The sequence below is a fragment of the Seriola dumerili genome, unplaced genomic scaffold (assembly GCF_002260705.1).
Source record: "Seriola dumerili isolate Sdu_G_001 unplaced genomic scaffold, Sdu_1.0 BDQW01000260.1, whole genome shotgun sequence".
Classification (NCBI taxonomy): Eukaryota; Metazoa; Chordata; class Actinopteri; order Carangiformes; family Carangidae; genus Seriola; species Seriola dumerili.
The window spans coordinates 1,588,268-1,714,065 of NW_019174515.1; the positions used below are offsets into that span (position 1 = coordinate 1,588,268).

General features: G+C 39.9%; 10 protein-coding genes and 1 long non-coding RNA gene across 19 annotated transcripts; 7 read left to right on the top strand and 4 right to left on the bottom strand.

Annotated features, from left to right (window-relative positions):
- The first annotated feature begins 7,801 nt into the window (after nt 1-7,801).
- On the top strand, nt 7,802-16,195 carry LOC111230233 (platelet endothelial cell adhesion molecule-like). 6 transcript variants are annotated; one of them, XM_022756894.1, is made up of 15 exons: nt 7,802-7,920; nt 8,024-8,053; nt 9,554-9,847; nt 10,627-10,923; nt 11,013-11,267; nt 11,407-11,688; nt 12,150-12,449; nt 12,540-12,821; nt 13,352-13,484; nt 13,617-13,684; nt 13,843-13,896; nt 14,409-14,489; nt 14,611-14,667; nt 15,265-15,287; nt 15,824-16,195. In XM_022756894.1, the coding sequence occupies exons 1-15, from the start codon at nt 7,860-7,862 to the stop codon at nt 15,968-15,970; spliced, it is 2,364 nt and encodes a 787-aa protein (XP_022612615.1). In that variant the 5' UTR covers nt 7,802-7,859; the 3' UTR covers nt 15,971-16,195. The 6 variants fall into 6 exon arrangements, with proteins under 6 accessions (XP_022612615.1, XP_022612616.1, XP_022612618.1 ...); XM_022756895.1 differs by having other exon boundaries at nt 15,827-16,195; XM_022756897.1 differs by having other exon boundaries at nt 14,409-14,458; nt 15,824-15,893.
- A 13,490-nt stretch (nt 16,196-29,685) lies between these two features.
- On the top strand, nt 29,686-32,553 carry LOC111230280 (protein phosphatase 1 regulatory subunit 27-like). The gene is made up of 3 exons (XM_022756964.1): nt 29,686-30,492; nt 30,691-30,841; nt 31,430-32,553. The coding sequence occupies exons 1-3, from the start codon at nt 30,057-30,059 to the stop codon at nt 31,548-31,550; spliced, it is 708 nt and encodes a 235-aa protein (XP_022612685.1). The 5' UTR covers nt 29,686-30,056; the 3' UTR covers nt 31,551-32,553.
- A 445-nt stretch (nt 32,554-32,998) lies between these two features.
- Nucleotides 32,999-37,428, top strand: mcrip1 (MAPK regulated corepressor interacting protein 1). 3 transcript variants are annotated; one of them, XM_022756951.1, is made up of 5 exons: nt 32,999-33,089; nt 34,523-34,616; nt 34,845-34,963; nt 36,439-36,543; nt 36,656-37,428. In XM_022756951.1, the coding sequence occupies exons 2-5, from the start codon at nt 34,609-34,611 to the stop codon at nt 36,718-36,720; spliced, it is 297 nt and encodes a 98-aa protein (XP_022612672.1). In that variant the 5' UTR covers nt 32,999-33,089; nt 34,523-34,608; the 3' UTR covers nt 36,721-37,428. The 3 variants fall into 3 exon arrangements, with proteins under 3 accessions (XP_022612672.1, XP_022612673.1, XP_022612674.1); XM_022756952.1 differs by having other exon boundaries at nt 34,860-34,963; XM_022756953.1 differs by lacking the exon at nt 34,523-34,616.
- A 772-nt stretch (nt 37,429-38,200) lies between these two features.
- Nucleotides 38,201-41,446, top strand: alyref (Aly/REF export factor). The gene is made up of 6 exons (XM_022756996.1): nt 38,201-38,581; nt 39,991-40,149; nt 40,269-40,416; nt 40,577-40,640; nt 40,721-40,913; nt 41,006-41,446. Exons 1-6 carry the CDS (start codon nt 38,342-38,344, stop codon nt 41,018-41,020), a joined length of 819 nt encoding a protein of 272 aa, XP_022612717.1. The 5' UTR covers nt 38,201-38,341; the 3' UTR covers nt 41,021-41,446.
- A 1,459-nt stretch (nt 41,447-42,905) lies between these two features.
- On the top strand, nt 42,906-55,378 carry arhgdia (Rho GDP dissociation inhibitor alpha). The gene is made up of 6 exons (XM_022756864.1): nt 42,906-43,001; nt 50,933-51,133; nt 51,943-52,026; nt 52,475-52,551; nt 52,683-52,746; nt 53,575-55,378. The coding sequence occupies exons 2-6, from the start codon at nt 50,944-50,946 to the stop codon at nt 53,775-53,777; spliced, it is 618 nt and encodes a 205-aa protein (XP_022612585.1). The 5' UTR covers nt 42,906-43,001; nt 50,933-50,943; the 3' UTR covers nt 53,778-55,378.
- A 78-nt stretch (nt 55,379-55,456) lies between these two features.
- LOC111230215 (cerebellar degeneration-related protein 2-like) lies at nt 55,457-76,091 on the bottom strand. Its single transcript, XM_022756863.1, has 5 exons — nt 75,621-76,091; nt 73,156-73,268; nt 72,035-72,183; nt 71,316-71,480; nt 55,457-57,358 (listed from the first exon to the last, which is right to left on the bottom strand). The coding sequence occupies exons 1-5, from the start codon at nt 75,697-75,699 to the stop codon at nt 56,422-56,424; spliced, it is 1,443 nt and encodes a 480-aa protein (XP_022612584.1). The 5' UTR covers nt 75,700-76,091; the 3' UTR covers nt 55,457-56,421.
- Nucleotides 76,092-77,020: 929 nt separating this feature from the next.
- Nucleotides 77,021-89,392, bottom strand: recql5 (RecQ like helicase 5). Its single transcript, XM_022756981.1, has 19 exons — nt 89,288-89,392; nt 88,962-89,083; nt 87,890-88,411; nt 86,798-86,894; nt 86,600-86,711; nt 86,354-86,516; nt 86,186-86,268; nt 82,600-82,821; nt 82,366-82,462; nt 81,035-81,071; nt 80,890-80,948; nt 80,274-80,344; nt 80,072-80,165; nt 79,815-80,003; nt 79,057-79,694; nt 78,926-78,971; nt 78,624-78,845; nt 78,438-78,510; nt 77,021-78,335 (listed from the first exon to the last, which is right to left on the bottom strand). The coding sequence occupies exons 1-19, from the start codon at nt 89,382-89,384 to the stop codon at nt 78,211-78,213; spliced, it is 3,069 nt and encodes a 1,022-aa protein (XP_022612702.1). The 5' UTR covers nt 89,385-89,392; the 3' UTR covers nt 77,021-78,210.
- LOC111230295 lies at nt 83,861-85,430 on the top strand. Its single transcript, XR_002665433.1, has 4 exons — nt 83,861-84,044; nt 84,132-84,183; nt 85,008-85,126; nt 85,213-85,430. It is a non-coding gene; the product is annotated as an uncharacterized LOC111230295 (long non-coding RNA).
- A 1,254-nt stretch (nt 89,393-90,646) lies between the features above and the next one.
- Nucleotides 90,647-96,460, bottom strand: LOC111230242 (butyrophilin subfamily 3 member A3-like). Of its 2 annotated transcripts, none has more exons than XM_022756910.1 (10): nt 96,356-96,460; nt 94,797-94,866; nt 94,223-94,321; nt 93,786-93,887; nt 93,555-93,689; nt 93,313-93,450; nt 93,171-93,222; nt 93,055-93,081; nt 91,770-91,796; nt 90,647-91,683 (listed from the first exon to the last, which is right to left on the bottom strand). In XM_022756910.1, the coding sequence occupies exons 2-10, from the start codon at nt 94,854-94,856 to the stop codon at nt 91,124-91,126; spliced, it is 1,200 nt and encodes a 399-aa protein (XP_022612631.1). In that variant the 5' UTR covers nt 94,857-94,866; nt 96,356-96,460; the 3' UTR covers nt 90,647-91,123. The 2 variants fall into 2 exon arrangements, with proteins under 2 accessions (XP_022612631.1, XP_022612630.1); XM_022756909.1 differs by having other exon boundaries at nt 94,797-94,879.
- Nucleotides 96,461-97,917: 1,457 nt separating this feature from the next.
- On the bottom strand, nt 97,918-104,932 carry LOC111230286. The gene is made up of 5 exons (XM_022756972.1): nt 104,669-104,932; nt 104,051-104,160; nt 101,661-101,753; nt 101,190-101,360; nt 97,918-99,074 (listed from the first exon to the last, which is right to left on the bottom strand). Exons 1-5 carry the CDS (start codon nt 104,817-104,819, stop codon nt 98,895-98,897), a joined length of 705 nt encoding a protein of 234 aa, XP_022612693.1. The 5' UTR covers nt 104,820-104,932; the 3' UTR covers nt 97,918-98,894.
- A 2,105-nt stretch (nt 104,933-107,037) lies between these two features.
- Nucleotides 107,038-121,319, top strand: xylt2 (xylosyltransferase 2). The gene is made up of 11 exons (XM_022756960.1): nt 107,038-107,177; nt 112,005-112,548; nt 114,316-114,491; nt 116,189-116,391; nt 117,101-117,181; nt 117,626-117,842; nt 118,233-118,409; nt 118,544-118,800; nt 118,909-119,104; nt 119,462-119,795; nt 120,077-121,319. The coding sequence occupies exons 1-11, from the start codon at nt 107,046-107,048 to the stop codon at nt 120,397-120,399; spliced, it is 2,640 nt and encodes an 879-aa protein (XP_022612681.1). The 5' UTR covers nt 107,038-107,045; the 3' UTR covers nt 120,400-121,319.
- Nucleotides 121,320-125,798: the final 4,479 nt, after the last annotated feature.

The window sequence follows — 125,798 nt, forward strand, 5'->3', positions numbered from 1 at the left end:
TTATCTGCTCTGTAATATTTTCTCAGGTGAAAAGGGTCAAGGAAAGCAATGGCCCTGTTAAGCCCTTTTATTTATTTATTTATTCATTTATTTTTTCCCCTGCTCTTCGTCTTCCTCCAGCATCCATATTTCTCCATCTGTCCAATCCATCTGCATCCTCTGTTGTGTCTCATTTCCATGTCGGGTCTAAGAGACGTTCTCCTCCACTTAGCGTTGTAATCGGTCTCCTCAGGCTGAACAGACAGTCATGTGCTGGAGTTCATGTGTTTTCTCTTCACTTCTCACCTATGCTATTTATTCCTTCCTCCTGCGGAGCCTTGTCAGTGTAATGGCTTCAAACTGTGCACTCACATTTGTTATATTTTGAAATTGAGCCTTTTTTTTTTCTCTCTGTGTATATCAAAGGTTTTTTTTTTTTTTTTTTTTGTGGATTAAGAAATACATTTCTATGAATGTGTGTGTGGTGGGGTATTCCAATAAACCTTTGTAACTCATCTTGAGACTGAATTTTGAGTAGAGCACATCCACTCTACGCTTTTATATAAAGGTGATGAAATAAGAAGTAAAAATGATGAAATGAAGCAAATAATCTTAACATAGGTATCCAGAGAAATAGATGGCTGTTAAATTAAATCAAATTTTATTCATGCAGGGTCAGGCTCTTGCAAGACTGTACTACAAATGGCTTCACCACCAAATGAAAAAAAATCAGCATAACCGTGTGGTTTGGTTAAATCTTGACAACTAAACCAAACAAAAATCAACCTGCTAAACAACAAAGTTTCCCAAGTGTTATTAATTAGATGTCACATCAGCCCTGATTTTTATTCCATCTATCCAATTTGTGAAATGACCTCCTCACAAAAAGTGCGGACTGGCGCTGGCAACACTGAGTCTTCACTCTCACAATGCCTTCATTGTGCAGCATGTTACTGCAAGTATCAGCAGTAATTTGAGACACATTAGCTTACCACTGCCAATGAACATAGTAGAACAAAGAGTAGTATTTAATCCGGGTCAGGTGATGTTTGGCCGATACCCGTACATCTTCTTAATAAGATCAGTATCATTGCCAATACTAATCAAGCAGATCGGATTGGTGAATCCCTAATTCTGACCAGTGGAGGATCCAGGATGCAGGTGTGCTAATGTGCACAAATCAATACATGCATTTGACACGCACATGTATTTAGCCACATCTAGGTAAAAAGGATGGTTTTTGTTTTGCAGCTACTATCCACTGTAACACTGGAGCAAACTACAATCATTTTACAACTACTTTGCAAACATACCTTTAAAAGGAGTGTTTATACAGTAATCCATGTGATATTAAAAGATAGATTTTGGGCAGCTTTAAGTCCTTACACCATATAAGATGTCACTGGTTTCCACAGATTCAAAATGCAGTCACTTCTGGGTACATGTGACAGGGGCTTCCTGGCAGTAAATAAGAAAATAGGAGTTTTTTGTTTCTACAGTTTGACTTACTTGATGAGAAACACAGAAACTGCTATATTTATGTTCCACTGAAATAAATACAGACACCTTAAAACCAGGATGCCATTTCTCAGCATTTTGTTTTCCAAGAGGTGGCAAAGGGCAACTCTGAGCCTTGAACATCCATTTTAACTTAATTTTGCACCAGGTTTTTTTTCCAGCTAATTAGCGTTCCTCCCAAATGAGACTCGTTGTTCTGCTATAAAGGCCAGTGCCAGCAAAGGCTAGGAGTTACATAACGCTCCATGCTAACTCACTGTAATAAACGACTTACTCTTCACTTCCCTTCTACTTTTAAGGCACTTTTCTCCAACTACTTCTCTCCTGTGTGCTGGTATTTTCCTTTTTAAAATGAGCTGTTATTGACATTTACTGAGGAAATAAGCAAAAATGTCAAACCTTGTACCTCCAGTTGTATTCCTGTCTGTATTTGCAGAGTAGCTGCAAGTTTCAGTGGCAAAAAAAAAGCTTAAAAGTTCCACTCTTTTTACAAACATATCCAAACTAGGTTTTTACAGTTTCTATAACTCTACATGAGTCCTGAGTAGTGTGATTACACAGAGGAGCTGGTCTTTTGTCTTTATTCCATGAATGAGCATAATGCTCATATTGATTGTGAGTGGGCTCTCCCAGATGCCCCTCCACTGTGAGAAGGGACCATGGGGTTTGAACTGGGGTGAAATGCATGCTTTAATCAGAGCTACCCTGATTAACTGAGGCAGCCCTGCTCCCTCACGGGTTGATAACTTCACTGGCTGACACTGCGGTGACTGGTGGGAGTAGCACATAACATCAGGTCAAACCCAACAACTAAATGTGTGCTAGGAACAACCACAATCGAACCAGAGAGGAGGATTTTGAGACACTGCAAGCAGAAACACTTTCTTGTGTCAGCCTCTGATGTTGGAGCACAGACAACACGCTTGCACGACGGATCATGAGGCTCTCTTCCGCCTTTTCTCACCGCTGTGCAGAATCGTATTGGCTGTGTCAGCACTGCACTCTGAGGATGAACCATCACCCATCTCGTGATATATGAGAACCCAAAGAAAGACTCACCTCTCTGGAGAGCCTCTGTTCTAAGAACGCTATTTAGAGCTTTCTCTCAGCCAACCCACACACTGCTGTTAGGTGACGCTTCTCGTTGGCACTTTTCCTGTCTGATTCTACATGGCTTTCCAAACAAGGCTACTCTCCCAGTTTTGGTTCTTATTGTGCTTCTAGTAGAGAAAGGCCAGTTGTAATGAGTGGGTATTGGTTTGTTTGTATGAAACCCACAGCCCTACTTTGATCAGCAACTCGCAAGTTGGACTGTGATCCAATCTCAGCCAGGTATACTTGCAATCCATACAGCGTGATCACAATTGTGAGGAAAAAAAGCAAGCTGAAAGGTCACCTAACTCTGCCCTACAGCTAAAGCTGCTCGTAGTAGCAGTAGCTAACAAGTCTCCCCTCACAAAAAGTGACCGCCATCTGCAGCATAGCTTTCTACTCCCCTGGTACATGCCATGTTTGTTGACTAACGATTACAATCTTGAGTGAGAACTTGAGTGAGAACTTGAGTTTTGGCTGACACTCTTTTAATAACAACTTTNGAAGGTAGGAATTTGTATCCGATACAGATCACATGGTGATATCAGGTGTAAAAACAACAGTTTGGGGGGGTTGAAACATTTATATATCCTTCTTACGTAAATATTACAATGTATTTCTCAAATTCATGTCCGTTATTTGTCTGTTATTTCACTTTAATAGTCTTTTGTGTGGCTGTAGTGGTTTAGCCAGTCTTTTACCTTTTTGATATTAGCTTCTGTAATAGACACCGCGTTTGTTTTCACTTAGGAATTTAGGAGCTTGTCTGCTAAAGGCTGAGTTAATTGTATCGGCAGTGGTGGAAGTACACTTACTCTAAGTCATGTACTTAAGTACAATTTTGAGGTGCTACATTTTATGTTACTTTATACTTCACCTGTTTGTAACAATGATGAGACTGTTTAATTCCTCAAATTTATACAGGAAACAAACATAAGCCCCATATATTCACTGAACTTGAGTTTTGGCTGACACTCTTTTAATAACAACTTTTTCTTCTTCTGCAGTGGTTTAATGGCAACTGGAGAATTTGTGCCACCAAACATGCATCCCGATACCTTTCAGATCTCAGCCTCAAAGGCCATGTCCTTTTTGTAGCCCTAATGAGAGAAAAAACAAGTGGTTTCAGAAGAACTGATTGAGTTACAGGGCAATTAGTGTTTATCTTCTCTGATGCCTGCATAATAGATTTTGAGAGTCACACAGATGTGATCCTCTCCCTCTCTCTGTGCTTCTCTGTATCTCACCAGGATCTACTACAGAAGAACACCCCTGGAGTGTCCTGCTCAAGGACACTCCAGCAGGTGGATCTAACCAGAGCCTGACAAAAAAAAAAAGGACGAAAAAGAATTAGGCTCATGTTCAAACTGGCATATGAACAGAGGAGACCTTGGATCCAGGTTTTTGTGGAGAGTGAGGACACAGCAGGTGTCTGAGAGCAACAGCCCCCTGAGGAGTTTCAGATGGAGCTGTCCATGTACAGCGTGCCATGGATACATGTGCTGTATCGAGGAGCGACGAGTGGAGGTTTGAAGGCCGGCTATGCCGTGATGCACACATCCCTGAGAGCTCACCGTTAATGTTCTGCAGTACGGAACAATGAGCATGACTTCTCTCTGTGTCCCCTCTGCTTCACTGTCCAACTGTAAACCTGCTGCTGCTCCCAGACCTGGAGCATTGTCTGATCCTCCCCCAGTAACCCTGAGAGAGTCGATGCAGAGAGCCTGTCACAGCCAAGCCTCTCGGATCATTTATTATTGATTCTGCAGACATGAGGTGGGTGGAGCAAGGAGGACAGAAAGAGACAGAGAAAGTGAAGGAAAGTCACTTGTGAGACCTGTTTAGAAAAAATAAGTAGATGTAAGATGTGACGTAGAAGAGAACAGTTAGAAGAAGAAAAAACAAAGTCAAAGATGGCAGGGAAAAGAATCAAGAGACTGAGATAAACACTTAGATAAGTTATTGAGATAAATTAGTGAAACAGAAGGGTCACGGCACTTGAACAGACAGTTGGTGAAACAGAGATGGAGTTGTGGTTGGGTGAGTGAGGTTGTGTGGGGCAGATAGCCTCAAAGCTTCGCTTTGTAGCGACACGTTCCCTGCCTCCTGCAGACTGTTGTGCCAGAGGCAGAAACATTTCCATGTCGTCCTTCATCAACCGTGTTCCCAGTCCTGGGTCACCCGGCCTGAAGTAAGGTGCAGAAGCTCCCTGGGGATGCAATTGGCTGCTGTCTGTCAAATCACACTATGCCAGGGAGCATAAGATGGAGAGTGGCTTTGTAAAGTCAACATTTGGCTTTGGGTGGCAGATCTGATAGATTTACAGACAGCAAACAATCTGCAGATGATTTTTTTTATACACTATACTGTCATAGTCCAACATTAAATTCTTCTCTTACATTTGTAGTATGAAACCATTTGTTCCCTTATATGTCCCCTAAAAGCATGATATCATGAATGAACATGCTAGATTTTCTACTAAACTCTAGCTGATTGCTCGTAATTAGGCCCTCAAGATGTTTGCCTCCAAGCAGAAACAAATTTCCCATCTCTCATCTTTCAATGGAGTGTTTTATTATCCAGAAACATTTCCCATAGGCCTAAATAAAGTAGGAGTCTAAATTAGTTTCTTACTCAGGTCTTCATTTTCTCCTCCTCTTCAGACTAGCATGTTACGATAGAATGTGCTTGTGTAATTGAGGGTAACATCAGCACAGTTCATTATGTTCAGTTTTAAATTCCTATAAAAAAAAAAAAATTCCCACACAAGAAACCCTGTGTGATTCATGACCCTTCTCTGGCAGACGCCATACTGTTTGTGTTTGAAATGAGCTGAAAACAGTTATATCGTGCAGTACATCTATGTAGCACCTCATAAAGCCTCATACATGAAATGCATCATTGCAGTGGTTGAATATTAACTCACTGGGATCCATATTACAGTGTGCAGCAGAACCAGCAGACCCAGAAGCTGTTCGGCAGTCTGAGAGAAGTGGTGGCAGAATAGAGCCCAGGGCGAAGACATCAATCACACCGCCGCCCTTGATCCACCGAGACCCAACAGTGTCAGTGGTACGACCATGGCCACCATCAATCACTCCCTTCAGTGCAATACACTTACACTTACAGTCATGAAAATACAGTAAACGCATGCAGACACTATTGCACTCCGTTCTAATCCAGCAGAATGAGTCTCGTCAAAATGTCAAGTGATCAAGTCATTACCTCCTTCCAGCCCAACCTGCCTTGAGACATTGTTCTGCCAGTGAGAAGGTGGTGAGTGAGCATTTCTGTATGATAACCTATTTGTAGAAGCTTTGAAAAAACTACCACTGCCAGATGTGATGCTGTTGGAAGACCACTGGCTTTTAATTTGAAGGGGCCAGCAGTAGCTCTTCAGTGTAAGATGCTTCAAATTTAAGAGCAGCACCCTCTGTGGCAGATTTCAAATGCCTGGAAAGCGGAGCGTGCTCCTTCTTTTCAAATGCTCCCTTCATTATACTTAACCTGCTAGCATTGTCAGGTAGTGCTGTTATTCATCAACAGCAGGGTTAACAAGTCTGTACCTCTTCTTTTGTGCCGCTAACCAACACAAGCATTAGGTGACACTGTGTATACTAGCAATCAGACATTTAACATAATTTGATATCACAATGAATTCACTTACCAGATGGGAAATTGCTTGAGCAGACTACTCTTTCCTGATGCTGACTGCTACCATTCATGATTTGGAGTGGTAAAGCAGAAGTCAGACAGAACAGTTTGAGCTGGAATGAAATGGTCTCCTGCCAAGGTCACCTCTGCAGCACCCCTATAACAGCTCTCTAGAAGACACGCTACACCTCTGTGCCGCTTGAAAACATGTTTTTTTGTCAAATGTGGAACAAATGAAAGTGAAAGGGAGCGCTATGCAGATAAAACTGGATACTGAGTATATGGGTTTTCAAGCACCTTTTTTTATGTTAATCTTCAGCGCCTCTTAGTGGTTGTAGTTAAGGATTGCGAGGTGCTGCACACTGCATACCTTAATCTGGAACCACAAATGCTTCTCAATATTAAAACTATTTGCACAGTTTTGCATCTGTGACAACAAAAGTTAAAACTATCATTTGCAGACTGTGATATTAATATTCTGTGCACTACCAGTGATTCTGTGGGAAATATACAGTGATGAGTGGAGTGACTGCTCCCCAGAGGAATCCTGTTGCCCAAGGCTTCTGAAGCTTTATTTGACTGGGAAACATCCCTGATAACCACAATATTTGTTGTGTGATTAGCAGCTGATCAACAACATTGTCTCCCCACTCAAGTCTAATTTGTCATTGGCAGGATAGTAGATGAACTGAAGGATTGATACCATAATGATTTAATCTGACATTCCCTTATGTTGTGCATTTCCCCCCAAATCTCCCAAACACTTGATGATTTTTTATTTTTTTGCACGTGTCCATCATATATAAAACATCAGTACACACTCTGCAGTTAAAGCTTGGCAGTTGCTAAGATCTTAGTTTGTATCCTATAAATGATTCAGTGGCGCCATCATAATTTCATTTCACAGCTTTAACAAGCGGGCACCAAGCACTGGAGAGAGGATTAAACTTGGGGTATAAGGTGGTGAATGTTTTGATTATGTTTAATATATTTAATTAGAGATTGGATCATGACTCAGTAGGAATCCCTGCAGTTCAGTAAAGAAACAGCAGATGACATTAACAATTTAAGAGGTGAGTTTGTGGGCCAAGCAAAGTGGAGCACAGCCTTCAGGTTGTTGCATAATTCCTGATGTGTTTGTTGTTTTTGTTCGTCTATCAGAGGAAAGCAACAGTCTAATCTCTAATATTACCATATGTAGTCATGGACCATGCAGTTAGCATAGCGCTAGATGAGTGTGATTCGTAATTAGGTGTTAAATCATGTAAGAAACTGGATCCATGATGAGAGAGAGCTGAGGAGGTTGTGAGGCCAATCAGTTTCTTCAAGGCTCCTGTGCAACATTGTTGAAACTTTTCTTCTCTCGCACACTAATAAAAACACTGCAAATGCTCGATTCCTGAGGAAGTCACAGCCATTTCCTGATCAGTCAAGCAACACAAGGAGTATGTATGATAAGGCGACGAACCCCCGATCGCCACCCCCACAGCCACACTTCCACACTCTCCACCTCTCCCTTCCTACAGCCCTCCCCTCTTCTTCTGAGTGCCCCCCTGTCTCGTCGGCCCGCTGCAGCTGTATTTTAATCATACAGCGGTGAACCACCATCACTCAGGATGGACTCCAGACCTCCCAACCTGCTGTTGCTGCTGCTTCTCACCAGCCTCCTGCACTTCGGTAAGAACCCACTGTTGTGCTGCTTCAAAGATAAAGGCTGTCCCTTCAGTTAAACCTAATCTCTTGAGTCTCACTTCTATTTTTTTTTCTTCTTTTACTCCAGACACAGCACAGTGTGCCACAGGAGAGTCATGTAAGTATAACTATATTATACTGTACTGTATATCCGACTCTTGTTTAATAACTGGTTCAGGGCTTTCTCCAGTGTTGAGACAGTTTGAGGTTATCCAGTCCTTGGTGTACTAGACAAGAAAGCTATTTATACCTCACACGGTTATTTTTTGCTGGAAATGGGCATTGTATTATGCACTCCTGGCCTCCTTGATATTCGCAAGTCTTTAATGAGATTCATCGAAACTATTTTTAGTTGTCACTGGTGAGGTTAGGTATTTCTTTCACGTCAGCATGAATTTGGATGAACCTCTCAATTGTTTTAATAGCTTGCAAACATCACGAATTTGAACTAAAATGCAAATGACTTCAATGACACCAAGATTTATCTGGAGTTCTAGATGGTTACAGGGGTAGTCAGGAATAAATTAACATTTTGGGTAATGCGCTTTTTGCCAATTGTCAGATGAGAAAATTGACACCGCTTTCATGTCTGTCCACTCAATATAAGGCAATAGCCAACAACTGGTTAGCTAATCTTAGCATAAAAACTGAAAAGAGGGGAAAACTGCTGGCTTGTATCAAGGTCCAAAGGTAAGAAAAGCACCTACCAGCACCTCTGAAGCTCACTAATTAACCTGAAGTCTTGTTGTGACCTTGAGGTTGCAAATAACCAGCAGAGACATCAGGAATTTCCTGCTCCCAGCCAAGAAATAGCCCTTACACATACCCACCCAATAAATGGCTAATTATCATTTTTACTCTTCAGATTTCTACAGATTAAATAAAAGAGATCTGACATGTTAATTCATGAACTTTACAGGTGCTAGTAGGGGCATTTTGTGAGGCTAGTTGTTTCCCCCTGTCTCCAGTCTTTGTGCTAAACTAACCGGCCTCATATTTTGCATGACGACAAGAGAATGTTTCAATTTAATGTGCTTATCTAACTATCAGCAAGACAGTGAATAAGTGTTTTTCAACTATCTCTCGAAAATTGCAACACCTACATGTGTTCTTTGTCAAAATAATCAAGGTCAAGAATGCACTTTCTCACTGTATATATATTCACTATTTCTACAGCGGCTGAATGAGCCCAGTATTCACTGCCTCAGCCACCTACATCACCGAGCCTGGTGCACAAACCCGCAGCAGTACTTTGAGGATGTGGACTATGTGATTGTTTTGTAGCTGTTGAGGCAGGTCACACAATGTTGTTGCTGAGAGAGAGCAGAGGCAGGGATAAATCAACAGAGCTCTCTCAGGGGAAGGAGAGGGTCAGACAATGTTTGTTGAAGCCTTTTCCTTCCTTCAGCTGCTCCTGGTCACTGTGCAGTAGCCTGCAGGCCAGGGAGCGCCTTCACCTTTATTGTGGAGAGAATAATAGACCCTGACTCTTGTATTGTATTATAACTTCACTCCTTTTGTGTTGGTTATGAATAAGTAAGAGATGAAGTCCAAATGAAATAATTTCTTTCTAATTTGCATGCATGTTTGTGTGTCTGTGCAACTTTGGGACCTACAGCATACATTATAGATGCCGTTGGCCTTACAATCCTACCTAACAAGACCGTTGAGAGTGGGACACCGGTTACCATACGCTGCCAGGTCAAAGTGAGTCATACCAACATCCCAAACCTGACACACGCTTTCCAGCTTAAACGGAACGACGTTGTCATCCACTCCTCTACCACCATAGAAGACTCAGTTGTATATGAACTCAACCCAGCCAGGGCAGCCGACTCTGGAAGTTACGACTGTCGGGTCACAGTCAAAGACAAGAGCAGAGCCAGCTCCATCCAGAAACTTGACGTCATAGGTAAAGGTTCAATTTCTCAAACCAGGGTTTATTATTGCTTTTGTCTGGTATGGGTAATATGAAAAAGGTAATAATATACCAAAAAGTCTTCCATATATCAAGTGGAGAGAAAAAGTCAACTTAAACTAGTAAGACAAAATCACTGATATTTTTCTCCAGTTGATGAATAATTCATACCACTGCCTACCATTTCCACAGCATGACAGAATATTTTCCTGCTTTCCACTGTATAAATGACCATTTTCAGACACCTGGAACTTTCTTGAGTTAAATATCAATCACAGAGAACATTTTGGCTCTGTTATTGTTTTGCAAAAGTTATGTTATAATCACTTGGTTTTGTTGTGATTTGTAAAATGCTGCCTTGGCGTTGTGTTCGAGGAAGCTCCCAACATTAAGTATTTAATATATAGCCGCTAAAAAGGACAAAAAATAAGAAGTTATTGAGGCTATAGAAAACATGTTGTAAGTTTCCTCTGCCATTAAGAATAGTATTTTTGACTTAAAGCAAACTTATTTATTTAAAATTATTGTCAGGAATGTAAATATACACCTTTGTAGTTAATCGTTTGTAGTTGATATTCTGCAACACACAAAAACTGGATTATTTATCGTCATGTTTTAGTTTCTTTTTGGCAAGATAGGGTTTTCACACGCCCAACAGTCATACATTCCCCATACCCTGGCAGCACATGCATGTGTACTGTTATATCTGAACAGCCAGTATGTAGAGTAATAGCTTTGCTTTCCACTGTTCTATTGGGTTTTCCTTTCCCCAGGCCTGCAGACCCCCATCCTGTATCTGAATAAGACTACATTCTATGAGGGTGATGACTTCATAGCCACCTGCGGTGCTCCGGAGGAGAAGGGATCCCTCATGTTCCGTTTTTTCCAAAGATTTGGAAACAAAAAACCTGAGAATATGAAGCAGTTAGCACCGACTGGGAACTCATCAGAAACCACGCTGGTCCTGAGACACGCTGGAAACTACTCCCTGTACTGCGACTATGTGATCCATTTGGTTTCTGGGACCAGCCACTCCGACCACAGCAACGAGATTCAAGTGGAAGTTGAAGGTGATTAGAAGAGTTGTTATGTTGCCAAGAAAAGATCAGATTTCCTGCAGGAGGATGTGTGATTAACTATTTCGATATGCGTCTTGCAGGAGTCCAAATTTCCCCATCCATGAATGTGCTGCCCTCTGCTAATGTCACTGAGGGTGACGTAATGGAGGTGGTCTGCAAAGTGAACACTTCACAGGAGAAGGTTGAAGTATTCCTGACGAAGAACAGCAAGGTCCTCAAGAAAGCCCGAGTCAGCCTTAATCATCGATTTATAGCAGAGGACTCTGGGAAGCTTGTGTGTAAGGCGGAGAGGGGCAATGTGCAGAAAGAAACCTATAAGGAAATCACAGTCCAAGGCAAGTACTGTGTACCCTCCTCATTAAGAAACCTCTCATTGACATTTAAAGCGCTTTTCTATGTTCATAATAAATAAATAAAAAACATATTGCTGCACAAAGATTGTGCAATGCTTGATTTCTGTTGTCTGCCCAACAGAGCTGTTTTCAAAGCCACGCTTGACTTTGGAGCCTGTTGACCTATTTGTGGGAGACCACTTCAAACTGACCTGCTCTGTCTCTGTCTACTTTCCTGAGAGGATCAGGAATGACACAATGCAGTTCTCCATCTACAAAGACAACAACAGGCTCACCACTTCGCAGACATTCATTAATATATCACACCCTGATAGAAATGGCAACTACACCTGTCGAGCCCAGACTACTTCTCTTACACACAATATCGTAAAAGAAAGCCAAACGCTTGTTGTTAAAGCCAAAAGTAAGTCATGAACTTGAAATTGCAATCATTACAGCTGGATGTTTTTGGGGAGACCACCACTTTGTTCCAGACACTCATTGATGCCTAATGACCTTTATGCTCTAGAGTCACAACAAGATTGACATTTTGAATTTTTATCACTATTGACAACTATTGGATCGATTGCCTTGAAATTTGGTTCTGACATCCACGTTCCTCTAAGGATGACTTGAAATCACTTTGATAATCCTGACTTTTCATTTATCCATCACCAGGTCAGAATTTCAGTTAGTGAGATATGTTGGTTATGACGAAGTACAAATGACATTCCCATCAGCGTGAGCTGCACGTTATTTTTAGTGCTAATTAGCAAATGTTAGCATAGACTAAACCAAGATGGTGAAATTGGTAAAAATTATACCTGCTGAGCTGACCTTTGTTTCTGTTGCACTGACTAACTGGCTGATTATCTTTATTTCCAGTTCCTGTTTCAAAACCCGTGCTGAGCGTGGTGGGGGGTACGCTGGTGTTGGGAAAGAGCTTCCAGCTACTCTGTCACAGTGACAATGGCACTTTGCCCATCACATACACCCTATTCTATTCTGACAAGTCTAAGGTGTTTATGGTGGTGAGCAACCCTGGAGAACAAGCCATCTTTAACTCCTCAGCCATTTTGGAGAGGTCAGAGTTAAACAAGTTTATTTGCCACGCGAAAAACGGTCAAAACAGGCCTCCTGCAGTAGGATCAGTGCAGCAGCTGCTCCATTCAATCAACATCATAGGTGTGTTTGATGCAGGAACAGTGACAAACATTTAAACTAATGTCAAATGATTGTGGACTGTGAGTCTAACATACATTTTATTCTCTGCAGAGCCTGTGTCAAGACCAGAGTTGACCATTGTCCCCAGCATGGGGGAAGTGTCTGAGGGTCAGGATGCAACTCTCACCTGCTCTGTTAATAAAGGCACTCCTCCCATCATCTTCACCTGGTACCACACTGAGATGAAGGGTGCTCTCGATTTGCAGACCTCCAAGACGCTTGAAGGATCCTACTTCATACAAAATGTCAGGGGAGAGCACAAAGGAGGATACTACTGTGTGAGCACCAACCTAGCCAACGAAACCAAACAGAGTTACACTGTCATGATTAGAGGTGTGTTTTTTCTCTTCAGTTAATAGCAGTGATAACAGCCATGAATGTGTTCTTATATGTCTATATCTGTATATAACATTGTACTATTAGAAAAAGAGGAATAACAAACTGTTTTTCACTTTGTTTTACACCATCAGGGCAAACTGATTGTTTTTTGACTCAGTATTCATTAGAATACAACTAGAATATTAGTAATTGAGCCATAGCAAGTTGGAAGTATAGTCCCTGAGGCAATTTATACATAAAAGGTATTAAATTAAATAATAAATACTTTAAGGAAATTTAAAGTACATGTTGGAATTTGCATTCATTCACATTTCTGGCATTCAAATAACACTCTTTGCTGTGAGGTCAGATCTGGAATAAACCTTTAACAGACTGAAATAACCTTATCTGAATTCTGACATGATTATGAAATGAGATGTTCATACTCGTGAGAGGTAAACTACATAAAGCAGAGAAGTTTTGAGGTTTTGTGATTAAATTTTGAATGCTGAGTTTTATCATTTTGATTCATATGTATTCTACAGTGAAGATGGCCGGCTGGAAAAAAGGTCTTATTGCAGTCCTCTGCATCCTGCTCATACTGGCCTTGTTCCTTGTTATCGCCATTAAAACACGTTTCCTTCAATTTAAAAGGAAAACTGCAAAGAAGCTGTCAGTGTGAGTAACATTGCTCTTATTCTTATCAAAAATCAATATTTTAAAGTTGAAGTAATAAGAGTTAGAAGAAGTATGGTGACGCCCATAGGAGCTTCCTGTTTTAAAAACCTAATTGTGTCCACCTCGTCTTAGGAAGTCAGCCAGCACCAAAGTGGAGCGGCTGAGCCTCACCCAGGCAGAGGTCAATGAGGCTGCAAACGGTAAAGCCTCTTATACTGATACAAATACATGGCTGCAAATTGGGCTTAAGGGCAAACTAGTTTCAAACATGTTCTCTTTGTTTACTGTTCGTTCTGAAGCAGTGATGTACGTTTATACTGATTCAACAGCTAGTGCTGTTTTTGTCCTCTCTGTGTAGTCACACCAGGCATGATCGGAAAAAGTGTTTGGAGTGAACATGTGTCAGGCTCCGGTGAGTAGACTGAGTAGACACATAGTTTTTAATTTTATGCACATTTTAATGAAAGGATAAGACTGGTATTAATGTGTATTTTTCTTACCGTCAAAACCAACAATGTGTCAGTCTGTCAGTCTGTCTCTCTCAATATTTTCTGACGTCCCTACCCTGTCTGTGATCCTCAGCCCATCTCATTTCCTCAACAACTGAGCACTGTAGTTTTTACTCAACTAAAGTAGATAATGTATTAGTTAGGGACTATTTTCAGCTGCGGATTAATACAGATTTGGTGGACTGGTGGATATTTACAGCAGCAGGGTGGTGTATGTGGAACTCAGAATTAACTACATTTAATAACAATAAGAAGAATATAGAATATCACCAGCCTTCATCTTATCTATATCTATATCTTTTACATATTGCTTCATTTGCTTCATTCACTGCTATATTGTTTGCTGTACATTAAATAATATGAAATGCAATGAAGTTTAAATTTATTAATGCTGGTCACTGTTTTGTTGCTACAGAGTCCGATGACCAGAACAGTGTGACTGCTACAGAACCTCAGTACAAAGAGGTGAAGACCAGACAGGCAGATCCGAACGGAGGTGAAACTGCCTCTGAGTTTTGATATTTTTTCAAGTGTATAGTCATATAACAGTCGTTAAATTGAATTAATTTGACCTGAAAACCACTGCCTAAAACAATTGCTTGTTTGTTCCATGTTAGCTCCAGTGGAGACGGGCACAGACACTGTGTACAGCGAAGTGAGGAACTCCAAGCAAGGTATGACTAACATCCTGCTCTTCATTCAAATCCCACTTACAGGGTGAGAGAAATCAGGCCACTGGCTGACATTTGAAAAAAAGCGCCAGGAAACAGGATCAACTCATACTGTAAACATCTGTATTGTTAGTGAAAGAATGTCCCATTAAAACAGAAGGCCCAGTCGCCAGGTGTCCACTTCCTGCTTTCATCAAAAAGAACTTCCTGTTCCAACAATCAGAGCCAAACAGCGGGTACATCCGTTAAGACGAAGTGAGAAACATACTCCATTGTTTGATACTCCTGGGGGAAACTCTCACCCATTGTTCAGTCATTGGTTCCTAATAACTCCTAGCAGTTTGCACGTCATTATGTGTCACATAGTGATGCAGCAGAAGTGAAGAAGAACATGTGTCTGGTTTGTTTTTTTGCTCTATGTGCTCCTTGCACACAGGAAAAAACCTACTAGCAGAGACGTAATAGTGTGAATGTACGAAACATGATAAGCTGCCGGGAGTGGGGAGCTGTTCATTGGAGTGCTGATGAGTGTGCAAGCCTTCTTTTAATCCTCAGACTCCTTGTGTTTCCTGAGAATGTCCTCTGGCTTTGTTTTTGCAGGTGTTCCAGAGCAGGCTGATGGTGTAAGTAGCAGCCCACACATCACACACACTTCATGCATACAGTTGCAGGCACATATTACAAATAGGCGCACACACACACACACACACACACACACACACACATGAATCTGTTGTGTCTTCGCTCAGGGAGACCTCTCATGGACAGACACGGTAGAATGAATGGAAACCCTGTGGAGTCAGTTTTTATTATTTGCAGACAGGTAACTGAAAGTATTATATTCAAAGTAATGTAATTTCATGAATTCATTATAGTTTAATAATTATAATCTAATTATAGTCTAATAATTACCTGGGAAATACTCTGTAAAGAATCATGTCATTTTGCACTAATTATGTTCATGTATGTTATAGTGGATACATTCACACGCTCAGAATGAGTTGACATCATATTATCAATCATCTGTCACACTGAACGATACAGGCAACAGTGTCATGGAGTGATCTTGTAACCAGTATCTGTTTCAGTGATCCAGCCCAAATTAGAGCCCTTTTTTTCTTCACATGCGCCTCATGTTTCATTTTTTGTCCCCTCTCAGCAGGGGTCAGTAGAATACGCGCAGCTGAATCATGATACGGATCACCATGGCGACCATGGTGAGCACACCGACCACTCTGTCCAAGATGACCACATAGATGTGATTGACAACAGTGTTGACACCAACACTGCTGACCATGGGGAATGAAAACATGACCCAAAGCCAGACTGATAACTGACCAACAAGAATATTTATTCCCTTATTTATCCAGCTCCGTAATGCAGCTGGAGTCTTTTGTGCTGAAAGTCCTTAAACAGCCCTGAGCAATTACAGTATGTACTTTTGGTATTTTTGTAACACTCTGCAAAGAACACTCCACACTGTAAATTCACTTGCTTTGCCTTTGAAGAGCAAATAAAATGTTTTTGTTAAGTGTTTCTCTTTCCTTCGTTGGTAGTTTTCCTGCCAAGACACCGAAAAAAGAGGATGTGTGTGGTGACCCCAGAGGAAAAGACATTCAAATCTTTATCCTTCCACTCGTTGCAGAATCTAAATAGGAAGAGAAGTATTTGAAGTCAAGCATAGTAGTGATAATTACTTCATTAGTGATTAGGCTGGGAGTACATTCATCAGAGCCCTCTGCTCTGTGAGAACCAGTGCCTCTGTTTAAACCACTAGAGGACAGACTTCCGGCAGCGCTGCATGGAAACTTAGTGCCATCTGGCTGTGATCGCCTTTAATGTGAGAAGGGCTCTCACTGTGTTGTCACCGCATCAGAAGATATCAGTGTCATTTTCCATTATCTAAGGTTTGATTGCATGATATAACATGAACTTATTCAAGGTCTCCATAAACATAGGACTGATATGTTTAGCAGGTCTCTTAAGGCTATGGGCTATACACAAAGACACATAGCTGAACCCATGACATCAGAGGAGGACACAGTGTATTAATTAATCAACTGGTTTGAACCAAGACACAAGCTCACAGCATGATGAAACATCATAGCTCACATGTCTGAGTTATATGTTAAAGTGCATTAAATAGGACTGCAACATTTCATTTCATTGGACTAAACAGTTTTTCTGTGTTAGTTGATCATTTAGGCTATAAAATCTCAGAAAATAGTAAAAATAAAAAAATATATATATATAATATATGATAATGTTTATGCTTATGAACTTCTACTACTACTACTTCTACTCCTGTTCAGACTCTACTGAAAGGCTGATAAAAACCTCCCTGAAACGATGGCTGTGCAACTACATTAAAACATCAGAAATGTAAATCCTCATTATTTTTATTGATTTCCATGATTTCACTTCAGCTTACGGATTTTGTTTATATGTTTGTAAGGCTTCTTAAAATTCTCTGACTTCTTTCAGATTCCTGCATAAAGTCAAAGTGATTTTCTCAGTTCCTGAAAGCTTGACACTTTGAAGGAACAAGGTTTTCACCTGCCAGCAGGTGAACTGGGGACAAGCTGAGCAAATTATAAAGGGGCTGCACTACACCTTAATACAAGAGCATACATCGGGTTCATTCAGTTCATGGCAACTGCTGTCGACAGTGTGGATTATGAGGATCTGCTTTTTGACAGGAAGCGCTTAGGAACACAGAACAGCAGATCAAATCCTTGTGGGAATCTGTAACACCTGACACCAGAGCTAACACCAACAGCATGCCACCAACAACCATGCTTTCATCTCCATTCTTAGCACAGACAAACGTATAGACTGGCCCACATCTTCATTGTCTTTCTGCCTGCCATTTGTCCTTGTGTGCTTGTCTATGCGTGTGTGTCCTATGCCACTTCACAGAACAGTCTCATCTCTCCTCTTCCGCCACCTCTGAGCTTTTGTTCAATGCTGCAATTGTGCTAAGTCTTCATGAATGTGTGCACAGTATGTGACACCAGGGTGTGGTACAATATTTCCAGGGTTTGCACCATTCCCTCAGGCCCCCGAGCTCTCAAATGCAGAATGATACGTGTGCGTCTTGGCCTCTGTGAGGTCCTCAGAGGCAACTATGAATGGATATGGCTTCAGCTTTAAGGTGCCAAAATGAAAACTCACTCCTGCTCTGAGGATAGAACTGCATCTCAGCCGACACATGTATTATTAATCATATTACTTAACCAGGAGGTCAGCCTTGATGTAGGGAACAGCATATTTTGAGCAGCAGTGATCAGGCACGCAGGAGCTGATACTGTGTTACATGAATATCAGAGGTGTAAGTTTTACAGTATCGTTAGAAAGAGGCTATTTGGAAATAATTAAACATTGGGCAGAGAAAAGCATAGCCTGAAGTTGCATTGGTTTTATTTTTGGATGCATGCAACCAAAAGACAAAACCACTAAGTCATACAACAGAGTGTTTGCTGCAAAAGTGTGTGAAACTGGCAGAGAAGGTGTGAGTGCTTTGAGTAAATTCCTGTGGGTCATTTTAGACACTGCACACTTTGCCCAAGCATGGTGTCGTTCTGCCTTCAGATCATCACTGTCTGTCCGCCCTGTCACAGGGAAGATGGTGGATTTACTACTGTTCCCAAAGTTATGATGTGTGAGGTCATGTACCCTGCCAGACCTTTGGGATTCATATTACAAGGAGGCATGCATCACCACCCCCAGAGAGTAATGCTGTCACATGATCAATACTTATGGTGCCTGTAGTGTGGTAACTAAGGAAAGGGGCTTGGCTACATGCATATGGTAAGAGTGCTAGATCAGTCCTGCAGACCCAGTACAGTCCTCCATCCACTTTTTATTACTGCACGTACACTGTTCGTGTCTCCGCCACGTAACCTGATCCAACCCCATCTGTATCTGGAGCACAACTCCTGAACTGCCATTGGCTGCTTCGCTAAAATTAGCATATTGACCCCTGTGAAATGCATTCTGGGAATATCCTGTCTTTGACTTGGCCTTATGGGGCCAGTGCTGTTTGTGGTCTTCAGATGTAGCAATGAGGTCATCATGTAGACTCCATCTTTCTTCTTGCTGCAAAGGAACATTTATGTTATAGAGATGTTCTCAGTCAGGATGTTGTTATCCAAAATGTATGTGGTTATACTTTTGCACTTGTAATTATATTATTTTAAACAAGGTTTAAGGAGTTATTGGTAAGTTTTGTTATTGCTACATAGCCAACTTAACATTAACAGCCGTTTACTCACCAGTCTAGAAGAAAGGTTATGGGTTCAGCATCGAACTTCATACCTTTACCCGCCAAGAGCTGCCTCCAATGGTGGAAGCAATCCTCTTGTTTTGCTTCTACTTCTATCACTTCTTTTCTTCTAGTAAAGTTAGTATGCTAACCAGCTAGCCCAGCCCAGTCAGACCATTTTGTCACTTTCTGATACCGAGTCACTGTAGCCTCCAGTTTGCCCTGGAAAAGTAGCACTGCTCAGAGGGCGTATTATAACCTCTTATCTTTTAAACGCAACAATGGCTGAAGCTCTTGCACAGACTTTCTTCTTAATAAGCATGTAGACATCTGAAGAGAAAGCCAGGATCATTCTTCTGCGTCAGCAAATGTCAAAATTTGCAAGGACTGGAACTGATGTCAACTACAAACTAGAAGACACACACCTGCCCTCTTCTCTCAGAGTTCGACAAGTTTGATTGATTTATACTGAGGTATATTCAGTCAGGTTTCGGTGGAAAGAAATGTATGTATTTAATGTAAAAGACATCTTATGTGTATAACCCCTTATTGTTCTATATTTTTTCTCTAAATGGAAACTGAGTAAACCCTAAATACAGTTTTAAATTGCTGTTATTTATCATTGTAATGAGCTTGTCAGCTTTAGGGAGCAATAACTGCAAACAATAAAAATAGCCTCGTTCTTCTGTGAACTGAACTGATAAGGTTTTCAATATTATAGGAAGATTATGTTACTATGTGATCAGGAAAGAATTGCTAGGAGTAACTGCCATTAACTGTTAGAGTACTTCCATCTTTCCAGGTGCAGTTGCAGCATGAAAAGCCCCTGGTCCATGTGCTGCATGCCAAGATGGTGCCTCTGGTCAGGCAACTCCTCTCCAGGGTCATGAAGACTGAAACCACCCTTGTTGATGCTTGATGTTCAGAGCAGAGAAAGAGAGATTCTCCACAAATTAGTTCAAGTTCAACACCTTGGCTGAGGCCTTGTCAGATGCAATGAAATCTGAGGAGCTGGATGAAGGAGTACAAGTCTACCAGACTGACTCAGATGTAGGAGCATAGGCCAAGTGCTTTGAGGAGAATACTGCACGGAGTAACGATGACTGATGGAGTAGGGAGGGATGACATTCTCCTTCTTTGGTAAAGGCTCTTCTGTTATTGTTCACTCGCCCTCTTGTTGAATGATCGTTTAATATCATGGACGACATAACTGCGACGGATAGGGTCAGACTGTACATTGAGACACGTGAAGGCTTAACTATTATCAAATTCCACAGGAATGCAACGAGGAAAATGTGGAATGGAAATTATCCCTGGATTGAGGAGCTTGGACCTTGAGAAATACCAAAATCATCTGAAGAAGAAGGAGAACAATGACAAGCAAAAGGAAAGGCAACTGAGGGAAGCGGTGAAGGTCCTCTCAGCAGTAAGGGTAAGAAAAGTACAGAAGTACTTCTGCTCATGCCAAAGCTGCCTCCTCCTCCTCCTCCTCCTCCTCCTCCTCACCCTCCACTTTTGGAGCCAGATTCACTGCACCTGTAGCTAGCCCCCCCCCCAAAAAAAAAAAAAATCAAATGGGTATCAGCTGTAGCTAAGCTTCAGGTGTTTCACTGCCAAAAAGCAGTCTAGAGACTTTTGCACAAGATTTGCACTTATTGTTCTTTGATGCTGATGCTGTTAGTTTTATTTTTGTGTGTTTTTCTGTTAAGGGATAAGGGGTTTAAAACAAAAATATTGCTTTTTTTTGGTGTTATAATAAGATAAAGGAAAACTCAAAAGTTATGTTGATGGCTGATAATTTGTATGACCAATAACTGAGTCAAACCTTGCAATATATCAGTTTTATTTCATAGATCGAAAACGAAACGAAAAAGTATAATAGTTGTTCAGCTTCTTCTTCCCTCAAATATTTAAATAGTGAAGGTTAAAGCCTTTTTACAACTTGATGGCTGCATTGGAGAACAGCAGCAATTACTGCATGTAGGATTGTTTTCATATAGAATATCACCACAGTTTGACACAAAATGTCTTTGCATATGTTTTATGTGTAACCAAATTTACACCATTTTGCAGTTTGGCCAAACAGATTCAAATCAAGGACATAAACATACTATGTATTTTGTACATTAGATATTTTGTCTATCCAGATAACTCAAGTCAAGTTGTGCAGAAATAATTCTCGAATTTCCTAATAAGTGTAAACAGAGAAAAAAAGAACAAATTAGACAAATTAGTTGAGAAGTGTTCAGTTCATTTTTACTGATATTCAATAACAATACAATGGTTATCTAACTGTTATCCCTTGTTGTTTTGATGATAAAACCACAACCAGATATATGTTGTATAAAATCCCATAGATACAATCATCAGAAATCCTCATGATGTAATGAGACTAGTAAGTAACATGACAGTCACAAATATGTTATTACCTCATCTCTTCCATAGATACGTAGTTACAAAAATTTTAAACTTATTTTTATAATGATCTCCTACTTCTCTCCAGCAGAAACATAATACAGCCAGTAGTATTACAGTACCGCTTATCCTTGAGGGTTACAGGGGGGTGCTGGAGCCAATCTCAACTGACACTGGGCAAGAGGCAGGGTACACCCTGGACAGTTCGCCAGTCTATCACATGTAGAACAAATAACATTCACACTCACATTCACTGGCAGGTTGGAGCCCAGAGCGATCTTGCTGTGAGGCGACAGTGTTGACCACTGCACCACTCTGCTGCCACATTGTTTCTAATATATTTTTAGAATATTTGTTTGAAAATGTAAATCGGTCTGCACAATATGCAAATCATAACCTTAATTCAATGTCAAGCCTTTTAATTTGGTATCCATAGAGTTATTTAACAGGAGGGTGATATTTCATGGCCTATTTTGTGTCCTACATACCACTCATTGGTACAGGGCTCATTAAGAAGTCATGCAGGGGCATTGCATATGAGCACCTGCAGTAGAGCACAGCCCAGGTCTGAAATCTAATGCACAGTACATTAATGTTGCTGAAGAAGGACTTTAGTGTTTGTATAATGCTGCATTTGACACATCAGTTTCCTGATGGGAAAATGTTGAAGTAAAGGTCAAGAGGTAACTGTCATTTTTGAAGCTGGCATCACTAACATACATACAATGCACTTTTTATTCTTGTCATTGACATGCAACTACACGTCATATAGAGGCTGCAGGCTAAAGGCTGCCCAGGCATGCCATTGTGTGAAAGTGTGATACTTCATTGTCCTTCATATGCCAAGTAAAGGGTAGAATTAGTACGTCCACCTGTTTGATGTCCTCCATCTTTAATTGCTTAAGCTCTCACAGATCCAGGAAATTAATTCATCATAACCTTGTGCAACCTGGTCAGAGCGCACAGCAGTGGAGGAGGTTCACTGGATACACATCCTCCTCTTCATTGACCACTGACCATTTCCAGACTGAAACACATGCCCCCATTGTGCAATCAAGCATTAACAAATTAAGCACAACTTTTAACCTCTGACATCCTTTTCCATGGGCGCAGGCTTCAGCTAAGGTAACCCTATACCTACACAAACAGTCAGCCAGCCTCGGTGCTACTCCCACTCCCCTCTGTGCTAAGTCTGAGCCCGCTTGCTCTCACTGTGTCCCGGACAGCTGCGGCTCCTGTTTACTGCCATTACCTCTTTGCAGCGCAGCATTCTTTATACTTGGTTAATGTCAGCAACAGCGTCCCTCGATGGGACAGAAGCTCTTTTACCTTGTCTTCAGCTGGGCCGCTGGATGGCATACTAATAACTATTCTAAACAGTCTATAAAAGCTTTTAACCTTCCCATGGGACAATTTATTCTCAGCTGTACTGGAAGCCTTTTAATTTTGGGTTACATGGGTCACTGGAAAATATTAAAGTGTTTATGAGGAGTCAGGAGGTGCCTGGGTTCAAATGCTCTGCCCTTTCTTATGCCAACATTTTTGTTATATTTCTCTTGAGACAAAAAACACATTTACACTCCCAGTGGGCAGCCTGCAGAGTTCATTCACCTCCACCAGTCTGCACCTGTTACTGTTTAGGCCTACATAATAGCAATGACATTAAGTAATTAATGATTTTAAACTATTTAGATACCTGTACCTCACCAGAAACCCAGAAGAATTGAACAGATCATGTACATTAGTCCATAAAATAGAATACACACAATCATGTCTTGCTAGTGTCTAAAGTAATGGCAGCTCTCTATGACCGTGAATGACCTCTGCAGGAACAGAAACAAGTATGTAACACCGATACTGGTATGGGGTAATTAATTATATTACAGTCTGTATAACCTCCAATGAGACACAGCCACTCATCTTCACAAACAGAATTACAATAATGTTAAAGGGGTACACGAGTAGATATTGCACATCGCTAAAGATGGGGGACTCACAAAAAAAAAGATTTTTTAAAGAATAATCAAAATCAAAGCAAAAGAACTCAACATATCCTGACTTTCAGTCCCTACGGATCAAGATTCAAAAATGTTGACCCTAATGACATCATCAGAGCTATTACCTCCTCCAAGGAGGTCATGTCTTCACCTATGTCTGTTTGTTGGTTTATTTGTTCATCAGCAGGATTACGCAAAAAGTACTTAACCGATTTGCCTCCAACTTGGTGGAGGGGTGGTCCATGGGCCAGGGAAGAACCCATTCTGTTTAGGTGCAGATCCAGTTATCACCTTCCTTAACATTGTGATATTTACCATTTTCCAACACTTTTTCACTCAAAAAATCTGATGTATTTATAGTGTTGACATCTATGAGTTTTTGTACAATTTGGTGCAGATCCAGATAATAATTGAGAACTGATGGAAGAAAAATGCTGTGTCCACATTGTTGAACCTATATTAACTGACAGTGCATATGGCACCAGAAGCATTTAGGAATGCTTACATCAGTATTTCAACTAATACAATTACACCATAACAATAGCAATTCATACAGCTGTAAAGCTTTACGAATTGTATAATGCTGACGTCATCATTTTACACAACAGGTAATAAAACTGTACAGCTGTCTTGTGTAAGGATTAGAGACAATACATAAATAAAGCTATTCTTGAGAACAAAAGATGTGTAGGATTGTTTGGCCTGAGCCAAGGTATGCACTCTATTGAGTTCTTTAAAACTTTAGAAAGCTCCTACAGATCACAGAATATATTATACAACTGTTTTCACAGGCTGAGCAGAATAAACTGAATGTGTAAAGGGCCCCTTGAAACAATTTCAATTTGGTTTAATTGATTCAAAAAATGTATGTCTCTCGCGTTTCGTTGTTAGAATGCAGCCCAAGGCCAGTTGTTTCAAAGTCGTAGAAAGTGAGGTTATATCTTTTTGTCCATTCATGTCTGCTTGTTTTATATTTCAAGACCTTCGGAGTAGATTTGAACAACACGTTGTGTAAACTTTTGGCAAGGAGGAACACCATCAAGCTCTTACTGGCCAGTCAAATAACATGGGAGCACTGATGAGCTGATTTCTAATTGAGACATAAGTGCCAGCTAGTTTTTTCCAACCTCAGTACAGCAGCGAAGAGGAATCTCTAACGCCCAGTGAGAGAATCTTGTGGTGCTGCTATTATGAGGTAAAGTGAGATGATCTTTAGGGAAAATTATGAAAATGGGTGAAGAGACTCATGTCGCATTTCATTACAGTGATGGTCTCCGCTAAGTTCAGTTTGTTGAGCTGATATATTTTGACTATTTCATACTGACTTTCAGTGTGCTCTTCATTAAGCACACACTTATTGTCTTCAGCAGTCATAATCTCATTTGGTTAATAAAGACAACGAAATTTATGAGCCTAGTTTGTATAAAAAAATACATATTACTGTAAAAAGCTCAAAAGTATAACCAAGGTGATCTGGCCAATTATTATAATTGGTACTATATGTATGAAATTCATGTCAAACAAAAGAAATTAAAAAGAAAATCTAGAGAAGGCTAGAAAAGGTTCAAACATATATCATTTGAATAGTGTGATGTTAAAGAATACATGTATTCATTCAGTCTGTGGTAATGAATATGGACCAATTCCCATGGAAACTATGCGCTCATGACTGGGAGGGTTCAGCAACTTAAGAGTCCAGAGGTATGGGAACTACGAGGGTCATGCCATGTATGTAGGGCCAGATGGCAGTTGAGCTCATTTTCAACAGCAAATGGCTCAATTTACTTTTGGTTGGCTTATCTAATGCACTCACTTGGCTCCGTGTAGGGACTCATCCGTGTATGAATTCACCTCATGCCACTTGATCTTGTAGTCTACATACGTATAAGGAGTATTTCAGGACAGAATTTGCATTTGAATGAAACGATTTAGGGTTGCTGGTTGTTTCACCCTAGAGTACGTTAATTAGTTTTTTTCACCACAGAGGAAAGAAATGTATTACTGATGACATTTCTGTTCAGTGGAGGCCATATTTGTAGCCATGCTTGCGCTCAAATTTACACATATCCTTAATATTTGTCAGTTTAATTTTATCTGTGATGCATCAGCTGTCTAAAAGTAATTCAACCAAACTGGGTACCTTTGCTCTATAGAAGTTACTTGGATGTAACTCCAGGAGTACATGCGAGAGGTTGGAGGACTTGTTGGCTGCGCTTGTGTAGCTGTCTAAGTGACTTTTAATTAAAACAGAAAGTGAAGGCTGCGCCCTGCTGCCTCTAATACCTCTGATGCTAAATTCTAACTCTGCCTTGAGGGCTGGGAAGCTGATTTAGCAGCAGATACAATACAAGATCTTTTAATAAAGATAATTACCACATATTTAAATTTTGTGAGGTCTAAAATATCTATTCTGGGTTGTTTATGTTGAAACTGAGTGTCACGGCAAATGTGCCACCTGTGAACTCTGAATCACCAACAAGTAGTTGACTTGTGTTGGTGCGTCTCACTAAGATGAACCGTCTCCACTGCAGCAGGGATTCTGGTGTCCCTCTTTCTCACTGAAAGACAGAGGATTACTCACTCCTGGTTTAGATTCCAACTCTTTTTTTTGTTTTTTTTCTACCCACTGCGCGTGCCGTAACCAGATACTTTTCAGCCCGAGTGAGTATCTCCCACTGGGCCTGTGGGGATCCAGACACAGACTAATCCCAACAGTGCTGACTGTCCAGTGATGTAGGTGTGTTCATATGCTGCCTGCTAAGAAACATACTCCTGTTGTCACCCATGGGACCACGTGTGCCCAGGACAGCAGGGTAGTTTCTGAGAAAGGGCTTGCTAGGCCACACAAGAGGGTGCAGACAAGAACGGGTGGTGTTTTTGTAAAAATATACCTGGCACCAACCTAGCAGAAGGTCTGCATTTTCTCAACCCCCTATGCCCTTGCTCTGTTTAAAATACCTGCTTAGAGTCAAAACAAAGCTGTGAAACTATGTGTGTGCATAGACATGGATTATTCAAACAGAATTTTCAGAGATACATATGACTTGTGTTACACTGACCTTTTTAGTCAACAATGTTTATGAGGATGACAGCCTGCATTCATAACATGCTATACACAGACTGGATGCTTCACAGCTCTTATTTTTAGAGGATGGAGTCACCAAGCAGCCTCCTACCTGCATCACACGAGTCAGTTGAGTGTAAAGGGATGCATAGCTGGATTTTTTGTAGCATGTATAGGCCACTGATAAGCCAGACAGGTCACTATTAAAATTGTCATTCTTTTGGCTTCAGTTTTGTGTCTTCTGAACTGTTTGTCACAGAATACCTGGGCGTACAGGGCTTGGACACTGTTGATAATAAGCCAGTAAAGTTGTCTATACCAATTTAAGCCAGGTGTAAAAAGGCACAAATTTTAACTCAAACAAAAGTCTTAACATCAGCATTACTCAGGTATAATGCTGCAACAGTTCAAAGTTGTCTTTAACCCAGAAGATTCAATGAAGCAAGAACATCTGTGAATGAAAGCATCAAGACACAAGAGCATGGTACTACAAAATGTATTTTCGGTCCAATACAAGATAAAATCTGGGCCAGAATCACTGATTTCAGTAGCGATACTATTTATTTTGAAAAGCATGTATATACATGTAATGCAGAGAGCCACTTCTCACAATTGAAGAGGTGAATGCATAATTTAACAGGCTGTTTCTGGGTGTAGATGCACCATTTTATTGACAGAATCCTGTTAGTGGCAGCAACTTGCGCACCAAATTTTAATGATTACAGGTCATTTTAGTCCCAGATTTATACTGATAAAATAAAATGTAAAATATGTTTAAGACTGGAGAAAAATTCATATGATGAACAAGTTTTACAAGTGAATGCAAAACATTTTGCGCAAACGTGAGCGCCTAGAAGAGAAATATAGTTATAGAACAAGTGCGCACACACAGACACACAGCTGTACATATTGTTTGTTCCTTACAAAGTAAAAACCAAACCTACACTCTCATTACACCTGAGTGAACAGGCATTTACTTTTACTCTGTTAATTACTCAACCACATGGAAGTTAAAACACAGCTCTGTTTTCAATAATTGTTAAGAAATGTGTTAATTGTATGAATTTGGAATTAATACAATATTTACTATTCAAATATCTGATATATCCACTTTGCTTCAGCTAGACATGCACCATACTCCTGGCTACAGCCCTGAACCAAAGTAGCACTGGATTACTAAATTGGATGGCAGTACTGCTTCCCTGGGCCTTACTCTAATCACAAAAACTTTCAGAGACTGTTGTTGCTGATAATGTCTTTAGTAAAGTTCCATACACCTGAATGTTTTCAGCTCTGACTTCTTGGTAATTTGACAGATCAAAACATGCACCCTAAAGGGCGGATAGGTGAGGGAGGGCGGCCTGAGACTATGTATAGCAGGAAGCGTGTGAGACCCCTCTCTGGCATGTATCCAAGAGTGGGCCTAACACCAGGCTGTAACAAACAAACATTTTCCACAAGCTGAGGTTCTCGTTTCTTCTGGTGAGGAAGTGGCTGTGGAGAGGAGCGAGGGAATCTGGAGGGAGTATCACCATTGCTCAGGGACGCCCCTGCACCCCCACAATACCATATAAGAGGCTGTGAAACATGATAGCTGCTTTTAAAAGTCTCTTCCTCAAGCTGTGAACATTCAAATACTGTCCCTTCAATTTGCCCAGACATGAGCTCTAAGCCTATTTCCTCTGTCCCCCCTGTCTAGAGACCAGTAGTGCAGAGAGGTGATGAATAATTATTTACAATGGCATTCAGAGCTCTTAACACAACAGAAATTAAGTATCCTGTAAAACAGCTGGAAACAAAGTGTGTTCTTGTATAAATCATTTGTTTTTTCAGTTCTGAAACTAAGCTAGCTGCAGGTTTTCTGCATTTTCAGTCTTGGAAGCATAACTTTTGAGTGACAGCCTTGCTATAAAGGTGAAGATGGGTGAGCACAAGCCTTCAAAGTGATGTAGACTGAATGTCTGAAATTGTCCCTGAATGACAAAGTAGGCAGAATATGCAGCAACGCATTGGAATAGTTGCAAATTACAACAGAGGAGATCAAGGTTCGGAGCATGGTCATACTTTAAGTAGCTGGAGTAGTGGTGAGAAACAAAAAACCTGAGCTATGCTATTTCTTCTGCTACATCGGCAGCATCTGTGAGTTGCCCAAGTCCTCTTCCAAATGTTTCATGAACCAGTTATAACCAGCTCTGCCCATCTTAGAAGTGTGTCTGGGGACAGCTGGTGCCAGCACCACGATGTTACAGCACCATTCACACGTACTGCATGTCACACAGTGGTCAAAATCCATGTTACTCTACATCTTGAATATTAGATTTATAAATCAAATTCATCTAAGCATATAGTCATCGATATCAATGTCGCATTTTTCTCAGACAATTTAGGGCCGTATCATTTATCTGCCTGTATTGCAGTGCATGGCAAAAGTTCAATGTTGTAAATAGCTGCGTTTCTGGCAACCATGTGACTTTTCACTGGCATTTGAGGGGAGAGGTTACATTTGCTCGCTTTGCCCCCTCAGCTGGTCATAACTGCACTCCACCGGATAACCTCAGTGGGAGAATTTTATTAGTGTATCCGGTTATGATACAAAGGGCAGGCTTGAAGTGTCACATGACAAACCTGCAGGTCAATGGGGAACACAAGAGTGAACATGAACGACAGCAGCGAAAACACTCACCGCACACGCACTTGACTGACTTTGGGAAATTATGACACATTACTTAAAATCTCCTCCGTATCATAAAATTAGAAACATTCTTTGCGTGTTCTCAAAATTGAAACAGTATAGCTAAGATTATATTGCACCATCAAGATATGACGTAAGGAGACAAGTCAACAACACACATGCCAAAATGAAATCATGTGCTGTTGCTCTTGGACGTTGTTTATTTTTCCCGCAGTACATTCATAACACCAGAACAACATGACTCTCAGTCGACTGACATCAATAACAAATCGCAATGGCTCAAAATAGGGAATTGACTCCAAACCTACTACAAACATAAATTTGAGGCAAAGTCTCCTTCTTCTGGCAATGTTTGGCTCTTATATTAATCATAGTTGTTTAGATGTTTGTGTGGGAAGATGTCTCAAGCAAGAGTCAAAGAGAACATTTTGGTTGTCAACATTTTTTATGATCTAGGGGTGGGTGCAGTGTCAGTGAACATGTGACTGTACAGTGGGAGGAGTTGGACAAAGGCCACTCATTTCTAAGCTGAAGTCACTGGATATTAGGCCCCAAAATAGCCCGACAGAAGGTATATAGGGGTCCTCTCCAACCAGCCCTATCAGACGTCGGTTGTGTGCAACAGCAAACATACTGTGCGACAAACCTTTTTCAAATTCAGATGGGAGAAATTCACAGCAGGCGGGAAAAAGAGGACAACACAAGCTAAAAGAAGGAGATTGGGACATAGTGAAGTGAAGCAAAGGATTTGAAAAGTGCTTGCATTATGCAAAGTGAGTAACAGCAGGGGCTACTCCAGCTGGAAACTAAAAGGATAAGAGACAAGCGAGGAGAGGACAAAAAGGACACACAGCAAAGGATACTGCTCTTTTACTGGATTGGTGCATTCTCTTGGACTTCTCATTTCCCTCCTCCTGGGCTGACAGCAGAGGGGGAGGCAGAGCCGCAACCACTGCAGTGATGAAGTACAACTACCATGTACCAGTGTCAACGTACACACGCAGTTCACAATACACACCAACATACCACACACCTACCTACTACACCCCTTCACATTACACACCAACGCACTACACATCCACATATACCTCTGCAAAAAAGTACACCCCGACACAGTACAGCACAACACATTACACTCCGTCACATTATACGTCCTCTTACAAAGCTGCATCAACATACATCCCTTCATATAGCAAAGGGTCACGGTACAGTTCAACACATCGCACACAAGCACAGGAGAATCCTGCACCTGTAATACCAGTCGCACCCGCAAAGAGAACTGTGCACTTCCCCAATGACATCATCTTCCAGGATATTGTTAGACGAGGAGATTTGGAGCAAATTGGTCGGTTCATGAGAGCCAGGAAGGTTCGTGTGGATACAATCTTCCACTCAGGTTAGTTAACTTCCCACAGCTTCTATTTTACTCACGGTGCAGCAATATTCCCTGCTGGCATTCAAAACACTAAACTGATTAGATCTGACATCAGAGATAGTGCCAACCATGACGTCATTTGATGTTAAACAGTGACCTGACTGCATGGCTGTGCACAGCAGTGCTGCTGCAGAGAACTAATTTTAGTCTTGTGTGCAGGTATGGCAGCACTACATGAAGCCGTGCTAACGGGAAACCTTGAGGTGGTGAAACTGCTGGTGAAATATGGCGCTGATGTTCATCAGAGAGACGAGGATGGCTGGACGCCACTTCACATGGCCTGCAGTGATGGCTACCCAGAAATTGCCAGGTAACATATGACATTTTCACCCTTTAGTGACACAGACTAAATCATCATTTGCATCATTTGCTTCATCATTTGCTTCATCATTTGCTGCTGGTTTCTGAAAAGCAAAAGAAAGTTGTTTCCTACAAAACATAGATATTTAATTCTAACATACTGCGGAACAATTAGAGGCATTTGAAACCAGGTTAATGTGACACTCAAAATGATATCACATATGGATGCTGGAAACATGCAAAGAACGAGAGCCTCACTAGACAGAATTTATCTTTGTATGTCAGTGGTAGTTTGGCTTTGAACATTGGCAAGAGGTCTAAAAATGGATAAGTATCTTGAAAAAAAACATGCATGAAACAGTGACATAATTTAATTCAAATGATGGTCATGAAATGTTCCATAATGCACAGAGCTGTACTAATACCTCTGAATTTTGACAGTTCCCCTTATTCTAAAGTAGAGACAGTGACACAATGAGCCACAGCTATTGGAGAAAACCAATTACACAAATGATAAATGAAAAGTAAGGTTTTCATGTATGTTTGTTGTGGAAATTCCTCATTTGTTTAACATTAATTTACTTCGTTCTCCACTCAGTTATCTGCTGTCGATGGGAGCCAGCACAGAGGCAGAGAATGAAAGCGGAGAGAAGCCTGCAGACCTCATTGACCCTGACTGCAAAGAACTCGCCCAGTTGTTTGAGACTGGCTGTGTGTGATTGGTCACCAAATGCACCCAATAGACAACATCAACAGAAGAAGAAAGAAAGATTATCAACCACATATAGTATTCAATACCATACAAACAGGGTGAAGGAACGTGGCCATAGCTCAGGCCATGTAACTGATCTTGTAAAGCAAAAACATGTCTGCTTATTGGTTTCAAAATTTCAAGATTTTATTTTCTTATTTGCCACGAAGCAATTAGCCGTATTTCATGTTCTGGTGGTTTCTGGCAATATTTCATTTTATTTTAGTTAATTTTGCGCATTTGTGTATTTTTCATACTGCCTGTGTCTATGCTTCAAATGTTAGTCTACAAATATCTCTGTCTTCACGCACAGCTCATGTACCAGAATGCCAACAATGTGTCACTGAATCGAAATGTGATCTTTACTTGTTATCTTTAGTCCTTTCTGAAGAAAATTAGATTCATTTATATCCTCACAAATATCTCAATTTAAGCATTGTATCAGTTGTGTTAGTGTTATGCAGTTAAGTAGCTGGTTGCACTCCACAGCCTGTATGTTTCCAGACTGTAGTCATACCTTATATTGAATTTGCAACACTGAATTTGGGCCTAGATGTTTGTGTCTTATACAAAGAGTTATGTATCCTCACTGCTGGGCAGAAAGAGGATCATCCAAATTAATAATTGATACTTCACTGATAGGTCAGGAATTAAAATTACATTAAGTTCATGCTGTACAAGCATTTCTAATGTTGCAGTGTTTCTTCCCTGATGCATTACTGTTGTTTTCTGTGGTAGAAATACGAATATCAGTGATGAAAGTCTTATAATTCAATTATTTTTGTACGTTTTCATAAATAAAGACACCTTTTATAAATATGACTGACTTGCAGTTGTGTAGTCTGTTTAGGAAAATAGAGAGTGCATTACAAGTACTAGAGGCATCACACTAGTATTTTCACCACCATCACCTCAGGCTGCAGCTTTTCAACCAGCCTCCTTTTTGTGGTGTGCCCTCAGCTTTAGTCAGGTTTTTCTGCTGCTGCTTTAAAATTGTGATATAAGTACATCAGAACAGAAGTGATATACATCCTGATATCCTGACATGAATGCAAAAATGGAAATACAAAAAATAATGAATAAATTAATGTAATGTTGTGTTTTCTTTATTAATGAATGTGATAAAGTAGGTGGGAAAAAAAGACTATGTAACTTTAGTGTATAGATACTCTGTCACATTTTTTGTGTTAATATATTATTATTATTATTATTATTATTATCATCATTATTATTATTGTTGTTATTATTGTATAATATCATTATTAGTATATATATATATATAGTATAATATAATATAATATAATATAATGTAATATCATATCATATCATATCATATCATATCATATCATATCATATCATATCATATCATATCATATCATTTGCGAGCCTTTTCACTTCCGTGTCCTTTCCCGGAAATGATTGGTTGGCATTGGCAACGTTTTAGCCAGGTCTGACGGCGTACACAGTCTCTGTATAAAGAAATCGAAAGGAAAGATTATAAAAAAAGGTTTGTTGAATATTTTAACACTGTGTTCTTTACTGGGTAGCTCGAAATTACCCTTACTGGGTTAAGCGTCTTTCTAAGAAATATTTTGTACCGGTAACGCTGGAGAATTATTAGCTGTTTTAAGCTAACGTTACGACAAGACAATGTAAATCACCAGCTAGCTGGCTAAAGTTAGCTAAAACTATTGTGTCAGCAAATCTATAGTTAGCTGTAAGTCAGGACATAGCTGTAGGTTAACACAGGTCCCAACAACCAGAAATGATTTTAGAAGCAATACACACTGTTGTTCATGAGAGTTCGACCAGTGGTTAACATACTAGGTTTGGCTCTGTAGCCTGCTGCTAACAGTACTGAAGCTACTGAAGGCAAAACGTAAACAAAAGCCTCTTGGTTTCCTAAGGTCAATATTTGTTCATTTTCTACAGACGCTTAGCGTACTTTGGCTATAAAGAAATTAGTTAACGCTTGCAACCATAAGTTAACAACACTCGTATTGTTACTAATGTCGACTTATCAGAACCCATCAGATTATATGGTTTAGTTGTATTGTAAGTAGCTAACAAATTTAACTGTGTTGGTTAACCAGCAGTGTTAAAAATGCACTGTTTCTAATAATTAGCTTTCACATAAGTGTAAGTCTGTGTTATGACATTTAGATAACAGTGGAATACCACAGTGCAGAAGTGCTCCAATACAAGTACAATTCCTGGATTTAAGTTAAAGTAAAATTGAGGTAAAGTATGTAAGTATAATCAAGAAAGTATACTTAAAAGTTCACCCAACTCAGAAAAATGGGTGATGTGACTGTTATACTATTACATGTCTGCAATTAATGTTTCATTATTGTATAATGTGCTGATTTTTTTGTCACTTAATTGATTGCTTAGTCTATGAAACATGATAAATACCCATCTCAATTTTGCAGAGCCAAAAGTGACATCTTCAAATGTTTAGCTTTGTTTGACCAAAAAAAAAAAGAGTCCAAAAAGCCCAATATATTTAGTTTATAGTGATATATATGACAATGAAAAGCAGCTCATTTGAGAGCATCGAATCAGAAAGTATTTGGCATTGTTTCACTATTTTTGCTTCAAAAATTAATCAATTATCAAAATAGTTGCTAATTATTTTGCTTTGTATATACTGTTGGGTAGTTTCATTTGTAACAAACCATCATATTTTATAAGCACTTTTTTATATTTTAAGCAAAAATCCTAATTGTGTAAAATAACTAGTAACTAAAACTGTCAGATAAATGTAGTGGAGTATGAAGTTGCATGAAAAGGAAATACTCAAGTAAAGTACAAGTATCTCAAAACTGTACTTAGATTCAGTATGTGAGTAAACGTGCATAGTTACATTCCACCAATGTTATTAACTGTTTTCTTACATTATGTGGCGATGCTAAAGTTGTCACTCTTGTTTATTGTTAGAATCCAGCTGAGGACTTCCGAACCTTTGTATCTTTCAAATCCACTCACCATAGAGGAGCGAGGAGCGAGTACAGACTGCAAACAGAATGACCAGGTCTGAAAAAGTTACTGCACTCAAGTGCTAATAAACAAGTACAAATGGAGTAGTGTTAACAGTGATCATTATAGTTCCATCAAATGGAATTTTAGGTATGTATTGTGTTGGCCTTTAGACACCGAAAAGTACTATGTAAAGACTAGTTTACATTAAACAGTGATTAAAATATAAATGAAATGAATGTTTGCTTATGCTGTTATCTTTGCTGTTTTCATGTTTATGAAGCTCATCTGCTCCCAGGATGGTGAATAGTTACAAGCGGACTTCAAGCCCCCGATCCCCTACTAACACTGGGGAGCTCTTCACCCCTGCACACGAGGAAAATGTGCGCTTTATACATGATAGTAAGTATAGTCTCTTAACATTGATATGTTGAATTTTCTTTCAGAATAATTTATGCCTTTTATTTTATTTATGGTCAGAATAATACACCTCTTAGAACAGAATATTGACTTAAACAAACATGAAAGTAAACTTTGACCTGTTTAGATCTTTTATTTTTGAATCTCTAACATGCCTTGTTAGAAATGCACATGCTTGCTCACTTGAGTTAAGTTGGGTGATATTGATAGGTCTATTGAAAGTGACTTGCTTTCTCCTGTTCCATAACTGCAAGAGTAATTTATTCAGATAAAACTTTTTCTTCAGTTGAAGCCCAGCAGTAAGTCAATCACTGTGCTTAATGGAGGCCCATTTAAAAAATTTGATTATATTGTGGTTCTGTATTTTGTATTTTGTGCAAGCCAGGACTCTTCATTTTGATCACTTAATGTGCAACATGTAAACACAACCCCTATCATTTTGTTTATCTCACATATAAACACTTAACATGGGAAATGCTTGTGTAACTACATATCATATAACTTAAATCTAGAAGTACACTTTTTGCATGTTTTTCAAAATACATATCATGTATTTAAGTAAAATGATTGATGTCATTAACTGAAGAGACTCCTTTTTAAATAACATGAATGTGTCCGTCTATTACTTTCCTTCATATAGTAGGTTATTCTAAACATAACATTGTAACACCATAGCTAAAATGAGTTGAAACAACTATAGATCAAGAAAACAGGTTATGTGCCCACTTGAATGTGAGGGCATTATTTGTAAACAGCAACGGCATTATAGCATTTTCGCCTGGGGACTATTTAGAGTGCAAGAGGCCACTCTAAGCAGTCGCTCATTCTCAACACTACTGGATGATAAGTCTCAACCAAGGCACACACCTTGTTTATTGTTTGGATTTGTGAAAGGTGCCCTGTGGAGTTTTCTTGTACATAAACAAAACGTGTTTACATTGAGTCTTACTCACCATAACTTATTGTTTGTATCCATGGGGTCTAACAAATGTTCTGAATGCAATTCCTTCTTCAAGAGACAAAAAAAAAATGCTAGGCATTGCTTCATATCTAGTTGTGTTACCTCCACCTACAAATCAGTGGAAGATTGCGGCACCAATAGCAGGACTATCAAATTAGCATAGACCATGCTTCAGATTGGTTTTCGTTGATCATGTAAGTGGTGCTCCAGTATCTGAATCAGACAACTTAATTTGCAGGCCTTGTACCAGTAGTGGCACTGAAGCACGTACTTTGTTTGAAAGTACTTCAGAATAGGTTTTCAAGTTACTAAATGCCAGAACACTGTCTCAGAGTCTCTGTGAGACTGGACACTTAAACTAAATGTCTCATCTTTATTAAGTTGAATGTGTTATTTACCTTCAGTCTGTCTTGTCATGTCATTAATATCAAGTCTCCAGGGTAGGATAAGATTTCCTAAATGTAACAAAAGCATTGTCATCTTTACCCTTCCTCAGCTTGGCAGTGTGTGCTCAGAGACATCAGATCAACACAAAATAGTGAACGTAATGACCGTGGACCACAGGAGTATGTGGAGAAGAACCCAAATCCTAACCTACATTGTAAGTTATGGTGTAACTTAGTAGTGAAGTGGGTTTTGTATTTATGTCACACTGAAGGATTAAATCATCAAGCACAGGCAAGTTAACAACTTGTTTCTGTCTGTTCTTTCAGCTTTTACACCGGTGGACCTGAGTGACCTCAAGAAACGCAACACACAGGATTCCAAAAAGTCCTAGTCTTTCTCATGATGGTCCGGTCGCTTTTTTCCACCCATTATCCTCAAGAACTTTTCCTCCATCAGTCCTCCGTCAGCCAGAAAGTCAGCCCTGTTGGCCAGTCTAGCACAGAATGCCAATCTTGTTTCTAAACTCCGGACCCTAACGACCCCCGTCTCTTTCTTTATCCTCTACAACTGACTAAGAAGAAAAGAACCAGGATTTCAGGGAGTACAAACTCTCCCCTCTCTTGGTTCATGTTTTTTCAAGTCACAAAATCTTCATATATACATTGTTTATGTGGATGGGACTGATGCAAACTTTCATCAAAATTTGCTGACATCTGATGCTGAGGTACAAACTGTTGACACTCTCCACAGGACACAAAAGACTGCAGTCTTAAATACAAACCCTGTTTTCTTTACTACTGCTACATATATGACTTTGGAGGAAAATGCGAAAGGGCTGACTTCTATTTTTTTTAGTTTGTTTTGGAAGATAGTTTGATCAATAAATTGTAGAAGTAATGAAATTGTCACATTGGATACACAGTTCCTGGGCAAGTTTTGGAAGCCAAATGCAATGTAGAAGGCCAACATTTTTATTATAAATTTTCTTGCCCTCAAATGGACTTTACTAAGTAGAGACCTCCCCAAGTATGCCGCCCTTGGTTAACCCCACCTTCCCAAAACCTTAAAACAAAATGTTGAATAAAGGACTTTTACAGTACTCCTGCTTGTATTGATCCTATATAAATATAGACCAGATTGAATATCACTGTTGGTGCGTCACGTCAGACATCACAACTACACAAATGTTATGTGTTTCGTGCATGATGAAATAAAAGAAAAATGTCCTCAGTACTGAAAGGAATCAGCATGGAGAAAGAAAACTTAATGACACTCACCCTGAATCATGCAAAAACCTGGTTATTTTGATTTTAGAGCTGCAACTAATGATTATTTTCATTATTATTTTACATTTTCAAAATTAACTGATTAATCATTTGGGGCATAACTTATCAGAAAAAAGTAGAGCTGAAGTTGACACATCTAAATTGGCTGTTGTGTTTGATCATAGATATTTAGTTTGATGTAATGAAAAGCTAAAATAAAAATTGGCAAATGTTCATATTTAAGTGGTTGGAACTAGTAAAACATCATATTTGCTTAAAAAATGCTTATATGATTAAGTGATTGATGAAATAGCTGCAGATTCCTTTTCTTTTTCGGCTCCAAATGAATTGAATCCGGGAAATAAAACTTAAACTATGAATATTAGTCACTGAGTAACATGATCCTGTCATGCACGTTGATAATATGAGAATGTCACATTACATTTTGCATTAGCGGTAAATCACAGTAGCATCAGAGACAGTAGACAGTATAGTATAGAGGATCTTTGGTAGCGTTTCGCATTAAGATAGCGTTTGTTCCTTGTGCTCTCGTATTACGTGATGACGTCAAGTTTACGCGCAGTACGTACCGAACAGTTCGTCTATATACAACGGTCACTTGCTCATTGTATTTTTTCGGCGGTGCAGAGAGCGTGGAGCTGTGAAAAGGCAGGGAGAGGGACCAATCGAGACTAGGGTGTATTTTTTTATATTTTGTTGACAGTTTAGCATTACTGGGGCAGCATAATGACCGATAAAATGGATATGTCTCTAGACGACATTATCAAGCAGAACAGGCAGCAGAGAGGTGGAGGCCGCGGTGGAAGAGGTCGAGGCCGCGGAGGCTCAGGCGGTGGCAGAGGAGGAGGCGCTGGGCGTCTTGGAGTCGGCGGCGGAGGATTTGGAGTCCGAGGCGGCGGATCCGGCCCCATGAGGAACCGACAGAACCTGAACCGCGCTAGAGGCAGACCAACGCCTTACAGCAGGGTATGAGAAAGTTAGAGGAATGGGCAGAAAAAGGAAAACCTTCGGCAAACCTGAAAATGCCTGGGTAACATCCTTCTATTCTCCAGTAGGCTTGCCAGCTAACCTTCTAGCCAGCTTGCTAGTCAAGCAAATAAAGTAATCGCTAACCGCCGAGTTTCCCTCGGAGGAGAGCTCTATAATTTGCGGTTAAGCATTTATGGAAGTTATATACATAGTTTGTCCCTTCTCCCACAACCCATATGTGTTGCATCATTTTCCAAGAAGAGGCCTTTTGGAGAGAGCGAATGTGTTAGCCATATTGGCTAACTAACAAAAGTTGGATCGTGAAGGCCTTGGCGGCGCCATTTTGAAGCCAGCACCTTAAATTAGAGCTAGTCTTCCTCGGGCAGTAACAATCTTTTCCACCCCAAGTGTCAAAATGATGGTGAAAGGAAACCACTTCGAGAAAATTCGCCCGCAAATGATTTTTTCACCACTTTTGGGAGCATAGTTTTTGTCCGTGTCCCGGTGCAGCGTCCTGGCGGCCTTTTGTTCGGGAGTGGCTGGCGGGTTTCACAACAAGGCCTATTTGGTGGCTTTTCAACCAGTGTGGCTGTTACTTGTGGATGGATCAGTGGACTTCAACCCCCCTGATAGTGTTCATATAAGGCAAATCTTCACTCCTTAAGTGTGAATGAGTATCTAGACAAACCCAACAAAGTCCCAATCAAAATGGCGTGGTCTCAAAATGGACGCTCAGATAATCCACTCTCGCATAAAGGGGATAGCTGCCCATTTTCTAGTTGTTTTTCTGGTCAATCCCCACTCCCTATGGACAATTCCCCTTCGTGAAAGCCAATTTCGTGGCTTGGTAAAGAACTCTTGGGCGGGCCAGGAAACATGGTGCAACGCTGGAGGCAACGCTGCTTCAGATGGCGACCCCCTGTGTACCCGAGGATCATATCTGGAGAGCCTTTGGTGGAGGCGCAGATGGCAAGAGAACAATGGGCAATATTGGTACAAGTTGTTCAGGGTGTCATATAGATATTGTGGGTGGGTTTGGGGTAACACATTTTGGTCAGTTTTGACTTAGTAGTCACTGATAAATACAATCTCGGCAGATGCCACTAGACCTCATATTCATCTAAATTATATATAGTGTGTGTGCAATAGCGATGATATACATTACATCCCCTTGCTTTTATGGCTAAGTTTGTCCTGTGTATGTCCTTCTGTCTGAACTGATTCACTTGCTTGTAGTGATGGGGTGGGCAGGGAACATTGGGGACCCTCTTGGGGGAGCTGAGCACCCTGGCCCTGTTGGAAGTGGAGCCCCTGCTTGCCCCAACACCCAGCCGTGTGGACTCTGTGATTGACAGAGGCAAGGGGATCCTGAAGTCAGCAGGTGCGTTCTCTTTCATCTGTTGCAGCCTAAACAGCTTCCAGATAAGTGGCAGCATGACATGTTCGACAATGGCTTCAGCGGCTTCAATGGCGCTGCTGGTGGTGGCGGAGGAGCTGGTGTGGAAACTGGAGGGAAGCTCCTCGTCTCCAATCTCGACTTTGGAGTCTCAGATGCAGACATTCAGGTATTTGGGTTTTCACCTTCAACCATTTGTTTGTAGTAGGAGGAGCGTGTCTGCTGTATGTTGGTGTGCTGAACAGCGAACAACAGAGATAGCTGCTCAGGGTTTGCTTTCCTTTTCAGGAACTTTTTGCTGAATTTGGGACTCTGAAAAAGGCTGCAGTTCATTATGACCGATCAGGAAGAAGCCTGGGAACCGCAGATGTCCACTTTGAAAGGAGGGCAGATGCCCTCAAGGCCATGAAACAGTACAATGGCATCCCACTTGATGGTATGCCTCAGACACAAATGAAATGCAACAACTACTGTTAACTTTGTGTTATGTGATTGGCTTTTTTTTTTTCTTCTTCTTTTTTGGTAAATTACTCAACTGATCGTTGACCACTACTGCCTGGCCCAAAATGTGACGTTAATGGCATCTTTGTCTCTAGGGCGGCCTATGAACATACAGCTCGTCACATCACAGATTGACACACAGAGGCGACCTATGCAGGGGTAAGTGTAGCGGTCTTTTTGTTTAAGAAAGTTGACTTCAATCTTTGGACACTATATGTGATGGGGGAAAAAAATTTCAGTCTGAACAGAGGTGGTGGAGGCATGAACAGAAATCGTGGCGGCGGCTTTGGGGGCATGCAGAGAGGCCGCGGAGGACGTGGTGCAGGCGGTGCCAGAGGAAAGGGTCGAGGCGGAGGCGGCCGTGGTGGTAGCAGCAAGCAGCAGCTGTCAGCAGAGGAACTTGACGCCCAGTTAGATGCCTATAATGCCAGGGTATGTTCAGCTGTCAGTATGATGGTACCTGTCACTAATTAACCAATCTTGTTTTGGCAACTGTCTAATTCACTCTTGTTTTGTTTTCTCAGATGGACACCAGCTAAGAAATGAAGCTCCACCGGGTTTCTTCCCCTTCCTGTCTGCACAGAAGGGTGGTTGTTAAAAATGTGCAGAGTATTTTACACTTGGTTGTCCTCTGTGATTGAATTTATTGTTCCAACTTCTTCTTTTAAATGCTCCAAAGTGTTTTTTACCAGTGTTTTTTTTTTTTTTTTTTTTCCTTTTTTTCTGATGAAAATGGTTTTGACTGTAGGTTAATGTGAATTGGGGTCTCCCAGTTCTTTCCTCTACCCTGTAGTTACTGAGGCTTGTAATAAAACCTGCAGTGCATATTAACCAAATGCTGTTTGTCTGTTCTCGTAGTCCTTTTTTTAAATTGTTTTTTTAATTTAGTCCAACAAAATGCCATAATTATTTTGTGTTACACTTAAATGATTCCATTTTCTACATACTTTTAATGTCTGGGAATAAACAATAGATTGCAATCCATTTAAGAACATTTTGTAATTTTTTTTTTTTTTTTTTTTTTTTTTTTTAAACCAATGACAAAAAAATCGATTTTCTTTTTATACTTATTTTAATGTAGCGTCAGTTTTTCCCCAGAAGCAACAACTGAAACCAGTGAAACCACTGAAAGATCCAACTACAAAATAAGTGCTATAAACATACTTTTCTATTTATTGTAAGTGACCAATCATGTAGGATCAGGAATTTCCCACAGCAACTTTGGCTGTCATGTTCTTAATTATACAAACAATGCATCTACCCCATGACTGTTTTAATGGCACCACCATAATACAGCCACTAGATGGCATTGTATTGTCAGTCAATGCATGTAACAACCATATATGATGTAAAAGTAATGTCAATTTGAGTTTTTGAAAAGTATTTGCTATCTGTACCTTCTCGCCTATAGCGTGAATGTACCACCCCGGTGGATAAAAACTTATGTGTTTGTTCATAAACTGCCGCACTGGAGATGTCAAGTCTGAAAAAGCTAAAGCTGAGGGGGAAGAGGAATGAACAAACTTTAGAATGTCTGGACCGCCACAGGCAACGATTTGTGAGCGTGCAATGCAGGTCTGCATGCCCACGCACGTCAAAAGCCATTTCTCCCGGAAGCGTGTTTACTGACACCGGTTTAAATTGTTAACAAATACCATTTCCGGTTAGTTTTTCATGATTGAAGCGAATCGATTTTATTCTCTTTCCCTTTGATCGTGGAAGACGAGTTACTTGAGTCTTCACAACATTCTCATAGTGGCGTTATCTATGGGCGGGTGGACAAAATAAGTGAAGCAATGGATGGACAACATAATGTCATCCAATAAAATCCTGTAATATAGATGATTGTTCTTGGAGGAAAAATATTCAGATGCTTTATTTAAGTTTAAGTAGTGGTACCACAATATAAAAACAATCTGTTACAAGTAAAAGTCCTGCTTTCGAAAAAGAAAGGAAAATAAATATAATCGACAAAATGGGCTTGAAAAATAAAAGTACTCATTATGTAGATTAAAGTGTTATATTTATTTATATATTTACATTAGTAGATTATTGATGGATTAACATGCAAGCAACATTTGAATTTTTAAGTTGGAAGGAGTGCTTACATCTTTTACATAATTACAAATATCAATAGCACGGTGCGGATATAATCTGTAACAAGTCATGAATTCAAAATTTTACGTACTTAAAAGTGCGACATCAAAATATATAATTAGTACCATAAGTATTTATTATGAAGAATGGCCGCCTTCAGAATAATGTATGCTGATTATATTACTCAGACATTCATGTGTAGCTAGTAAAGATGAGAGTCATTTCAGTTACTTTACATATTGCTGGTTAGCTTGTGAATTTTCCTAAAATCATTGTAATAACCTGCTTTTATTTTGAAGGTGGTGGACCGGATGTGGTGTTCTCTGTTAGCGGTCGTTGCCCGAGATTTTCCTCCACCGCTTCACTTCACTCGCTCTCACCACCATTCACAGGAGACTGTCCCAGCCTACCAGCAGTGTAACGGTAAGAGTTGATGAAACATAGATTAAACTCTTCTAATAACTCGTTTTAACTGACTAGGAAACACCCCTGAGCTGCTGTGGTGAAGTTAGCACCTTTAAGTATTTCTTAAAAACATGTTGGCTAACTTAAACCCATGAACGTCATTTATGGAAAGGATATCTCTATCAAAGAGCAACTTCCTGCAGTCGGGGTTGTGGCTTTTTTTAAATATAGATTTATCAGGTTGCTGTCGCAGTTTTACGGTCTCAAATTCCTTCAATTTATTGTTGAGTCATAAACTTACCCGGCGGCAGTGAGAAGTTAAGAATTAATCATTAGTTGTTCATTTCCGGGTGTTGAGCCTGATCTGCGCTGACATTGTTGGCCGTTAGGTAACGATAATGTCAGCCATTGCATTCACTTGTTCACAATAATACACATTATGAGTGAATGCACTGACTACAGGGTCACAAGTTTAATCGTATGGGTGACATAGTCCAATGTAAATGTGTGTGTGTGAGACCCTACATGTTATGTGGTATAAGAGGATAATTTTCTGACACTTCCTGGAACTCATCTCTTTTACAATTTGAATTGGCCCGGAGGGCTCACACCTAAAATCAGCCTCCATGTTGGCTTTATGAAGGTTTTCACGGTCAAGTGCACATGGTTAAAATCTGTTGAGATCAAAAGTGCTCAAGTGGCATCAACTTTTGTGTGATAGTTAAGCCGTGTGCTTGGCTGAATGGCTGATAAGTGATTTCTCAAAGAGCTCAACCACACTGTGAATCCTCCCTTTTCTTCCTGTGTCTGATAAATGGAGATATCTCTTTATTTCCACCTTATAAGAGGTGGGGAACTTTTCAGATAACATATTTCTATTGCAGCCTTTTCATTTTCTTCATCTCAACTTGAGAATCTGTGGCCTTGCAGCACGGGCCGGATGTCTCATTTTGCAGTTTCTGCTTGTCTGCTTGGCTGTAAGCAGGTTGAGTTAACTATTAAAGGATCAGCATGTAAAAATTTCAGTGTAGGTATTTTCCTGACATCAGTATAATAAGTTCTGCACATTTTCAAGCAGCTCACAGATAAGATAAAAAGCAACTTGTCTGAACCATAAAATGTTGCACAAATTAGCTTGTACTCAAGGTGTGTGCATCCTGGCTATGGTGTAGAAGCTATAAGTTAATTCTAAATTGTTTATATAAATCTTAACAAATGCTACAATTAGTTTGCTTTTGTCTATTTCTTATCATAAAAAACACATTTTGTGAGAGTCAACCCTCTCTGTGCATGATACTTCTGAGTTGCATTTTTACGCCTTTAAGCCTCTCTGTTATAGTTCAGTCTCACAGGGGAATATATGCAGAGATGCTAGCCAGCCCCTCCACTCACAGACCAGTCAGAGCTAGTAATGATTAGTCCGTCTTTCTCACATTGTCTGGTCCACCTCAGCCACAACATGGCTTTTCTCTGCCTCAATGGCGGCCTTTGCGAAGCACTTCCTCACAGAAATGATAGTCCTCAGTGCTTTGAAATGTCTGTAAAGACCATCAATATTGTATTTCACATTTTTTACTCCAGAATTTTGCTTTTAAACTGTAATTTGGTTGAATGTTAATGTAACATGTTCATTCCATCTGTTGTATAATATCAGACTGTTGCTATTCTTTAAGTAAACCATCAAACCACCAACACCTGCAATCTTGCATTGTGTAGAATCTGTTACCTCCACCAAGTCTGTTGCCCAGAGAGGCAGATTGAATCTGGGCATGTCACTGAAAGAGCTGAGTAGAGCAAGGGAATAAGCCCTGACCTTTCAGCTGGCACCTTGGCTATCCCATTCACTTGTCGCTTCCTGCTGCTGTACGCAGGGATTTCTCACCAGCTATTTTTAAAGCTTCCTATTTGTTCTGGTCCTTCCTGGGATAGAGGCGTGTTTTGTTTCTCTCTCTCTCAGAGCCACCTCTTTTTGTCACTTATTTTCTATGTGGATCTGATTAGTCTTCTGTAGTGAAAAAACATTTTTTAATAGATATCCTGCGAAAGTTATCTTGGTTGTTAAAACGCTCCAATAGCTTTTCACCTCATCAGTTATCACAAGCTCATAACAGCTTTTCGAGCATGTTCCTTCTCTAAATTTAATCTTATTGCATTTAGATTTTTTTCTCTGACTCTCTTCTTATTTCTGTTGAGGTTGGGTTCCTCTGCATTGCATCAGCTCAAACAAGAGCTCTCTCTGCAATTCTTGGTGCAACACTTCCCCAAAGCTTTGGTATGTGTTGCACTATATCCTCAGCTTGGCGGGACCGAGCATGATTTTATCTACTGGCATAACATATAGCCAGTTCTAGTGTCCTTTTATATCATTACAATATCTTTAAAAAGGGATTAGGTTGGGTTAGCGTTACAGGTAGAACATTAAGAAGATGAGCTGTGCCACAGCTTTGCAGAATGTGGTTTAGTGCTCTAAAGGATATGAATCATCAAGCTCTTGCCCAAAAAAGGAAGTTTGCAGTAATTTCTTGAGAGACAGAAAGACCTCATGGCAACTTGACATGCAACATACGCTTGCTTGAAGTAAAACGCATGTGCAACTATTTAGTCACTATATCATCAAGTCTAAGGGGTTAGCAGTATTCAGATACACAGTCATACATTTTATGATTTTATTTCTTTGAAAAAAAAATCACAGTTCTTGCCTATCAAAGCTCCAGCATTTGCAGCTGATATACTTATTGCACCACTCAGGTGACTGAGCAAAACTTAAATCAACACTAAGAGGAGAGTAGAGAAAGTTAAAGTGCTGCTAGTTCTGTTCTGCATATAAGAGTTTGATGACACTGGAATATCAGCTGATATGCATCAAATTCTCTTCAATTTTATGGATGAAAAATGGTTAACTAAAGGTCAGAAATATGGTCAGTGCAAAATGCTTGAATAGATATACAGTGGTGTACAAAGATATTCGTTGATGTATTTTCTACATTGGCAAATTGGTGAAGGATGTAATGCAATTTCAACAGCCCCAGGTGCATTCGAACTATTGCAGAACTTTATTTATTCAGAAAAGTAAGTGATGATGTGAATTAATGATTATTTGCAGAGAAATTATGAATGTTGCACCTACAATTGATAAGCTCTTATTAAAGCAGCATGAGAAGGATACAGAGAAGTGTGGAGAAGCGTGTGGCTAAAAGGGACACCTCGAAAGGTCTCTGGCGGGTGTTGCATGAGGGAGACTACAAACAGAGACTGGAGATCAAAGCAGCCAGAGATCTATGAGTGACATCTTCAATAGGGAGGTGAAGCAAAGAGCTAAATGTCACTTCACAAAGGTTGCCAATTCTCACTTTCAGTGAAACAACATTTATGTCCTGTTGTTGTCTCTGGGGTAAATGTGTGCTTTGTTCCCTGTAACAGCAATCCAGGGTATGAATCATCAGCTGTAATACTTTTACTTCTCGATTCATCAGTAAAGGTGGCTCTACTGTGCAAAACTGCAGCAGCTATGGTCGGACTACAAAGCTCCTGGTAGATTTAATGGGAAGGAAGCTGTATATATTTTGTTTAGAACGGCTCAGCTATTTGGTGCTCTTGCAGCATGTTGCTGTGGCTGTTCTTCAAGCATTCCTCTCTGTGAACCTCCTGACCTGTAGCATTTACTGTATGATCAATGGCACCAGACAGAGCCCATTAGATTATATCAACCGGCAGTGAAGATGTAGGTCCACAGTTTCGTGATCTTCAGCTTTACTTAATCTCTGGTTTGGTAATATTGTCAAAATATTTTTTTTATTTCACTTGTATATTTAATGTGAAGTGGTGACCTTGGAAATGATTGTTAATGCTTTAAGAAGATATTTACAAGCCAGAACATTTTTAGAACAAATCAAAGAAGTAGTTATTCATTGTTTTATTGTAGTTTTTTTCCAGGTTAAACTTCACAAGAGAAATTATTTGTTGACCATAACTAATTTCTTTGACTAATCAATTTGTTGCTTTAATAAAAAAAATGTTTCTATAGTAGTTATGTGGTTTTGGTCCATGGCAATAATGCAGCTTGCAAAGTCAGTGTTGCATCATTGCATTAGTTAAGTATAATGCATTTAAAAAGTATCACAGTATCAATATCTTGTTTAGTTTCGCAGTATCAGTGTTGAATTGATGTATCACCCAGTTCCACACAGCAGATGGATGGCCTCTTTCCTTAAAGGACAGTCACAGCCCCTATACACACACACACACACACACACACACACACACACACACACACACACACACACTTCATTCCACTTCATAAAGCTTGTATCATCCCACAGGGATTCCCTGGTCCGCTTGCTGACCAATTATCTTCAGTAACATCTCAGTGACACTAATGACTCCTGTCAAGAGAATCCTCTTGATGTGTCACCAGTGACACCTCCAAACACTTCCCTCTTGAATCCCTGAACGCCTCATTAGCTGTAATCCCACTTTCTATAATCTCACCGCTCAGTTTGTTGCTAAGGAACAAGCCTAATCTCAAGTTTTAGCTGCTGCCAAGCCTGGTGTGTTTGTAAAACTGCACTGCTTAGTCCAGTCAAGCAAACAGATTATGAGTGCTGCCTGTAGGACTGTGCAGGTCAGGAGACTGAGGTGGTGAGGTTTAACAGCACATCCAGTGTTTGTTTGTATGATCCCATGACCTCTGTGTTGTCTTTTAGCGGACACTGGGACTGAACAATGACGGGGCCTTTTCCTGTCAGTTTAGTATGTAGCCAGTTATCCACAGCCCGCATTGTTTGAGCAGAGTTAGCCAGTAGGAATGTGTATCATTATGAGGGTGGTGATGTCAATATTGTTGAAACTAATCCATTTTATGGAGCGCGTGGACCTTTTTAATTTGCTGAATCAACTATTTCATACGTGGTTAAGATGGCATTTCTGTGTGATGTGGCTATGCACAGACATTGACATGCTTCTAAACAATTTAATCTTAACTTGCTAGTGTTTATGTTGGGAAAATTGATGTTGCAGTGAAAGACTACAGAGAAGATACACAGGCTTTTGCACAGTAAGAAATGAATACAGTAACTGTAAAAAAGGACCATCATACAACATGATTAAATACAGTCTGTGTAACTCTTCAATTCTGTAATAGGTAAAAGTTCTGAAATATTAAATGTCTTAACACAAGCAGCCATACAAGAGCTTTGCCTAAATTAAATCTAAAATTGTCAAAATATACATTTTTCCAAAATTAAACAGTTGACTAGGATCAGGTTCTGATGAAGGCAAGATAGCCAAAAATGGTTGAGTAAATAAAGCATGGTTTGTTGGGGAAGATTGAGACTGAGCCCAAGATGATGTCATACAGTGTTTATTTCTCAAGCAACTGTCCGGAACACAAAAATGTTCACTTTACTATTGTAGAAGACTTAGAAAATGAGCAAATATTCACATTTGAGAAGCTGGAACTAGAGGACATTTTGTCTTAAACTGACAAATGATTGATTGTCAGAGCAGTTGACGGATACATTTCTGTTGATCAACTAATCAGTCAGTTGACTAATTGGGTCTCTGAAATCAAAAACTATATGATAAATATACAGTTTAATAATAATAATAATTATTATTAGTTATAGTCCTTTATATACTTTAAATGTAGTGCAAGCCTGCTACATGCACGCTTGTGTCTTCAGAGACTCTATTTGTACCTAAGCCACAGCAGAGAAACACATCAGTCTTAATGACCCAGCAACTTCCTCCTCTGACAGTTTGGTACAGTGCAGTCACAGTGCAACTTGCAGTGGCTGAGTGCTCGTACAACAAGCGGCGAGAGGAAGTGAGAAAAACAACCTGTTGCTTGCTACTTCAAGAATGATATGACTGTGTTATCTGGTGGCGTTTTCCTGTCTTGTCTCTCTCTCTCTGCAACAAGGAGCCTCACTCATTATCTCCAACCAGAAACATTCACACACTGATGACCAGCCGAAGCAAAACTAGTGGCAGAAAAGGAATTAACACAGAGGCCCCATTTATTTAAAAAAAAAAAAAAAAAGTTTCCACATTTTCAGTTCCTGTTTGGCTAATACCCAACTGTATATGGTGAACACAATAGAGCAGAGAGGACGGGTTGAAAGAGTGACAAACCAGTTTCTTTGGTGATTCTGTTTGCAGTAGTGTGATTTATTGTGGTTCCTCAGACTGTAAATAGTGTGTGTGGTGTTAGTTTTACTCAGAGTATCCACCTGTGTTGAACAGATGAAGCCTTCTTTATATAGTGTCATGCATTATGATTGTTTGTCATCTGGTGTTTGCATTTGTCTGATCTGTAAGCTTGATTTTATGACGACCTTTAACTCGCACGTTAACGCTGATTTGCAACAGTGAACGAAGCTATTAATAGAGAAAGATTGTTTATGGCAACTGTAGAACATGTTTAGTTTGATAAGAGTTTAATGGAGAAGCCGTTTCTGTTGTAATCTTCCTCTTTCTTTAGGGTAGTTCATTTTTCTGAACACAGATTTGATTAAATCGTCAACATTGAAGCATTGATCTTTATTCCTCGATGGGTTGGTTTTAATACTATATAAATCAGATTGCATGAATAAGAATACACACTAAAATGGATTTCATATTGCTAACTCCTCTTCTACAGTTTGATGGTGTAGGTTCATGCTTGGTTGAATTCACTCAAATACAGGAAGTAGAGTTCTTTCAACATGCATATGTCGAAAGCATTTAGGACTAGAGGTTTGAGGTCCTTAGCTGCCTGTTAACTTAGAGGAGTGTTTTGTCACTGTCACAAAATTCAAACACATTTTTGTCTGCGTTAGAAAAGTGCATCAAAACTATTAACGCTGTATCAACAAGGACATACCTTGTATTTTGTTTAACTCAGTTGCTATGAAATCAACTCCAACGGTATTAGACCTATTTGTGTGTTGTCACTTCTCCAAGAACTGCAGGGAGAGCACAACCAGAACAGACCACACAGAATAAGTGTTATGAGCATATCATCATCCAGCTTTTGCAGGTGTTGATCAGCTTTGCATAGGCTTCGCCCAGCATATGTGCACCAGATGTTATCAGATAACTAATTTTTTACAGCATTTTCTAAGCAACAGTTACATTGTGTAGCTTACCCAAGTACCTCTTTGTTCTCACAGAATAAAGATGATCTCTTAATGTGCTGCTTCCTGCTCAGAATCAGCATCTTTACTCCTAATGAGTAGTGACTGGTATGACAGTGCAGCTGGGTGTAAATAGCCAAATTAGCACTGCTCTTCCTCAGCTGTCTCAGTGCTGAAGCCTGACAGCAGTTTGTCCTAGCTTTTAGACTACCAGCCTCTGTTGTATGTCACTGCTTTGGCCTCAGAGAAACTGGCTTCTCAGCCAAGTAGACTGTGAGCACCAGCATGTCACGTCTCCTGGCTCTCGTCTCTGCTAGTGTGTATGTTTGTGCACTCACGTGTACAGATATGTGTAAGCATACGCTAAGGGAACAAAAACACAATAAAACTGCCTTGTCTCTTGCCAAAAATAATGACGTTACCCATTATAAGCCACACTGAGCCTGTTGTGAAGTTTATTTCATTAAGATTTCAAGATGCAGTCAAATGTTTCAAATTTTTGCAAAGCATGTGCCATTATACCGTAGAGACTGAAAATACCAGAATAAAAAGACTGCAAAATAAATTGAAAATAATTTTTCCAGTGTGTCCACATGAACCGCCGCGTTACATTGCCATAGCCCCAAATCAAAGTTCATTGAGGTTTGCCTCAGCATAAGTAATCTGTAATACTTATCTAGCAGCCGCATGTCTAATAACCAAGCTCTGCCTTGCCCCACATGTAGCTCAGATTTCATTAAAGCAAAAGTAAAGAGCATGGATCCTTGCCATCAGTCTTTATTATTTTATTCTCTTGTCCTCTAACTGATCCTCTATGTTGTCACTTTCCTGCAGTGGTTAGCACCATGGCAGAGCAGGAACCTACACCAGAGCAGCTGGCAGCGCTGGCAGCAGCCAACGAAGAGACCGACAGCGCAGTCAACTACAAACCTCCCGCCCAGAAGAGCTTACAGGAGATCCAGGAGCTGGACAAAGATGATGAGAGCCTGCGCAAGTACAAGGAGGCACTCCTGGGTAGCACTGCTGTGGTTGCAGGTTAGTGATTGCAATCAAATAACTCTCACAGTGTTCTAGAACAAATGCAAAACCATTAACTAACCACACTCGATGTGAATGTAGATGCGCACACATTTTGATTTCAGTCACTAGTACAGCCACCTGCTGCAAAAACCACTGCAGTAAATCTCCGCTTTACTTTTTGTAGTCTTTAAAGATGCGTGTGTGTCCATAACATTCTTTTCAAATGCTGGTAAAGTTGCTGCTCTGCGTGTTTTCTCTACCACTAGTGCAAAGTAGTGTACTGTTATTTGTTGTGACAACAATTCAGATGCACACATGAATAGTAAAAACTGTTGAAGTTAAGTGAGAATGTTAACGCTTCTTTACTTGCATTATACTGTCATACTGTCATTTTATTTTGACATTTGTGTCAAAGTGTGTATGACCCTTGTAAAATAGGAAAAATTTAAATAATATTCAGCACAGTAACATATTTTAAAAAATACAGTTCATGTAGTGTTTTGGTACCTATTTACCAGCAACATGTGGAGGTCCAGGTCTTTTCAAAAGTTTTTAATGACTGAACCAAACAGATATAGTGAAAGTATAACTGATCATTTTCAGATCCTTAAAGGTTTTGAAAGTTCTTGTAAATGATGACAAACATATCCTGTCATTGTTTTTCACTAATAAAATACACTATAAATTTGATTATTTGACTATTATCACTTACTGAAATATTTTGGATTATAGATTATCTATCTTTAACATTTCTTTATTATAAATTGGTTAGAAACTGATGATCTTATGGTTATAATTTTTAATTCTGTGTCTCTCTGTCTCAGATCCCACCGCCCCCAATGTCCAGGTGACACGAATGACTCTGGTATGCGAGGCGGCACCACAGCCTCTGGTCCTTGATTTACAAGGTGAGTAGAGCAGACAGGGCATTTTGGTATGTGTGAGGCTGGAATCTGGACAAAACTCAACAGCAGATTTTAGAGTGAAAACAGATCATTTGTAGTTGATGTCTGAAAAATTTTTCACTTGAATGCACATGACCCTCATTTAGACAGATGTCTTTCCATACAACAAACACACTGGAAGAACTGGCTCATAGTAACATTAATTATGAACACTAATCACTCCCCTTCTTGTGTGCAAATATAGACCTAATGACCTGCTGGATCATTAGTCTGCTAATTAGTAATGACATCATTCCTGTTTAAGTGGGTTAATTAGCCATTTCCTGATGACACCCCTGCCCTCCCTTGGTGGTCACACTGAACTGCACCTGGGCTCACTTGAAGCCTTGTGCCACCTGGTGGTCAGTATCACTGACTTTTTTTTCTCTGCTGTGTTGCTTTTCCCTGCCAGGAGACCTGGAAGGCTTCAGGAAGAACCCATTTGTGCTGAAGGAGGGAGTTGAATACAGAATAAAGATCAACTTTAAGGTGAGAGAGTCTGGTCTTTGTCTCTGTTTGTTTTCACAGACTGTTGGAGGCATGGATGTTACTGCAGCTGCAGTGAGCTATATTTGTCCTGGGAAACTGCTCAGCAAGATGATACATGTTGCTTTTTGCAGGTCAACAAGGAGATTGTGTCCGGCCTGAAGTACATTCAACAATCATTCAGGAAAGGAGTTAAAGGTAAAGCTGCCAAAATTATTTCGTTTAATCTCTGCAATTCCGTTGGTAGATTTTACATGTAACAGTAGCTTCTTCTGGCTTAAAGGAAAAGTTTGAGAAACACACTTATTTGCTTTCTTTCCAAGACTGAGAATAAGATGATTGATTCCATTCTCATGTCTGTACACTATATATGAAGCCACAGTCAGAGCCATTCAGCTTATCTTAGCATATAGACTGGAAGCAGGGGGAAACAGGTGGGCCGGCTAATGAAATCCACCTACCAGCACCACTAAAGCTCAGTGATTAACATGTTATATCTCAACATGGTATGGTTGTACAAGGGGTTATTTGCCAGACACGTTTTTGTTTTTTGGCTAAGACCAGTAACTTCCTTAAGTTACTGCTGATTTCCAGGCAACCAGCCAAAGAAATAGTCCCGTAAATAAAACCTGTGTAAAATATTGAATTGTTTTCATACTGTGTTTGTACAGATAAGAAATGATATCAATTAATATGATGGATTTTGTTACCTTTGGGCAGAGCCAGGCTAGCTGTTCCCCTTGTTTCATGTCTTTAAGTTAACCTACACCATTAAGTTAAGCCGACTGCTGCTCCAGCCACATATTTACTGTACAAACAGTGGGATCTAAAAGCTGTTTGCTATACTTATCAGTGATGATTAGGTTGAGTCAATGTTTCTATACTGGACTACATTTTAGTAGATACAGACATACAGTAAAAAATCTGTATAACTGTGCATGCAATTTTGCTAAATATGGAATTGAGGATGTGCATGATGTGCAGAAACTTCTTACAACGCCTTTTCGCTCCCTCTCTAATATCTAGTTGACAAGTCAGATTACATGGTCGGCAGCTATGGGCCCAGACCAAATGAGGAATACGAATTCCTCACCACCCTGGAGGAGTCACCCAGAGGGATGCTCGCCCGCGGCACCTACAACATCAAGTCCAAGTTCACTGATGACGACAAACACGATCATCTCTCCTGGGAGTGGAGCCTCACTATCAAGAAAGAATGGAAAGACTGATTCCCCCTCGCCATCTTCCCATCAATGTCTTCCTCTGCTTTGCCCCTCTTTCTTTCTCTTGCTGTCATTCCACTTTTTCTGTCTGGATTCATCTCTGGATTATGTGTCGATTTAAACTTTGCTCTCTCCGTCCATTGACGTCCCCTCCTCCTGCTCTTAGTTTCATTTCCCTTTTCTAAATTCCAGTCACTTGATCATTCCTCCCATAGTAATGTTTCATTTGTTTGCACCCAACCTTTTCTGCTAAGTATTAAATCTTTAAAAATGGAGAAAGCAAACAATGTGCACAATCCAGATTTTGCAGTTATGGTTTGTTTATAAAAGGAAAAAAAGAAAAAAGGAAAAAAAATATTATTTGTTAACTGCTGTTGGAAAATGAACTATGTGAATCCCTTTGTCGCTTGTTGCTTTCTTTTCTTCTCCCTTTTCTTTTTCTCTGTTTTTCAGATTGTTTTGTACGATTACCATGATCTGCCTTGGAAAGCATAGTACAGGAAGCAGTAGTGCTATAATGTATGTGGCCACTGTACGGTCATTGAGCAATCATTGCTGGACACAACTCTCGGACACAGTCCTCCTAAAGCCTTTGAGCAGATTATTTGTACCAGAGACTTGGTAAATTATTTGGAATTTAGGCCATGCCTTTTTCAAATGGTTTAGCACCCTGCAAAATCTGCTGAGAGAACGGGAGAAACAAAATTACCTCTAACCCCTTGTGACCCCTTGCTTTAGGTGTGGCTGTTCCTCTGATCAGGGTATTTTGGCAGTTATTTTAGCAGCCATGTGGCCTTAAGAACCCATAGGAAAACATTAAAAACCTAGTTGAGCCATTTGCCTTCAGATGATATTTGCCAGACCATCATGTGAGCCTGTTTTTAACAATACTTGTAATATATGGGCAGGGAATCAGGACTAAGGACTTTTTAACGCCTTTACTTCAGGTTTGAAGATTTGTAAAAGCCATTACATATAGATGTCAATCATGTAAGCTCTATTTACAAACTTTCATCATTTACAAACCGTCTTCATTTCAGTACTTGTCGTTTTCAGTAATCAGTCAAATTAACTTTTTTAGGTCATTTACAACAACTCTAAATCAGAGCCCGGGTCGTATTAATGGATTTGTATTGCCCAGTCTCCTCTCTAGTACCCGAGGCCATATTGCCAGTTTGTATGAGGTGTTACCTTAGTTCCTTCCTGAATCGATCACAGGGACTGTTAAACCGCTCACCTTGTATTTCTCTAGTTCAGCATTACCAATGTCCGCTGTGCCTCCAGTCTCTTACGACCACATGCTGCTCCTGCTGACCTGGCAGCACTCTGTGCTCAACATCAGTGAGGTGAAACGTTGTCTGTAATTGACTTCTGAACCTATATAGAGACATCAGTCCTCAGACACCAATGTTAACACTCCGTGCTTTATAAAAGTGTTTCCATTTTTATACGCACCATAAGTAAGTGAATGGTGTCCAAGCTTCATTCAGCTCTCATGTATCATGGACTGATGTTTTTCTCTGTGGGTTGGATTTGACTCTGTGTGCTACTTGTATTACCTACAGTTTACTGATATCCTGTGTTCACATTAAAGTGTTCAGACTGGGCTTCTGTCTGTCCTGTTGTTTTATTCAGATTTGCTATAACAATAGAGAATTGTAATAATAGAGAATTGTTGCCTCCCTGAGCACTTAACAAAAAAAACATGGTTGATACATTTATTTTAATTAACGAACAATGTAAATAGACTACTACAAGGATGACTGACAATGCGATACCACAGTGTAAAACTGATTATTTTTCAATGAAATGATCAAACAAATCCCTGAAACAAAGATGCAGATCATTCGTCCCCTGTAGTTTGTAATGCATGCTGTAAAAACACTACAGAGGCATCTCCACCCATTCAGGTGTCATCTCCTTCATAATAACACACGTAAGCAAACAGAACTCCATCAAACACTTATGCACAGTACACTTTGGCAGCTGTCTGGAAAGATTTGTACCATCCAACCAACTCAAAATACACAGTCTAAATATCACTCTTGCATCTTTAAGCAGCTCAAGCTGGTCAAAAGCAAGTGGGAATTACTTTTACCTACTTTAAAGACCATTCTAGCACTTAGTGTTTATTAGACAGATACATGCTTCAAATGTAAGTAGTTTCAACGCCAATGGCAGTTTTTTTCTCTTTTTTTTTGATATTAATTATTTGGCTCAATTATTTTCCATACTTGAAAAATAAATGGCAATAGATTAGATCATTTCTGCATCAGTACATCTCAAATACTCCTAGTATGTGATACTACATCACATACTAGATTGTCCTAGATTGTCCTTAGTCAGAAAAAAGACCTTCCATTCTGATAATTTGTCAGTTACAGTCTCTCACAAAAGGCATTTCATCCACATCTACAACGATTTTTCATCCATGTGGAGAATTATAACATTTGGCAGCTTCAAATTAATCAGCCTAGCTTCCCTCCTAGAGATCATTCATTATCCTACCATGTGACTACAGCCATCCACCCCTAAAATCATGTTAAACAAGAATCCCTCAAAACACTGAGGTAAATTAAGATATATAAGTCTTGAGTAATTACTGTCTTCAGTGCATGTGGTATCAGCGGCTGTTATAATGAGCTCCAGCTCATTTGTTAGTCTTTCTGCTTTTGGTGGAGTTCAAGTCACTCTTGGTCTTCTGCAAGCGGGAGAAGATCTCTTTGAACAGCGCCTTGTACTCCGGTGTGTTCTGGCTGAGCCGTTTGTCCACCTGCTCCACCTGCCTGCTGATCCCCTCCAGGGCCTCTGGGGTGGAGGGAGTTTGAGGGGGTGTGGGAGGTGTGGCAATGGCCCCCGATGTTGAAGGCCCTGCGGTGATCATGCTGTACTCTTTCATGGAGGGGTCCCTGGAGACAGGCCGCGAGGTCTGCACTCCAGCATGGCACAGGCTCTCTTCATGACGCCGGCACTTCCCCAGCAGCTCCTCATACTTTTCCAGCAGGGCGTGGTACTGCTCATCCACCTCCCTCAGGATGGACATGCCCCGTTTGCGCACTCCGTTGGCATGCATGGCGTAACTGCCCTGACGTCTACCTGAGGCATCACGAGCTGAGATTGCATTCAGAGCTGTGTCGCTGCAGCTTTTCCTCACTGGGACTCCCTGCTGCCCTGTGGCCCCTCCCTCTCCAGCACCTCCTTCTCCCCCTTCTTCCAGCCCTGTGCTCAACTCTGGGGTGTCTGTCTCAGGGCCATTGTTGAGCAGTGTCTCTAGGCCGTCTTCCATGCCCCCAATCATACACATCCTGGACTTCCTCAACTGCTGCATCTCCTGGAGCTCAGCCTCAAGCTCCTGAACCCGCAGCTGGCAGCCCTCTGCTCCTAAGAGACGCTGTTCCAGACGTTCAAACTCGTGCAGCACGGCGGCACACTCCCGCTCAGCGCTCTCCCTCTTGGACCTCTCTGTGGCCATGGCTGAGCGAAGGGACGAGACTATGTCTCTCAGGCGCCCGTTTTCTTCATCCAACGGCCGTCTCTCAGCCAGGTCGACACTGCCCGGGTTAGCCAACAAGAAACCATCCTCATACCTGACAAAATAATAGTGATAAAAATAATAGTATAGAAAGGCATAAAATGTCACAGTATACTAGAGCATGAAACGTCAAGCTATGGAAAAGGCATAAAAACGTCAAAAAACCTCATAGTATAGTAAGGCATACAAATGTCAAAAAAGGTCATAGTATAGTAAGACATACAAATGTCAAAAAAGGTCATAGTATAGTAAGACATACAAATGTCAAAAAAGGTCATAGTATAGTAAGACATACAAATGTCAAAAAAGGTCATAGTATAGTAAGACATACAAATGTCAAAAAAGGTCATAGTATAGTAAGACATACAAATGTCAAAAAAGGTCATAGTATAGTAAGACATACAAATGTCAAAAAAGGTCATAGTATAGTAAGACATACAAATGTCAAAAAAGGTCATAGTATAGTAAGACATACAAATGTCAAAAAAGGTCATAGTATAGTAAGACATACAAATGTCAAAAAAGGTCATAGTATAGTAAGACATACAAATGTCAAAAAAGGTCATAGTATAGTAAGACATACAAATGTCAAAAAAGGTCATAGTATAGTAAGACATACAAATGTCAAAAAAGGTCATAGTATAGTAAGACATACAAATGTCAAAAAAGGTCATAGTATAGTAAGACATACAAATGTCAAAAAAGGTCATAGTATAGTAAGACATACAAATGTCAAAAAAGGTCATAGTATAGTAAGACATACAAATGTCAAAAAAGGTCATAGTATAGTAAGACATACAAATGTCAAAAAAGGTCATAGTATAGTAAGACATACAAATGTCAAAAAAGGTCATAGTATAGTAAGACATACAAATGTCAAAAAAGGTCATAGTATAGTAAGACATACAAATGTCAAAAAAGGTCATAGTATAGTAAGACATACAAATGTCAAAAAAGGTCATAGTATAGTAAGGCATAAAACGTCAAAAAACGTCATACTGAAGAAAAAAACATAGTATAGTAAGGCCTAAAAAATGTCAAAAAACATAGTATAGTAAGACATACAAATGTCAAAAAATGTCATGCTATAGTAAGACATACAAATGTCAAAAAACGTCATAGTATAGTAAGGCATACAAATGTCAAAAAAGGTCATAGTATAGTAAGACATACAAATGTCAAAAAACGTCATATTATAGTAAGGCATAAAAACGCCATGAAACGTCATAGTATAGTAAGGCATAAAACGTCACAGCATACTAAGGCATAAAAACGACACAAAAAAAACGTCATGCTATAGTAAGGCATAAAACATCATAGTATAGTAAGGCATGAAAACTTTGAAAAAAAACGTCATAGTATAGTAAGGCATAAAATGTCATAGTATAGTAAGGCATAAAAACACCAAAAACAAGTCATAGTATAGAAAGGCATAAAAACGTTAAAAAACGTAATAGTATAGTGAGGATTAAAACGTCAAAAAACGTCACTGTATAGTAAGGCATAAAACGTCACAGTACACTAAGGCATAAAAATGTCAAAAAACTTCATACTATAGTAAGGTATAAAAAATTTTAAAAAACATAATAGTATAGTAAGGCATAAAGCGTCATAGTATACTACAGCACAAGACGTCAAAAACCTTCATACTATAGTAAGGCATAAAAACTTCAAAAAAACGTAATAGTATAGTGAGGCACAATAAAGCATCAAAAAACGTCATACTGAAGAAAAAAAACGTCATAGTATAGTAAGGCCTAAAAATGTCAAAAAACGTCATAGTATAGTAAGGCATAAAAACGCCATGAAACGTCATAGTATAGTAAGGCATAAAACGTCACAGCATACTAAGGCATAAAAACGGCACAAAAAAAACATCATGCTATAGTAAGGCATAAAACATCATGGTATAGTAAGACATACAAATGTCAAAAAACGTCATAGTATAGTAAGGCATGAAATGTCATAGTATAGTAAGGCATAAAAATGTCAAAAAATGTCATTATAGTAAGACATAAAAATGTCAAAAAACTTCATAGTATAGTAAGGCACAAAAATGCCAAAAAATCTCATAGTATAGTAAGGTATAAAAACTTCAAAAAAACATAATAGCATAGTAAGGCATAAAAATGTCAAAAACCTTCATAGTATAGTAAGGCGTAAAACGCCAAAAAAAGTCATAGTATAGTAAGGCGTAAAACGCCAAAAAAAGTCATAGTATAGTAAGGCGTAAAACGCCAAAAAAAGTCATAGTATAGTAAGGCGTAAAACGCCAAAAAAAGTCATAGTATAGTAAGGCGTAAAACGCCAAAAAAAGTCATAGTATAGTAAGGCGTAAAACGCCAAAAAAAGTCATAGTATAGTAAGGCGTAAAACGCCAAAAAAAGTCATAGTATAGTAAGGCGTAAAACGCCAAAAAAAGTCATAGTATAGTAAGGCGTAAAACGCCAAAAAAAGTCATAGTATAGTAAGGCGTAAAACGCCAAAAAAAGTCATAGTATAGTAAGGCGTAAAACGCCAAAAAAAGTCATAGTATAGTAAGGCGTAAAACGCCAAAAAAAGTCATAGTATAGTAAGGCGTAAAACGCCAAAAAAAGTCATAGTATAGTAAGGCGTAAAACGCCAAAAAAAGTCATAGTATAGTAAGGCGTAAAACGCCAAAAAAAGTCATAGTATAGTAAGGCGTAAAACGCCAAAAAAAGTCATAGTATAGTAAGGCGTAAAACGCCAAAAAAAGTCATAGTATAGTAAGGCGTAAAACGCCAAAAAAAGTCATAGTATAGTAAGGCGTAAAACGCCAAAAAAAGTCATAGTATAGTAAGACATACAAATGTCAAAAAACGTCATAGTATAGTCAGCTATACAAATGTCAAAAAACATCATAGTATAGTAAGGCATAAAAACACCAAAAAACATAATAGTATAGTAAGGCATAAAATGTCATAGTATAGTAAGGCATAAAAATGTCAAAAAATGTCATTATAGTAAGACATAAAAATGTCAAAAAACTTCATAGTATAGTAAGGCATAAAAAGGCCAAAAAAAGTCATAGTATAGTAAGGCACAAAAACGCCATGAAACTTCATAGTATAGTAAGGTATAAAGCGTCATAGTATACTAAAGCACAAGACGTCAAGAAACGTCATACTATAGTAAGGCATAAAAACATCAAAGAATGTCATAGTATAGTAAGGCATAAAAAGTCAAAAAAATCTCATAGTATAGTAAGGCATAAAACATCACAGCATACTAAAGCATAAAAACGGCACAAAAAAAACATCATGCTATAGAAGGGCATAAAACATCATAGTATAGTAAGACATACAAATGTCAAAAAACGTCATAGTATAGTAAGGCATAAAATGTCATAGTATAGTAAGGCATAAAACGTCACAAAAAAAACGTCATGCTATAGTAAGGCATAAAACATCACAGTATAGTAAGGCATAAAAATGTCAAAAAACATAATAGTATAGTAAGGCACAAAACGTCAAAAAACGTCATAGTATAGTAAGACATACAAATGTCAAAAAACGTCATAGTATAGTAAGGCATAAAAAGGCCAAAAAAAGTCATAGTATAGTAAGGCATAAAAACGCCATGAAACTTCATGCTATAGTAAGGCATAAAACATCACAGTATAGTAAGGCATAAAAATGTCAAAAAACATAATAGTATAGTAAGGCATAAAAACGAGGAACGTCCCCTACTATGCTGTAGTCTAGCCGCAATAACAAATGGAAGATGGCAACAAGTTCAGGCACATAACTTGGTCCAGCTGCAGCTCCTCGGCTCGTCAAAAGAAAATGCCAGAAGAGTCTCCTATGGAAATATTTTGCTTTCGAGGCGGATGATGTGGGGTTGATAATGGACCCGCAAAAGCCCATTTGTAAACGGTGCCTTCGCACTTTCCAAACCACAGCTGAAATGCTGTGCAATAAAAAATTTACTGCTCATATTTTAGCAAAGTAATGTTTACTTTAAATACTTGAAGGCTTGTTTCAGTGTCAAAAGTTGTTTAATTTTATTATTATATCTATTATATGTTGATATTTTTATGTCTCAAGAGTATTAAAATGCTCTGCAATAAAAAGTTGACTGACTGTATATTTTAGCACAGCATTGTTTACTTTAATACTTGAAGGCTACATGCCACTTTTCTTTGTTTTATCATTGGTATTTTTTCAATAAATGAGTGAAATAGAAAGTACAGAGAATTTGTTGTGTGTGTTTTTCTGTTTCTGTTTCTTTTTATTTTGTTTTTTTAACCATGGTATTGAAATAGGTATCGAGAATTGGTATAAACTACTAAATTTCTGGTATCGTGACATACCTATAGTGGAGTATGACATAAAGTGTGATGAGCATAGAAAGGAATATGAATGCATAATAGACAGTATAGTACAATAAGGCATAAAACATCATACTATAGTAAGGAATAAAAATGTCAAAAAACGTCACTGTATAGTAAGGCATGGAAGGTCACGGTACACTAAGGCATAAAAATGTCAAAAAATATCATAGTATAGTACGGCATGAAAACGCCAAAAAATGTCATAGTATAGCAAGGCATAAAAATGTCAAAAAATGTCATAGTAAAGTAAAGCATAAAAATGTCATAAAACTTCATAGTATATAGTAAGGCATGAAAACGCCATGAAACGTCATAGTATAGTAAGGCAAAAAAACACTACAAAACGTCATGCTATAGTAAGGCATAAAACGTCATGGTATAATAAGGCATAAAACGTCACAGTATACTAAGGCATAAAAATGTCATAGTACAGTAAGGCATAAAAATGTCAAAAAATGTCATAGTATAGTAAGACATAAAACGTCACAGTATAATAGGGCATAAAAATGTCAAAAGACGTCATGCTATAGTAAGGTATAAAATATCATAGTATAGTAAGGCATAAAAATGTCAAAAAATGTCATAGTATAGTAAGGCATAAAAATGTCAAAAAAAGTCATAGTATAGTAAGGCATTAAACTTCATAGTATAGTAAGGCATAAGAATGTCAAAAAATGTCATAGTATAGTAAGGCACAAAAACGGCAAAAAACATCATAGTATAGTAAGGCATAAAACGTCACAGTATAATAAGGCATAAAAACGTCAAAAAAAGTCATGGTATAGTAAGGTATTAAAACTTCAAAAAAAACAATACTATAGTAAGGCAAAAAAAAGTAAAAAAAAAAACCTCATAGTATAGTAAGGCAAAAAAAGTAAAAAAAAACCTCATAGTATAGTGAGGCATAAAAACGTCAAAAAAAGTCACAGTATAATAAGGCATAAAAACGTCAAAAAATGTCATGCTATAGTAAGGCATAAAATGTCATAGTATAGTAAGGCATAAAAATGTCAAAAAACATCATAGTATAGTAAGGCATAAAACGTCAAAAAAACACAATAGTATAGTAAGGCATAAAACGTCATAGTATAGTAAGGCATAAAAAGGCCAAAAAAAGTCATAGTATAGTAAGGCATAAAACGCCATGAAACGTCATAGTATAGTAAGGCATAAAACGTCAAAAAAAGTCATAGTATAGTAAGGTATAAAAATGTCAAAAAATGTCTTAGTATAGTAAGGCATAAAAATGTCAAAAAAAGTCATAGTATAGTAAGGCATAAAAACGTCAAAAAACGTCATGCTATAGTAAGGTATAAAATATCATAGTATAGTAAGGCATAAAAATGTCAAAAAACGTCATAGTATAGTAAGGCATAAAAATGTCAAAAAACGTCATAGTATAGTAAGGCATAAAACGCCAAAAAACGTCATGCTATAGTAAGGTATAGAATATCATAGTATAGTAAGGCATAAAAATGTCAAAAAATGTCATAGTATAGTAAGGCATAAAAATGTCAAAAAAAGTCATAGTATAGTAAGGCATAAAACATCACAGTATAGTAAGGCACAAAACGTCAAAAAATGTTATAGTATAGTAAGGCATAAAACATCACAGTAACGTAAGGCATAAAAATGTCAAAAAAAGTCATAGTATAGTAAGGCATTAAACTTCATAGTATAGAAAGGCATAAAAATGTCAAAAAATGTCATAGTATAGTAAGGCATTAAACTTCATAGTATAGAAAGGCATAAAAATGTCAAAAAATGTCATAGTATAGTAAGGCATTAAACTTCATAGTATAGAAAGGCATAAAAATGTCAAAAAATGTCATAGTATAGTAAGGCATTAAACTTCATAGTATAGTAAGGCATTAAACTTCATAGTATAGTAAGGCATAAAACGTCACAGTATAATAAGGCATAAAAACGTCAAAAAAAGTCATGGTATGGTAAGGTATTAAAACTTCAAAAAAAACAATAGTATATTAAGGCAAAAAAAAGTTAAAAAAAAAACTCATAGTATAGTAAGGCAAAAAAAGTAAAAAAAAACCTCATAGTATAGTGAGGCATAAAAACGTCAAAAAACGTCATGAAATGTCAAAAAAAGTCATAGTATAGTAAGGCATAAAACGTCACAGTATAATAAGGCATAAAAACGTCAAAAAATGTCATAGTATAGTAAGGCATAAAACGTCACAGTATAATAAGGCATAAAAACGTCAAAAAATGTCATAGTATAGTAAGGCATAAAACGTCACAGTATAATAAGGCATAAAAACGTCAAAAAATGTCATAGTATAGTAAGGCATAAAACGTCACAGTATAATAAGGCATAAAAACGTCAAAAAATGTCATAGTATAGTAAGGCATAAAACGTCACAGTATAATAAGGCATAAAAACGTCAAAAAATGTCATAGTATAGTAAGGCATAAAACGTCACAGTATAATAAGGCATAAAAACGTCAAAAAATGTCATAGTATAGTAAGGCATAAAACGTCACAGTATAATAAGGCATAAAAACGTCAAAAAATGTCATAGTATAGTAAGGCATAAAACGTCACAGTATAATAAGGCATAAAAACGTCAAAAAATGTCATAGTATAGTAAGGCATAAAACGTCACAGTATAATAAGGCATAAAAACGTCAAAAAATGTCATAGTATAGTAAGGCATAAAACGTCACAGTATAATAAGGCATAAAAACGTCAAAAAATGTCATAGTATAGTAAGGCATAAAACGTCACAGTATAATAAGGCATAAAAACGTCAAAAAATGTCATAGTATAGTAAGGCATAAAACGTCACAGTATAATAAGGCATAAAAACGTCAAAAAATGTCATAGTATAGTAAGGCATAAAACGTCACAGTATAATAAGGCATAAAAACGTCAAAAAATGTCATAGTATAGTAAGGCATAAAACGTCACAGTATAATAAGGCATAAAAACGTCAAAAAATGTCATAGTATAGTAAGGCATAAAACGTCACAGTATAATAAGGCATAAAAACGTCAAAAAATGTCATAGTATAGTAAGGCATAAAACGTCACAGTATAATAAGGCATAAAAACGTCAAAAAATGTCATAGTATAGTAAGGCATAAAACGTCACAGTATAATAAGGCATAAAAACGTCAAAAAATGTCATAGTATAGTAAGGCATAAAACGTCACAGTATAATAAGGCATAAAAACGTCAAAAAATGTCATAGTATAGTAAGGCATAAAACGTCACAGTATAATAAGGCATAAAAACGTCAAAAAATGTCATAGTATAGTAAGGCATAAAACGTCACAGTATAATAAGGCATAAAAACGTCAAAAAATGTCATAGTATAGTAAGGCATAAAACGTCACAGTATAATAAGGCATAAAAACGTCAAAAAATGTCATAGTATAGTAAGGCATAAAACGTCACAGTATAATAAGGCATAAAAACGTCAAAAAATGTCATAGTATAGTAAGGCATAAAACGTCACAGTATAATAAGGCATAAAAACGTCAAAAAATGTCATAGTATAGTAAGGCATAAAACGTCACAGTATAATAAGGCATAAAAACGTCAAAAAATGTCATAGTATAGTAAGGCATAAAACGTCACAGTATAATAAGGCATAAAAACGTCAAAAAATGTCATAGTATAGTAAGGCATAAAACGTCACAGTATAATAAGGCATAAAAACGTCAAAAAATGTCATAGTATAGTAAGGCATAAAACGTCACAGTATAATAAGGCATAAAAACGTCAAAAAATGTCATAGTATAGTAAGGCATAAAACGTCACAGTATAATAAGGCATAAAAACGTCAAAAAATGTCATAGTATAGTAAGGCATAAAACGTCACAGTATAATAAGGCATAAAAACGTCAAAAAATGTCATAGTATAGTAAGGCATAAAACGTCACAGTATAATAAGGCATAAAAACGTCAAAAAATGTCATAGTATAGTAAGGCATAAAACGTCACAGTATAATAAGGCATAAAAACGTCAAAAAATGTCATAGTATAGTAAGGCATAAAACGTCACAGTATAATAAGGCATAAAAACGTCAAAAAATGTCATAGTATAGTAAGGCATAAAACGTCACAGTATAATAAGGCATAAAAACGTCAAAAAATGTCATAGTATAGTAAGGCATAAAACGTCACAGTATAATAAGGCATAAAAACGTCAAAAAATGTCATAGTATAGTAAGGCATAAAACGTCACAGTATAATAAGGCATAAAAACGTCAAAAAATGTCATAGTATAGTAAGGCATAAAACGTCACAGTATAATAAGGCATAAAAACGTCAAAAAATGTCATAGTATAGTAAGGCATAAAACGTCACAGTATAATAAGGCATAAAAACGTCAAAAAATGTCATAGTATAGTAAGGCATAAAACGTCACAGTATAATAAGGCATAAAAACGTCAAAAAATGTCATAGTATAGTAAGGCATAAAACGTCACAGTATAATAAGGCATAAAAACGTCAAAAAATGTCATAGTATAGTAAGGCATAAAACGTCACAGTATAATAAGGCATAAAAACGTCAAAAAATGTCATAGTATAGTAAAGCATAAAAACGTCAAAAAAACGTAATTCTACAGTAAGGTATAAAATATCATAGTATAGTAAGGCATAAAAATGTCAAAAAAGTCATACTATACAAAGGCATAAAAACGTTAAAAAAAAACGTCATAGTATAGTGAGGCATAAAAACGTCAAAAAAAGTCATGGTATAGTAAGGTATAAAAACTTCACAAAAACATAATAGTATAGTAAGGCATAAAAAGTCATAGTATAGTAAGGCATAAAAAGGCTAAAAAAAGTCCTAGTATAGTAAGGCATAAAAATGTCAAAAAATGTCATAGTATAGAAAGGCACAAAAATGGCAAAAAATGTCATACTTTGGAAAAGGCATAAAAACAGCAAAAAACATCATAGTATAGTAAGGCATAAAACGTCTCAGTATAACAAGGCATAAAAACGCTAAAAAAAGTCATCGTGTAATAAGGCATAAAAACATCAAAAAACATCATGCTATAGTAAGGCATAAAATGTCATAGTATAGTAAGGCATAAAAATGTCAAAAAACATCATAGTATAGTAAGGCATAAAACTGTCAAAAAATGTCATAGTATAGTAAGGCATAAAAATGTCAAAAAATGTCATAGTATAGTAAGGCATAAAACGGTCAAAAAAGGTCATAGTATATTAAGGAATAATACGTCGTAGTATAGGAAGGCATAAAAACGTCAAAAAAGGTCATATTAAAATTAGGCATAAAAACATGAAAAAACGTCACAGCATAGTAAGGCATAATACGTCATAATATAGTAAGGCAAAAAAACATCAAAAAATGTCATAGTATAGTAAGGCATAATTAGTCATAGTATAGTAATGCTTGGAAAAGTCATAGTATAGTAAGCCATAAAAATGTCAAAAAACATCATAGTATATTAAGGCATAATACGTCATAGCATAGTAAGGCAGAAAAACATCAAAAAACGTCATAGTATAGTAAGGCATAATACATTATAGTATAGTAAGGCCTTTAAACACCAAAAAAACGTCATTGTATAGTAAGGCATAAAAATGTCATAATACGTCATAGTATAGTAAGGCATAAAAAGGCCAAAAAAAGTCATAGTATAGTAAGGCTTAAAAATGTCAAAATATGTCATAGTATAGTAAGGCATAAAATGCCATAAAACGTCATAGTATAATAAGGCTTAATTGTCACAGTATACTACGTTATAAAAACGCCATGAAACGTCATAGTATAGTAAGGCATAAAACGCTACAAAACGTCAAAGTATACTAAGGCATAAAAATGTCAAAAAATGTCATAGTATAGTAAGGCATAAAAACGTCAAAAAACGTCATAGTATAGTGAGGCATAAAAACGTCAAAAAAAGTCACAGTATAATAAGGCATAAAAACGTCAAAAAACGTCATAGTATAGAAAGGCACAAAAACGGCAAAAAATGTCATGCTTTGGAAAAGGCATGAAAACAGCAAAAAACATCATAGTATAGTAAGGCATAACACGTCACAGTATGATAAGGCATAAAAATGTCAAAAAAAAGTGATGGTATAGTAGGGTATAAAAACGTCAAAAAAAGTCACAGTATAATAAGGCATAAAAACGTCAAAAAACGTCATGCTATAGTAAGGCATGAAATGTCATAGTATAGTAAGGTATAAAAACTCCAAAAAAACACAATAGTATAGTAAGGCATGAAACGTCATAGTATAGTACGGCATAAAAAGGCCAAAAAAAGTCATAGTATAGTAAGGCATAAAAATGTCAAAATATGTCATAGTATAGTAAGACATAAAACGCCATGAAACGTCATAGTATAGTAAGGCTTAATTGTCACAGTATACTAAGTCATAAAACGCCATGAAACGTCATAGTATAGTAAGGCATAAAAATGTCAAAAAACATCATAGTATAGTAAGGCATAAAACGCCAAAAAATGTCATGGTATAGTAAGGCATAAAAACGTCAAAAACGTCATGCTATACTAAGGTATAAAATATCATAGTATAGTAAGGCATAAAACGCCAAAAAAAGTCATAGTATAGTAAGGCATAAAAACTTCAAAAAAACACAATAGTATAGTAAGGCATAAAACGCCAAAAAAAGTCATAGTATAGAAAGGCATAAAAACGTTAAAAAATCGTCATAGTATAGAAAGGCATAAAAACTTCAAAAAATGTCATAGTATAGTAAGGCATAAAAATGTCAGAAAAAGTCATAGTATAGTAAAGCATAAAACTTCATAGTATAGTAAAGCATAAAACTTCATAGTATAGTAAGGCATAAGAATGTCAAAAAATGTCATAGTATAGTAAGGCACAAAAACGGCAAAAAACGTCATCGTATAGTAAGGCATAAAACGTCACAGTATAATAAGGCATAAAAATATCAAAAAACATCATAGTATAGTAAGGCATAAAAACGTTAAAAAACGTCATAGTATAGTGAGGCATAAAAAAGCTACAAAACGTCATGCTATAGTAAGGCATAAAACGTCATGGTATAGTAAGGCATAAAACGTCACAGTATACTAAGGCATAAAAATGTCAAAAAATGTCATGGTATAGTAAGGCATAAAAATGTCAAAAAATGTCATAGTATAGTAAGGCACAAAAACGGCAAAAAACGTCATCATATAGTAAGGCATAAAACGTCACAGTATAATAAGGCATAAAAATATCAAAAAACATCATAGTATAGTAAGGCATAAAAACGTTAAAAAACGTCATAGTATAGTGAGGCATAAAAAAGTCAAAAAACGTCACAGTATAGAAAGGCATAAAAACGTCAAAAAACGTCATGCTATAGTAAGGCATAAAATGTCATAGTATAGTAAGGCATAAAAATGTCAAAAAACATCATAGTATAGTAAGGTATAAAAACTTCAAAAAAACATAATAGTATAGTAAGGCATAAAACGCCAAAAAAAGTCATAGTATAGAAAGGCATAAAAACGTTAAAAAATCGTCATAGTATAGAAAGGCATAAAAACTTCAAAAAATGTCATAGTATAGTAAGGCATAAACATGTCAGAAATAGTCATAGTATAGTAAGGCACAAAAACTTCATAGTATAGTAAGGCATAAAACATCATAGTATAGTAAGGCATAAAATGTCATAAAACGTCATAGTATAATAAAGCATTAAACATCATACTATAGTGAGGCATAAAACGTCACAGCATACTACGGCATAAAATGTCAAAAAACGTCATACTATGGAAAAGGCATAAAAACGCCAAAAAAAGTAATGGTATAGTAAGGCATAAAACGTCATACTATAGTAAGGCATAAAAACTTCAAAAAACATCATGCTATAAAGGCATAAAACGTAAAAAGGCCAAAAAAAGTCATAGTATAGTAAGGCATAAAAATGTCAAAACATTTCATAGTATAGTAAAGCAAAAAATGTCAAAACATGTCATAGTATAGTAAGGCATAAAAACGTCAAAAAAAGTCATAGTATAGTAAGGCACAAAACGTCAAAAAATGTTATAGTATAGTAAGGCATAAAAACGTCAAAAAACGTCATAGTATAGTAAGGCACAAAACGTCACAGTATAATAGGGCATAAAAACGTCAAAAAACGTCATGCTATAGTAAGGTATAAAATATCATAGTATAGTAAGGCATAAAATGCCATAAAAAGTCATAGTATAGTAAGGCATAAAACATCAAAAAAACGTAATAGTATAGTAAAGCATAAAACATCAAAAAAAGTAATACTATAGTAAGGCACAAAAACACCAAAGAACGTTCTATTATAATAAGACACAAAAATGTCAAAAACGTCATACTATAGTAAGGCTTAAAAACGCCAGGCATGAAAGCTAAGGCATAAAATGTCAAAAAAACGTAATAGTATAGTAAAGCATAAAACATCACAGTAAGCTAAGGCATAAAATGTCAAAAAAAGTAATACTATAGTAAGGCATAAAAACACCAAAGAACGTTCTATTATAGTAAGACATAAAAATGTCAAAAAACGTCATACTATAGTAAGGCTTAAAACATCATAGTATAGTAAGGCATAAAACGTCATAAAACGTCATAGTATAATAAAGGCATAAAATGTCATACTATAGTAAGGCATAAAAACTTCAAAAAACGTGATAGTATACTAAGGCATAAAATGTCACAGTATACTAAGGCATAAAACGTCAAAAAAAGTCATATTATGGAAAAGGCATAAAAACGCCAAAAAACGTCATAGTATAGTAAGTCACCCTTTGAGGAAGTAACATAAGATTGACATCTTATTGAGGGAATATTGTATGGTATACGAATGCATAAAACGAATGCATACGTCAGACATTTTTCCGCCTTTATATACTATGACATTTTTATGACTTTTCATGCCTCACAGCACTAAGGCATTTCTATAGGGCCGCACCATAGTAGAGTAGGTAGAACTGTTACCTCACAGAAGTTTGTGGATTCCAACCGAGTCCTTGGATCTTTCTCTATGGAGTTTGCATGTTCTCGCTGTACCTGCGTGCATTCTCTGTGTACTATGACGTTTCATGCCTTACTATATATGCTATGACGTTTTTTGATGTTTTTATGCCTTAGTATACAATGACATTAAGACTTTTTATGCCCCACTACACTATGACATTTTTATGCCTTACTATACTATGACATTTTTATGACGTTTTATGCCTTACTATACTATGACTTTTAATGCCTTACTATAGTATGACGTTTTTATGCTTTGCTATACAATGACCTTTTATGTCTTTTTATACTATGACGTTTTTATGCCTTAGTATACTATGACTTATGACATATGTGTCCCTATATCAAGAGTGATGTTACTGTATTATTTGCGTATGGGCCTTCCAGAATTTAAATTCAGATCTTATATGTTAATAAAGTGTTTGGTTGACGGCATTAAAATGCCAATCCCTTTGTTAGGTAGGGGTGGCGGGGTTTTTACGTCCCTACCAATGTTCAGACCAAACCTACGCCCTTGATGCAGCTACATATTAATCTGTGTGAACAAGATTAAATCACAACCAAACCTGACTGCAGAGTGTGGATGTGTCCTGGGAGTGACAAACTCAAGTGCCTTTAAGTACATGCATGCTCTCCATTATAAAATAGGCTTCAAACAGTTAGTCACCGTGGTGCAGTGCAGAGCTCTTTGAGGCAGGGGAAGGAGTGAACAGTCTTGCGCCGTTCCTTCTTCTCTCTGCGGACTCTCAGCTCCTCCAGAGTTCGCAGCTCCTCAACCCGAGCTGTCAGACTGTCCACCTGACCCTGCAAAGTCTCCATGGTGCCCGTCAATCTGTTCACAAACACACACACACACACACACACACACACACACACACACACACACACACACGTTTGTACTTGTGCTTGTTATGTCATTAATGACTCAATTCTCTTTTGTCTCAAGATACCATCCTCCTACAGCAGCAATGAGTCACTGTTACTAAACAGAGAATGTGAAGGAGCACATTTAGAAAGAACAAAGGCAGCCACTGAAAAATATTTTTAGCCTTTGGTCCAGTATTTTGATCTGCAAGGAACTTTAATCCCTGATTATGATTAGGAAATTGCTAAAGACAGCAAACGTTTTACAAGTGCTTTATAGCTGCAGTGGTGGAAGGTTATCACACAGTTGTTGTATCATGAACAAAAATGTAGAAAAATAAAGAAATTACACAGCTACTTCTTGACTATTGGAGTACTATCATTTGGTTTATGTTTCTCTGGCTTCAAAACGTCCCTTTAAAGACTTATTTGATATAATGACAATAATCTCCTTGTTAAAAACGTGTTTTTCCACAGTGGAGAGCAGAAGATGATGAAGACAACAGTCTCAGCGTGGATCACCTGTCTATTTTCTGCTGCGAGGCCTTGCTCTCCAGTACCAGTTTCTCATTGGTGATCTCCAGCTCTCTGGCAGTCACATCCAGCTGCTCATACACCTTTGCGTGCTGCTCATTCATCTCCCTCAACATTTCCAACTGCTTGGACAGGTACTGAAAGGGAAACAGGTTTAACATTAAAGTGCTTTGATGAGTGACTTAATACAGCTTCAGCAGTGATTTCTAACCAGGGGGTACATTGGATTAAAATATATATTCATGTTCTGAGTCAGCTGTGACACCTGGACATGACATGTTGAAATTAAAGACTCGTATGAAAACTAACATCTGTGAGCAGATATGAGAGTATGAAATAACTAAAGGGCTAACTGGCTTGACACAGTTATAAATAATGGCTACTGTAAATGTGACAGATAAATGGTTGAAACATTCAGCTTCCATTCAATATATTATTGGTACAAATGCAAACTTGACACACTGACAGTTCAATACATAATTTTATATCAATAATAGTTGAACAACAACCAGTTTCAAATCAATTTAAAAGGAACTTGAGTTCATGTGACAGGGCAGGAACCACTGATCAGTGTAAATGTAATGAAATCTAGTTCATGTTTCTCTGGGGGTTGAATGTACTTAGTATAAGTCACTTTGGACAAAAGTCTCCCAAATAAATGTAATATGATGTAAATTAGTCTGTTCAGCTGTAAGGTAAATCTAAAGATATTAACATATATTTTCAGAGGAATGTATAACAGACATTTGCACTTTCCTGCATCATACAGTAGATTCATGTCAGTAACAGACTCTAGTGAGTTTTTGTTTCATGTGATCCCTTCAGAGTGTTGCTGAGCACACTCATCCTCAGCCACACTTCTGACTAATAATGAGTCTTAAAGCTGTGAAGAGGTGACAGTTTCAGTAATTTCGCATATCATTTCATGTTCACAGAACAAACACTTCTGGTACTCTCTTCTGTGAGTTCCAGATTTTACGATAATTAGCTTGGCACAAAATCAAGAGGGGCCAGTTGATGCCAGGTATTTCTTGTGTAGGATGTGCATGAAATCTGTTATGATTGCACTGACTTGGGCATGCACAAGACAAAAGGTGAGACAAGCATACCTCTATCTCTTGCACTTGGTCCTCGTTGTTGATGTACATCTGTTGGAGGGAGTCCTCCAGCTCCTTGTTGCGTTCCAGCAGAGTCTTGCCGAGCTCCGCTGCCAAGTGCAGGTCTGACAGAAGCCGAGACAGAAGGACAGACATCATCAGCAGGAAACAGTGAGTGTGAGGGGGGACAGGATGAACATTTGGTGCTTTTGAAAATCTGCACTCACTGACATCCACCCTGGACATGAATACAGTGTTTTATCACCACAGTGTGTGGCGTGAGCAGTGACAGGAACACACACACATGCATCATTGTAAGTGTAAAGCACCAGGGACTAGATATTTCCATTTAACGTTTGTTAGATTAGATATTAGATATATTTTACTTTTGGTGCATGTGTTATGTATCCATGTAAACTATTATACATGCCTGAGTGGCGCAGCAAACCCTCGGTTTTATCTGATAAATGTAACAAGCTTCATTAGCTCACACTGTGCACGCGTGCATTGCTACATTTGACTCCAATGCTGCAGAGGGAGGCAGGGACATGCTGTAATTTCCTGTTTCAACAATGCAGAACTGATAACAGAACACTGGCCTGAGCTGCTGAGTGATAATGAGCTGAGTGAGTGTGTGTTTGAGTCGAAAGCACAGAGAGCCTTCACCCCCAGGTCCAGTTCAGTCACAGCACTGTTTCTGTTCCGGACGGCCGTCACATGCAGAGTCTTAGTTGCGTAATTTCTGAATTATGCGCACGGATGAGAAGCTATGTTGAGGAAATATCAATCACCAGGCACCTATGAACACAAAAAAGGCCATCACATCTGTTCAAAGTGCACTATTATGACCTTAAAGACAGTCATGGCCTCTTTACATAGGTGTGTATATGACTGTGTTCATCTGCTTCCTGCACATGCATCTCTGCGATGCTCTTTGATGTGTGACTCTCACGTTCAATCACAGGACCCTCTCAGATGAAGCTGCATCACAAACATGACATCACCACGCCACGCAATCTGCCCACATGTACTTCATATGTTTGCGATATCATAATGAACACAGGGGTCACTAAATAGCAGAGCTAAGAGGAGAGAAGTTGCATAACAGCAGCATCATTTCTGGGGCAAAATGATGCCTGACTATGAGTGTATGCAGAATGACGCTTGTTTGGAGCGGTGAGCACTGACGGCACAAATTCTGCCTCCAATCTGACCCCAAAGCCTGCAATCTTTGATCCCTACTAAGGAGGTCTTGTCTGGGGCTTCCTAATCAGATCAACCAGAGGCTTAATGACTTCAGGCTCATTGCTGAATAATGCTTAGATGAGATACAGATAGCATGGCAACACACACACACACACACACAAACACACACACACACATACACAGAAATATCCACCTGCCACTCTTCTCTCTCTCTATGTACAAAGCGATGATGAGACACAAAGCTGCTTTAGTTCTCTGGGTCAGCAGGTAATCAGGAGATGGGGTGATGCTGAGGCCGGTGCTACAGGAGGACACACACATCTCATCTCTACTCTGCGCTGCCCATGAAAGTGCATCCATTTAAGTCATTACTGAGAGAGCTGATAACACTCTGTATCACATTTCACATTAGCAAAAAGGCAACAATTGCAAACACAATAATTATGATAAACTCTGCTTTTGCCTCACATGTTTATTTAAGGTTAAGGGCTTGACAGCAGGCCTGTCTCGAGGTGCTTCTAAAAAGCCAATCACCGTCCACCCTGCTATAGTCAAATCTTTCACATGAACAAGTGAACATGAGGGCTGGGGCCTGTTCCACTGTTGTGGCTCTTACCAAGTCTTTTCTTTGTTCAAAAACTTCCACGTCTACAGAATTGGGGAAATGTTCTGCATTCTTCTTCCCACAATGGCCGGCTTGTTTTGACCTTTGGTAGGCACACACACGCACACCCTACATGTCACTACCTCCCCACAGATGATCTCTATTTTCACATCTTCTTTGTCATCCATCCAGGCCCACGAACTCAGCAGAGTGAACATAAAGTGTTTGATAGATTTGAAAAAAAAAAAAAAAGAAAGAGAGAGGATAAAGCGAGAGGAGTGCTAAGATATAGATGTGGCCCGGCAGGGAAGGAGATGAAGCAGAGGCAAGAGTTACTCAGTCAGACTATTCTGGGAAACATCACTGACATGATGAAAATAAGTGGCAGGAGAGGAGAGCAGAGATGAAGGGCAGGCAGCTCCAGGCTCAGTGGATAGACAGAGACAGACAGAGACGTGGGTTTACAGTTATCATAGTGCGAGCACTTGTGCATGAAATGTGTTTTTACAAATGGATGTAACCTCCTCCCTTCTTTCCATCCAACCCCTCCTGCATGAATCCATTTACCCAAAATCCAATCCAGGGAGCCAGGGATATTGTGGAAGGGGCATTGTTACACCCTTTGCTCGCGCCACACAAACCTGAGACAGGAGAAATGATGTCTCACCTTGCTCCAGATCCCGCTGGTCGTACCACGGCTCCTCTTCCTCAGTGACAAACTCCTCCATCCTGCCCGCGCGTAGCATCGATGCTGATGAACTTCTCCTCCTCACCGGCGATGTGATCTGCTAATTCACAAACGGCTTTCCCGGAAGTGACAACAAACAACAGCGGTGCTGCCTCCCCAAGTGTGTAACCCTTTGAGACAATTACCTAAGGAGAAAATCCCGGCAGCGCACCTGCTTCTGGATCCATCTGCAGATATGAGAGAGACCGAGCGAGCGGAGCTGCAGTCATGAAATGAACCGGACTGAGCAGCAGCTGCTAAAGAGGACCACAGTGCTTCTTCTGTTTGTCTCACCCGTCTTTGATGTGCAGCAGGGCCTTACAGACACAGGCTGGCAGCCCGGCTTCACCGCTCTGTGGCCGAGCGCTGCCGCTGCTGCTGCGTTCAAGCACCGTCGGAAATTCTGCGAGAGATGTGGGCGCCTTAACTCTTTATGCTGCTGCTAGAGCACTGCCTTTTGCCTCTTGTCTTATAACTGCTGTCTGAGACACCTGAACACTGGTTTGACTCGATCATCACTCGTTGGTGAAGCTTACTGACTTAAAATCTCGCGTTTATTTATTTAATGTTATGTCTGTCCTTCTCTGTAATACTGTAGTCCTGCTTGACCCCAGATATGCTCTGTGGTAATTAAACATTTTGGTTTAGTAATATGAAACAAAGCAAAATATTAAAGCAAAAAACTAGATTTTGACTCGAGGGCCTTCCTCAATATTACATAATTATGCAGGATCCACTTTAACACCCCTATCATTTAAGTTGATACTGTTTTAGTGGTCCATATTCCGAAAAAAAGACATTTTCTAATAATTTAGTGCACTTAAGCACAAAATAATCGGTAATTACAAGCTGAAAAAAGATACATTCTATTTTGAAAGGTTTCTTTTTTCACAAAATAGGCTTTCAATAGCTGATTTCACCTACCAAGTACTTTTTGGCCATTTGGATTTCCTCTGCCCAAGATGGGACAACATCAAAAACTAGACTGCATTTAGTTTTAAAATGTGTCTCTAACACCACAAACACTAGTGCCAATCTTTTTCTCAGTGAATATAATCATCTAAAATAATTTACAACCCTTCTACTTAATTGTCTGAATGAAAATACATCAGAAGTCGGAAGTTACATGGAGCGCCTGAAGTTAGCACTTATGGAGGTGACGTCACCCTTTATTTGACACATAGACTGTATTTGACATCGTCCCTGGCACCGACATCTCCTCCCTCCCTCCCTCTCCATCCCACCCAGAGCGCCAATAAGTTTGATTGTCCAACAGAAGACATGAGCAGTTATTAATCAAGACACAAAAAGGGACGTCTCACACTGTTTGTCTGTTCCTGTTCAGCATGGTCTTTATTGTAAACATTTAGGAGCAAAGAGTAGACAAACTATGGCTGTTCAGACTCTATACAGTCAAGTCTCTGTGTCCATCAGTGCCTCAAGTACTCTTTGGGTTTTCCTCCTGTCTTGAGACAGAAGCTATGGCCTCTCACAGTCCTGACAGGCACTATAACATAAAGAGCATTTCCCTCATTGGAAACAATATAGCTAACAAAGACAAAAAAAAAAAACATCCTTCAGCACACATTATCCTCTTGCTAAAGCTGAGAGACAACCTACGACAAATCTGAACTTAGTAAATAAGTAAAAGAAAATACATGTCAGTTTTTCATCATACAGTATGTGTCATTTATGTCCATTTGCTTCCTGCTCTCTGTTCTGTAGTCCAGCAGGCAAAGAGAAAATATGTAGCAGCAATAAAAACATAGCACTGCACCATCTGGTTTATGTCAAACATTCATACATTGTTCCAGTGTTTTTGTATGCTTTATCCCCATTTACTTCAAAGTATGTATACTTCAAATTTGAGTCAACCACTGGCACAATGTTTTTCTAGCCAATGATGGTGGTAAGGCTCTATGGATGGAAGTCAGTTGTTCTTTCGGCTGGTCCACCACCTTGGTCCAGATTGAAATACCTCAACAACTATTTGGTAGATTGTCATGTAGTTTGGTTCAGACATTCATGGTCCCCAAAGGATAAACCATCAAAACTTTCCAGCTCTGTATGAAAATCAACTTGCAGAGACTTGAAACATGCTTTACTGCAGGTATAAGTGCAGGTGGAAAAAGAGAAGAGTGCAGTACCACAAAAGTCCCATACAGCATTCCTATATTGTGATATGAAGTCTGATTGCTGCCTGCAGAGGAGTGATGTAAAACTGTATGCTTCGGTCAGCAGAAATTTGAAATGTACACAATTTTCAGACAATGGGGTGAAACATAAAGAACACTTGTCATGTTAGTGCTACCACCGCTCTCGCAGGCTTTAACAGTCAATATTTTATTGCTCGATTATTGACATAAACTACCATAGCAGCAACCCGCCTGGAAAAAAGCAGAACTCTAGCAGCAAATCAACCATAAACCTGGTCGGCAGGCGTCTGTGACGAAGCCTGAGATTACTGGAACAAGAGGCACTGACAAAGAGGAAGTGTTTGGCCCTAAAAATGGCTACGTTTCCCTTCCCGTCATTCCTTGTTCTCTGTGGTTTTACAGCTGTGTGGTCTTTTAAGGTGCTTCCAGTCCGCCTCGCTCTCGCAGCGCTGGACTCTGCTGAAGAACTTCTTAATGAGAGCTTTGGCTTCTGCTTTAACTGTGGACACAAATACAAGAGTCAGAAAACAGTCCATTGTTTGTAGCTGTGCAATTCTGGGGTGTTGTTTATTATTTTTAATGATGTATCCCCCCTGCTTACCTTGGCCTTTTCCCCGACTCCTTCCTTCTGCAAGAAGGTGAGACAAGTAGCGAGCAAAGGACTTGAACAGCTCCTACAACCACAGAAAGCAACCGCGGAGAATTCATCAGCAAACAAGTCAAGCCTGTCTTTTCATTTCACCTTGCTGCTTCTCTGCAAATATGAAATGATAATTGCCTCTCTCACCTTGGTGGCAAACTTCCCCTGAGTGTAAAAAGGGTCCAGGTAGCGGACCACAATGTCGGCCGCTTCCTTCAGCGTCACCGGCTTCGGTGGCTCGTTCACCGGGTGCAGGGCCCTCTCCTGCACGTTAGGATTGAAGGTTACTCTTCTGGTGCTGCCATTGGTGGGGCGGCTGCGCTTGGCTGGAGGAGACGACTCTCTGTTGGCTTTCATATCATCTGTCAGCTGGAAATATACAGTATGTATCATCATAAGTTACTGAGCAGGAAATAAATCTTAAGACTGGAGAGGAAACAGACACCTACCCCTTGTATTAGAGCTGGTTTAGCTTCTTCCTCTGGTTTGTTTTGTCTGTGAGGGGGAAAAGCAAATTTGATGAAAGAGGACTTTTCCAGCAAAGTTGTCATAAAATGGCTGAAATCACTCTGTGGCAGACCTTATATCCTCTTTTGATGTGTCTTGAACCTGCTTCAGCTCTGAAGTCTCTGTTTCATACGTTTCCTCCTCCTTGTCATCAATTATAACTATTACTTCTTTTTTTATTTCTTCTTGCATCACATCCTGAGTCTCTGATTCCACAGGACTGCTCTCTGCAGCGTCCACAGTGACAGGTGAGTGTTCCTGCTGGCAGGTGAATTCTTCAGGAATCACAGTGGTAGTTTGAGGTAACGTAGTATTAAGTCCCTCCGGCTCCTCCTGGCTTTCTTCTGTTGTTTGTTTCTTTGCAAAGTACTGGGAAATGTTGCGGGTACTTTTTGCCGCTTCTGCCAGCTTCTGCTGCTTCTTGCTCATGGCTTTGCCCCCCTTTGTCGGGCTGTTCATGGAGGCAGCAACTGCATTTGCTCTGGCTCTGATAGACGATGTTACAGCCGAAGATGTATCTGTGTTCATGTCTTTTATTCTCACCTTGACAGATGACTCTCCAGAGCCTCCTGAGCTGTCATTGTAAAACCCACCACTCTCTGACAATTTGTTAGAAGCAGTGTCCAACATGGAGGACTTCAGCAGATCCTTGGCAGTCTGGAAGGGGTTGGAAGAGCCCCTCTGGCCTGCCCCTACCCTCTTACGCTTCAGCTGGAGGAATAATGATAAAACAGATACATGTTTATATCAGAAAGTTAGTCTGCAGCCACAAGAACCCGCACTAATTGCTTCTAAACTAGCTGAAGAAAGTTTCTACTAAAGTGATCTTACTGAGTAGACTTCAGATGCAGATGTGAACCCCTGCATCTCCTCAGAAAAGGATGAAAAAGAGGAGGAGGAGGATGCTTCCCCTTTGAGTTTCGACTCAACTTCTCTGGATTCACTGCTGCTGGTAGTCTTGTCACCTTCTCCTCTTTCTCCTCCAGCTGAGGGAGTTGCCCCTTTCTTCATCTCTGACACCTTCAGAATAAGAGATGTGTCAAGGCATATATTTTCCTTACATGAACAGCAGAACAGTCGGGAGTTACCTTCTTTAGTACGGCTGCTTTGTACAAGTTGGACGACTTGCTGTTCTTGAAGACCTCGTGTTCGAGATCCACCGCCATGGACGGAGTGTCACAGCTGAGAGGTGGAGAGGAGATGAAGACCAATGTCAGGTGTCAAGTAATTTTCTTAAGAAAATGAACTATGTATAAAAATGATGCTTGGAGCATGTATCTGCACAATTACTTGAATGTGTCTTCTGCCCCCTGGTGGCCATGTAACGCCTCTTCCAAGAGGTACAGGCAGTGCTCTCTGGCCTGAAATATAAAGTTAATTAACAACTGAATAAATAAAAACAAACAGTGATAAGATAGAATGGTGTGTAAATAAAGGCTGTAGGTGTTAATAGCAGAAGAATTATAATAATTCAATCAATTACAAAGACATTTGAGTGGGTGATATGTTTGCACACAGTTCAACACCAAAGCAAAAAGGAGCAAAAATGGCTAAACTTTGTGGACACATGAGTTCAGATATGCTCTGTAATTACATCAATTATGTTTCAGCAGAACAGAAAATATCCACATTTCAGATGCTGAAGCTTCCCACTTCTACTGTACAAAATGACATCGCTTGTAATACATAGGTGGGCCACAGTGGCAGTATTTTATTTTCATCTGCTGCAGTCTCCTTTTCTAAGCTGTAGAAGTGCTGTATATTTACAGCGGTGGGGTTGTATTGCTCAGTTGCAATGTCTCCCTTCACATCTCGCGACACATGAGTCACTGAATTCCTATAGACATGTTAATGAATGGAGAAGGTATGAGGAATGTGTTTGTGGCATTCAAGTGCTCCATTGTACCTTTACAGTGAGCCTGGGGATCCTCTGGCTGCTGGCGTCTTTGAGTAGGCAGGCAGCATCTGCACAGAGGGACACACTGCTTATATGACAGTACACATTGGCCCGAGTATTCATTTATAATGATTTGCTTCTTTATTTATATTACCTGGGGGAACAAAGTCCTCCCTCTGACCTTCAGTTCCCTAAAGACACACGAGCACAGACAGGAGTCAGTAGCTAGTTCTAGATATTCTACTAAATGAAAGAAACTTCCAATCAAACAGTGCATTTTTGATGGGTGATGTATTATTTTAGAGAAGTGACACTGGCACACTTCCTCCATCTCTGCAGCATAACTGCTCAACTCCTGACGAGATTTATAATTAACATCACCCTGAACCTCTCTACTGCCAAATGAGCACATTTAAATTTAAATGTATCTTTTGCATTTGAAAAAGACCCCGTGTCAGCTTGACAGTGACTTTAAGAGGAAATTACTCTTGGTTCTAATTGTGACACAGCAGAAATAAGTATTAAAATGTCCATAGAATATTCCTCACCCACCGCTCCATCTGTCTATCCATATGTTCAGTATGGTTCAGTCATACTTTATTCAAGACATGACTACTGCATATACTGCCATCTTTCAAGCCTGTAAGGGTTGGCTATTTATATATTATGGATGTAACCTGGTAATTCTCTTCAATGTCATTTAAGGTCCCGTATTTTTCACTTTTCCTGTGTTTTATTTGAAGTGTTGATCCATAAGAAGACATACTTGTGGTTTTAAGTACCAAAAACCATCTCAGTGTAGTTTTACATCTCCTCTCTCAGGCTTCTCTCAGAAGCTCAAACAACAACAGGTCGGTGAACCAATCAGAAGAGAGGCTCTGAGCCTCTCTTGCTTGGGGAATGGCTGAGAGCAGTGACTGCTTTGTTGTGACATCACAAAGTTACACAAGTCCTGACGGCTCGTTTTAAGTCACAGTTTCTGAATACAGGCGGGGTGCATTTCTCTGTGGACTGAGCTCTTTGATACAAAGAAGACATGGAATTCTCACTTAATACAATATGGGACCTATTATATTTATATGTAGTTCTTAGCGGTGAAGTGACAATGGTCTCATTAATTTCCATTATGATCATTACTTCTTTATTGTTTAAATTCTGTTTCTACTACTATACAATTATGATGACATTCCTGTTTTCATTTCTGCTGTGTTGTAAACTGGCCAACTTCCACTTGGGCCTGCTGAGGAATAGTTTTTCTACAGTGTTGTGCCAGTTCCACTGAACATGTGGGAGCGATTTACTACAAGCCTCACTTAACAGGGGCCCCAACAACCCCTGTCTTTCTGCTGCCCACAGCTGGCGAACACATGTACAGACAAACAATGCAAACAATGTTTGAGTTGTTTTTCTAGCCCGGTTAAGTTTACATTTCTACAAAAGTTTGTGTGTGTTGGTTATATATTATATTATTATATTATGATTCACCTTCCGTAGGTTCATCTGCTGCTTGAAGAGGTCGGAAAACTCCTTTTTCCTCTTTATGACATCTTCATCGCTATTGCCACTATCCCCTTCATCAAACCTACAAGGTGTGACATTAGTTTGATCTACAGGTTCACCATTACTTTATGTTACTCTGAATCCAAACTGAAGAAATATGACATCCATAGTGGGACAAATGAAATCAACATTTCAGAAAATGTCATTAAAGTTTCCTGCCTCTCAAAGCCGTAACCCTTCTTTCCTCCTCCATAAGCGTCTGACTGGAAACCAAACCGTCCTTTGGGCTCTTTGCTCTGAGCTGCCTCAGTCTTGGTTCTGAGGACAGCCGATTTCTCCAGCTGGGCACGTACAGCTTTAGGGTTACGACAGTAGTCGCAGGCGCCGGCACAGTTTGGTGCCTTGTCACCAAAGAACTTGGAGATGATAGCATGACGACAACTGTTGGGTAGATGAGACACACTGAGTATTACAAACTAAATACATGTAAATGACAGGACGGTGACATTGCTCCTGCATGTTAGAATAAATTAGCAAAACAGATGCAAGACATTGTGAAGCTATCTACATGATAGAGTTTGTACTTAAATGGTCAAGACAAATGATGTTTTTGTGCACACAGCAAGCATCTCTCCATCATACACAAGTGGTTTGGTGAGGTTATCTGGTGCATGACTGATCTATTAGATGTTGTGTAACCATCACACACTGACCGCAATCAATGTTTCTATTATGAAATAAGCCAAACAGGGCTCCCTCTTCACATGGCATAAAAAATACAGCTGCCTGGCAATCAGAAATAGACAGAGCTAACAGACAGGGCAATTAGCCTCTATACCGATATAAAGAATGCATTAGAGCAAATTAAATCTTAATTTGGGAGGTGATTTTTGGTCTTATTTTCCTACACATTAAGGTTTTTTTGGACACACAACCTATTCATTTCTAACAAGAGCTCACCTTGTTCCTGCATGTTATGTGTTTTATTATGATCCCTGCTTTACATGTGATTGTTTCCACTCTTTCTATAAAAAAGCCTCACACTCCTGTATCAGATCGAGTATTATGTAACACCACAACCACACAGAGAGAGAGTGTGTTTGGGAAGCAGCTCATTAAACGAGCCACTTCAACAACATACTAACTACCTTGCTGGAAATGGAAACGCTGTCTCCACAGCCATGAAAGAGAGAGGAGCAGTCTCACCAAAGGAGGTGGGGAAAGACAGAGAGGCGCACAAAGAGTCTGTGAAGCAACAGTCACTCCCAGGCAGGACCGTCAGAGAGAAAACAGCCTTGGAGGCAGACAAACTAACGTGAGGAGCACAGCAGATAACTACTCTACGTGTGTCACTACCAAAAAAAAACAAAAAAAAACAACAACAACAAAAAGAAGAGAGGAAGCCTAAAGACCGAACTAAAGAAAGAGCATAAGAGATAAAAAGGCTAAAAGGAAGGAAAACTTTAAAAAGGACAACAGAGGAGCACTGACTGGGATTTGTTTTTGTGTGTCATCTCACTTTACTTCAACTCCAAGTGCAGACTATCATCTGTACCTGAGGAATTATCCCTCCTAACCCTAATCTCAGCCTGACTGCTAATCTTGGGCAGCGTCTGAGCACTTTTCCTCCTCTGGATGATTTACAGCAGTCAGACATTCAGCAGGTAACTCCTTCAGGGAAAATGTCATGTTCATCACTGTCTCCTCCTCATCAACTAGTCTGCTTACTTCTGTTTTGTCATCTTTACCAGTTAGTCTGGGTTGGCTTGGCTGAGTGTGTGAAAACAACAAAGACTCTCATAGGTAAGTGCCTCTCACAGTGAGTGTGTCTGTATCTGTTTGTGTGTGTTTGAGAGACAAAGCACCTGAGAAATACTGCAGGCTGGGAAGAATGACAAGAATGTGTTTGAAAATACAGACTTCTTATGTGCAAACACACAGAGAAAATTTAAACTAGTCTTCTTTAAAATAAGGAGAGAACTGTAGTGACAGAGTAGTGTCTGAGGGGGTTTTTCACTGTTTAGGTTCATTAAGTTCATTATTAAACCTAACAAAGAGTTACTGTGGAAAAGTCTAAACTGGGGGTCTAAACAAGGTCTAAAATTAACATCCACCAAGCACTGGCTGTGCAGAAATATAATTTATCAATCAGGGTCATCTGCTACAGTCACTTTTATTATGTTGTCTTACAAAAAGCCTAACAGAGGGTTAACCTGTTACTTATGCTGAACGCCCTAAACCACCAGCCCCACCCCCTGTATGATTACCCTGATACACACAATCACTCTCAGACACACACTTGGCTAGAAACATGCTTTACATCAGTTCACCCGAGGCAGTAAAACTCCTGGCTTCCTCTCACTCTAACCCTCCTACTCTCTCTTAAAATCACAAAACCTCAATTAGGCAAAGAAACTGTTAGTCAGCACAACTTCATCATGTTCATGGATAAACAGCAGCAAATTATGTGCTTGTGTCCCACCCACTAAGGGCGTCAGTGACAAGCAACAGGAAGTTATATCCTGATGACACTAAACACAGGCAAATAAATGAGACTGTGTAAACCAAATTTAAGCTTGACTATCTTCAGTGTAAATACATCCACCCTGTTTCTGCCTCGTCACGAGGATGGATGCCAAAGAAGAGACGCTGAACCTCCTGAACAGGATTTGGGTAAAGTTGCAGGGTCTGCCCAGAGCCAACGCTATAGAGGTGGGAGCTTTCTCCATCCTTCTGACCTTCATCTGTGAGTGGACGCTCTCTGTCATAACTGATTTTTTGAATTCTTTAAGACTGAGTCAGTCATGATACTGTTGATTTGCTCTCCTGCAGTGGTGGTCCTGTTCATGATAGTGCTGACCTGCGTGACCTGCTGCTGCTGTCGCAAGACCAGGATGAAGGGACCAAACATCTGAGCAAATGTGCTCCACACAAGGAGAATTTCAGTTCATTATCATCAGGCATCTAAGCACAGGAGATGGTGCACACACAAAAAAATCCCACAAATGCAGGCTTTCGCTGCAGCACCATGAATCCTGTAGAGTCAATGAAAAATCCTACTGAGAGTCATGGTCATGTAATTCATAGGTAAATATTAAAGGTCTATCTCAGTGGAGCCTCATACCGGGTGTGTTCAGGAGCGCTGAAGAGGCCCAACCCTTGAACAACAAAGCACCTGACAAACACAGAGAAGGATGTTCTGACTGGCTGCCAGACACCTGCCAAAGCTGCCAGATTTTCAGGAGAATCCACATTCCTTGGAGCATCTCTGTGCTCTACAGGGCAACAACAATGCCTCTGATCTGAGGAAAAGGCAGAGCCAACCCCAATTGCAACTTTAACAGTGCAGACAAAATATGATGTGGGGAATCGTTTAAAGAAACTGAAGAAGACCGACAGCGGGTTACACAGCTAAATATGAAGGGAAAATGCCAAATTTGTTTTTCTAATGTTTTTTCTTAGGCTGACTATGTGTCATTCTTAAGGTATTAGAATTGGCAGTCAGACGTGGAATTAGGTAAGATCCGCCTAAGAGGGGGAGCTGTAAGTGTTCCTCAGCATATTCTGTACAACATGGCATAAAGACAGATCAAGTCTGCCCTCCACTGTACACAAACTGAAATAGCATGTACGTGATCAGAGTTGTGTAATGTATAAACCTGCATGTTGTATTTGTGCAAAGGGCAAAGCCATTATGTAATGATGTCATGTTTTGACGTTTCACTTATTGTCCTACTTGCTTTTATTTGTAAGCAATAAACAAAAAGTGACTTGCATGCATGTGAGCACTGATTTCTTCACTCACCCTTCTTGCTCACAGAATGACACCATGGCTTCAAAGTCTGTAATGGCTGCTTTGTCTGTCTCCTTTGCACAGCCACGTTTCTCCTATAGACAAGTTGTTCAGAGATGTTCAGATACCTTGACATTAATCTGACTCCTTACATTTAGAGTCCTCTGTTGCTGTGCTGACCTGTCTGCGGGCCACTTCCTTGCGGATGAGGAAAATAATCTGCTCCTTATCTCTCCGGGAGTAGTATGTGCGACACGAGGAGGGCAGTCCATCTCTACCTGCTCGCCCAGACTCTTGGTAGTAACTGGCCAGAGACTTAGCGAGGTTCCAGTGAGCAACAAACCTGCAGGATTAACAGAAACATCAACACATACAATCTTAAATACTGTAACAAAGGAATACAGCAAAAAAACCTCACTGCCTCACCTGACATTGGCCTTGTCTACTCCCATACCAAAGCTGATGGTGGCTACAATAACCAACACCTTCCCCTGCATCCACTCATTCTGGACCTCGGTTCGATCTCCTGCTTTCAGACCTGCAAAACCAGAAGTCAAACACATCAGCCCCAATCCTGATGTTTTCTAATCCTACACATACACATTAGGAGAGAAACACTGCTACCTGCATGATAAGGCTTAGACAAGACTCCAAGTTTGGTCAGCTGGTAAGCCACTGTCTCGCAGCCCTCCCTGGTCCGACAGTAAACAATCCCACAACCCTGTTCACAAATATCAGATAGTGTGAGAAAAACAGCATTCTCAGGGAAAACATTATCAGCCAAAAATTATTCTTCTGCATCAAACTAGAATTTTATGCTGCATAAATACAGAAAAGTGCTCCATACTCAACTGTTAAATATCACAGCTGAGCCGATGTTGGCACTGAGTCCGTTTCATTGTCCTGTTGTAAAATATTCTGCCTTCAGCATATACTGCATCTTTGTCACACCGATTTAAGTTGAATTTGAGAGTTTTTAGGGCTCAAAACTTGTCTGAAGTAAGATGTGAAATCTGTCACAATTACACATTGGAGATGCCTAAGATTTGACATAAGGATTGATGTTAAAATCCATCATATTAAATTGCTCCTCTTTCAAAGAAAATAGTCACAACAGGCTTCTCTACAGGATGTCAAGTATGTATCCTTGGATGAAAAGATTCAGAGAGCTGAGACCTGATTTGACATACAATGTGAACTGTACCGTTATCAAACCTGACTTTCTGCTGCTTTCCACCTCCAATGTTAAATTATTTAATTATTGGTTGCACATGTCACATCTAAGTTTTGCATGTCACTCTCTCATGCTTCATATTTTATTTCAAATTATTCATTCTAGACTGTCATAACTGTCTGTAAACAGATTTTATTTTTTGTTTCATTTCATTTATTATTATCTATAATCACCTTACTTTTGCTCCATTTTTATTGTAGTATTCAGTACTCAGTAGTATTTAGATAGTAATAGTATTGTCCAGAAAATACAGTATCAGTATGTCCTAACAGAAGTCAAGACTTTTTAAGGATTTGTTTCATTTTGCTTGAATCCACGGACTTTAAATGACATAGAAAACCTTAGTCCAACCATAGCTATAATTTTTAGATCCTTTTGTTTCTGTCTTTTCAAATGAGCTGTTCCTTTATGTACTGCTCCAACATGTTAATGTAACTGTTAAAAATATAACACAGAGACCTCACAGAGTCCAGTCCACTGACCTGTCCATTAGACCCGCTGTCCAGTGCCAGCGCCTTCTTAATAAAGGCATGGAGGTGAACGTAGGGGTTCGGCAGCAGCTCCATGAAGATCACATCATAGTGCAAGTTACTGCGGAAAACAGGTGTAACGAAAGATAGGGGCAAGCGCAGCCTGAGGGACTGAACAATGTCCTTTTGTACATTCTCGGGTGCCGTCGCTGTCAGGGCCAAGCAGGGAACTCCAGGCATGCGAGCACGCAGCTCACCCAGTTTGAGGTAGTCCGGTCTAAAATCGTGGCCCCACTGGGAGACGCAGTGAGCCTCATCCACAGCCAGGTAGGACAGCAGGCCACGGGAGCACAGGCCTGTCAGGCACGGCTGAAACGAGGGAGAGGCCACCATCTCTGGAGTGATGTAGAGCAGCTTCAGCTTCGGGCTGCTGCTCTCCAGGTCGGTCAGGATCAGACGGCGCTCGCCTGCTGGGAGCTTGGAGTTGATGGAGCAGGCGGGGATGTTCAGATCCTTCAGGTGCTGCACTTGGTCCTGGGAGGAAACACAGGGAGTGAGCAACACATACAGAGGCAAGAAAAGAAGTAAGTGAACCCTTTGGAATGACCTCCATTTGTTTATAAATGTGCCCTAATATATGGTCAGATCTTCATCTTAGTTACAATTATGAACTAACACAAGCTATTTTAACTAATAACATACAAATCATCGTATTGTTCTTACATGTGAAATGAGCTCAGAGTAACAACTAAAGGCTTATTTGTTTGTTTGAGGTTATTGGTGCCAAAGGAGGTTCAACCAGTTATCAAATCCGAGGGTTCACTTACTCTTTCCACCAGAACTGTGAATGTTCAATCGGTGTGCTTAATAAGCACACAAAAGAGTATGATGAGTGATTAGGGGCACTGTTTGTCTACATTTGTGTGAGGATAAAGATCAGATCACATTTAATGACAAATCAATGCAGAAAACCAGGTCATTCCAAAGGGGTCACACACCTTTTCTTGCCACTGTAACTGACACTGCACACACAATCTGGCAGGTGTCTGAAAGGTTTGCGGAACAGCCGGGGATAGAGACTGACCTGAATGAGGGCGATGAGCGGGGATATAACCAGAGTGATACCCTCAGCCAGCACTGCAGGCAGTTGATAACAGAGGGATTTTCCTGCTCCAGTAGGCATGCACACAAACACATCCCTGTCACCTACACACAGACAACAACACCGTGTCAGACATTACTGTCCCCGTGACAACGACAACACTTCCCGTGAGACACAATTCACACTCAGCTTCATGTTATTGAACGTTAATGAAGGTTCCTTGTTACTGTTAGCCACCTAACGGCAGCTAATTAGCATGGAGCCACAGAGACTAAAACAGCAGTTACATGGGCCGCTGACTCACTCACCTCTGAGGACCGCTTTGACAACATCTTCCTGTAGTTTAGACCTGAAGCTGTCGAACCCAAAGTGGGTTTTTAAAGCCTGTTTTAAACTTGTTGTCATCGTCTTTCTCTCATATAACCCTTTCTAACGTCGTCGCACACCGATGACATCATCATATTCTTGAAATATCCTGAAACTGAAAATAAAAGTTGAAAACAAAGAAACAAAAAAACATGTGTTTAGTGTTATCCTAGCATTCATTCATGACGTATATTTAACGTTCTCTTCTTGTTTTATATTTGTATTAATATGCTGAAAACAGGTGCCACAGTTAGAGCTCTCTGATTGGTGCAGCTGGTGCACGACTTTCAGCTGATCACATGCATGTGATCCAGTATGTGGCCAAAAGTACGTGGACACCCCTGTTTTGGGCACCAAAGGTATATATAGATCTCACACTATAGAAATACTCCATTCCAAGCAACTCCCTTACTCAAGTAAGAATTATCAACAATATGCTCCACATGTAAATATATTTTTCCTATAATATATATTTCATCAGTGTATTATCAGGCTATTATCGATGCTTCAGCATTAACATACAAGCAGCATGTAATGCTGAAACTGGTCGAGGTGAAGCAGATTTTAATACCTTCATACACTGTTGGGTGGTTTAATCTATAGGCTACTGATCATTCAATGATTGTTATATGATGCATGAATAACAACAACATTTGGGTTGCCAGATTGAATGATCATCAGGGATTACATAATGCATCTGAAGTGGTTTTGGCAGAAGAGATGACTTTCAAACAACCATCTGTTCACATGTAATAAGTCATTTTTTGCTTAATGACCAGGAAATCAAAGTGAACCCATTTCATCAGTCTGCTACCTGAGTTAAAAGTGAAGGGAGCCAGAAGACACCTGTCAATATTTTAGAAAAATATTCCACCCAGAATGCTATGGGAGTGTTTAAAAAATATCCTGTGTAATACAACCATGCAGAACAATTAATAAAGCTTATTTAGAAAATATAGTTCATAAATTACCTCAGTTGCAAGCAGACATTGCTATGCTATCTGAGCTGGAATACTGCTAACCACAGGTTTTGATGTAATTTAGGAATATGAAACATATACACACATAAAGTAACCCTAGCAGAGACAGGGAAGAGATGAAAGGGGGAATTATTGTGAGCAGAGAGAAACAAGAGAAGATACTGAGGCAGATAACTGACACCACCTCTTTATTTACCCAAGATAGTGTGAACTAGAAGGGACTGGGTTTGTATATATACTGCACACATCACTTCTCATTGCCATATATTTATTTGTCTGTTCCACCAAACAAACAGCCCTGCACCAATAAACAGACTAGAATTTAAGACACACATTTGCTTTATTTATTATTCACAGAGTGCATTCTCACTGCAGGATTAATATTGCACAATACAGTACATTAATGCTATAGGCTTTGTTTTAAATGTATGAAAATACATTATGTATGTGAGCAAAGGGAAACATGATAACATGGTAACATAGGTTCAGTTGTTGACAAGAGGCCCATTGAACTGTGTAGTATATTGTCTTATTCTGAGAGCTCCGACCTGTTTTAGTGGACGGACTGTAGCGCAACAGACTCCTTCTACGCGGGCAACATGATAACTCTATAGAGAGAAAGTGGCAGCAACAATCACAGTGAAGCAGTAGCAGCATAGAGCGTGGTCACATACTGGAGCTATTGATGGTCTTTTACATCAGGATCTCTGATTCTGATTACAGTATTACATAACCTGGTTTATTATACTTTAACATGATGTCTACTGGATTTGGAAGGAAGAGGTGACAGAAGGAAGCTCAACCCCAGAGGCAGGATGTGGAGCAGAGACATTGGGTCTTAGCTGCTGGGGACTTGATCACCAGATCCTTGATAATCTCCACTGTACCAAACAAGGGGAACAGCTTCTCAGTGAAGCTCTCATTGTAGGTGTAAATGTGCAAGTGTTTGTCGACGTCATAGAAGGACAGCTGGCCATGGTCGTAGTCGAGATAGATGCCCACTTTGCGGGGGATGAGGCCAGGCGGCAGGGCAGTGAAGGGCACAGTCAGCGCCTTCAGCTCAGTGCCCCTCTCCAGCCGCAGGGTCAGGTACCCTGTATTGGTGTTCAGCGACTTGAAGCCTTTCCTCAGGGCTGACTCTTTAGCCACGCCCAGCCGCCAGTCCCGCTCACCGACCTCCACCTCCCAGTAGTGGCGGCCAGAGCCGAAGCCCTCCACCCCGACAGCACACCACCAGCCGTCGAAGCGTTGGTGGTAGTTGGGAACATCCTTCCTCTCAAAGCCACAGCGCATCTTCTTCTCGTCACTGGAGATGAGCAGATCTGGGTTGGCTGTGTCCAGATCCAGAGTCACCTCAACTGCAGGGACAAGTAACAATCTGAATTACCAAACAGGTTCAGAGGAGATTACGTTGGCTGAAACACTGATAGAATGAATCCTGTACCTGCAGCATCTGAGATCCAGTCCCACACTGCAAAAACAGAAGACTTTCATAGTAAGAGATGACAGTGAATGCAGCAACATAATGATGCAAAGCTAGTTTTACACAATCAAAAAACTGTGTTTTCAGTTTGGAGATATAGGTCATATTACCAGTATTTATGGACTGGAGAGTGGATATTGTGAAGATGAGAATGTTGAGGAAATGAGAGATTGGTTGTACTGAAATTTCCCAGCTCCCAAAACTGTATTTGATGCAACTTTGTAACTGTAATTACTGTAAATAATTTAATTTTAAATTTGTAAACACGAAATTATCTTATCATATCCTAAAATGTTTTCTTGTATTAAGGTCTATCAATGTTATAAGCCAGTGATAGAAAATTTTACTTTGCCACTGGATACATCATATACTTGTTCGTTATCTCAGTCTGATTGGACATTAAAAGATTACATCCATGGCCAAAACTGGAGCATCAAGATGGATAGCTTGTTAGCAATGAGAAGAATTAAAAGAAAATAGGGTCAAGAAACAGATAGTGAATCAACAAGTGATCTCTCCCTTCAAACAAAATAGAAAAATTAAGCTTCCCCTGCTTTCAGCTCAGTCCTTAATGTTCGATCGTTCTCATTAAAATAAAAGTATTCTGAGAAGCATTATTTGGCCTCTGTACTGTTACAGCATTGGGTGCGGGCTGCTTACATTTTTGAGATTTTCAAGTGGGCCATGAGTTGGAAAAGATTGCCACTGTCCTAAACAAAGGACTGTGGACTAGACAGTAGTCCTGACACATGCAAAAATCTGTACATTGTACACAATTTTCTCATTGCAAAAAATGTAAAAATGTTTTCAAAAACTTGTGTCACTGTATGGATAACAGTCCTTTCTTTAATTTTTTTTATGTGCATAGTAAATTGTAAATCATTTTTTGTTTGCTGTTCACATGGATGTTTGCCTGACGAAGACCCTGCAGGCCAAAATAATGCATCAATTCAAATTTTGGGAGCTGGAATATTTCATGGTGTGGCGACCTCTCTTTTTCCTGCGTGTGCTGTCTTTTGTCCTGCGCTTGTACCCAGCTGAAGTTGGATGTGCACACACACCCACCTTCTTCGCTACACACCTAATATTGAGACGTGTGGATGCTCCTATATACTATACATAAACTGTACAATGCTGTGCAGACTTGTTTAACAGTCTAACTTGAAGCCAGTGAGGCAGTTGTATGCAGTGGTTTTAAACACATTAAGTTTTCATTATAAATGCTGAGCTACTGTATGTTACTCACCTGGTTGAGGAACGTAGGATATGGCACCTGAAAGGAGATAATAACAGATTCATAGGGGTGTGAAAGTTTACAAATATACAATAAACTTCAACTTAATTGAGTTTTAATTTACAAACCAATATTCTGAGTCCTCTGCTTCCACATGAGCCACTGCTGCGGGATGGTGTCCTGTGGGAACACACCATGAGGGCTTCTATTACACCTGAACAATAAATTGATGAGGTGCAGATGTGTGTGTATTCTAACATGGGCTCCTACCTTATCTGGGCGCTGCAGCATTAAAGTCCACATGACCAGCTCCATAGCAGTCAGCAGATTGGGTGCACGGCCCCAACGCCAGGCTGACTGCAGGTCCTCCAGAACCTTTGCCACAGGTTCCCCAGGCCACACACTTTGCTGCAAGATGATCAGTGGGAAAAGAATGTGTCTATTGGGTAAAAACAAATCTGCAGAAATCAGTCCAGTGAACAGGAAACATGTGAACTATGTGAACTTCCCACCTCAGGCTGAGCTCTCACATCCTTGATCCAGTTGAGAATCACGTTTTTGGCCTGCATCAGGTCCTGCTCATTAATCAGATCTGGCAGTTTGCCCTCATCCATCTCTGGCCAGCCATCAGTCTGCAGAGGCCTCTTCTGCAGAGAAAAAGATACACGTCTTTAGTGACTAAACCTCTATATACCTTAAGCATGGTTAATGTATATCCTGGTCTTTTTTTCTCTGATAAGCACCTTGCTCTCCAGCATAGAGGCCCACTGCAGGATGAAAGCCTTGCAGAGAGGAGTTGGCCAGGTGTCATCCTGGTTCCAGATGTGCTCCAGGACTGCTGACCTCTGCAGTGAGAAAACAGGTAGGGAAACGCAGGGTAGGTGAAAATAAAATATAATAGAATCATCATCATTATTTCTGATGATAAGGTCACTGCTATGACTCGATTGGTGAGAGTTTAGTGTCCTTTTTTACCAGATCTAACAAAAAGATTGTTTGTAACTAATATTGTTATTTTTCTTTCATGTCATATCTGATTTCATGATTGAATTGTTAGCAATATATTATTGTTTATAACCTCCTCAGTACAGACAAGTCAGTTCTGAAAGTGCTCCAAACAGGTGTTTCCAAACAAGTGAATACATTATGTTGTACATGGTGTATTCTCAAGAGGTTGTACCTGACACACTCGGCTGAGGTCTCTAGCCAGATCCACCACAAACAGCTGATCCTCATCCAGAGGCTCCCTCTTGTCCTTCTTTGCTCTCTTGTGTGATTCCTGCAGGGAAATAAAAATTTTAAAAAAAAAGGATTTTCTGTGGGAAACTGTTTTTAAAAGGAAAAGTTCTCAGCGAAAAGAAAAGAAAAAGACATTTGGAGGACATAAGTGGTGCTTGACGAGTGCCTTAGAAAGTAATAAGGTCAAATTAGAAAGGAGCTGGTCACTCAGCCTGATCAAAATGCACATCATGGCTCTGTTCCTGTCAGCAGAAATAAAGACACCCTTCCCTTCTAGCCTTTCCGCCTCGATTCATCTCATCAGCAACTCTTTGCATACTGTAGCTTTTTCTAGTTAAAAACAGAACCAGGAGATGAGAAATGCGTGCAGTCACATGGTGTAGTACTACAAAAATGTTGTCATGTCAACTGCCCACTTGAGCGTCAAGGTGACCCAAAAACCATCCTGCCAGGAGCAAAACAGGTTTGAACATTAAACACACAATGTTCCTTTAGAGCACATCAAAACATGTTACCTTTATCTTGGCCGTGAAGTTTTTGGCCGGCTCCACCATGAAGTGAAAACACTGCATCATCTTGGCTGGTCTGTAAGAGAGTCCTACAGTGAGAAACACAAATAAATGTGACTTTGGATAATCACATGACTACGTCTGATTTACCAGCAGAAGCTCCGCTATTGTCCTTCCTGTGATGAAGTCAAACATCTCAGCTTGTAGTGTACAATAAGGTGGTATTTACTACTGCTATTTAAGAATATGTCAACCATTTCAGGACACGTTTCTGGTGGCACACCTTTAAAATTTGGACTTTATGTGGTTTAGCAGAATGTATAATTAGTTTTGGTCTCTGAGAGGGGACACTGTCTCGTCAGACTACAGCATGTCATGTAAATCATTGAACATATGATGAAAAAGTTCACATGGCCATTTAGTAAAAACAACACCTCTGAGGGTGACCACAACAACTTATTAAGTAGGTGAGGGATGTTGTGTCCCTGGCCTTGGCTGGCATTGCCAAATACATAAATGATCCACTACCTGAGTTAATAAAGTCAAATTATCTCTGGTGTGATATGAGGAATGTGTCTGTCTTCCAGGAGGTCACATCAGGGGCAGAGACCAGCAGTGATCATTAACTGGAGCAGGACCAAGTAATAAAAAGCAGACACTGCAAAACGTGACAGGCCCTGCACGCTTCCAGTGCAAAGCCTCGGCTGCCACTCTCTCCCTCTCTCTCTGTTTTCTCCTCATTCATTTTTCTTTGTGTCATTCCCTCACTTTCTCGCCATTGCAGAGAAATACACGAGCTCAGTCTGTGTCTGGCTGGCGCTGAAGCAGTGAGGATGACCAGTCTAAACGGGTTCTCGTGACTTAAGGATGATGTGGGTGAATTCACTGGCACAAATAAACCCTCTCTGCACATTCATTTCACTAATTCTAAGAAACTAATGGTTATCTGCATTTTATTAAACACAAGCATAAACAGCCCTGGTTGGACTATGAATTAAGTTATTCTGGTCAATATAAAAAAAGGACCCCATTGCCCCATTGCAGCTCAGTCAAGCTCCACAAAACTGCAACACTCTGATATTTGTATATACAGTGGTTGTTTATGCGGTTCATACATTGTGTTATCATACAATGTATGCAGTAATGCTGATTTAAACTGAGCTGAGGGCTAAAATGTCACATTTGCATATAGAAATTGACACAATATTGTAATCGCAGGAAAACATGAAAAAGGAAAGGCTCCGCTAGAAAGGATTTATTGATGTCGTGGGAAAACATGACCATGCAGCTTTTGCAGTCAGAGCGACCCAGTTCGAGGCCAGCTGATGACTGCGCATGAGGTAAACACACACCTGCCGTGTGACTTTGCGGCAAATCTGTGTTGTAGACACAGGTAGACTGCACGTCGAAAACTTATCTGTCTGCAGCTGTGCAAGACACACAATAACACATTTCATACATTTATCCTGATAATGTCATCGTATGTGTCCCTTCAGTGCGTCCTACACAACAATACAAATAACATACGGATGATCGTATTAACGTGCACATGACGCACAGCTTACCTTGGTCCTCAGAGGGCTGGTGGAAAAGTGTAGATCTCCTCTTGACTCAGAAGCGCACAGACTCTAGGACAGTGTTTTGTCTGTGTGCTGCAGTGTCTGACCTTGTTTACATACCAGAGTGGTCGGGAAGGTTCGGCTTTCTCCGTCAGTGACGAAAGCGACTCTCCAGTGGACAAGGCGCGCCGCCATGTTTGTAAGGTGCACATGTTACGCACACTTAAAGGAAAGATCCGTCTGTAAACAGAGACTTTTAATGTAATGCAAAGTAACTAAGTGCATTTAGTGTAGTTCTGTATTTAAGTACAGTCGTGATGTAATTTCCATTTCCCTGTTACTTTATACTTCTACTCCACCACAACTCAGAGGGAAATATTTTTACTTCAAAGCTTTAGTTAGGCTGCTGGATATTTCAGATAAAGGATTTACATATAAAACATTCAGTTTACAAAACATAATGAATTTTGACAAACTGAGCTACCTGACAGTTCTCAAATAAAGTTGTTACAATAAACTGGACTTCAATCAAATGCATCATTAAGATGATATTACATGTTTATACATCAGTAATAATAATTATATAATACATAATTATATAACTCAGGGGCCATACCAGCAAGATTGAACTTTTCAGTATGAGCCTGATATACTGTAGCCTATATATTCACAATGGTAGCAAGTTAGACTACTGCCCCCATCATAGACTCAATATGTGAAATATTATTAACACAGGAAACAGGCTAATGTAATGCTGCTGCTTATTATTCAACAAAAAGTTACGTTCATGTACTTGCTGTTTTGTGACTACCTGTAATTGGAACAGAACAGAATTTAAAGTCAAAATACAGATATCAAAAGCGATATGAGTCTGATAGAAGAAAGACCCATGTGACTGCATCAAACATGCAATCAAATGGTGAAATGTTTGTAACATGCTGCATAGGGCACATTTTTATTAGATGATATTGCCAGAGATGACGAGGAAATTTCCCCACTCTTCACAGTGCATGGCTTAATAATGTATGTTTTATTATTACAAACTCCTGTGATTCACAGATAATGGTATTTTTGTCTATTTCAGTCACAGGAGACAAACAGTCTACTGCCTGCAGGCTTTCTGGCACCTTTTCAGGAGCAGAGCAGCAAACTGCGTGTTATTTTCTTGAAATGACTTAATTACTGATATTTTTGGTTCTGTAGACTCAGTCCCTGACAATTAATGTCAGCAAATAACAGACATATTTTTACAAACAGTGCATTTGTGAAGTATAAGAAAATTTTTAAAAAAGTGAACAAAGCTCTCTCTCTCACTCACTCACGCACGCAAGCACGCACGCACATACACACACACACACACACAGTATATCTATGGAAATATCACTACACTTCTTCAACTGGCTACCAGATGTCAAAGGTCAGCCTCGCTATGAGTCTGACTAATCTTTATGTTTGTTTAAAAAAAATCATAATCAGCTGCTGCTACTGTGTAATTATAACAGTCCATTAACAAAACAATAAAAGATTTTATTACATTTGTTTTCACAGAGAAATAATGTGGAGTCACTTGTTTTTCTTAAATAAATACAGTACAAGACAATGTGCAGGACAAACATTTTGCATGTGAACATGATAAGTTGCAGAACAACTTCACTGGATCACGACAAACAAAACAGGTCTTGACAAGGAACTTGGTATTTCTCCATTGTTTTCATTTCACATTCACTCTGCTGTGGACTTGAAGCTTTTTGGAGAACAGAACAGTAAAAAAGTTAAAAATAAAACTCAACACATAAAATAATAAAAAAATATTATGATATAAAATATTTGATAAGGAAGCAATCTGCCTTGGCAGAAAAAAACATAACTGGGGTAAAAACACTTTTGGTGAAACCAATTACATAAGTTGTCTTATTATAATGTCTTGTTATAACTTCATGAAAGGCACTCTCATTAGCACCATTTTTTTTATTTCTCCCCCTCACAGGCTGAACCACATGCTGGAGCAGTGTGACATAGCCTCAGTGGGGTACAGAGGCATGTGTTACAGCAACTCATCAGGCAGCTCTTTGATAACCTTACAAACCAGACAGTAAGGTCTATGGCTGAGGAACAGCAGAACAAAAGAGGAGAGCAAAGATCAAACACAAATGTTCACTGACAAGTGTAATCAGCAAAGTAAGTAGCGATTCCCTTTTTGGTATGTATCTGTAGTCCACAAATCTCTTCTTCCTCTGTCCTCATTAAGATGTACCAGCCACCAGCACAGAAACCATCACTTCAAGTGTTGTTAACAGTTATATGTTCCAGCCAAATGTGTCCTCTCCTGAGGGGTGTGCAGCTACTCTTTGGTTGCCCCTCAGCTCAACATTAGCTATCTCTCAACATTAACTCAGTCTTGAGGTATCTGAATCAGCTTGTATGAATGTGTGAAGGATCCAATCATGATCAGTCTTCAGCCTTTGTTGTCATTTGGTGACTTCATCTGTATGAAAGCTATCGAGTTTCTTTCTCATTCATAGGCAGCTTGAGAACTTGATCAGTATCACACAGGCAGAACAGTGCCGTTAGTGTCTGGGTTGACTGGATGAGGTGTGTCAGTCTGAATGTCAGGCCCTGTGTCGGTGTAGATACTCTGAGGAGGAGAGACGTCCAGACTGGATGAGAGGATGTTGTACGGCAGCTCCACAGACTGGCGGATACTCTCTTCATATGATGGAGGAGGCTGCAGGACATGTGAAAACAACAAGTTTTATCATGTGTTACAATGAATGGTGTTATTTCATTTTATTGTCAGTGGGACACGTTGCAGATTCACCCAGCGCTGCAAAGAGAAAACCTTAAAGCTGCACTGATCAATATTTTCAAATTAACAGTAGATTCAATTATTATGTTGCATGTGAAAGGTGTTGCTTGTGCTGAAGAACCCACTGAGAATTATCACCCAACTCTGTCATTCCCCTCACCTCTGGGAACCTTTTTTTTTTAGCATCTTCCAACTCATTGTTTTGGTTTCAATACCTGCAGTTTCTCATCACCTTCTTAGTTCAGATAGTTGTTCATTTACATATCCACATCCAGCAGACACAACAACATTAGCATCATTTGGATCCTTCATGTTTGTGTCCGCCTGATGAGCTTAAGTCAAATATTAACATTTAGCTCTGTTTTTGGTCTCTACCAACTTCTGAGGGAAATGTATGTCTCTTTAGCTTCTAAATGTTCTACTATGTTCACCAGCTGGCCTCTACCTGTGTCTGTCTGCTACTTCATGGCGCTATGAGAGCAGTGAGAGTGAACCAATATGGTAGTGGACAGCTAAACAATGAGTTAAAACTCAAAATAGAGCTGTGCACAGCGAAGTGGAGCTGCAGACTCAGCTGATGATTCTCTGTGGGTTCATCACTATGAGCGACCACTTTAACAATGTTGCACAGTTTTGATTCATAACATTATAAAAAATATCAATTGACGCTGCTAGAAGTTGAGTTTCATTTGGTGAGGCTACAATAAATAAATTCATTCACTTGGTTTACTTCTTTAGTCCTCCAGCTCACTTGGTAAAACGTGAAGAGTGTACAATCATCATGATTGATCCTTTATTCTATTTTTTCTCACACACTTGAAGTCAGAAACAGCATAAATACTAAAAGTGAAAACTCTGCTGGAAAGTATTAGTATAAGTATTAGAAGTCGGAAAAAGACAAAAAAAATGATATTTCCAAGGATGAGTGTATTGCTTGGAGAACATCCTGAGGCCCGATGTCTACCCCCAAAAACAAAGTGGAACATGTTTGTATTTACATTACATACCAATCTGTGCTCACGTCGGCCGCCTAGAACATGTTTTTCTCCAATGCATTATCTTTCTGATCACATCTGGCAGATTCACACTCCCTGACTGAGTCCTCTTATCTTTTAATTGCTTGGGGACCCTCAGGCGACAAGAGCAACCCTACAACCCTGCCCTCTGTCTGATACATGCACCACACATACACACACACACACACACACACACACACACACACCAGGCCGCAAAAACTTTTACTACTATCCCGCCTCAGGCCACAGGACAGACAGGGGGAAATTAAGGGGGCATCATTTAAACTCTACTAACAGAGTCTAAAAGGGAGGAGGGGGCTTTCAGTGACTAGTGACGGGTTGACTGGGAAGTGCTGTGTGTGAATGTGCTTTCTGTTTGTGTCTGTGTGTGTGTGTGTGTGTGTGTGTGTGTGTGTGTGTGTGTGTGTGTGTGTGTGTGCTGAGAGAGAGAGATGGGCAGTCATGCTAGGGACTGTTTAATTAAGGAAAAGGTGGGGAGGTCAAAGAAGAAGAAAAAACAGTAGAAGACAGGATCACAAAGCAGCATTCTCGGGCACTGTTTGCACTTAGGATGCAGGCTTTAATTATGTTTGATGTGCCTTTTTCTCATTACCTTGTTTGCTCAAGCGTTGTGTGAGTCAAAAGCTCAGCGAAAGATCAACGCGGTAAAACCTTGAAACGCGGCTGCCAGCACAATTCAGCAGTGAGCCTTAGATGAGCTGATAGGGCATCCTGTTTACTGCTCTCTGAATGCTGTTTAATCTTTGAACACGCTCTTGTTACAATATTGTATGACAGCGTGGTCATAATACAAAGCGCCTACTTCTCACCCGTCTCCATTGATAGTGAGACTACATATGAGCGGCCTCCACAATATCCAGAGTTTACATGAGCTTTAGCATTCTTTGAAACTAGGAGTAAAATATCTTCTCTATTCCCAAGCTTAACAACAGCACCTGACAGTCTTTGTGACTGTATCAATTGCTGTGACACAGTCCTAATCCCTAATATACCCCACCTCAGTCACAATGGGTCCATTGAGGCCGAAGCGGTCTGCAATCATCATGTGGATCTGCCTCTGGCGGTCCTTCTTTCGAACGCTCTCGTAGGAGGGCAGCCTCGGCAGGGGGGCCTCCAGTGTGGGCAAGCTGTAGCTGGAGGGCAGGCCGATGAAGAACAGCTGACCCGCCTGCTGAGACACACACAGGCCCAGAGACAGAGGGACGGTTATGAGACACAGGAAACAGAAGCTTTTATATGCTGAGGGTTTGTGAATAATGGACCAAATGTACACCATCACTGATACCCACTCTAAACATAAAAGCCAGTATGCTGCAGTCATTGAGACATTTACTTCAGAGGTGGGCACTGCCCAATCTACCAAATGTGTATTGTTTAGTATGTATAATAATAGGGAACTGAGAGTGTGTCTTTGTCAATTGCAATAGTACATACAGAATGATGCCAGTTCACTGCTGCACTCTCTCACCTGGGCGTTGTTGTCATCCATGATCTGCGTCTGCTCTAGACAAGAAGATCCCACCAGTGTCTGTCTGCTGCTGTAGTACTGAGGAGGAGCATCCTGTAAAACAAGCAGTAAAGACTGTAACGAGTGCGTCTCCGAACCTGGGTTGTTAATCAACCTGTTTCAGTTAGAAGCTTTTACCAGTTTATAGTTTAACTAAGTCATCTGCACTGCACCGCCCCGGTGTTCTGTCTGCAATTAGTCAGAAATCCACTAATTTCAGCCCAATTGCCCAATGTTCATGCCTTGTTTAATCACTGTAGACACTGGCCGTTTTAGCAATACCATAAATTATCTAATCAATAAGACGACCACCCTCCAATTTCCGTGCCTCCTCCCTGTCCCACCCCCTCTAAAACAAGACCTGTCAGTGTCTCACTGTATGAGGTGCAGGAATCCTGAAAAAAGGCTGCCAGCAAAACTAGGTAATTGCCTCTGGTCTAAATGAGTCTCCTTTGTGTAGGGAACAATGTGATGTCCCACTGTGTCATCTGGGTCCCTAGGCAACAAACCACACCGTGTGGTCTTTTCAGTGTCTCTCTATTCCCCTTGTGACTGCAGCAGGTACCTCTTAACGAGCACACTCCAATACACATTATGGCCTCGTATGTCATTTGGGTCGGCATTACAACAAAGTCAATTTGTTGCCTGACTGAGATTTAAATCGGGCAAGAGGATAAGAGGTGTTAGGGCAACATTTGCTGCTAATACTAGCTACTAATGCGATTCCTTCTAACTTAGAGGAAGCAGAAATAGAGTTCAGCAGTCACACTGAGGAGTATTAAAATATCAGATTTATCATTTTCCCAGGCCACTTTAAACAATGACATCACTCACACTTAGAGTGACGCACTCTAGCGACCTTTGCCATAACCCTCACATCATTTCAGAGAGAGAGACCACACCAAAAAGGTGATGTCAAAGGTCACGTTCCCTCACTGGTTTGTACTTTTAAGAAGCAAAAAAAAAAAAAAAAAAAGTCTTCAGGAGAGAGAGAAAAAAAGGAGAGTTGTCCTTTTGTCTCCAGCCATTGATTCAGTCAGTGTGAAAAAGCACAACCGTGTAAAATCAGTGTTGAAGTCGGGGGAGGACCCCAGCGACAGTGTGCCTTTTTCAACGCCGCAACCTAAAGGAGATCCATTGTCCCCCTTGTGTCCCCAACACCCACAGTGGGGTCTGTCCACTATTCATGGTGCAAACTGAAGCAGGGAAAGGTATGTGACTATGAAGTTGAGGACATAAAAATGTCCCACAGGAACACAATGAGAGAGTGTTTGTGTGTGTGTTTCCCTCATGGAATAACAACATTTAAGTAAATTAAATATCCCATAACAAATGACAATAAACCCTGAAACTACAACATGGATGCAGACTGGCACTTTCTGTTTACAAGCTGTCATTTCTTATTTCTCTGTTCTGACCTGACAGTAAGGTAAGACAGGCAGTGCTGTCTTATCAGCCACGCAGTGTATGGATGCAGCTGTAACTAGAGGTCAGCACAGACAGTTTGTACCAGTGAAACGCTCTGTTAGTTCTTTAAATGGGACAACAGACTTCTTCCATTAAAACCACAGTTGAACAGAGTTTCCTGTCTGTTGAAGGAGGGTAGTGGTGGTGGGGAGGGTTACGAGTGGTGTCTCTGCAATCTAAAGATAACACTGAAACTTCCCCCCTGGGACTTACAGGGGTGAGAAACAAGTCAGGAAGAGGAAGCAGAGAGAATGGGCAACCAAGGAAAAGTTACCTCTGTGGAGTGTTTACATTTCCTTTTTTTCACCTCATCCTGCACCATCTCCTACAGCTTTACAGATGCACAACCAGTTAGCTGTAGTAGCTAGAGACAAACGGTGCATGCTGTTGGATGTGTGTTGTTTAAAATGTCACACCCTAGTGTAAAAACTTAAAAGATCAGGGTGTTTTGCTTCACCTGCTGTGTCAATGTTGGAGAATAAATTTGATTTTGCAGTCGTTTAATTACACTGGTGCTGAACTAGTATCAATATGTGTGGTAAGTGCTAATTTGGTCCAATTCCATTAGAGTTACTGTGGCACTCAGAGATATTTGTGGAGAGCAGCTAGTTCAACTGAGGCAAATTCATTGCCTGACAATGATCATATCGAGTTTATTTTAGTCCTTTTCCCACAGCCATGCAAATTGAATCTGACACTTCTTAATGGCACTGCACTATGGGTGCACATGGTGACTTTGAGCCCAGGTCCTCTCTGTCAGTGTGATCCTAACAAATGTCCCGGATCGGGATCAAAACTGAACATGCAGGTCACTTTAAAAAAAAAAGAAGAAGAAAGACGACTCAGCACAAAAGGCACTTTCTGCCTCTTTGTTTTCTTCTTACCATATCTGCATGAGGCCCCTGATAGGAGCGGAGTTTGCAGCACTGAGGATCCTTGCGGTAAATAATGGACAGCAGCACAACAATAACCACAAAGAAGACGAGAGAAGAAACTGTTTGAAAGCAGGAGAGAAGGAAATGTTAGTCACAGTTAATCAGACAGCAACTTGCAGTAGCCACAACTTGAAAAAGAACAGAATCAGGGCCGCTTTTAACAAGTTCAATCTTTAGTGAAATAGCTGTTTACTCAGTTTTTATTGACACTTTGAACACTCAAAAGGGTAATTTCCCTCCTATGCTCTACCTGTCTGTCAGGAACAATGGCAGCATGAAAGAAACAGAGCTGATAGACCAATTCTGTCATTATGCAGTGTCACATATCATGTGAGTGCTTTGTGGCAGTCAAATTAGCTATAATCTGTCATCACATGTGGAAAATGAAAATGAAAATATTCTAGTAGCCTTATCATACTGCTGCAATATGGTTAGATTGAAATACTATCCATCAGGCAAGCAGGTAGAAATCAAACCACAGAGACAGATATTATGATTAGAAGGGAGTTTTCTAAATGGTGTCGACTTTGTCTTTAATATCTAAGGCAGTTTAATGGGTTTACTTACAGGACGCAGCGACCACTGTGAGTTGATCCGATGTCAGCTGTGAGGAGGGCAGAGTTGGACTTGCAGTTGTGGACATGTCTTCGGTGTAAACTGTCAATGATCCGTTCAGAAATCCTCCTGAGCTCATCAGCCTCAACACCAAGGCTGTCATTATTTGTTTTATTTTACATCAGAGAGAAGAAACGGAGAGCAGCTCTGTTGTCGCTCCTCGTCATTGTCTCTTCAGTCCCCGCGGACAGGGTGACAGTCCACATGCGCTCTGAGAGTCAGATCTCAAACTCTGTCCGCTCGGTGTGTGAGCCCACCTCTCCAAACCGCGTGACGTCGCTCTGGCTCTGCGCTGGACGGCAGCAGTGTTTGGTTTGTGGATTGGCACGGGCAGGGAGCAGGAACCACTAATCTACATGGATTTTTTAAATGGGTTGTCCCCCCCCAAAAAAAAACTCAGCAAAAAAAAGCAGCAAAATAACACGTCTGTGTGTAATTTCGACAACTATCTGATATTTCCTCTTATGCTGTCCAGATGCAGGCAAAACTGTCCAGTTTTGTTAAGGAAGTATGTCAACTGCTGCTTCCTCCGCCGTCTGATTCATTGCATCCAGACCAGTAGGTTAACACACTGGATGCCTGAGCTGGAGTCCCGTTACCCCGGAGACTGTGGGGATCCCGTCCTGGGATGATTTCTACACAGACAAAGAGCCTAAATGTAGCATTAGTATTCATGGATGGGAACTATGGAAAACGTGTCTTCCTTTTCTGCTAAATAACGCACTGCAGATCTGCCCTAGAATTAGGAGAGATAGGATAATGTAACCAGGCAGCAGGAGGACAGTGGTAAGGAGCTGCAAGTAAACTTTAACTTGGACTACCCATTAACACTGATAAATGTCTGTGACTCTTTATTTTATCTTTAGCCTATCTGTATTGACCATGACCTTGATCCTCCACGTAGTCTAGCTAGACACTTAAATAGGATATCTTAACTGAAGTAGCCTACAGCTAAGGCAATAGTAAAAATCCAGCCAAAGAAATCCAGCATGGTGTACAGGCTGGATTTTCTACATCTGATATGGAACTACTGCATCATGTCCTTTTAATGCAGAGAACACATTTAATAGGATTGAATAGATCTCTTCACCATGTGCTACACAGATTTGGCTTTGGCCCAGGTTTTATATTATATAACAGACCAAAAGCAGCTCTGTGTGCTGTAAATATTATATGTGAAGAGAAGAAAGTCAGCCCTAACTTGAGTCTGATGATATGGAGATACAAAGGCCTACAAGGGTGAGAGTTATGTTGTATATATATTTTCTTTTTAAAGGATGAAAAATACTTGATTTAACTGAAGTACTGTTAGGGTCTCAAAACTCCTATAATAAGGCCTTCATGAAACAAACAAGCATTTCAACCAAAGAGTAATTTCCCTTATTGGATTGTTTTATTTGAAGATTTTTAAAAGGAGAAAGCATCCCATATTACACTGCAACAAAGCAAAATCAGAAAATATATACACTACAATTTTCTGTGTAACAGAAGTATCTGGTGGGAAATCCTCAAAGTGTCCTGGAGGCCCGACCAAGGCTGGATTACCAGGTAAAGTGGACAACTACCTGAACCTTAAGGGCCCCAAATGCCTCTTTACTGTGTCAGTTCAGTCTTTTCTGACTACATAATTTGATTCATCCAAATTTATTATAAATTTGCACCACTGAAGAACAATATCAGCTAGGATGAGTCCTCCACCCTTCATCTGGTGAAGGGGCGCTGGCACAGAATCTAGTTTTAAGAATTAAATTGTTTTGGTTCATACTTGTGTCAAGTATCCTCTAATTAACACCCAAAAAACCCATTCCAGGAGAACTGCAAGACAGCAACCAAGAGTTATTTTCACACTTGAATAATTGCTCTAACTAAAATAGTTAAATTTAAATTCAATTTTTTTATCAATGAACTAATCAATGAAATAACTAATAATTTCAGCTGTAGATCACTGAGTGGTTTCTGAGAAAATAATGCAATTGTAGTAAAGAGGGGGGTCAATAGGGTCAGACAGCTAGGGCCCGCTAGGAGGTTAATCCGGCCGTCGTCCTGATGGTCATGAACCACCAGGAGGTTGCACGGTTGACCTTTCCAGTACACCTGGCCCTGCATTAAAGAAGTGCTGGGAGTTTGCTAAGAAACCAAACTCCGTGTACTCAACAAAACTAGCAGAATGCTATAAATAAAAATATCTAAATAAATAAATAAATGGGTCGCATTATTTATAACTTTTGGAGACAAACTTCGTGCAACCTGAGGATAGCGAGCGGCGCCGCGTGCACGCGCAGCTCAGAATGCGCCGTGCACGCGTTCCCCGTCGACTCGAGTCGAAAAGATGGTGGCCAGCGCTCGAGTGCAGAAGCTCCTCCGACGATATAAACTAGCGATCGCCGCCGCATTAACCATCCTCCTGATCCAAGGGCTGGTAGTATGGAGTCTGAGAAGTCTGGAAGAGGGCGAGGCAGAGGTGAGAAACCGTCCCTCCGATTATTTCTGGTATGACTGTGACTGGGTTGCCGTTAGCGCTTAGCTTAGCTCACTGTGTGTTATGATACAGTAACGCTAGCTGATGCTAGCTAAGTTAGCAGCTGGGGGTGGAGGGGGGTAGCGCTTCTCAGAAACATTTCAGTTCAATCGGACCAACCCTGCCCTGTCTGTCTGCCTCTGACCACAGGGTTAGACACAAAGTACGAGGTGCTGCATGTTCACAACGATGAACTTAGTGGCTCAGGTAGATCCAGTTGTATGGTAGTTGGCCGGTTTAAGAATCAGCAGCGGTCTTAACACTGGTGATTGTGTGTACATTTCATTTGTAATCACTGTTGTGTTAAGAAAATGTGATGCCCGGCAAATGGAGACAGACAAAGCACACAGCTAAGAGGAGGAAAATGTCTATGAAGTGATGCAACTTTGAATGTGAGTCAGCTGTGATTCATTGAAACACACAGTTCATCAATGTGAGCTGGATTGCTTCACACAGCTGTCCCAGGATATCCAGCATCTGTTCTGCTTTCTTTATTTATACTCTCCTTATTTATATCCACCAGTGGCCTTTCACAGAGTCTCTATTCTGTTTATATGACCTTCACAAAGCTTTGACTCAGGGAGGCAGCATTTCCCAGGGATACAGGCTAAACTTAAGCAGAGAGTTGTTTCCTTTACATACCACTGAAATAATTTATTTAACATTAGCCGAGTCCTCCTGTGGGAACCTTATCTCTCAGTCTCTCTCGCACACCTGGAGTGTACTACCTTTAGGCAGTGTCTGTTCCCTCTATATATGGTAAGGTGAGTTGTGAACAGATGTGACCTGTGGAGGACTGCTGTGCGTGTGCAGGAGTGGGTTTTTTTTTGAGCTGCACCAATACTGATAAAGCCACAGGAATGCAAGCTGAAACCTGAAGTGGGAACTGTGCTGTCTCTCTGTCATGATGTGACAAGTGTGGAGTGTGTGTAATATTCCTTCCAACATGGATAGATTGCAGATCTGTGTCTGGTGGGTAGGAGACAGGCAGCAGATGTGGCAGTGGCTTTAGTGGGGGAAGTTTTACCCTGTCCTCAGCGGAGGGAAAAGAAGGGTCATGATTCTGTGGTCGGTGCTCTCCCTGTGTTGACCGATAAAATGATTTGCTTCGGTTTAAGCTGTATCAATAAACTCAAATCTTAATAGTCAAGTGCCTTGCCCTTTGTAACTCTGTTAATATGAATTACACCAGCCTTTATGAAGTAATCAATTTCCTCTGTACACACTAGTACACACATTGTGACAAAACAGGAAATGTGACATGAGAGTCACTACATTGCAGAAGAGATGTTCATTTTGACTTCTATCACCTGTTTGCTTTGTAAGCCTCCAGGCTCTCTGCTGCTTCATCAGATGCAGGTTTAAACATGCTTCAGCAAAGATACAGAAATATGTCTATAGGGGTTTGTGGTTAACTGTAGCTCACCTAGGACTGTAAAGGAGCAGAAGTGCACACCTTTAAAAAATCTCAACACAACTACGTGTTGCGATGTGGTGTCCAGTGCCACACATAAATGCATATGCTGTATAGCTGTATGGGAAAGGACATGCAGTAGCACTTGATTTGGGCTCAACATGACACCAGAACCAAACTGAGAAACCAAACAGATTGTTCATATTATTAATAATCCGATTCACATTTTACATTTTTTAAATTAATATTTTAAAGTTGAAAACAGGTGTCATTCATTCCCGTGTGAATGCAGGCTTGGGAAATGTGACACTGCTGCTTCGTGCGTATGTCAGCCTTACACGCAGCATCTATGCAAATGGCAGCACGCAGGGTCTTTGCATGTTTACAGACTCACAGATGCGGAATCAAATTTCAGACTTAAAAATGCACAGAAAATCATCACTTCACCTCGGAACAGTGCATATTCAGTCAGGGAGGCTCGCCAATGTAGGCAACATGAGCGAGCGTGGCTGGATTCCTCCATGCTCTGTGGTCTCCGCATTAACTCACAACTGCTCTAATCGGTGACTTGCTGTGCATGTGTGAACACAGCCACATGCGTTATAATATAGCCCTTGTACAGAAGAGTAAAAGGACTGCGAGCACAGAAGAACAAGACTCTGTCATCCTCGTATCATCGCCTGTTTCCCCGCGCTCTCCTATAGAGCTGAGAGCTTGCTGCTGCTTCCCGCTTCAGCAGATGCCAATGCTGATATGGTTTCACTCGACTTTAATTGGAAAGTATAGAGGCTGCCTAGCTTGCCTTTGAATCAATACATTTTTGACATGATGGCGTTAATTAAAAGCTGTGAAAACGAGTGATAAGGAAAAATGTTAGCCCCTGCTGAACGCTTGTCTTCTGTGTGAGAACATTCACTAAAGCAGCCTAAAAGCAAGTAGTGTCTTTATCAGTGTTAGCTGAAAATAAGCTTAGACTACATGCTCTTCACACAGAAGTGTTTATATTAATTTTGCAGCTATGAGCCACAACCAGAAAGAAAATATGCCACTGTTGAAAATGTGTGTCTGAAACAAAACTGAGAACAAAAGCAGAACAGATATGGCATTGAAGTCAAATTGACCCTCATCTACCACTGCTAGACAGAATGATTGGGAGAACACTGCTTCAAGCAGTTGTCTTATCCTTAATGTTGTTTTTTCTAGCTTTGCTGTTAAACTGCCGCTTTCCAGTAAAGGCCGTTCACATAAAAATGGGTTTATTCTTAGAAATCAGATAAAGTCAGAAATAGGAAAACTCATTGACATGCACTGCAATAATATGCTGTTGTAAAACCAGATTTCTTGCCATTGCTTCTTTAGATGGACTTATTTCAGGTGCAGTTTTTGTTGGACTTTTAATTTGATTTTAGATTCAAGGACACTGCTGTCACATTGATGCTTTTTGTGTCTGGAATGAACATGTAAATGTTTAGAATACACAACATGGCAAAGAAGTTGTGTTTCTGCAGGACAAATCTTTCTTGTCCAGGTGACGTTTTGGACATCTGCAGAAATCTGACAATAACCAGGTTATTTAAGTGCATGTAAACTCTCGGACAGACACTCGCTCTGCAATGACTGGTATGTAACTGAGCTCCACAATGCCTCTTACTGTAATCTGTTCGAGAGTGCAGTTGGCAATCAGTAGCTGACTGTGCTGTATTGGTTGGCAGCTGGTTCATTGGGAGTGTATTATCTGGCTCCTTGTCCCGACCACGCAGCTCCAGTCCCTCTGCTGTTCCCACCGTCTCAGGGCTGTTGACATGCCAGCGGTGTGAGGCGAGAGAGCCCGTGTTCGGCCATATCGTCTGACAGAGGCAGAAAGCTCTCAGCCCACTCACTGTTCTCTCTTCTTCCTCCTCTCCAAGTGCATATTCTGAAGGGCTTTTTGTGGGATTCAGTAATCTGCTGTGCCAAAGCTGTGACGCTGTTTGGCTTGAAGATTTTAAAAATGGCCCAAGACCTGTTTTTTCAAAGCCTGCCATCCATTTTTGGAGGTCCGATTTGTGTTCATTAAGACTGATTCTCTCCATGCTCTTGCTTTGAAACCGAACTGTGTACTCGGGACATGATGCTGGAAGTGACTCAGATTAGAGTGATGATTGTGTTGTGTCCTGTATTGGATCAGTATTTTTACACCATTTTTACATAAATTTTTACTTACGCTTTAGAAGAGAACACAAAATTAGGCTGATATCTAATTTGAACTGAAAAGAAAAACTTTCCAGCTTATATTTATGCTCATATTAATTTGCTGTTGGGGAAACACATAGCTCAACACATCTCCGAGTTGGGCTCTGCCTTACATAATGTCTTTCTTCACTGAACCACAACTGTGTGAAAGATACTCTGGAGCTAAATTTTCCAACAATGAGATACTTGAACGGTTTTATTACTTCAAAGCAGATGTAAGAGGATCATGTCTTGACATTATAGGTAGTATATGAAGCCTCAGTGGATGATATCAAGATGCAAATTTCACACGCAAATCATGAAGCCATGATGATATTCAGTAATGTTGAAGATTTATTGATCTTAGTAATAAAAACAGCAATACATGGCTTGAATAAATGCACACCCCTGCCTTTGTGCAAACAGAGTTTGAGTTTTGAGCCCACACAGAGTTCTATGTCTCTGGCCCCTGGAGTCAGTCAATCACATTCCGATACTTTTCTTATCTGTATGGCAGAAAGATGAAGGAAAAATATTTTCATTCACCACCTCTCTTTCTCTCTCACACACACACACACACACACACATACACACATACACACAGTAGCTGTCTGATGAAATTTTCTACATCACCTCCTCAACGTCTGAGGTGCGTATGAGGCATTTTCGAACCCATGACCTACATGTACATGTGGATGCATTCTTGTTGCAGTTTTGGCCGAAGGCTGCAGACAGAGGTTTTTTGAGGTTTCTATGGTGAATCACTGGGCTCATTATATGTCTTTGAGTGTGTGACTACCCAGAACGGTGCTTTTTGCAGATTAGCTCCACAAAAAGGCAGAGGCTTAGCTAAAAATAACCCAGATCAGAGAAATGTGGGGGAAAAAAACAAAACCAAGTAAACACATCCTTCCCTCTGGGCTCTTTCTGCTGTTGTCTCAGTGGAGGTCTTTGTTTACCTTATGTCATTTTTGGATTGTGAATCAATGCTTCTTCTAGGTAGAATTTGTCTAAAATGTTCTTATGGAATGACTGGAAACAGATCTGGATTTAAATCATATTCTTATTCTATGTCCCTCTCTCTCTCTCTCTCTCTCTCTCTGTGTCTGTCCTGCTTTCTTCTTCTCTGCTCTCTCTCTCCTCAGAGAAAAACACGACGGTCTAAGCTGCCAGACCACAACAGTCAGGACCCCAAGAGAGACGCAGCACTTTGGGAGAAACAAAACTCTTTGTCAGGGAAGAACAGGGGCAGATGGAGCACCAGGTTGGAGAGGACAGGGGGCACAGCAGCCAGTGCACTGAGGAGAGGAACCAGCCGGCGAGGAGGAAAGCCCAGCATCAGGCTGAAGTCTCCTCAGGAGCGGGGGATGACCGGGGCTGGAATGGACAGTGTCATTCCCCATGACTTGTCCAGCAGCCGCAACTTCAGCGAGACCCGAGGAGGCACAGATGGGGCGGCTAAGCTACCTGCTGCTGCCATACCGGGGGAGCCGGGCAGCGTAGACGGTGCACACCAAGCCCCCAGCAGTGACTTTGTGCCTAAATGTGATATCATAGGCAAGGACGCTCTGTCTGCCCTGCATCGCGCCGGGTCACAGCAGTGCCGACAGGAGATCGCCAACATCGTGTGCCAGCATCAGGCTGGTCAGCTCATGCCCGACGCACTTCCTCAGTTCTGCCCCCAACTTGGTGAGAACCATTTAAAGTTTGCACAGATGATGTGATAATGCTAAAGGTGCAAGCAGTTACACACTGAGATTTCTGATCACTCACTGATACGTTTTCAATTAATACATTTCTCAATACCTGAGTTTACTGATCAGTTAGTTGAACAACAGAAAAATGTTGCAGCAGCAATTTTACAAATACTAATAAACAATTAGTATTCGCTGGTTTCTTTAATAATCTGTGATTGTAAACAGAATATCTTGGGGTTTTGAAATGTTGGTCAGACAAAAAAGACATGTTGTTGTGGGCTTTGATTAATTGTGCCAGGCATTTTTCACCATTTTCTGACATTTTGTAAAACAAACAATCGTTTAAACGTAATATCAGTTGTTCAGGAGTTTTTTTACCAGGAGCCGAATTATCCGCAGAGATCTCGCCCTCCCATAAAACAAACCTGGTTGATCAAATCCGGTAAAAAGACGTTTCAAAGCAGTTTCACTGTAAAAATCATTGTGTCTCAGCCGCTGTTTGGCAGACAAAAGACGTGTCATAGGGGCTGCGAGCCGAGCTGCTGACTAACATTTGCTCAGCTTGTTTCTCTGATAACTTTAGATCCAGACATCTGATGACTAAAACCCTTCATCTGGTCAAAATATATCGTTTTTTTTACCACTTCTGCAAGACAACCACAATGCTGACTGATTAATTCTCTATCCTCTTGGCTTAAAAGATTTTTGATAAAAATCATGTTAGTGTTTTCATACATCAATAAATGGCCCCTCAATTTTTCTAAACCCCAATTAGGGCTGAGAAATAATTTAATATAATCATACTGACTCTCTCTTCATAAAGACTTATGACAAAATTTTCAACTAGAAATATTGTGGTTTTACAGTTGTTATGCCTAAATGAATGAAATAATATTCCTCCTAGAGCTGGCCACCCGGCTGAGCAATCGGGGGAGAAGGGCCTCAGTAAGAGAGGAAAACAAGAACCTGATGGTCACTCTGGCTGAGCTCCAGAGATCCTGTGTGGAGATGGGAGAAACTTCCAGAAGGACAACCAGTTCTAAGCATCATATCTGGTTTCCTCCAAACACGATGCTAAGAATTGAAGCCAAAAAGTTCAATCTTGGTTTCATCAGACCAGAGAGAAGTTTCTCACAGTCTGAGGTGCTTTTTCTTTTTTGCAAACTTTCCTTCTGGAGGTTTCTGCCTGAAATTCAGTTTTCACTTTGTCATTATGGGGTATTGTGTGTAGATTCATAAGGGTAAATTTTTATTTTTTTTATTTTTAGCATAAGTCAGTAGGACTCCGTAATGTACATTTGAAACACAAAATGAACGTGTCGTATATCTCCATGTGTATTGCACCCACCGTTTCTCTTGCACACCGAGTAAGTTAGACGTCATAGAAATCAAATTGCACATATGTGTCATTTTTTTTTATCCAGTGAACTTGTGTATAGCTTAAGTACACAACTGCAGTATAGCGTTGGGGTTGCACTGGAACAGATCACACAGCCCACGCCTAGTTGGCAGCCTTTGTGTGTGGGAAGCTTGTTAGCGGGAAAAAAAACAAAAAAAACAAAAGACAAAGACAGAATGTTAACCCCTTATTTTTAGTCCTGTTCTTTTTAATCTTCAGACATCAAAATTTATGTAACCTACTGAAATCTATTTTTGCGCATAGAGCAATGTCTTTTTCAACACCCAGCATTTAAGCTATTATTATTTGAAACTCTCCAGACCCTCCTGAATCCTCTATTTCTCCGTCCTCTTTGGCCAGGTGTATCAAATCCAGTTCAGGCCGCTGGCGAGCTGGACAACAGCCTATCCAAAGTGGAGAACCCTGTCAGGGTGGCTTTTGTTCTGATGGTCCACGGCCGTGCTGTACGGCAGCTCAGGCGCCTCATCAAAGCCATATACCACCGTGACCACTACTACTACATCCATGTGGACAAGGTAATCACAGTGCATTTAATACTATATATTCTCTGAAATTTGCAGCCCTACTGATACTGGCATACAGTATTATTTATTCATGCTAAGGCTGAACATTGAACAGTGTATTTGGCTCCCTGCTCGGTGCCGGCTACACTGAGCTCACAAATGCTTTTACCGGTTAGGTCTTCTTGCATTATGAAAGTTAAATTTATCCCACGGGTCTCACAGTGTGGTAAAGGGGATTAGCCTGGATAGAGTAAAGTGTGGTTATTCTTAGGGGCTGGATTTAGTGGAGGAAAAGTCTGCCATCATGTGCAGTTGGAAGGCAAAAGACAAATGTATGGCCGGTGACACTGAGGCAGAGACCCTCAGGTGTGTTGAGCACAGACGGCACAGGAACAGGTGTTATTTATCAGTGCACCTGTGTAGCCGGAAAGGTTAACGAATCCCGGGGAGTTGCCCTGTTCTGCTGCCAAGGGACGGAGGTGAGGCTTTGCTGAAGGCAGTGATGAATAAGAAGTCAGTGGAATAGTCACACCACAGACACAATCTCAAAAGCCTGTTTGAGAGATGAGACTGTAAAAGAGGTCAGGTTGTACTAGAATCCGTCTACCAGCTCCTCTGCACTCCACTACCCAAACCCTTTTCCTTTTTTCCTGCTGTCTACAAGTGAGGACTGTGATTTTAGGATTGTCACTCTGCCTTTTCTCTGCTGCTGCTGCTCTACTTTCTGAACACAACCAGGATACCCATAGATTCTTGTCCAATCTGTAGGACCTTGTACCAAATGTCCACTCTTTTTTTTTTTTTTTTAATACAGGACAGAGTCAGCAGCACAGTGTCTGTGCATCACTAAACACCATTGGACAAATGGCAATTAATTGGGCGCCAAGTAGCAAAGCGTAGGCACCCATTTTGTCAAATCTTTAATCATGGTTCCCCTGACATGAAAACTTGCTGTTTGTGCTTACAACCATGCTCTTGACGTAATGACATCATGTTTCCATGGCAACTTTGGCCTGCTGGTCTTCTCTGCCCCCACATTGCTGCTTGCAGTTATATTTTCTAAGTGTCTTTTTCTCTTAAGCTGCTCACTTATCGCTTGAGAACCTTTATTAGCTGTGTTTATTTGGAAACATGCCTGTTAATTAGTTGGTAATTAATCTAATTTAGCTGCAAGGGGAAATAAAAAAAAAAACAGTCTTTTGAACCTACAGATTTTGCTTTCCTGCAGTCTTCAGACAAATGGTCAAACATGCTCATTCGTAGTTATATCTCTCACCACTTTTAATGTCTGTGCACAAAGCTTGACAGCTTTTTGGCTCTTTGACTTCCTCCATCTCATCCTCTATTCCCTCTTAATGTTTAATCCCTGCTCTGCAGTTTTCCCCAGACTGTCCGTTTCATTTCTTTCTGCCTTGGTGTCACCTAGAGCCACTTGAAGAAGGAAATAAAGTCAACTTGCTACAAGGCAAAAACAGCTAATTTTGATTTTCACTCTCTATCATTATGACCTGCAGTACAAAGCACCATGTGGCTGTTGTTCCTCTCAGATCAAATTCTCTTTCAACGTGAGCCAGCTTTGTGTGGTTGTCTTGGCACAGTGGCAGCTGGAGATCTGTGGGAACTGCCACACAGCTAAAACTAGATTACATTTGTGATGCAGAAACACAACTCATTTTAACTATTTGACCTTTTGCTTTGAAATCATCCAGCGATCCGGCTACATGCATCGAGAGGTCCTGCAGATAGCCCAGCAGTTCCCAAATGTGCGTGCCACGCCCTGGAGGATGGTCACCATCTGGGGTGGTGCCAGTCTACTGAAGGCCTATCTTCGCAGCATGCAGGACCTGCTCTCCATGCTGGACTGGAAATGGGATTTTTTCATCAATCTCAGCGCCACAGACTTCCCCACCAGGTTGGTCAGTCATGTGCAGTAACATTACACTCCACAATACACTGTAGAATTATCAAATATCAAAAACATGCTAATTATCTCTGAGAACCTTTGCACTGACTGCATTTAGCCTTTACTGTGGTCAGGTATTTCATATGTTATATATGTTTGGTGCAAAATACTTTACCTCCTTTGTATTTTTGTGGTGCTCTCTGGTGTATCTCGAAGTTGTTAAGTTTTGCACAATTTTTCCAGTTTTTGTTGATAATTTTTGTTTGTCACTGATGGTTTAATCCTTCAGTGCTGCGTTGAGACTTGTTTCTCTTTCTGTCCTGCAATGACTGTCTTTTACAACAACATTATACTATAGTAGCAGCCAAAGCATTTGCCGGATGAAAAGAGTACTCTGGTAGCAGCGTTAAATCGATTGTTTTGGTCACTGAATCGCAGAGCTGGCAGTAGATAGTCTTTGTTCTTGCTGATCAGTTTTGGCTGGATTTCAGGGGCAGCTCTGAACCCCTATCAGAGCAGCTGCTTGTCCTACTGAACTGTCCTGAGGGGAAGTAGCTTGGATTGCTTGGATACACACAGACATTCTGTCCAGAGTATCTAATTTTATACTTGTGGATATTATCAGTCAGCACCACAGTCAATCCAACCTTTTATTTCCAAACAGCCCTGTAGACCTAACTGTTTTCCTTTCAATTCTCACCTTCACACCCTCCTACAGGACCAATGATGAACTGGTGGCTTTCCTGTCGCAGCACAGAGACAAGAACTTCCTCAAGTCACATGGAAGAGAGAATGCCCGGTGAGGATGCTAGCTTTAACATACACAACCTGCTAAAAACACAGCTCTGCTTGGCATTTGGCTTAATTACATGTGACACCTCTTAACATTTAAACCAAACCTTTGAAGTATTTTTAAGAATTTTTTTTTGGCAAATTAACAAATGAAAGAGTTAGTTCTGATTATATGTTAATTCATTTAATTTTTTTTTTTGACAGAAATTTGTTGAAAATGATGCATGAACAAAAACTCACTCTGTCCATCCTGTAGAGATGTTTCAACAAGTTGGCAGTAGCTAATGGAACCAATTAAGAAAACATTTTAACTTCATCTTTTTAATATCTGTGCATCTGTGGAACCAGATAAACTGATTTGTTTAAGTTTTTCATCTACACAATTTGTTTTACTTTGATCAGTGCTGCACATGGGCTCTTCCATCATTTTCAACCGCGCTCTGTGTTCAAGGTTTATTAAGAAGCAGGGCCTTGACCGTCTCTTCCATGAGTGTGACAACCACATGTGGCGTCTCGGGGAACGCAACATCCCAGAAGGCCTGGAGGTCTCAGGTGGCTCTGATTGGTTTGCGCTCACCCGCCGCTTCGTGGAGTACGTCATCAACTCCCAGGATGACCTGGTGTCAGGGCTGAAGCAGTTCTATTCCTATGCTCTGCTCCCCGCTGAGGTAAGTAAGCCTTAGGTGGTCTGTTTATCTCCCGTAGTTGAGACAGACAGTTTGATATACAAGTCTGTCTCAGGCTTGTCCTCCCCTGCCAAGTCAGAAGAGCCTAGCAGCGGAGATAATGTAATACTTTAAGCTTTCAGACGCAGCGTGCTGCAGAGGTGCCAGACGAGAGGAGGGTTCACTAGAGTTTATCTGACTGTGTGGTTTAATGTCTCTGTGGAGGAACAGCAGTTTCCTCGCTGTTGTGCTATACAGACATAACCTTTTGTAATTTAGAGCGGGTTAAAAACTGTTTATGCCTACCTTTGACAGTTTACAGAAACTTCATCCCTTTGTTTCATTGCGGAGTGCAGCATAAATATTGTATTTACCCCTCCACTTTCTCCCCAGTCTTTCTTCCACACGGTGCTGGGGAACAGTCATATGTGTGACACCCTGGTGGACAATAACCTGCGTGTCACCAACTGGAATCGTAAACTGGGCTGTAAATGCCAGTACAAGCACATTGTCGACTGGTGTGGCTGCTCTCCCAATGATTTCAAACCGCAAGACCTCATCCGTATTCAGGTGAGTGAGTCAGCTCATGAACATTTTTTTTTTTTTTTTTCGGCTTAAAGCTTCTCTCTCACGTTTATTTTACTGCTAGTTTGGTTCAGCGTCTTAAAGGCTCATTTTGCTATTTTCTCTTTTCTCATCCACAGCAATTGACCCGACCAACATTCTTTGCTCGTAAATTTGAGTCAACAGTAAACCAGGAGGCCATAGACATCCTGGACACTCACCTCTATGGCCAGTACGCTCCGGGCACCATCGCTATCAAGGCATACTGGGAATCCCTGTTTGAGCAGTTGGATGGCGTCGGCTCTCTCAGTGACGTGGCTCTCACTGCTTATACTTCTTTCTTTCGCCTGGGCCTGAAGAATCTGGCGACCACTCAGAGCAATGTGGAGGCCTGCAGGTAGACAGTCTGTCTTTTTACTGTAACTGATATAGAAAATGTATTTTCTTATTAAACATACATTTCTTTCATATGTTATGCAATGAGTTATTTATATCGTCACCTCAGGTTTGAACCAGTGGGCTACCCTCTGTTGGTACACTTGTACTTTTATGATGACCGTTTCCAAGGGTACCTGGTGCGTCAGGAAGCCCAGGCTGTGGGGTCAAAGGTCAGGGAGACACTGGAGATGTGGGCAGTGCCCCAGGCCTCCCTCGTCCTCGAGACGAACCTTAAAGAGTTTGAAAGGCTCAAGAATCTGGAAGTAAGTGCCCTCTGAGGTAGTAGCTTTTACTTTACACTCTTCATTGTTCTTGGGGTGTGTGACTTATGATAGATGCTTATTCTTTATTATGTCGTTAAAGTTTCTATCCTGCAACTTTAAAGATGAATTTGCCTAAGAAAATTGCTGTGTAGAAAGATTTTCTTCCTGATATATAAAAATTGGGGTTGTATTATCAGGGCTTGATCTGACCACAACCGAACTTTGAAGTTTAATCAGTTTTAAAAATATGTTAATATTGGGAGGAAGGCTAGTGCAGAAAGTGCTAACATATTCAATTACCTTGTCCTCAAATAGCTCACTGCAGACTGTGAATCTTTTGGTCTTTCTCCCTGACAGATCGGCACAGAGTGGGATCCTAAGGAAAGAATCTTCCGTAACTTTGGTGGGGTGATTGGGCCTTTGGATGAACCCCTAGCAGTCCAAAAGTGGGCCCGTGGTCCCAACCTCACAGCCACTATTGTGTGGCTTGACCCAGCGCTGGTAGTGGCAGCATCATACGACATTACAGTGGATGTGGATGCTGAGTACACCCAGTACAAACCGCCGCTGCAGCGCCCCCTGCGGCCTGGGACCTGGGTAGTACGGGTGTTAAAGCAATGGGAGCGCGTGGCAGAAGTTCGCTTTCTTGTCATGCCGCTAACCTTCAAAGATAAGGAGCCACTACGCAAAGGTGAGACGGGAAGTTAGAGCTTTTGACTTTCAGTATGTAAGTTTAAATGATATGGCTCATGATATTATATATTTTTCTTCCCAAAACTCATGAAGAGACCAAAACACACTCTCACTCTGCCTGTTGGTTCCTACTGAAGACACAAATATTTTGATTGTTGACAAAGAAAGAAAAAAACATACCAGACGTAATTGAAGGTTTTAATTTTAATATGTGAGAATTCATCTGCAGTGTTGTATTGGATCTTTTAAAAGTCCCTTTCCCCTTTTCAATTTCTCCAGAAGAGGACAGCTGGCTCCATGTAGGTCCTCCAGGGAATCAGTACCTGGAGCAGAGTTTCCAGCAGCTGAGCTCCATGTTGAAGCTGCCTCCCCAGGAGTCTGCCATGCAGGAGGCCCAGCGTAACGCCCAGCTTGTGGGTCAGGCTCTTGAAGCTTGGGTGGACAGCAGTGTGAGGAACTTCTGGGTCACAGGTGACCTGTGCACCACGCAGACTTCATCCTGCCCAGCACTGGGACCTTGCTCCAAAACCTCCTGGAGCTCTCTGTCCCCAGACCCCAAGTCTGAACTGGGCCCAGTCAAAAGTGATGGGCGGATCAGGTAGCCCCAAGAGAGGAGGGTTTGTAGACTTTAACACATACACAGGAAGACTGAGAGAGAGCTGGACCTACACTGGAGAGCTCCAGCAGAACCTGTGTGAACCGGATATTGTCCCCAAGGTCTGCTCAGAGCTCAAGGGCACATAAACAGGGAGCTTCCTGCACTGAGGAGTCAAGATATCCTTAGTGAAGTGGTACTATAGACTTAAAAGAAGAGGATATGACTGCTGGAAAATTTGCACATAGAAGATTGCAAGCGGAAAGCTCTTGTGTCATTGTTTGCTCAATGGTTCCATGGATGACAGATGTATTGTTGTTATTTTGCTGGCACACAGGTTTTCAATCGGGGTCAGTCTCGGTCGGAGTCCGAAGACAACCCTGTGCACAGTTTTCAGTTTTCCTCTGCTTTGAAAGAATCAGAAAGCAGTTGTCAAAACTCAACAACAGGCTCCTTCGCTGTGCTTCTATCTTCATTTCAAGGGAGAGTGGAACCTCTGAGTCGTATTATTGTGCTTATTTTGAAGCATTACTATGTAAGCATATGGAGCAGTCAGCTGAAGTGCACTTTACTGTAAGACTGTGATGTTACGCAGAGGTCACTCGGTCACAGTGTGAGGAGCAGAAGTTACAGAGTCATGGATAAGGTCACATCACATCTTCATTTTACAGTAGGCTCTAAGACAAATACCTGCACCATGACTCCCTGTTGCACAGACACATCAGTAACTTGGGTTAGGAAGAAATAAGGAAAGAGAGTGAGTGGGGTATTTAGGTTTCGAGTCGTCCTAATTTTTAGTTCTGTTTACTGTGACATCATTTTTGAACATGTAATTTTTTTATGTATTTGTCTGTTAGTTTCCTGATGTGGCTGTTTAAAGTGTTAGGTTGTCTTTGATGTCCATTGTTGCAAAAAAAAAAAAAAAAAGCCTCTCCGAGTTGTTTTCCTGGTCATAGGAAGTGCCTAGACAGCTGCAGCAACAAGGCTGCAGAGACAATGTGGTTACGTTCAAAATTCCTGTGAAAAAGTTGATAAAAACAAACTCAACTCAACAGGTGCACTGTTTCATGACAGCTGGGCGGAGGAGGATTTGTGGTGTTGTCAAAAGCTTCAGAACAAGCAAGTAAGTGGACCTTGAGTTGAGTTTGTTTTGATAATTGATGTGACAATGCTCAGATCTTCAGAAATAATTTGGAGCTGCAATGAGTAGTCGATTAATTGATTGGTCGATCAACAGGAATCGTCAATGTTTTGATTATTATCAAATGATTATTGAAGTCATATTTCAATAAAAATTCTAAACTAATCATTAGTTGAAGTTGAAAAACAATTTAGTTTCGCTCTTTGGCTCAAAATTTTGCTAAAGTAAAGCCAGTTTTGCAAAGTGAAGAGAATTTGGATGAAACTTTAAAGGAAAAGTTTGACATTTTGGGAAATACACTTTCTTGCTGAGAAAATTGATACTAATCTCATGTCCATACACTAAATATGAAACTACAGCCAACAGCAGACTAAGTTAGCCTCGCACAAAGACTGGAAACAACCTAGGTCTGTCCACAGGTAACAAAATCCACTAGCTCCTGTAAAGCCCACTTATTTGTTAAATATGTGTAAAAATGACAACTGGTTGTTTTATGTGGGGAGTTTTTCTTTCTTGGTCGGAACCAGTAACGTGGCAGAAACCTGCCAACCGTACGTAAAACGACTTTTTTTTTTTTTTTTTTTACTCTGGTTGTGTTCAGATTAAACAAACAAGATATTTTAATTTCTAATTTGTAAGATTTAGAGATGCTTGGTAGGCAGATTTTATTATCCTTGAACAGAGACAGTGTCGCCATTTCCTAATGTTTCCAGACAACACAGCACATAAGTGTATTTAACAAAATGTCAATGCTTTCCTTTGAATGCAAAACATTCAAACTGCAAACCTGGTTAGACATTATATGTTATACCTCCTGTGTATTAGTTTAAATGCAGTATTGTCACTCGTGTGTGTGTGTGTGTGTATGAGTGTGAGTGCATGTGCGTGCGCTCTGTTTGCCTCACTGGTTGGTTATTCTCATTTCATTTCTTAAGGTGCATTTCAAGTTTTCAAATCCACCAACCAAAAAACGGTACACAGTACACTGTTTTTATTTTACCGTGATCAAGAGAATCTAAGCTGCCTTTACTTAGCCGAAAAGATGAATGGTTTATACGGGATAATAGCTTCCAGAAATGTGCAGATTCATGCCTTTTCAGAGGACAGTAAACCCCCTTATCTGTGTCTTAGTCTTTATCTAGTTTTATGTGATCTTTTATGTACTTAAATAATAGTTGGCCACCATATGAGTTTTCAAGTGTCCTTGTTTACCTTGCACAGTACAGCTGCTTCAGTGAAGCCCCAGTTTTATTGAGATAAGAGATCAGAGTAATCCATTTAACAGATGTTATTTTTCTACACGTTATGAGAGGAATTGTGTGTTGTCCGTTCATTTCCAGTACCCTGTTAAACTATTAGAAACTGCTGACTACTTGTGTTGTAAATGACACTCCACCTGTTCAACGTCATTTGAAGCAGAACTTCTGTTTTGTTTTTGTTTATCTCGGAGGGGGTTGGGATGTTGAGGTTTCCGTCCGTGCTGCTGTGATAACCAGCAGCAGTCTGGTGGCTGGTGAGTCATCCTGGGCTCTGTGGCTCTTATCTGAGTAGAGAACTTTAGCCTGTCGCTGTATGCCTCTGGAAAAGCTCATAGGATACGCATCCTGACTGGTGACTCAATAAAAAACACTTACATGAAGGTTTTTGTTGTGCTATTTTCCTTTCTTTGCATGTCTACATTGTCTATACTGTTTTTTAAAAAGCAGATGGAGGGGGTCGGACATGTTTATGAGGAGAAGAGCCTCTCTCCAGGGTGCTGAACATTTCCTCCTTGATACTTCCTTGTAAAACTGCTTGACATGATTTTACTTCATAAATACTGTAAGCTACACCTTCGTGTTGGTCTCAAACCGGAACTCTTTCATATAAATATTTAGTCAGGTTTGTGCGCGCTTATCCACATGATTCAATGTTATTGGGCGTCTTTGTTGAGCATATAAACCCGCACAAAAGGAGGGAGAGAGTTGAGGAGCGACAGGCTGGGGAAACGAAGAACCAGACAAAAACAAAAGAAGAAGTTTAAACATTTAGTTTATTTTCAGGAGTTCATCTGCCCAGAAAGTCTCAGCGAGATGGATGATACCTGTGCGACACAGAGGCCGGAGGAAATGAGGATGGTTTGCTCAGACAGCGCGTACGGGTCATCTGCGGTGGAGACGGACACAGAGGATGGACAGACACCCACATCCAATACCTTCCCTTATAATGAGGATCTAACGCATAAGGTGATTTCTTTTGTGCTACTTTTGATGAGGAGTTGTCCAAAAATTCATTCTAATGCCAAAAATATTCTTTTTTTATTGTAGGTCCAGTTTTTATCTTCAAGGCACTGGACTTTAACCTCTATTTCTGATGAGTTACCTTGCCTGGTAAATATTATGATCTGTAAGATCTCTGGTTTTAGTAATTCACTCCATTTGAGTCTATATGCCTTATACTTTTGTAACTGTACTCCATATGATGCCAGCTACAATAATTAATATCCATACCAGATACAGTAAACCAAGGGTCCCCATAAAGTTTAATATTAAAATCAATATAAATGCATCATGAAGTAAAAAGTAATTAATTATGTATTGATTAATTAAATAATTGGTGACTTTATTAAATTATATCTCATTACTATGAAACGTTATTTCATCATTCATTAATAACTGTTTTATCAATATAATTATTTTCAAGTTTTAATGCTCTTTTTAAAAAGTCCCTTTTTAATTCTTACTGGCATTTGTCTTAATGACACTTAATAAAGTAATTTTTCATGGCAGCGCTGTGTCCCCTCCCCGTCACATTTCAGCCCCTGCCTCCCTCAAGCAAGCTGAGTAACTGTTGAAAAGTGTAGCCACTTAGTTTCTGTGAAGTACTTGCATTACTTAATTACTGCATGATTACTTATTTATTTACCTATTGCTTAGTTATTTATTTATTTAATATTGAACACTTTGGGGCTCCATAGTATCATCCAATCACTGGTTTCCTGGTGTCCCCGGTGTCCCTGGTGTCCCATTAAAATAAAGCAGCTTCTCAGTGTGACCCCTCATGAAAAACTTAACTATACTCTATGAGTCCATAGCTGGTCAGCCACACTGATTTTACCCTCTCAAATGATTAGTTTTAGTATTTTAAGGAGCCCAATGGCAAAAGCGCCATGTTGGGAACCACTGGTATTCTCTGAGCAATTTATTAGGTACACCTGTGCAATCGAATGCAATCTTATAGAACATCTCTGTAATAAACCCTACCACTAATGAGTCTTCTCCAGGTTATATGACCTCAGAAATTACCACGTACTTGAATCAACAGTTTTCTGACAGTGTCACAAAAAGTGAATACTCTAAGCTTAACAAAGACATTAAGCACTATTGTTTTGTATTGCATTGGATTGTAAAGGTGTACCTAATAAACTCATCATTTATATTTAGTCCATGAAAAAACATGAAACCAACTTCTGTTACTTATGTAAAATCAAGAATGATTATTACCAAATGACAGCTGCTTTCAAACACACATTTCTTAGATTCTTACAGAATAACACAACAGTTCAGTAGTTTTGGTGTTTACAGATAAATCTCAACAACACTGACTGGATGTTTGACCATCAGCAGATGTTTAAATGTAATTCTGTAAACAGTGCCTCACGCCTCTGAGTTGAGTGTGTGTGTGTGTGTGTGTGTGTGTGTGTGTGTGTGTGTGTGTGGGTGGGTGATTGGCTCACATTAAAATCCTCACCTGGATTAGCTTCACCACAGTTACACCACCATCGTTTAGTACATCATTGGTATTCATGACTAAAATCTTGTTAATCCTCTGTGTATCACATGCAGCAAATCAGCAGCTTCCTCACTCAGATGCACAAATCCACACACACACACGCACACACACACACACACACACACACACACACACACACACACACACACACACACACACACACACACACACAGTCATGTTTCCATCCCTTCAGAGGACATTACATCAACTTACATTGAGACCTACCCTAACCATAACCATGATATGCCTAGCCATAGCCCTTACCTTAACCCTAACCTTAAACCAAGTCTTCACCCTAAGATAATAATTATTTATAATTATTTACATTATGGCCATTTGCTTTTTAAAAATAAATAATAAAAATAAAATTGGGTCCCTGCATGCACACACAAACATACACAGATTATATTACAGCAGTGGGTTACATAGCATGTTCCAATATCACATAAAAAGCATTGCCTACTTTTGGGACAGTAACTGTTCTGATATCTGAC

Excerpts from the sequence above, each read along its gene's own strand:
- xylt2 (XM_022756960.1), top strand. The coding sequence starts at position 107,046 with ATGGTGGCCAGCGCTCGAGTGCAGAAGCTCCTCCGACGATATAAACTA. Across the intron at positions 112,549-114,315 it reads TCAGTTCTGCCCCCAACTTG|GTGTATCAAATCCAGTTCAG; the intron begins GTGAGAACCATT and ends CTCTTTGGCCAG. Across the intron at positions 117,182-117,625 it reads CATGGAAGAGAGAATGCCCG|GTTTATTAAGAAGCAGGGCC; the intron begins GTGAGGATGCTA and ends TCTGTGTTCAAG.
- arhgdia (XM_022756864.1), top strand. The coding sequence starts at position 50,944 with ATGGCAGAGCAGGAACCTACACCAGAGCAGCTGGCAGCGCTGGCAGCA. Across the intron at positions 51,134-51,942 it reads TAGCACTGCTGTGGTTGCAG|ATCCCACCGCCCCCAATGTC; the intron begins GTTAGTGATTGC and ends TCTCTGTCTCAG. Across the intron at positions 52,552-52,682 it reads GAATAAAGATCAACTTTAAG|GTCAACAAGGAGATTGTGTC; the intron begins GTGAGAGAGTCT and ends TGCTTTTTGCAG.
- LOC111230280 (XM_022756964.1), top strand. The coding sequence starts at position 30,057 with ATGAAGTACAACTACCATGTACCAGTGTCAACGTACACACGCAGTTCA. Across the intron at positions 30,493-30,690 it reads GGATACAATCTTCCACTCAG|GTATGGCAGCACTACATGAA; the intron begins GTTAGTTAACTT and ends TCTTGTGTGCAG. Across the intron at positions 30,842-31,429 it reads GGCTACCCAGAAATTGCCAG|TTATCTGCTGTCGATGGGAG; the intron begins GTAACATATGAC and ends TTCTCCACTCAG.
- alyref (XM_022756996.1), top strand. The coding sequence starts at position 38,342 with ATGACCGATAAAATGGATATGTCTCTAGACGACATTATCAAGCAGAAC. Across the intron at positions 38,582-39,990 it reads GACCAACGCCTTACAGCAGG|CCTAAACAGCTTCCAGATAA; the intron begins GTATGAGAAAGT and ends CATCTGTTGCAG. Across the intron at positions 40,417-40,576 it reads CAATGGCATCCCACTTGATG|GGCGGCCTATGAACATACAG; the intron begins GTATGCCTCAGA and ends CTTTGTCTCTAG.
- LOC111230233 (XM_022756894.1), top strand. The coding sequence starts at position 7,860 with ATGGACTCCAGACCTCCCAACCTGCTGTTGCTGCTGCTTCTCACCAGC. Across the intron at positions 9,848-10,626 it reads CCAGAAACTTGACGTCATAG|GCCTGCAGACCCCCATCCTG; the intron begins GTAAAGGTTCAA and ends TCCTTTCCCCAG. Across the intron at positions 13,485-13,616 it reads ACTGCAAAGAAGCTGTCAGT|GAAGTCAGCCAGCACCAAAG; the intron begins GTGAGTAACATT and ends ACCTCGTCTTAG.
- LOC111230215 (XM_022756863.1), bottom strand. The coding sequence starts at position 75,699 with ATGCTACGCGCGGGCAGGATGGAGGAGTTTGTCACTGAGGAAGAGGAG. Across the intron at positions 71,481-72,034 it reads TCGCAGCAGAAAATAGACAG|ATTGACGGGCACCATGGAGA; the intron begins GTGATCCACGCT and ends GTTTGTGAACAG. Across the intron at positions 57,359-71,315 it reads GAGCTCTGCACTGCACCACG|GTATGAGGATGGTTTCTTGT; the intron begins GTGACTAACTGT and ends TTATTTTGTCAG.
- LOC111230286 (XM_022756972.1), bottom strand. The coding sequence starts at position 104,819 with ATGACAGCCTTGGTGTTGAGGCTGATGAGCTCAGGAGGATTTCTGAAC. Across the intron at positions 104,161-104,668 it reads CACAGTGGTCGCTGCGTCCT|TTTCTTCTCTCGTCTTCTTT; the intron begins GTAAGTAAACCC and ends GCTTTCAAACAG. Across the intron at positions 101,361-101,660 it reads TGGATGACAACAACGCCCAG|GCGGGTCAGCTGTTCTTCAT; the intron begins GTGAGAGAGTGC and ends GTGTCTCAGCAG.
- recql5 (XM_022756981.1), bottom strand. The coding sequence starts at position 89,384 with ATGACAACAAGTTTAAAACAGGCTTTAAAAACCCACTTTGGGTTCGAC. Across the intron at positions 82,463-82,599 it reads AAGGGTTACGGCTTTGAGAG|GTTTGATGAAGGGGATAGTG; the intron begins GCAGGAAACTTT and ends CACACCTTGTAG. Across the intron at positions 80,004-80,071 it reads AAGCAGCCGTACTAAAGAAG|GTGTCAGAGATGAAGAAAGG; the intron begins GTAACTCCCGAC and ends CTTATTCTGAAG.
- LOC111230242 (XM_022756910.1), bottom strand. The coding sequence starts at position 94,856 with ATGATGCAGTGTTTTCACTTCATGGTGGAGCCGGCCAAAAACTTCACG. Across the intron at positions 93,451-93,554 it reads ATGTGAGAGCTCAGCCTGAG|CAAAGTGTGTGGCCTGGGGA; the intron begins GTGGGAAGTTCA and ends ATCATCTTGCAG. Across the intron at positions 93,082-93,170 it reads GCAGAGGACTCAGAATATTG|GTGCCATATCCTACGTTCCT; the intron begins GTTTGTAAATTA and ends ATCTCCTTTCAG.
- mcrip1 (XM_022756951.1), top strand. Across the intron at positions 34,964-36,438 it reads TGTGCGCTTTATACATGATA|CTTGGCAGTGTGTGCTCAGA; the intron begins GTAAGTATAGTC and ends ACCCTTCCTCAG. Across the intron at positions 36,544-36,655 it reads CCCAAATCCTAACCTACATT|CTTTTACACCGGTGGACCTG; the intron begins GTAAGTTATGGT and ends CTGTTCTTTCAG.